General features: G+C 36.9%; 12 protein-coding genes and 1 pseudogene across 20 annotated transcripts; 5 read left to right on the forward strand and 8 right to left on the reverse strand.

The window, feature by feature from the left end:
* Positions 1 to 3,894: 3,894 nt before the first annotated feature.
* Positions 3,895 to 7,617, forward strand: LOC137949367 (phytochrome A1-like). The gene is made up of 4 exons (XM_068795439.1): positions 3,895 to 5,638; positions 5,733 to 6,549; positions 7,003 to 7,293; positions 7,377 to 7,617. Exons 1-4 carry the CDS (start codon positions 3,910 to 3,912, stop codon positions 7,615 to 7,617), a joined length of 3,078 nt encoding a protein of 1,025 aa, XP_068651540.1. The 5' UTR covers positions 3,895 to 3,909.
* Positions 7,618 to 14,577: 6,960 nt separating this feature from the next.
* LOC137949576 (ABC transporter C family member 3-like) lies at positions 14,578 to 21,427 on the forward strand. The gene is made up of 10 exons (XM_068795656.1): positions 14,578 to 17,234; positions 17,617 to 17,703; positions 18,145 to 18,783; positions 18,918 to 19,082; positions 19,257 to 19,551; positions 19,647 to 19,861; positions 19,977 to 20,282; positions 20,368 to 20,431; positions 20,704 to 20,943; positions 21,020 to 21,427. Exons 1-10 carry the CDS (start codon positions 14,799 to 14,801, stop codon positions 21,154 to 21,156), a joined length of 4,584 nt encoding a protein of 1,527 aa, XP_068651757.1. The 5' UTR covers positions 14,578 to 14,798; the 3' UTR covers positions 21,157 to 21,427.
* Positions 21,428 to 25,016: 3,589 nt separating this feature from the next.
* Positions 25,017 to 26,956, reverse strand: LOC137950430 (transcription factor HY5-like). The gene is made up of 4 exons (XM_068796886.1): positions 26,835 to 26,956; positions 26,158 to 26,341; positions 25,919 to 26,075; positions 25,017 to 25,253 (listed from the first exon to the last, which is right to left on the reverse strand). The coding sequence occupies exons 1-4, from the start codon at positions 26,914 to 26,916 to the stop codon at positions 25,188 to 25,190; spliced, it is 489 nt and encodes a 162-aa protein (XP_068652987.1). The 5' UTR covers positions 26,917 to 26,956; the 3' UTR covers positions 25,017 to 25,187.
* An 8,446-nt stretch (positions 26,957 to 35,402) lies between these two features.
* On the forward strand, positions 35,403 to 36,427 carry LOC137949501 (uncharacterized). Of its 2 annotated transcripts, none has more exons than XM_068795556.1 (2): positions 35,403 to 35,729; positions 36,191 to 36,427. In XM_068795556.1, the coding sequence occupies exons 1-2, from the start codon at positions 35,442 to 35,444 to the stop codon at positions 36,338 to 36,340; spliced, it is 438 nt and encodes a 145-aa protein (XP_068651657.1). In that variant the 5' UTR covers positions 35,403 to 35,441; the 3' UTR covers positions 36,341 to 36,427. The 2 variants fall into 2 exon arrangements, 1 of the variants encoding a protein (XP_068651657.1); XR_011111864.1 differs by lacking the exon at positions 35,403 to 35,729 and adding an exon at positions 36,037 to 36,111 and having other exon boundaries at positions 36,191 to 36,234.
* A 6,203-nt stretch (positions 36,428 to 42,630) lies between these two features.
* On the reverse strand, positions 42,631 to 43,377 carry LOC137950027 (uncharacterized protein At1g15400). The gene has a single exon (XM_068796369.1). The coding sequence runs from the start codon at positions 43,249 to 43,251 to the stop codon at positions 42,928 to 42,930; it is 324 nt and encodes a 107-aa protein (XP_068652470.1). The 5' UTR covers positions 43,252 to 43,377; the 3' UTR covers positions 42,631 to 42,927.
* Positions 43,378 to 43,618: 241 nt separating this feature from the next.
* Positions 43,619 to 52,998, reverse strand: LOC137950026 (uncharacterized). Of its 3 annotated transcripts, none has more exons than XM_068796365.1 (3): positions 51,003 to 52,998; positions 46,141 to 48,218; positions 43,619 to 43,731 (listed from the first exon to the last, which is right to left on the reverse strand). In XM_068796365.1, exons 1-3 carry the CDS (start codon positions 52,044 to 52,046, stop codon positions 43,653 to 43,655), a joined length of 3,201 nt encoding a protein of 1,066 aa, XP_068652466.1. In that variant the 5' UTR covers positions 52,047 to 52,998; the 3' UTR covers positions 43,619 to 43,652. The 3 variants fall into 3 exon arrangements, with proteins under 3 accessions (XP_068652466.1, XP_068652467.1, XP_068652469.1); XM_068796366.1 differs by lacking the exon at positions 43,619 to 43,731 and adding an exon at positions 45,684 to 46,049; XM_068796368.1 differs by lacking the exon at positions 43,619 to 43,731 and adding an exon at positions 45,684 to 46,054.
* Positions 52,999 to 58,588: 5,590 nt separating this feature from the next.
* On the forward strand, positions 58,589 to 59,550 carry LOC137950569 (uncharacterized; annotated as a pseudogene).
* Positions 59,354 to 72,691, reverse strand: LOC137950568 (NADH-cytochrome b5 reductase-like protein). Its single transcript, XM_068797114.1, has 13 exons — positions 72,382 to 72,691; positions 67,304 to 67,346; positions 66,665 to 66,740; positions 66,464 to 66,523; positions 66,321 to 66,371; positions 61,316 to 61,370; positions 61,156 to 61,226; positions 61,029 to 61,080; positions 60,807 to 60,884; positions 60,359 to 60,448; positions 60,093 to 60,206; positions 59,885 to 59,953; positions 59,354 to 59,801 (listed from the first exon to the last, which is right to left on the reverse strand). Exons 1-13 carry the CDS (start codon positions 72,544 to 72,546, stop codon positions 59,745 to 59,747), a joined length of 981 nt encoding a protein of 326 aa, XP_068653215.1. The 5' UTR covers positions 72,547 to 72,691; the 3' UTR covers positions 59,354 to 59,744.
* Positions 72,692 to 73,338: 647 nt separating this feature from the next.
* LOC137950265 (probable glycosyltransferase At5g03795) lies at positions 73,339 to 82,317 on the reverse strand. 2 transcript variants are annotated; one of them, XM_068796652.1, is made up of 6 exons: positions 82,035 to 82,317; positions 81,665 to 81,942; positions 80,382 to 80,668; positions 79,102 to 79,334; positions 74,322 to 74,479; positions 73,339 to 73,926 (listed from the first exon to the last, which is right to left on the reverse strand). In XM_068796652.1, the coding sequence occupies exons 1-6, from the start codon at positions 82,201 to 82,203 to the stop codon at positions 73,825 to 73,827; spliced, it is 1,227 nt and encodes a 408-aa protein (XP_068652753.1). In that variant the 5' UTR covers positions 82,204 to 82,317; the 3' UTR covers positions 73,339 to 73,824. The 2 variants fall into 2 exon arrangements, with proteins under 2 accessions (XP_068652753.1, XP_068652754.1); XM_068796653.1 differs by having other exon boundaries at positions 81,665 to 81,952; positions 82,035 to 82,147.
* A 208-nt stretch (positions 82,318 to 82,525) lies between these two features.
* Positions 82,526 to 91,658, forward strand: LOC137950529 (uncharacterized). 4 transcript variants are annotated; one of them, XM_068797056.1, is made up of 4 exons: positions 82,526 to 84,514; positions 90,801 to 90,929; positions 91,027 to 91,092; positions 91,226 to 91,658. In XM_068797056.1, the coding sequence occupies exons 1-3, from the start codon at positions 83,789 to 83,791 to the stop codon at positions 91,075 to 91,077; spliced, it is 906 nt and encodes a 301-aa protein (XP_068653157.1). In that variant the 5' UTR covers positions 82,526 to 83,788; the 3' UTR covers positions 91,078 to 91,092; positions 91,226 to 91,658. The 4 variants fall into 4 exon arrangements, with proteins under 4 accessions (XP_068653157.1, XP_068653156.1, XP_068653153.1 ...); XM_068797055.1 differs by having other exon boundaries at positions 82,526 to 83,044; positions 83,724 to 84,514; positions 90,801 to 91,092; XM_068797052.1 differs by having other exon boundaries at positions 82,526 to 82,827; positions 82,912 to 84,514; positions 90,801 to 91,092.
* Positions 91,659 to 92,056: 398 nt separating this feature from the next.
* LOC137950371 (nudix hydrolase 19, chloroplastic-like) lies at positions 92,057 to 96,469 on the reverse strand. The gene is made up of 6 exons (XM_068796807.1): positions 95,699 to 96,469; positions 95,060 to 95,200; positions 94,849 to 94,953; positions 93,961 to 94,060; positions 92,983 to 93,075; positions 92,057 to 92,906 (listed from the first exon to the last, which is right to left on the reverse strand). The coding sequence occupies exons 1-6, from the start codon at positions 96,293 to 96,295 to the stop codon at positions 92,626 to 92,628; spliced, it is 1,317 nt and encodes a 438-aa protein (XP_068652908.1). The 5' UTR covers positions 96,296 to 96,469; the 3' UTR covers positions 92,057 to 92,625.
* A 1,004-nt stretch (positions 96,470 to 97,473) lies between these two features.
* On the reverse strand, positions 97,474 to 99,887 carry LOC137950592 (zinc finger CCCH domain-containing protein 39-like). Its single transcript, XM_068797148.1, has 4 exons — positions 99,713 to 99,887; positions 99,491 to 99,610; positions 98,331 to 99,031; positions 97,474 to 97,986 (listed from the first exon to the last, which is right to left on the reverse strand). Exons 3-4 carry the CDS (start codon positions 98,953 to 98,955, stop codon positions 97,748 to 97,750), a joined length of 864 nt encoding a protein of 287 aa, XP_068653249.1. The 5' UTR covers positions 98,956 to 99,031; positions 99,491 to 99,610; positions 99,713 to 99,887; the 3' UTR covers positions 97,474 to 97,747.
* A 1,315-nt stretch (positions 99,888 to 101,202) lies between these two features.
* Positions 101,203 to 120,435, reverse strand: LOC137950320 (uncharacterized). 2 transcript variants are annotated; one of them, XM_068796716.1, is made up of 6 exons: positions 120,197 to 120,435; positions 111,269 to 111,505; positions 102,804 to 102,983; positions 102,138 to 102,264; positions 101,737 to 101,850; positions 101,203 to 101,539 (listed from the first exon to the last, which is right to left on the reverse strand). In XM_068796716.1, exons 2-6 carry the CDS (start codon positions 111,500 to 111,502, stop codon positions 101,424 to 101,426), a joined length of 771 nt encoding a protein of 256 aa, XP_068652817.1. In that variant the 5' UTR covers positions 111,503 to 111,505; positions 120,197 to 120,435; the 3' UTR covers positions 101,203 to 101,423. The 2 variants fall into 2 exon arrangements, with proteins under 2 accessions (XP_068652817.1, XP_068652816.1); XM_068796715.1 differs by having other exon boundaries at positions 111,269 to 111,508.
* Positions 120,436 to 137,447: the final 17,012 nt, after the last annotated feature.

The raw sequence follows: 137,447 nt of genomic DNA on the forward strand, positions 1-137,447 counted from the left end.
GGAAGTATCCTCATTGTTAGTTGATTACTACTACTCTTGATGGGAATAATGGTCTTTTTCCTCTAGTTTTTGCTATTGTTTAATCAGAAAATCAAGAGAGTTGGGAATGGTTTTTAGCTTATCTAGATCATTTTGTTATTAAAGGAAAAAAAACATTTACTCTGATTTCATATCGTCAAAAAGGTTTAATCAGGGCAGTCCAGAGAAAATTTCTACCTTCAGAATGTTTTCATCGTTTTTGTGTGCATCATTTAGTTGCCAATTTCAAGAAAACATAATTTCAGTCTTTTGAAGTCATGTCAAATATGTTGGGACGCCTTGGCTCCCATTAACGATCTCTTTGACGTCATTGTATAACATTTACTTTCTCTTGTACCTTACCACAATTTAACATTTTTTGCTTCAATGCTTCTATCATATTTTAAATATTCATATTTTTTAGTTAATAAATATTTTAATTAATAATAAAAGGTGTTGTGAGATTTTTAATTAACTAATGTATTTTTAATAATTTATTATTTAGTAAATAAGGTCATAAAAATTATACAAATAAATTGTATTTTTAAACTCTAAAATATATTTTTTGTATATTTTTATTTTTAAATATTTTAAATCCATAGTAAATGGGTAAGAGTTAGATTTTTTCTATTTATAAATATTTTAATTTCTAAATATTATTATTTTTTAAATAAGGTGATAAAAGTATACAAATAAATAGTATTTTTAAACTCTGAAATAACTTTTTTGTATATATTTTTAGTTTTTAAATATTTTAAATCCATAATAAATGGGTAAGAGCTAGATTTTTTCTATTTATAAATATTTAAAAAATTAAATATTATTATTTTTTAAATAAGGTGATAAAAGTATACAAATAAATTTTATTTTTAAACTCTAAAATAACTTTTTGTATATTTTTTAAATTTATAAATATTTTAAATCGATAATATGTGGGTAAGACTTAAGAGTAAGATTTTTTCTCTTTATATATATTTTAAATCTAATTATTTTACTTATTTTATTTTATTTTTTAAAATATAAAGTAATAAAAAGTGTAACGATAATTTTTTTTAATTAATAAATATTTTAATCGATATTAAATGGTGTTAGATAAGTAAGAGTTATTTTTTAATTGTTTATTAAAAATTTTAATAATTTTTATTTTAGATATAAGGTAATAAAAAGTGTATTTGATTTTTTATTTTTTAAAAATTTATTCAAAATTTTATCATGTAATAACGTGGCAAATGAAGTAGTTGATGACGTGTCAACGATAATGATGTGGCAGTCTCTGTGTTCATCTACAGTATTGCACTGATGATGGGGCAACGCATAAGCAGTCAAAGCTTACGTGTCGCCTTTGATTGTCCACATGTACAGTGGACCGGTCAAAGTTTGGTAGTTTTGCAAATAAGTTGAGGTCGTCGTTATTTTCATAAATAAGTTTTATTAAACTGGTATTTAGGTAAAAAAACCCTTATTATAAAAAGAAAAGTAATTATAGATTATATATTAAAACAAAAATTAAAATTGAATAATTTTAATTATTAAATTTTAATAAAAATAATTTATAATGTCGGTATAAATTATTATTACATATAATTTTTTTAAAATTATGTTATTAAATTATAATTACATATTATGTAAATTTATTAAAGGGAATTTTACCAAAATACCAGTTCGAAAAATCTTATTTATGAAAACAACGACGATCTCAACTTATATGTAAAACTACCGAACTTTGACCAGTCCACTGTATATGTGGACTGTCAAAGACGACACGTAAGGTTTGACTGCTTACGTGTTGCCATGTCATCAGTGTAACGTGAATAAATTAAAACATAAACCGCCACATCATTATCCTGTCACATCATTATATATTACCTTCTTTTTGCCACGTCATCTAGGGCCACGTAAGCACCCGCCACGTCAGCCCTCACATATGTTTTTCTTTATAATCTCTTCCACGATCTTTCTCCTTACCTCTCGTCTTGGCCCCTCTCTCGTCGCTCCCCTGCTGCCGCCGCTCGGCCTCGGCCGCTCCCTTGCTGCCGCTGCTCTGCCTTGGCCTTGGCCTCGACGCCCCCCCTCTCAACCGCTCTCTCTTCGCCTCAACCCAGACTCTCATTGTTCTTCTCCGTTCCCCTCTGTTCATCCTCTCGCCTCCCCTTTCTCAAAACTGAAAACTTATCATTTCATCTCTTCGTCGCCCCCTCTCTCAAAACCGAAAACTATCATTTCATCTCTTTGTCGCCCTCGTCACCCCCTCTCTCAAAACTTAACCCTATAATTATTTTAATAATTTATTATTTAGTTAATAAGGTCATAAAAAGTATACAAATAAATTATATTTGTAAACTCTAAAATATATTTTTTGTATATTTTTTATTTTTAAATATTTTAAATCCATAGTAAATGGGTAAGAGTTAGATTTTTTCTATTTATAAATATTTTAAATTTCTAAATATTATTAATTTTTAAACAAGGTGATAAAAGTATACAAATAAATTATATTTTTAAACTCTAAAACAATTTTTTTGTATATTTATTTAGTTTATAAATATTTTAAATCGATAATATATGGGTAAAACTTAAGAGTGAGATTTTTAAAATTTATAAATATTTTAAATCCATAATAAATGGGTAAGAGCAAGATTTTTTCTATTTATAAATATTTAAAATTTTAAATATTATTATTTTTTAAATAAGGTGATAAAAAGTATACAAATAAATTTTATTTTTAAACTCTAAAATAACTTTTGTATATATTTTTTAATTTATATATAATTTAAATCGATAATATGTGGGTAAGACTTAAGAGTAAGATTTTTTCTCTTTATAAATATTTTAAATCTAATTATTTTACTTATTTTATTTTATTTTTTAAAATATAAAGTAATAAAAAGTGTAATGATAAATTTTTTAAATAATAAATATTTTAATTGATATTAAATGGTGTTAAATAAGTAAGAGTTATTTTTTTAATTGTTTATTAAAAAAATTAATAATTTTTATTTTATATATAAGGTAATAAAAAGTGTATTTGATTTTTTAAAAATTTATTCTAAATTTTATCATGTATTTCATAAATAAGTTTTTTTAAACTGGTATTTTGGTAAAAAAACCCTTTATTAAATATAACAATATATCATAGATTTTTATATATTAATAATAAAAAATAAGTGTAATTACAAGATTTTGAGTAGCCCTAGTTCCACTTGTCGCAAACTAACAAACACACCTGGTAGCAGAGTTCTACGCGTTGTGTGAATTTTTTTTGTTTATTTTCCAAATTTGATGTAATAGCCAAAGAAGCTGTCTGTTCTTGTGCATGTGATCTGAGACGCTGCGAGATGTCAGAGGAAGCAACAAAGATCAGCAGACTCGATCTGTAGCTTTCGTTTTTATTGTTTAAAAAAACTTATAGCAGTAATCTGTGCTCATCGTCCTGGTTTATCAAGACGGTGGTTCTCTTCCTCCACAGGTTCTTCTTTCATTTGAGTTACTTTATATGTTGAGACTCGAGAGGATCTTATCATTCAATTTGGTTACGTAGATTTGTAATTGCTCTAGTCGCAGTTTCAAAGAAAAGAACAAAAAAAAAAACAGATGTATTCCCGGCAAAATTCTACAAGAATCAAATTCAGGGCGAGGGTTGCGGCACAGACCTCTGCAGATGCGAAGCTCCAAGAAGAGTTTGAGGAGCTCGGCACTTCCTTCGACTACTCGAGGTCAGTGGCCGATAGCAACTCAGTCTCTGCAGAGCAACCGTCTCAGAGAAACGTAGCGTCTTACCTTAACGAAATACAGAAAACCAAACTCATTCAACCGTTCGGATGCTTGTTAGCTCTCGACGTGAACAGTCTCAGAGTGATTGCTTACAGCGAGAACGCCTCAGAAATTCTAACCATGGCGAGTCAGGAGGTGCCGAGCGGCGGTGCCACCCAACCTCTATTGGGCATGGGCACCGACTTGAGAAGTATCTTCACTTCATCCAGCTACGCCGAGCTGGTCAAGGTCTTGCGTGCGGTGGATGTGTCGCTGATGAACCCCGTTTGGGTCCACTGTAGAACTTCCGGCAAGCCCGTGTACGCCATTATTCACCGGGTAACCAGGAGTCTGGTCATAGACTTCGAACCCGTGAGGCCCTACGATACGCCTACGAGCCGCGCTGCCACCCTCCTATCGTACAAGCTTGCTGCTAAGGCCATTTCTCGCTTGCAATCTGTGCCCAACGGCCACTTGGATAAGCTGATCAATACTGCAGTGCGGGAGGTTTTTGAACTCACCGGCTATGATCGGGTCATGGCCTACAAGTTCCACGAAGACGAGCACGGAGAGATAGTTTCCGAGGTGACGGTGCCAGATTTAGAGTCTTACCTGGGTCTACACTACCCAGCCACGGACATCCCTCAGGCTGCTCGGTTCCTGTTTATGAAGAACATGGTCCGAATGATCTGCGATTGCCGGGCGAAGCCCGTGAAGGTTTATCAGGATGAGCAGCTTGGCCAGGACCTTACTCTGTGTGGTTCTACTCTGAGAGCTTCACATAGGTGCCACTTGCAGTACATGGTAAACATGGGTTCAATTGCTTCTCTTGTTATTGCGGTTGTGGTCAATGAAGAAGAGGAAGAGGAGGAAAACCCAGACGAACAGCAATCCAAAAGGAAAAGGCTATGGGGGCTCCTAGTCTGTCACAACACCACCCCGAGATTCGTCCCTTTCCCTCTAAGGTACGCCTGCAAATTTCTTGCTCAAGTCTTGGCAGTTCGTGTCAGGCTAGAACTCGAATTAGAGAGACACAGAAGAGAGAAAGACATTCTGCGCACACAAACACTTCTGTCGGATATGCTTCTGAGGAATGCTCCCACGAGTATCCTCACCCATAGCCCAAACGTTATGGACTTCGTCAAGTGCGACGGGGCCGCTATGTTCTACCAAGACCAAATCTGGCGACTCGGCTTCACTCCAATTGGGTCTGAGATTCGCGAGCTCGCCAAATGGCTTTCCGAACATCATCCCGATTCCACTGGCCTCACTACAGACAGCCTTCATGAAGCTGGCTATCTTAGATCTCCTTTGCTCGGGGACACCGTTTGTGGAATGGCGGCAGTGAAAATAACTTCGCAGGACATGCTTTTCTGGTTCCGTTCCCACGTTGCTACGGAGATTGTATGGGGCGGGGCCAAGCACGACCCTAGTGACATTGATGATGGAAGGCTAATGAACCCAAGATCCTCGTTCAATGCGTTCCTGGAAGTGGTCAAGACGAGGAGTTCACCTTGGAAGGATTACGAGATTGAAGCCATTCATGCTCTGCAACTCGTACTCAGGGGCTCCATCCAAGGGAAAGAGAAAGATGAAATGACGTCAGTCATTAACACCACTCTCCACGACCTTAGAGTTGAAGGGATGGAGGAGTTGCAGGTAGTGACTAAGGAAATGGTTCGGTTAATCGAGATGGCCTCGGTACCCATTCTGTCCGTCGATGTCAATGGTCTGATGAATGGGTGGAACGCCAAAATAGCAGAACTGACAGGCTTATCAGTTGACCAGGCCTTGGGAAAGCATATGCTTACACTCATAGAAAAATCTTCCATAGGCACTGTCCAGAGAATGCTGTGCTGGGCTCTCAGGGGTGTTGATCTTCTCTGTCATTCTTCTTCTTCTTTTCACTTTTCACTTGTCTCTGTTTCTGCTTCTAACATTTTTCTTAATTTGTTCACGAGAAGGCGAGGAGGAGCAAAATGTTGAGTTCCTGACGAAAGCGTTCGGTTCTCGAAGTGATGAGAGTCCTCTCACCTTGATGGCTAATGCCTGCGCGATCAGAGATGTCGGTGGTAACGTGGTAAGTATCTGTTTTGTTGCCCAAGATTTGAGCAGACACAAGAAGGCCAAGGACAAATTCACTCGGATTGAAGGTGATTACAGATCAATTATACAAAACCCAAACCCTCTGATCCCCCCACTGTTCGTTGCTGATGAATATGGGTGGTGCACCGAGTGGAGTACTGCCATGTCTGAGTTGACAGGGTGGGAGAGACACGAGGTGATCGATAAAATGCTTCTTGGGGAAATTTTCGGAACCAACTCAGCCTTCTGTCGTCTGAAAAATCACAAGGCCTTCGTCGCTCTTGGTATTGTGCTTAACAATGCGATGATAGGTCAAGAAACTCAGGAAACTTCATTCGGCTTCTTCGATCGGAATAGCCATTACGTGGATTCTCTACTTTCAACAAGCAAGAAAGTGGACGGAGAAGGCAAGGTTACAGGTGCTATTTGCTTTCTTCATGTAACAAGTCAAAAGCTGCAAGAAGCACTTCACATTCAGAAGCTGTCAGAGCAAAATGCAGAGAAAAGATCGAAACAGTTGGCCTACTTACGACGCGAGATCAGAACTCCTCTGTCTGGTATTAAATCTTTGAGCAACTTAATGGAACGAATTGACTCGAGCAAGGAAGTTAAAGAAGTTTTACGTACTAGTGTCCAATGTCAGAAACAGCTCGAGAATGTCCTCAGTGATTTCGATTTAGACAACATTTTAAAGGGGTACCTCCTTCCTCTTCTCAGGGCTGTGTTTCATTATTATTCTGATCTTTGAAAAAGCTTTACTACATAGATTTCTCATAGATTTAGAAGCCTACCTCTGAATCCTCAAAATTGATTTGACAATGAGCTTCTCTGTTTTTCTTACTTGATTTAAACAACTTTTGTGATGCATCTGTTAGCTGTAGCTCTATTTGGAAACCAGCAGTGAGGTCTGATCTGGAACTTCTAAGCTTGATTAGACTTTCATGTCGTTCTTGATATGCTGCGAAACCAGTTAGAATGCTTGTGTTCTACAATTGAATATGTTCAGAGGTTTTTATTCATAGTCATTCTGCCTTTTATATTAGGGAATGTATGAACTGAAAAATACTAGCAACCCAGTTCACTGCAGTTTTAAATATCCAATTGGTTCGAACAGAATCTAACGCTAATTCTTCATTGAACGCCAAACAGCAATTTGAAAATGAAAACAGTTGGGTTTACTTTGCAAGATGTGTTGAGAACTGCTATGAGTCAAGTAGTGGATGCAAGCAAAGAAAAGGGAATTGAAATTGTCCACGACTCCGAGTCTGAGCACTTAAATGAGTATCTCTACGGGGACGATCTCAGGCTTCAACAAATTTTAGCAAACTTACTGTTAGTTTCTGTGAGTTACACACCAGAGGGTGGACAGATTGAAATGACTCATGACTTGGTCAGAGATAAGTTGGGAAAATGCGTTCTTCTCCTAGACTTGAATCTCAGGTACTACTAAACCTTAAAATTGTTTCGCTTTTGATAAGTGCAAGATGATAATATAGCTTTTGATTGAAACATGTTGGCTACAGGATTACGCATTCAGGTATGGGAATACCTGAAGAGCTGCTCTATCAGATGTTTGAAGATGGTGATAAGATATCCGAGGAGGGTATTGGCCTTCACGTTAGCAGGAAACTGGCGACGCTGATGAATGGAGATGTTCATTACCAGAAGGAAGCAGCAAAAAAGCCTTTCTTCGCAGTTTCTGTGGAACTTGCATCAAGTCCCCACTTTGGAAATGCGAAGCAAAATGAGGATCCGGTTGGGTGAATCAAGAGTCCCCAATTTGTGAAGAAAAGAAAGCGATGTCCAGTACTCGGTCAGTTTTCCTTCTGTTCAGGACTCCGGCCGGTTAGTCCTTTCCAACAGGGGAGAAAAAGGGAAACGAGAATGAGTTTTTTTTTTTTCAAAATCAAGCTATGATTTCTAATGTGACCTCCGCCCTTAACGGGGTTAGTCAACAAACTAAAAATTTGATCTTCATCTTTATCTTCATCTTATACATCTACATAATCTTCATCTTCATCTTATGGCTCAGAGGTAGAACGCGGTTCCATTTTTGCCTTTTTTAATTTTCTTTTACAATAAAAATAATAAAATAACTGCAAGTACATGAAAGCTGGGATCTGCTGATTATTCTCTTCACAGTTTTTTTGAAATCAAGGAATGAGAATTGGGCAAAATGCACATTGAAGCAGTTGCCAACCAAGGCATTAGAATCAGAAGATGAAATAAAGATGAAATAAAGGCAACACTAGAGGAAATAATTTGGCAACATTAGATGAAGGTAGCACTAAAGTAAATGGAAGAGAAACAAGCTCTAGAATGTAAGGGAACTCTTCACTTCTATTATTTATTGTATTTATATCATTGGGTTTAAATAGTCAATTTACAGATTGTAATAATTTATACATGCAATGATTGAGAGAGATTACAGTGATTACGCAATTATAGCGATTACAGGATTTTTAAGATAATGAAAGAATATCTTCCTTCATACGGCAAGAAATCTTAACACTCCCCCTTAAGTTGGTGCATAGATATAACTCATACCCAACTTGTCGAGACAATTGATAAAAGCTCGGTAAGACACTGTTTTGGTTAATACATTGGCAAGTTGATCTTAAGATCGAACACGAGGGGCTTCAATGATTCTTGCTTCTAGTTTTTCCTTGATAAAATGTCTATCAACTTCTACGTGTTTAGTTTTATCATGTTGGATTGGGTTGTGGGCAATATTACATGTTGCCTTACTATCACAGTATAATTTCATAGGACTTGTCTGCTCAATGTGTAGTTCTTGCATCAGATTCTTGATCCATAATAATTCACATATTGCTTTGGCCATTCCCCTATATTTCACTTCAGTTGATGATCTAGCCACCAACTCTTGTTTTTTACTTCTCCAAGTGACCAAATTTCCACCTACAAATGTAAAGTATCCAGATGTAGATCGTCGATCCTCTATTGAACCAACCTAATCGGCATTGGTATAACCTTCAATTTTCAAGTCGCCTCCATTTTTTAATAAAAGTCTTTTCCCTGGAGATGATTTCAAGTAGCGCAGGATACAGTTGATGGCATTCATATGTTCTTCACTTGGAGAGTGCATAAATTGACTAACTACACTTAGTACATAAGCTAAATCTAGTCTGGTATGTGCAAGATATATTAACCTCCCGACTAGTCTTTGATAAAGTTCTTTGTTAGCAAGGATTTGATCTGAATGTGTTCCCAGTTTTAGATTTTCTTCCATGGGAGTACTGGATGAACTACATGTTATCATACCAGTTTCTTTTAACAAGTCCAAAGCATATTTTCGTTGGGATTGAAAATTTCTTCCTTCGATCTTGACACTTCAATACCAAGAAAATATTTTTAAGTAGCCAAGATCTTTCATTTCAAACTCTTTGGCAAGATGACTTTGCAATGCCTTTTTTTCTTCTGGATCATTACCAGTTATTATCATATCATCAACATACACAATAAGAGTTGTGATTGCCTTCTTGTTAGATTTCAGGAAGAGAGTATGATCTGAGTTGCTTTGCTTATATTTGATAGATTTCATAAAATTGGTGAACCTTCCAAACCATGCCCTTGGGGACTACTTCAAACCATATAGGGATTTCTTCAGTTTACATACCTGTTTTGCATCATTTGGTTTGCATAATACATCCATAAGGTAATTCCATATATACTTCTTCTTGGAGATCTCTGTGCAAAAATGCATTTTTAACATCAAATTGATGTAAGGGTCAGTCAATATTCACAGCCAGTTATAGTGGAATTTGAATAGTATTGATTTTGGCCACTAGTGCGCATGTCTCTATGTAATCGATCCCGTAGGTTTGAGTATATCGCCTCGCTTTGAACCTTTCAATGGTGCGATCGACTTTACATTTAATGGTAAATACCCACCTGCATTTGACTGGTGTCTTTCCTACAGGTAGGTCAACCACTTCCCATGTTGAATTCTTTTGGAGGGACCTCATTTCTTCATTCATAATTTCTTTTCACTTAGGATCTTTTAAGGTTTCCTGCACACTATTAGGAATAGATATAACAGATAATCGATTCACAAATACTTTATTTGCCTTTGACAATCTATGATAAAACACAAAATTATGCATAAGATACTGAGATTTAGAAGTGAGAAGAGGTTCATAATTGACTTTAGATTTTCCTCTTGTGGTTTGATGAGGTAGCACTCTTAGTTGAGTTTCGGAACTTACCTGAAGCTCAGTCATGGACTCGGACTCAGAAAACAATTAATCCACTGGTACATTATGAAGGGGGAAAGATGTCAACTGAGACTTTGGTTGCATCACTACCATATGGTCTTGTTTGTTTCCATCATGTGAATCATGCTCATTTGTATCATTTTGATGTTCAATGTTGTAAATCTGAATACTTACCATTTGTAGTATCCAAAGTGTCCAAATGATGATTAAGCGGGAGGGGGGGGGGGGGGGGGGGGGGAGGCAGGGTGGGTTTAGTCAACTTGAAGTCCGAGATGAAGATCAACCGCATGACGCACTTCATCAATTGAAGTCGTTAGTAGAGCGCATATGACATTTCATCTGGATAATGGGGATGAAGCAATCCTTCATCTACGTTTTAAAATCCTTCATCTCATTGAAGACCATTTTTTATCTTCTTCGAGATGAAGGACGTGCGTGGCTTGGTTTTTTTTCCCTCTCTCTCTCGCGCGTCCTCATTTCCCTTTTTTTCCTCCCTCTCTCGTCTCCCTGCGCCCCCGACGTCGCTGCTCCCTCTCTTCTCTCGGACTCTCGTCTTCGGCCTCCATCTCTGCCCCTCTCGTCTCCAGCCTCCGTCTCTCGGACTCGCCCTCTCTCTCGCACCCCCTCTCTCGTCTCCGTGCCTCCCTCTCTTCTCTCAGACTCACTCTCCGTTTTTCTCTCTCGCTTCTCTCTCTCTCTAATCCCTCTCGACCTCCCTTTCTTCTCTCTCTTCTCCCTTTCAACCTCCCACTCCCTTCTCTCTGTCTCGCTATTCGCCTTTCCCCCAAAATGGCTTCCGATTTCGTTCGATTTCGCCATTTCGATTTTGATTTTCTTCGATTTTGACATTTGGGCATCGATTGCTTAATTTCTACTTCGATTAGGCATCGATTTCCCCATTCGGCATTGATTTAACCCTTCGGTTTCGCTTTTTCCCAAATTTTAGAAGGTATGACTAAACTCTAATTTTTTTCATTAAATTAGTGTTTTATTTGATTTAATTTTATTTTGCAGTGCCTAATTGGGGGTTATTTGTGCATATTTGTGGGATTTTTCAGTGCCCTCCATTTTAATGTAATCTTCCAGTCGCTGGGAGAAGACGAGACCTTCAATTCACTGGTGCACGTAGATAAGTTTGCATCTCGTTGTTAATGGAGGGCAATACAATTTAGTTTCACAAGAAAGGAATTAGAACCAACTTATTTCTATTGCCACTCGAGATAGGTAAATAGAATAGATAGTCATTTTTTCACACACAGTTTGCATTATCAGGGGTAGGTATATTTCCCAAATTCCCTTCTAAGCTGAACTATTTTGCTAATACTTTGTTCTATTCTGAGAGAAAAACATAACCCATTTGAACAAGATGGGTCACTTCATGGAAGATCTGCTTTACGAGATAAAACTGGGGACTGGCGAGCTGCCTCGATCATTCTAGGTAATCAATTACTATGGAACTGATCAGCTGAGATTGCAGGGATATGTTTAATAACTAAAAGAAGTTGATATCATTAAAATGTCAAAGCATCATGCTGCAGAATTTTTCATTGATGATGCTATTTATTGCAGGGGTGGAGTGCTTGGAGAGTTCGACTTACTATGGGATTGCAACAAATTTGGTTACTTATCTTGACAAGATCGTTCTTGCTTACCTCTATCTTGGGAGCTATTATGGCTGATTCATATTGGGGAAGATACCAAACTATCTTCATATCTGCTTTAATTTACTTGTTGGTAATCTACTTGTTGTGTGACCATTCACCATATCTTTTAGATTAGATAACCAAACCTTACCAAAGGTGTAATGTATCTCCCAGGGAACAGTAATTGTCACTCTTTCGGGTGGCGAACTCGGTGGAGGAGGTGATGCGGTCCAATTAGGTGCAATGGATGATACAGACAACGATGATTGCGATGGTCTTGAGGATGAGAGTAGCCAAGTAACAAACTTTCGGAGGCAGCGTGCATTAGAATCCACAAGAGCTGCACAATTTCGAGATGCCATATTGACTTCCATGTGAAACGATAAATGATGGTTGTATCTTATTACTTTTGAACATGTGTCGTTCATATGTACTAAACTTATAACTTGATGATTTTAATATTAAAAGCACGAACTCGTTATTTGAATAATCTTTGTTTTAGGTTATTAATAAAGTTGTATATGTATTTATTTATTATTTTTGTACAATTTTATTACTATATTAAACTTCATATTTAAGTATCTGGTAAATAAAATATAATTAAAGTATGCATTTGATTAATTAATTACTTTTAGTTTTGTGAAAATATATTATTAATTAATACCATGTAAAAATCTATCGTATGTTATTAATATAATATTTTTATTTATTAATCATATTTATTTTTTATTTACTCTATTGTATTAGTGATTTAATAGTGGTAATTAAAATATTGTTAACTCAAGCACTTGGTTTAATTAATTCATTTTTATAATTAATAAAATCAATGGTTTTAAATTTCGAAGATGAAGATGAACTTGTTCACACTAACACCCATTTTGAAAATGAAGATCATGTAGATGCATAAGATGAAGATAAAGATGAAGATGAAGATGAACTTCAAATTTCTAGTTTGTTGACTAACCAAAAGGGTCTACAATTCAATCTTATTCTCCCCTGAATTGAAGATTCAGGAGTAGAATAATACATGTTATCTTCGTGAACTACCTCATCAAGAGTGACATACAATTTGTGAGAGTGAGGATAATAACAATGATAACCTTTATGATGTTGAACATAACCAACAAAGTCACACTTGAGAGCTCGGGGTTTTAATTTATTTCTCAATGGCTACACACCTAAAAACTCTAGGTGGCAGCGCACTCGAGGGTATTTGGTTGATAAGATAAACTATAATTGTGATGGCTTCACCCCCGTGGTTAGTAGACATATGAGTTTCAAACAAGGAAACACGAACAACCTTAAGAAGGTGGCGGTTTTTTTTGCTCTGCAACCCTATTTTGCTGAGGGGTATAAGGACAAGTAGTTTGATGAGTAATACCATGATCATCTAGATATTATTTCAAACCTTGATTAACAAAAGCATCATCAATATAATTTTCATAGCTTAAAAAATTATCATTAAATAAACAACTACCTAATAAATTGAAATACTTAAGGCTGTGTTTGGAACACAGAAAGTGAAGAGAAAAGAAAAGAAAAAAAGTTTCTTTTATTTTATTTGGATGCTCATGGAAAATGAGAGAGAAAATGAAAGAGAAATGTAGTTTCACTTGTTTGGATATACGTGAAAAAGAAAAAAAAGAAAAAATAGTAAATATTTTAAAATTTTGATAATTAAAATTTCTTCTCAAGTTTCTATTTCTTTTATTTTTCCCCAAATTCTATTATTTTGTGAAAAAAATTATTAACTAATTTCTCTCTTATTTTCTTTTCTTTCAATGATTCTCTTCCAAACAATAAAAAATACCTTTTTTCTCATTATTCTTGTCAGGTTCCAAACTTGCCCTAAGTATCCTTAATATATATATATAAAGTAATAAATTATGTTTAAATATAATTTATGATTTTACCCTCTTTTCAAATTAAAGTCTTTTATAGTTAATTTTATACATGAATAACACAATAAATTTTATTAATAAAAATTAGAGAAAGTAATAATAAATTTTTTGATATTTTAAGTTAAGAGTGTGAGTGGATTTGGATTTGGATTTGGTGAAAAGGAAGTGAGAATTTTATTGAATTGATAGCAGTCAATGATTTTCTTTTATAGAAAGAAATTTTAAATATTTTCTATTTCAGATTTTGCCTTTTGGTTCACGATTCTATATCCAGATGTCAGTAAAATGGTAAACGGTTTCTGGTTTTCGCCGTTGTTACTCCTTGAATCAAGGAAGAAGAGCTCATATCGATCTAATAAAAGATCGATTCCTCGATCAGGAGAGACGGAGAGTCTCAGAACTCAGAAGACACCGAAATTCTAAATTTTCGTACTAGTTTGGTTTTATTCAAATTTTCTGACGCCCATTATAGACTCCTGCCCCAATCTCTTTTCCCCGAATACTGAATTTTCTTCTTCGGTACAGGTGATTCACTGAATCGATATAAGATTCGTCGATTGCAGCCGATACGTCTCAATCAAGAGTGAAAATTTCCCAAGTCCGGAGTCTCTTTCTGTTTCTGTTTCTGTTTCTAGTCAATCATTCCCATGTCCCTACTTTTGTCTATCCTTTTATCAATAATAATGTCATCGTAGACTTTTTCCACCGCGTTTTTTATGCAGCGAGCCGGCAATTAATGAAAGTTCAACGGGAGAGATAGGCCGTTTTCTTCAGTGTGAACTTCGGTGTCTCCGGTAAGCGTCAGTCATGAGATCCTAACAGTAAAAGATTGTGAACTGTCGAATCTGTTTTCTTCTTCAGAAAATAAATTTTACTAGTAAATGCTCCCACCCTGTGGCGCCTTCTTTCTTGGAAGGTGTCTCCCCACTTGTGATTTATATTTTTCTCTTGCGTTGGCTTCTCCGCCCGCTCGCTTCCCTCGGCTTGCCCACCAAGTAATCTCATATCAACCCGGCCTTTTGACTATCTGACCCCCCTGCTCTCTCTGTCTCTCTCAACTCCCACTCCGAGTATCTTCCCCGGCAAGTTTTCTTATGGTATATATTCGGTCTTCGCTCCGTTGAGTCAGAAAACGCAACGCAGTATCTCAACGTTAGCCGGAAAGAATGTTGACGGGAAGCATGGTTTCGTGTGAGAACCACTTAAACGGTACTTTCTTTTTCTTCTGTCAATCTGTTCTAAACTCGAAAACAGTCAGTTCTGTTCTCCGCGAACCCACTTTTCTTCTTCATGGCCTCTCTGTTCTATCTAGCCTTGTTCTCTTACTTGTTCTTTCTCTTACATGCGCTTGTAAGAGCTTTAACCTTACTGGCTCTCCGCAACTGAGGAACGAGAGGCCAAGGAACAGCAGTTTCTTACACTACACGGCCACCCTCCTCACGACTGTGGGCCTCTCTTTGTTTTATTTATCTCTCTGCATTTTTACCTACTTTTGGTATAAAGACGGTTGGTGTGATGAGAAACTTTTTGTCCAGTCAGACTTGATGCTTAGAACTCTTGTCTGGGCTGCAATCTCAGCATTTCTTTATTTTAAGTTCTCTAATTCTTTGCAAAAGCAATTTCCTACCTTTCTAAGGATCTGGTGGTGTTTGTATCTCACGCTGTCTTGTTCCAGCCTTGTCATTGACATTATTTATCTAAGTGAAAGCAGAATTTTAGCTATCCATGTGTGGGTTTTGGATTCAGTTTCGGTTGTCACGAGTCTGTTCCTTTGCTATGCTGGATTCTTCGGAAGGGAGAACGAAGAAGAGGCAACACTACTTCATGAACCTCTATTAAATGGTGATGCTAAGGGGGCTTGTGAGAGTGATGGCAAAGATAACATTACTCCTTATGCAAATGCAAATTTTCTTAGCGTTCTTACTTTCTCTTGGATGGGTTCTCTGCTTAAAGTAGGTAGTAGGAAAGCACTGGACCTTGACGATGTTCCTCAACTTGCTAGTGCTGATAGTGTCAAAGGGCTCTTCCCTATCTTTAAGGCTAAGCTTGAGCAAGAGACCGAGTGCAGTAATGACCATAGCTCCGGTACTGCAACCACTAATAATGAAGTGGGAACAATGAAATTGGCAAAAACATTGCTCTTTTCATTAAAAAGGGATATTGTATGGACAGCTTTAGTCTCAATCACTTATACTGTTGCTTCTTATGCGGGTCCCTACCTGATTGAAGATTTTGTTCGCTGTCTGAATGGTCAGCAAAAATTTGCAAACGAAGGATATGCTTTGGTTTCTGCATTTTTCATAGCAAAAATCGTTGAATGCCTTGCACAGAGACTTTGGTTTTTTAGACTACAAGTAGTGGGCATTCGGGTTCGTGCAGTCCTCATTGCTATGATTTACAGAAAGGGACTTACTCTGTCAATGCAGTCTAGACAAAGTCACACCAGTGGCGAGATTATCAATTTCATGACTGTGGATGCTGAAAGGGTTGGGGATTTTAGTTGGTACATGCATGATCTATGGATGATTCCTCTGCAAGTTGGCCTAGCTTTGCTGATCTTGTACAAGAATCTTGGGTTAGCTTCTGTTGCAGCTTTAGTGGCCACCATCCTGATTATGTTGGCAAATGCACCTTTGGGCAAGTTACAAGAGAATTATCAAGAGAAATTAATGAAATCGAAAGATGTGAGAATGAAGGCAACTTCTGAGATTCTGAGGAACATGAGAGTTCTCAAGCTTCAAGCTTGGGAGATGAAGTTCTTGTCCAAGATAACTGAGCTTAGAAATAATGAGGCAAATTGGTTAAAGAAATACTTGTATACCACCGCCATTGTCACGTTTGTCTTCTGGGGTGCTCCAACATTTGTCTCTGTAGTCACATTTGGGTCCTGTATGCTAATGGGGATACCCTTGGAATCTGGGAAGATTCTGTCTGCTCTTGCAACTTTTAGAATATTACAAGAACCTATCTATAATCTCCCGGATACAATCTCTATGGTTGTTCAGACAAAGGTTTCTCTAGATAGAATCTCATCATTCGTTCGCCTCAAGGATCTTCAGCCAGATGTGGTGGAGAAGCTTCCTAGAGATTCCTCTGATGTGGCAGTTGAAGTTAGTAATGGGGTATTTTCTTGGGACCCCTCTTCAGAAATTCCCACTCTCAAAGATTTGAATTTCAGAGTATCTCATGGCATGAGAGTGGCTGTATGTGGCATTGTTGGTTCAGGCAAGTCCTCCTTGCTATCATGCATCTTAGGTGAAGTTCCAAAGATATCCGGAACTGTTACATTGAGGGGAACCAAGGCTTATGTGTCCCAATCACCTTGGATTCAGAGTGGAAAAATTGTAGACAATGTTCTCTTTGGCAAGGAAATGAATAGGGAGAGATATGATAGTGTTCTAGAAGCATGTTCCTTGAAGAAAGACTTAGAGATTCTACCTTTTGGAGACCAGACTGTCATTGGAGAGAGGGGTATCAATTTGAGTGGGGGGCAAAAACAAAGAATACAGATTGCACGGGCTTTATACCAAGATTCAGATATTTATTTATTTGATGATCCTTTCAGTGCTGTTGATGCTCACACAGGGACACACCTCTTCAAGGTAAGTCTCCTGTCTTGGCTTCTTTTTCCATGTCAGATAGTTTTTGTTTTCTTGAAAGTTTACTATGTATCCACAACGAATATGAGTGAGCTTAGTTCCATTAGAGTTATTTTAAAGCGATGAGGTAAATCTTATTACACCGGATATCATGTACTTCTTCCTATTCAGAAATTGAACAACTCAAAATATTGTTGATCTACAAGGCTGATCAGAAAAGGATATGTATCATAGATCAGAATGTTAGCAAAGGATTCATGCAGCTGATTCCAACCTAGTTAGGACAAGACTGATGTTGTTGATGATGAATAAATCAATATCATGATTTTTTCCAACTTAGATTTTAGATTCTGTGGAATCGTCTAACCTCTAGTGTGTATGGCAGGAATGTCTTCTTGGAATTTTAGGTTCAAAAACAGTAATCTATGTTACTCATCAAGTGGAATTCTTACCAGCAGCTGACCTTATTTTGGTGAGTTCAGTTTTTTTTTTTTTTTTTTTCCGTTATTGGCCAAGTGGTTGAATGTGTATTTGGTACTGGGAAACACTGTTCATATCCTGGCCTTTAATTTCACTGATAATGACCTTGTCCAAGATTCATTTTGCATTTTGACACTGAACTGGATTTGGGATGTCATAGAAACCTTTATTTTTTATCGAATGTTACATAAATTTTAAGGTAACAATTATCTAATTTAAAATCTTCTTAGAGTGCAATATATGAAAAAATCATATGTTGGTTTACTAAGTGAATCACACAAAAAATGATTATTACCCTTCCATACATGATAAAGAATACCGCATTTCTGAGGTTGTAGGTCTAGAATAGGTGTGCGGACCCTGGGTGTTAGTCTCTTATGTTCTTAGTACAAGAATGTGCAAGTAAAGATTATGTAAGCTCATGTTTGGACAGGTCATGAAAGAGGGAAGGATTACGCAAGCAGGAAAGTATGAAGAAATACTTGCTTCTGGAACTGATTTTGTGGAACTGGTTAATGCTCATAATCAAGCTTTATTGTCTCTTGTTGACTCAAAAAGTTCAGAGATAAGCGAGGAAGATGGACCTCATTGTGCAGAGAGCAGCACACAGGCCCTCAGTGGTGAAGGGCAGAAAAGAGAAGAGAGTAGCAAAACTGATGAAATAGGAGGGCAAAATGGTCAGCTTGTTCAAGAAGAAGAGAGAGAGAAAGGTCGTGTTAGTCTGTCAGTCTATTGGAAATATCTTAATGCATCATATGGAGGAGCTCTTGTTCCCTGTATCCTGTTGGCTCAGATTCTGTTTCAGGTCCTTCAGATTGGTAGTAATTATTGGATGGCTTGGGCATCTCCAGTGTCAAAGAACACGGAGCCTCCTGTTGGCGGTGTCATGCTTATCCTCGTATATGTTGTGTTAGCACTTGGAAGCTCGTTATGTATCTTACTGAGAGCTGTACTTCTGGTGACAGCTGGATATAAGACCGCTACCATATTATTCAATAAAATGCATTTAGCCGTTTTTCGTGCTCCCATGTCATTCTTTGATTCAACCCCGAGTGGACGTATCCTGAACAGAGTGCGTAAAAACTTTTCTCTTGCATTTCATTCTGGTTATTTTGTATTGGCAACTTGTAACTTTGAATAGCTATTTCTGAATTGATGCAAGAATTCAAACTTTTTGTTGAAGTGAGCTGCCATTTTCTGTTCCAGGCTTCTACTGATCAAAGTGCTGTGGATATGCAAATTCCGTTCCACATAGGGTCATTTGCTTTTTCAATGATACAGCTTGTGGGTATTATTGCAGTAATGTCACAGGTTGCATGGGAGGTTTTTTTAATCTTTATTCCTGTTGGAGCAATTTGTTTATGGTATCAGGTACTTTCTATTGATATACTTTTTTCTTCAGAAAATAAGTTCATCTTACTTTTTTTCAACATTGGAGTACTTTTTATTGAATGTAATAGTTTTCAGTCTTTAGTTTGGAGTTTCATTCAATATAAACCATCATGAGTTTAACCTATATAAAATGTTGATTTTCTTATCCTACAGCAATATTACATACCAACATCACGAGAACTTGCCCGTCTGATTGGAGTTTGTAAAGCTCCCAACATACAACATTTTGCAGAGTCTTTATCTGGGTCGTCAACCATTAGGAGCTTTGACCAAGAAGCAAGATTCATTGAGACAAATTACGATTTAATTGATGGATATGCCAGACCCAAGTTTCATAATGCTGGTGCAATGGAATGGCTGTGCTTTCGTTTGGATATGTTTTCATCTCTTACATTTGCCTTCTCTTTGATCTTTTTGATTTCTATGCCAAAGGGGATAATTAACCCAGGTAAATGAACTGTATATTTAGAACATGTTTGGCCTTATGCAAAAATGGTAAGGAATTCATTCTTGCTCTTTTCCCCTCATTTTTCTTCCTTGCAGGTATTGCTGGTTTAGCAGTAACTTACGGGCTTAATTTGAACATGATACTAGCTTGGGTTATATGGAATCTATGCAACCTTGAAAACAAAATTATCTCTGTTGAGAGAATTTTCCAATACGCTTCTATTCCTAGTGAACCACCTCTTGTTATAGAAACCAGTAGGCCAGACTTGAGCTGGCCATCTTATGGAGAAGTTGATATTCGTGGTCTCCAGGTGCTTTTCTTGTCCCATGTATAGCTGAAATTCTTCATCCATTACCTGATCATGAGATTATGAACATCCTGTGTTCTCATTTATTGTCTTTGTCGTCATTAAAACATGGGTGCAGGTCCGTTACGCAGCACATATGCCTCTTGTTTTGAAAGGTCTAACTTGTGTTTTCCCTGGAGGACTAAAGACTGGTATTGTAGGCAGAACAGGTAGTGGAAAGTCTACTCTCATACAGGCACTTTTCCGTATTGTGGATCCAACAGCTGGTCAAATCCTAATAGATGGGATCAACATTTCAACCATTGGTCTGCATGACTTACGGTCTAGACTGAGTATCATCCCGCAAGACCCTACCATGTTTGAAGGGACAGTACGAAGCAACCTTGATCCTCTCGAAGAGCACACAGATGAACAAATTTGGGAGGTGGTTTTCTTGATATGTATATCGTAGAAGTATTCTTCATTTCAACATCTTTACTATTAGCTGATGCTGCTGCATTTGTCTGTAGGCTCTAGATGGGTGTCAGCTTGGCGAAGAAATAAGGAGGAAGGAAGGAAAACTTGATTCTTCAGGTTTGATCTCTTTTTAATTACTTTGTTCAAGTGGCCGCATTTGAATTGAAAAAGCATGTTTATGTGGAAGAACGCTTTGAAATTGTATGTCATATGCGGCCTAGCAACAGCAGCCAAAGTTTTAAGGGCCTCACAATCTCCTATTATACAAGAAAGATAAAATAAAATCCATTTTTAATTTTGGGATTGATCCTGGTTTTAGGCATATATATGGGTGTGAGAACAACCTTTTATTTGGTTTTTTGTACTCAGTAGTCTTGTATTTGTTGCAGTGGCTGAAAATGGAGAGAACTGGAGTGTGGGCCAGAGACAGCTAGTCTGTCTTGGTCGGGTCTTATTGAAGAAAAGCAAGATTCTGGTGCTTGATGAAGCAACTGCATCGGTGGATACAGCTACTGATAACCTAATTCAGCAAACATTAAGGCAACACTTTGCTGATTCTAGTGTCATCACAATAGCACATAGAATAACATCTGTCATTGATAGTGATGTTGTAGCCCTTCTTGATAATGGTTAGTATTTCATGAAATTATGTTCTATGCTTTCTCAACTATTTCCATTAGTCTTGATTTTATGGTTTCTGTGCAGGTATGATTGAAGAGTTTGATTCCCCAGCTAAGTTGCTTGAGAACAAGTCTTCTTTGTTCTCCAAACTCGTGGCAGAGTACACTTCAAGGTCTAGTTCCAGTTTTGAGGAGCTAGTAAATGTGAAAGACAAACAATAATGCGGATTACAGCCAGAATGGTATCTCACCTGATTGATGATGACGATTGAATGAGATGAACATCCAAGATTTTGATTTCATGGCTGCAGGAACGTTGCCGACGAAGACATGAGGTTTGGTATTAAAACTGAACCTGCCATGAAACTGGTAGGATGGTTGGTTGGTTTTGATATAACTGGTTAGATTATAAGTTGAACAAAGTGAGATGTTATCATTATATTTTTCTGGTATTTTTTTTATTTTATTTAGTTTTTGAAACGATCTAATAGTTTCTTTCTCTTGCCTGAGAGAGGTTTTTAATCTAGAATTTTATATTCTCTTAATCATTAATAAAGGTAGGTTGAGGATGGGTGGGGAGGGAAGGAAGAGGAGAAAAGAGAAAAGAGAAAAGAGAGGGAATGAAAGAGAGGGAGGGGGGGCGGGTGGGTAAGGAAGAAAACCGTCATGTCATCTATGATTTTCCAAATGAGGGAAAAAAAAATTAGGTCATTTTTTTGCTTGAAATTTCTAAGGAGATATGTCTTACCATGAAATTGGAGGGCACTAATGCTACCTAGAAACTATTTTTTGCTTGGAAATATTTTTCCAATCCTTTCCTAGAAAGGGCACTAATGGGTCTTATAAGTAGGGGTGACATCGAATCGAGCCAAACTTGATATAAATATTTTAAACTCGAGCTAGAGTCTAAAATTATAATAGAGTTCGATCCCAAATAATTTTAACCGAGTTAAGCCGAGTTCGAGCTCTAAATTACATTTAAAATTTTGCATAAAATACAAGTCAAATAAATTGTATATAAAATTATGCTTATATTTTACATAAAATTGGGTATATCTACTTAAAATTGGATATAACTTTTGTATATTAACCGTGCATAAAATTATCTACATATGCACAAAATTATTCATAAAAGTTACATAATTATGCATAAACTTTATTCAATAATCAAACACAAAAACATTTCTTTGAAAAACAATGCTAGTTTTGTCCATTTGTATTCAAACATATCGTTCTGATTCAAGGACTGGAATACCAGATCATCGAGACAAAGAAAAAGTTTAAGAAAAATGGTTTTGGATGACTTAATCGCATACCCATTTTTGTTTTTTCTTCGGAGCATGGATTTATACAGCAACAATTCTGAAATACTACCAATTTGTTCTTCTGAAAAACTTGAGTGAAGTAAGCATTAAGAAAGTACCTCAAACAATTTGAGTATCTTCAAGTACCATGAGGAAGAGACAGTCGGAGTTTAAGAAACATTTTTTTTTCCACGTGTTTGTGATCTTGCATGTGTGAAATCACACAATGTCTTCACACGCACGAGGGAAAATTATTTCTCCCCTAACTTAGGTCTCTGGTTTTCCACCAAGACGACACGGGGGGTTTAGCAGCGCCGGTGAGGAGCTATCGTCGGGGCTGACAATTGCGACGGTAGTGGCTATCGAGATGACGCGGGGTCTACGACGAAAGCAATCGGCAAACAACTGTCGACGACGACGAAGGTAGCCACAATAGTAGACGGGAGGGGAGGAAGAAATTGAAGTCGAACTCGAAGCGTTGAAGATGACTCCTGCCTCCCAAGCCCTCGATAAGTTAACGAGCTGACTCGTGAACTTTCGAACCAAACCATGGTTCGATCGAGTTCGATTCGTTAACTCAAACAAGCCTTATCTGGATCTCGAACTCGGTTTGATATCCAAATAAAATCAAATCAAACCGAATCATAATCGAGGTGAGTTCAAGCCGCTCACGAACCGGCTCGGTTCAATACCACCCCTACCTATAAGTAACTTGAAAAAAAGAATGCATAGATATTGTTCGTGTATAAAAAATTAAAATTTAGTGCCTAATATTGTGAGCTTATATGGTATAAAACTATGGGTTTACATATCATATCCAATGCAAACTACATTTACATACGAGGCTTGATTTTACTCATGCATAGACACTTTTGCTAAGTTTTTTACTTTTCTTTTACACTTCCTCACAAAACCCATTACTTATGCATAGACACTTTTGCTAAGTTTTTTACTTCTATTTTACACTTCCTCACAAAACCCATATTGGGTTCAACATGAATGAGTTAACATTTGAGAGTTGAGACATTAATGTTGTTCTCTTCCAAAGCTCTAGGTTGAGATACTTAAGCATGTATAGAAATAAATCTACTCTCCAATTCTTAATTCCTTTCTTTCTTTAAACAAAGTCATAATCAATTTTGACTTATACGGAGGGCTGATATATAATGAACTTAAAATGAAGTGAAGATCAATTCATCTTAAATGAAATGATTCAAATTCAACTCATCATTGGGTGTTAGTATAGACGAGTTCAAGTGCATTGGAAAACAAATTCTAGTGTTAGTGCCTCAAAATAAAAAAATATGATATAAACAAGAAAATGAGTAACTTTTTGTAATATACTTAAAAATAGAACGTATGCCTAAACAGATAATTAACCAAAATAAGCATGGTTACTACACTTATATATGATTTAATGTGTAGTATTAAAATATATTAATAAACTAATTAATAAAAGACTATATTATATTACTTAATGATTACAATTTATTATAAATTAATACAATAATTAAGTGCGATTAGAATAAATTATAAAAAATTAAATAAAAGCTAAAAATAGCACAAGCAAATATAATAAAAAATAATTTTTTTAATAACATAAGATATATTTTAACATTAAAAACCACTAATTTAATACAATAATAAAAAATTAATAAAATAAATAAATAAATATATTATTTTATCAATAACATAATATATATTTTTATGTATTATTAATTACTAATATATTGTCACAAAATTTAAAACTATTGGTTAATTATACCAATGGGATAATTAAACCAAATTTTTTTATCAAATATTTATTTTAATAATATTTTAATTATGATTATTCAATCACTAATTTAATACAATAATTATAAAATAAATATATTGAATAAATAAAAAAAATTATAAATAAAAATGGATTATTATTTCTATGACATTGGTTTAATTTTTCCCAACTTAGGTAATCATCTTCCTCACGCGTCGATAATGGCAAAAAATTACAACGAGCAACAATAACAGAGGCGGCTCTCCGACGGTACGCCAAAAGGGAGTTCGGCCTCCTGTGATCTGTGACAGAGGTCGAGAGGGAGAAGAAAGGGAGGTCGAGAGGTAGAAGATAGAGGGAAAGGGAGAGGATGGCCTTGATATGATTCGAATGAAGTAGAAATCATTCCACACTAACAGCCTAATCTAATGAACTGAATAATGCGAGAATAATTCAAGAGCAATTGATTTTGGACTAACTCCCCCATAATTTTCCGTTTGTAAAACATCATTTTTTGTTCCTGAATGTTGATTATACAACACGCACAAACACCCCTTTAACTTTGGTGAGACATGAACCCAATGCCTCGCATTAGAAACCTCCCATATGGCCATTAAGCCAAAGGTCCACTTTACAAAAATAAAAATCATACTCTCTTACCGACATCAAAACTCAGCCTGTGACTCACCCCTCGACTGAATCCTCAAATCGGCTACCAACTCAGCCAACTAGAATTAGATCATGCTATAGAGGATGGCTATGAGGAGTAAAAATAGGAGATAAATGAAGTTATGTTTTAGGAGACAAACACATAGAGTTGATTGATTGTCATTTAGTTTGACATCACAGTTATTTGCACTTTCTTTATTTACGGTATTAGGCTTTACTTCAATGCTGTATTACATATAACCAATTGTTTACTGAAATATTATGTCTTTCTATCTCAAATCAAACTCTTAATCTGTCTCACCCTCTCTAACTCAATTGGTAATTAATCAGTTCTGTGAATCAAATTTTAATCAGTTTAGTTTTGTCATCAACACCCTTTACGAGTGAACTGAATACCAACTCAAATAAACTAAGAAAATGGAAGAAGAAAAGGCTTAAACATTAGTGTAAGATCAGTATCAAATTTTCCCCTCGAGGTCAGAAATTCCATTTCATTCAGCTAAACTAACACATGGAGGTCCAACAACTTACATTGAACCCTCTTTAGCACTACTATTCCCACCCCTTCTGCTTGCAGTGGTGTTCTTCAATATCTGAAAATGAAAAAAGAGATAAGAAGATGAGTTCAAAAGAAACTAGCACGGCCAGCAAAAATAAGAATGGCAAGTCTGCTATCAATGGTGCTATCACATGCCAGTCAGAAATAACAACATTTAACCGGATAAGAATCAGATATGTTGGAAGCAGCAACCACCCAATGGCCATCAAGGTGGATAGTGTTTTTGAATTGCCATTCTCCATCTCCCACCAACTTCAAGCTGCCATAGTTTAGCTCAAAAACCCAATGAACCTTCGGAAGCTAGTACCAATATTTGGACAATGAGACACTTCCAGTACCAATCACCTCTTCCTGATTTGGCTAATCTAAAATCTTTCCAGAAAGGAGCCAGAATCCATTCAGCAGGGGTACAAAAATCGTTTGGAAACGAGTATTTAAGGTGATTATCTAAGTCCTTTAACAACCCTTGGAAACGGAATGTCCTAGCCAGCAGAAATTACAAATTTCAATCGTGAATCAGTACTCGAAAATGAAAGCAATGGAAAATCAGGAGGAGCAGTTAAACCCACACAGATATATGAAGCAATCTAATCTTGCAAGTCTGCAACTATCTATGTTATTAAGAAACATGAAGTATTCACGGTTCATAAGCAACCATGAAGCTTGAATGTGAAAACAACAAAAAAGAAGAAAGCGTACAAGTCTTAGCATCTGGTTCTCATTCTGCAACGTGGAAAGCCTCTCTTCAAGCTCCGAATTCTTAGTCTCCAAGTCCTTTACCCTCACCTCCAAGTCATTCAGATACGCCTTCTTTCTTTCTCTTGCTTGTTGAGCAGATACTCTGTTTCTGAGCAACCTAAAATGACAAATGAGGAGTGGTTCCGTAAGCAAATTCATGACGAAAGTACCTAACTGTCCTTGCACGTACCGAAACATACCTTTTCAAACGTTTATTTTCTTTGTCCGCGGGACTTCTTCCTCTTTTCCTCTGGACCACCTCAGATGAGGCTTGAACCCGATCCGCACCCGCGACGGAGCTGGTCTCCCGACCGGAAGTCGAAGGACCTGCAGCCTCGCTACCGATTTCTGGCACTCGTCTTATCTCATCATCACTCTCGACTCCTACAAGTCCAATAAAAGGCAAATGGCAAGCAGTTCAGGTTTTTGCAAGGGAGAATTATAGATACAGTTGCTTCTTAATAAAATGTGCCATATTTTCGCAAAACTCCATGGAAGAAACACAGAGCATTTTATCAAACGAAATACTAAAACATTTTAGATTAAAAAAAAAAAAGAAGACAAGGATATCGAAGAACAATAAAGTGAAATCCAGCAAGAAAATAAGAAACATTTGCGAGCAGAGCAGGAAATCAATTTTCACTAAATAAGTGAAGAAAATAAAGGACAAATTGCAGAGGAATATTTAAAACTGCATTCAACAAGACTAGATCGGAAAACCTCTCGCCAGATACAAAAACCAGTAGGAACGAATTCCTGTCATCAAAATTTTCCGACAAAAAATATTATTCGCATAAAATTCATAAAAAAAAAAAAAAAAACAAAAGAAAGAAAATTTCACACGAATCACCGACCGAGACGCAGCAGTCCCCCCCACCTTCTTTCACTTCCATCTGAAGGGCCGAGCTGGACGACCTCTCGCTACTGGAAGGAAACGAGCTGGTTGCTTGTTCTTGCATTATTTCTCACTGCGCGACGGTTCTCAGAGAGGAGAGAAGAAATTCCGTTGATTATTATTGTCAAAGTCTCAAGTAACGAGAACTTTAACATGATCTCACAGCCGTTTGATTGTTAAATCATCGGACGGTTCTGAAGATTTGAACGTGGCCATCCTGAAGCCATGAAGTACAACCGGATCCAAAGGCTCGAAAAGGAGAAGCGCGTGGTGTACTGGACCGTCCGATTCTTGAGATATCCAAAGGCAGGTGAGGCCGTGCAGAGTTGGTGCAATCAATGAGAAAGTGCGACATGTCACATAAATTCGCATCGTTCGTCAAAGGAAGAATCTTGATTAAATCCCCCCCTGGTTTTACGTAATTCACAAAAATGCCACTAGGCGGTTAGCCGGATAGATTTAAATAACAGGAGGCCCCCACCTTCACTTTTCCTTTTGTCCTATCACTTATTTTGGAGGTTTAGATATTATTAGATCTCCTTAAAATGGACCATGCTTTGGTCATCTCAATTAGGCCTCTATGGTTAATGAATTTATAAATAAAGCCTTTAAAACATAATATATTAGATTATGAAAAATATTATGAAAATAATATTAATGTAGAATATTATAAAACATATAAAAATGTTAGTTAATTATATAATTAAATATCCTTTAAATTAGGGCAAATATAGTATATTTGGATGGTATATACCTAATTTGTCCTGCAAGAATAGAGTCGTAGCTAACAACGATGGACTTCATATCCAATGATACTAAAATCTTAGTGTGTCATTTATTCTCTCTCTGTTTATTACGTGACTCACTCTCAGATTCAAGAAGATGCCCCTGAGGAATGTTACTATTGGTCTCAAATTTTCCATTTAGTAAATTTTGATGTTAACAAATACTGGAACAAGTAATTATGTAAGTTAAGTAAGCTCGAATAACAGCAAAATGTTTAGTAAAAAAATTGACACTGTATTCATTCAATTGCCACTTTTTCTCAATTGTGGTATGCTTTTGGCTGTTGCATTGCCTGACACCTAGGAAGTGTCCAAATAGCATATACAAAAAGTTTGAAAGGTGGTCCAAGATAAAACCATTTTGTGTGAACAACCAAGTAACAACTATTCAAATGATCAACTCTAGAAAATTTGAAGAACTCTTAAGAAGAAATCATCCCTCTAGTACAACATGTGATGTAGAAGCAATCACTCCCAATGGCATGAAGCCAATTGTCCGGATGACCATGAGACAAAAAAACTATTTCTTAGGATCCATTTGCTTAGATGTTCGGATGGTCAGACCAAACCAAAGAAGGTTAGAAGAGAAATAGAGGAAGCAATGGATTGCCAAAGAAATAGTTTCACCAAACCAACATCATTTGAACGAATAAGAGAGAGAAAAGACTATTTATGAACTCGTTTAGCCTATTATTAGAATGAACTTAAGAAAAGGAAAGACATATTTTGTGTAGATTGTTCAAACAACCAACATACGTTCATTCCACAAATTTTTTCTGGTATTTAGAACTTTGATTTGACCATTGTAGGTCTCCAAAATCTCTAAGCGAGCGACCAACATGATCAACAACTTAAAACAATATTATCAAATATTTTTTTATATTTTTGAGTTGATTTAGTTATTTTTTCTAAAGGACAAAGGGTCATTTTTTGAGAAAAAATGACTAGAAATGGGTAGTTTTTTAATTGTTTAATCGAGTTCTATTTAAACAATTTTGCAAAATATCGATGAAGCTTTGCAATAGTGAATTAAGACATTTTCAAACTCCCTCAAGCTTTCCCAATGATTTGTGACATTCCATTTTAAGAGACAAAGGCCAAAGCAAGAGCAATCGAAAAAGCTACAAACATTGTTCTTTAATTTTGAAATTTATCAATTGTACTTACGAAATTCTTAGCTGAACTATGTTCCTAATACTTTGAAATAATTTATTTTAGTTTAGCTTGTGTTTTGGCTATAGTCTTACAAATTAGACTATTAATGGGGCATTTCATAGCAATTTTCAAAAACCCTTTAGTGTTGACTTTTAATTCTCATTGTACACTTATTATGAAATCATAATTGAGATTTTCTTTGAGTTGCTATTGCTATGGTAAAATTACCTAGGATCGCGGTGTATCCTTTCATCTTATTATTGCAAAATCTACCTAATCAAAGACTTATGTGCTACAATTTAAAGAGTGATCATTGCAATTATAAATCCAATCGATTAAACTTGGATAAGCTGATTGGAAGATGAAGATCCCTTTGGAGCCTAGGTGTATGTTACTAGTTTTATTAACCATAACTCTCTAGCGTGGGCATGTGTTGTAATTTAGCCCTCTGATGTCTTTTGTTGTAGATATCATTTGTCTATTGAATATAGTGAATTAACTCTAAGCTGAAAATACCTTAGGCATAAACTACTATAAAATTGTTATTTGCTAGGGAGATTTTTAAGAGCTGAAATTGAAAATTAGTCATTAAGTTTGATAAGCCTATTCACACCCCCTCTAAGTTTATCCTTGTAGGACCTATCAATTATCATCACTAATATGCCTCCAAATATTGTTCTCATGTCTTTGTCGAATGAAGAAGACAGTTTATTTCATGGAGCAAGAACCTTGGAAGATCGATCTACTATATATGCATATTTGGATATATAATGGTACCCCTCTTATGATCCAAAACAAAAAAAAAATGATTGAACTAATTCCATTGTTGGTTAGGTTAGAGGGAGTACCTCTGATTGTACTAAGGTTGCTCTAAGGTATTTTAATAGCTTGGTGGGAAGACACATAAGAGGGATTCAAATAACAACATCAAGCTCATGTATGCACAAATTCTAGTAGTGATCAACATCCCAAACCATAATTGTTGGGTGTCTCTTTTCGAATCTAGAAATGAGCTACAGGGCTAGGATACCGAAGATTCAAGTATGAGGTGCGTAATGGTAATTTTTTTAATACGTTTTGGATTTTGGAAGTATTAATACTAGACATGGTTAGCTTATGTATATTGGACTTGGAGGCAACTTAAGGAGTTTTTTAAGAAAATAAAATTTGTACTCACTCATTTCAATGACTTAGTGGAATGGAATAAAAATAACATACTTCTACACAACCAAATATTATCCGGCTTAATTCTCACACAAGAGTTCTTGTTTGAAACTCTGTGGAGTTGAAGTTAAAGGATATTTACATGTTGCATTATAATATGCTTTCACTTGCACAAAATTCTCCCCGAGTTCCTTCACTTGGTACTTCACACAATGTAAGACAAAAAGACTCTTGTTGGCCAAATTAAAATATTTATAGTGTTAAAGAAAAGAAAACCAAAACTTCACATCCCCTTAGAAGTTACACTTGATTTGAACAAAGTTTATAATTTTCACATGAGAGAAGTTGAGGGATGGAAATATTTGAAGTTTAAAAGAACTGCAAGCTGAAGTGAAAATTAGTAATTGATCTAAACTCTCTAGTACAAAACATGCCACCCTAATAAGTCGATTAGAATTGGTCTCCTATATCGATCAATCTGAATTGATCCACAATTTAGCCAAAGAAATAGTCTATTCAAGTTGATTCAAATAGATCCTTTATAGCATGATTATGAAACTTTCACTTTTAGCTCAAATTTTGGATTTTTTGCTTTATATTAATTTCTTTGGGTGCTCCAAACTACTATTTTTCCAAGTGTGAATGGAAAAATCTTCAAAGTCTTGAGCTTCTTCTAATGTTGTTTTCCAAATGAATCATTTTCTTTGCTTAGCAGTTTGAGGTATTGACTTGGCTTTGCAAAAAAATTGAAGACGAATAAGGTGGAGAGAGAAGAGACTTTTACATGAGATGAAAACAAGAGAGGAAGAAGAAAACATAACAATAGAAGAGACAACGAAGGAGTGGTATACATAAGATGAAAACAAGAGAGAAAGAAGAAGCAAAAGAAGAGAAGAGAGGAAGAAAAGGGTTTAGGAAAGTCAAGTGGAAAAGGTAGAAAAAAGAAGTCACTCTCAAAACCCTCTTCTCTTTATAGATACAAAAGATAAAGTTATAGTACCTAAAATACCCCTATACCTTACACCCTTTAAAAAATACTTTCTAGAAAATAGTAAAATAAAATAGAGAAAGCATTTTCCTACTCAGTAGATATTACACTTATTTTAAGACTCTCCTTCAAGTCGATGAACTAATATCAAACATGGCGTTCTTGTTATAAAATAGTTCACGGGGAAAATGTCCCTTAGTTGATCTTTGGAATGCACATGGAGAGTGGCATTTTGTCCATTCATGACAATCTATTTGATAAAAAAATAATAGGCTTTAATATGCTTAGTATTTCCATGGAACTCAAGAAATGTAAATTATTTCTTAATTATTACTTACCATCTCATTCGTTTGTTTGTAGGAAAACCAAACTAAGTTATTGATATTAATTCATAAGAGGTATAAGACATGGCATGATATTCTTATTCAAGAGTTGACTTGGCCACCATTGTCATATAGATCAAAACTTTACCACCACTCTTGGAATTTTCTATTGTAAGCTCTTCCAAACACCTTCCTTCATATATCTCCATCTATTTCTCCCCCTCAAGTCTAGGATCCATTACACCAAGAGACCCAACTAAGATAAAACCAATATGAGAGATGAAATTATCACCCCTAGCCAAATGATAAGATTAAAAACATCAACACTCCTAGGTCAAAGGAGAGTTAAGAGACACCAGCCTACGCACCCTCAAGGATAGCACCACATTTAGCCACCTTTAAGAATGCAAAACAGCCTAACTAAACTCAACTCAAACTAGATTTGGGTACATTCCTGGTCTACTAGGTAGTGGGTCTATAGATATTGCTCTAGAGTGATGAAAAACATAATTAACTGAATAAATAGAACTAGAGGTTTTTATTTCATTTTTCCTTGGATAATTAACAATGATTGTTAGCCAATTAAAACTCCGGTTTAATCTCTAAAAGGAGAAGAAAAAATAAAAAAAGGGAAGCCATACTCATATGTCTATAGGTTGAGTTTATTCTCTTGCTTGATTGTTGAATTCAATGTGTTGTTAGTGTTGTTTTTGAATTCCATTGCATTCAAGTATTTGTTCATTTGATTCAATATTGTCATCTTCCTTCTAAAGCTCATTCAAGAGTGTTGTTCTTCTAGATTTTTTTTTGAGTCATCATGTCTGAAGTTTTGAACTTTTCTTCCTCCTCTACATATGCTGATTTCAGTAAATGAGATCCTTTGCGAATTACTACAATTCCACTAAAAGGGTTGAGTAATTATTTGTCTTGGTCCCAATGTGTGAAACAATTTTTTATTACTAGAGACTTTGTTGGACATATAACTCAGCCACCATTGCATATAGATGACCCCTTTTATTACAAGTAGTTGAGGGAAGACACTCTAGTTATCAATTGGGCGATAAATAGCATAGAAGAACATGTAACAAACAATGTGATGCACCTAGAGACAACCAAAACAATATGGGATACATGTTTTGAGTTATATTCGACTCCTGATAATCTTCAAAAGATTTATAATATTTTTCAGGAGATGTGAAACAGAAAGAGTAAAGACAACCTTTATGAGTACTTTGCTAGATTCAGTGGGTTACTACATGAATGGAAAGTTTGCACAAACATATGCTGTTGATATTGCTACACAGGAAAAGAAAAGAGAGGACCTTGTTTCAGCTCTTGAGAAAAATGTATCAGTTGAGCTCGCAGACTTGTATTGCTTATGACCTTCATAATGTTATTCTCTAGCAACTATATGAGTTATTTATTTGATAATTTAATAAACGGATCTAATTATTCCCATTGGATATAGAAAATAATTAAGAAAGAATGATAAATAAGTCAAGGTTATCACCTTGTCCATCCATTAAACTTACCTGATTACAATGTAATGAAGACTGAAAGTGTTCTTGGACTTGTTCAACAACCTTTAGTAACATTTTGAGCCAAAAAAGGTTTCATGGAGGGAAGATGGAGGAACAAAAACACCCTTAATCGGTGGAGGCCACAAGAGTACATGGGTGATCTATGTATGAGAGTGGCTAATGGTTTGAGGGAAACAAAGAACCTTACCATTGCCTTATCTGATCCTGCATAAGATGTAAGAAACCCTGGCTAGATGCAGTAAAGCATACATTATCTGTTCAAATACATCATGTTGTTGATCACTGTTATTGAAGCATACGAAAACAATATGATCATGGAACTCGGAGTTTTCTAACTCTCTGATGGACAAACTTCAGCAGGAGGTACCCATTTAAGATTTCTTGAACCAATCTAAATTCTTTTGTAGAGGTTTCAGGTTTCTACTTTTTGAGATCGGAGGAGAACGGGAAGAACTTACAGGTTGTTGATGAAGACAGGAAGCTCAAAAACCATTTGCACGACCGTGAAGAAGTAACAAGATAATAAGGAAAAGTGAAGAATTAGGAGCTCCCTTCAGTCCAAAACAGATGCTTGAGAGACGATCATGCGTTGCTTTGGGCTGGAAGGAACTCCCATTTCTGCAATTCTCTCACACCGGCGAGCCCATCCAAGGAGGAGAAGAAAGAACCATACTGCTAATGCAGAAGGCTAGCAGGAGAGTCTTTGGAGTCTCCTCCTTTTCACACTCTTCCGTACTTAAATTTCAAATGACAGACTGGGTTTGCTTTTACTTATGTAGAGTGTGAGCAGAGCTATAAACATTTCTAGAATGTGAGTTTGACATACGGGAGTACTTAGGGGACTCTCTAAGTCACTATTTGTCTTAAGCAATAAGCATTCTTTACTATGTAAAAAAATTAGAAAAAATAAAGTCCTACATTGGGAAGACAGAACACTAAAGCACTCTTTTTCTGGCAAAACAAACGATAAATAGCTCATTGAATTGAGCCAGCACAAGCCTCATCAGAAAAGAAATTAATTGCCTTTCCACACTAGTATCAAAGTTTCAGAACGTTGGATTTTGCTGTTAAAAGCCTTTGTTTCCACAACGGCTATTTCAAGGTTCATATTCTTGGGTGGTCCCTGAAGTCAAATAGCATTTTCCCCATGTCTTCTGCTGTTTCCTCTAACCATTCTGAGTATCTCTGTAACCAGTACTGGAAACCTCACACCTTCCATTGATTTCCATGAATAGGAAGGATGTAAATAGGGTCTGCTTTCTCTTCCATCCCTCCTTCGTGAATCCACATGATGTGATTCACTTCTCCCTATCTGTGTTTTAACTCTTGGCTCTTGTTTTATTGCTCCTATGAATCTGATTCCAACTTGAAGTAGTCCTCCCCTAGAGACCTCTTCCTCAATTATCCATCCAATAATTACTAGAACAAAGAGTAAGAAATCCTCTACACTTGTCTTGCATGCTTTATCTTTTCAAGAACCTCGAAATTATAAAGCATTCTCCCTTCCACATTGAAGAAAAGCCATGTTAAAATCATACCATTCTCTTATTTTAAATGACACATGAGAATTTGTTCCTCCAACCTCTTTCATGAACATAGTAGGCTCTAAATGGGTCTTTTGAACTAAAATAAAATCAATCGACACCTTGATAAGTTTAAAGCTAGTAAAATCAATCGGCTGTATCATTTTGGGTTAAACCAAATTATCCATATGTAAGAGCCAAGACGATCTTCTTGCTACTATCTCCATTTCGATCTGCCTTTTCCTGCCTTGTACTTTCCCAACGAAACCTCGCCAGGAGAGACAGAGAAGGAGAAGGAAAGAAAAACAGTTGCATCATGGTTCCCATGACAACCTCTCCACCTACCGATTTTTCCAACTTTCTTTGAGTACTACAAGGGAACAAAATCCCCACTATTAAATTCAAAAAAACGACTGGCATTGTCGTGACTGTGAGAGGCATCAAAGGGTCTTCAGAGTGGCCTAGTATTTACCCAAACGGCAATGGATTCGCCACATACTTTCTTTCTGTAATCGAGCAGAGTTGTTGCTGCGTCTTCTCCATCGGACACCCCTATTCCAGTGACTGGCTTTCCATCCAGGACAGTTTAATTTATGTGGTAGCAGCTCCGAGACCATTACATCAATTCTTTGATTTCATAAGAGAAGAAGATGATAAGGTCGATGTGTGAGTCTGATAATTTGACAGCAATAAGTAGGGGCCAATCTGTGCTGGCCTTGAAGGAACATACCCATCTAAGCCAAAAGTACTTGAGGTCAAGGAAAGACCACCTTGGCTTTACTCACAGGAGATCTGGACATATCTAATCTCTTTCAAACGCCACCACCAATTTTAATTTCTTCTTATTCGTTTCTTTTTCCATTTCCCATCCAGTCAAGGCAGTAACACATGGTTTGCCATTTAATTATTCAACCTCCTTTCTCCATCAGCATTATATTACTGTCTTCTAATAATGCTTCCATCAATGGAACAGTTGATGCGCTATTTATATCTGGTTATCGTCCAACCAATCAAGCCACAGACAGCAGCAAAAGGATGGAAGCAATTATTCATGAGAGGAGGAGGAGAGACTCCAGCAAACTCCATCACTCGAGTAACACCAGAAAGCTCATGCCGGCGGCGCCGGAGATTAGTACCCTGAAAGCCATGGTTCAAGTTGTGGGTCCGAGGAGGAGTCATGAAGAGGGGAGAAGAGAGCGAGGAGAAGTTGTGCAAGGGAGGAAGTCAGTGTCACTACTGGAGACGAATGTCCACTCCGTCGCTGCATTTCTTCAGGTGAAGGTGATGGCGGCCGATATGCCGGATTTCATGCAGGTGCATGCCTTCCGGTGCGCTAGATGCACCTACGATAGCCCGGAAAAGTCCAGCCACAAGCATATGGCTTACAACATCAAGAAGGTACGTTCGATATTCCCAGTTTCTGTTAGGGACCCAGATTTGTTTTCACTTGTTGAAATTGAAATTAGCTACAGAGTTAAGAAACATTTCAGCTGAGACAGCCATTAGGATCATTCATTCGCGTGGGATTCATATAAGTGGACAACTCGGCTTGTCATTTCAATCTGAAACATGTTTCAGATCAACATCCGCAGTGTTTTTACTAGCTTTCCTTCTATCTTTTATTCTGGGACCTACGAGACAGATTAAACTTTTACTGCCATTAATTTGTGGGCAATCCTTTATCATGCTCCAGAAGATTGAGAACCGAAGGAAAACCAGTAGATTACAACCACCTACTTTTAACTGAAATGATTCAGGAACGACAGTTAATAAGATCCAGGTAGTTGAGAACGGTCTTCTCTCTTCGTTCCTGGTGCTGAACGGCGAAGCATAACTGAACCTGTAAATTTCTGGTACAGGAGTTCGATCGAGTGTATGGGCGTGCATGGCACTGCATCGTGGGATCAAGTTTTGGGTCGTACGTGACGCATTCTACAGGTTGTTTCTTGTATTTTTCGATGGAGAAGATCTTCATTTTGGTGTTTAAGACCAGGGTGGTTGCTGAGTGATTAGAAATCATTCATTTGAGCTTACTTAGCTTAAGTTTGATCTGTAAGAGCTAATCAGGAACAAGTAAGCATGGACCTCTCTTCTTTCATGGCAAATTTATAGATTATAATCATTGTACAGCGTTCTTCACCTGAATATTGATTATATTTGACTCATTTACACCTACCGTCTCCCTCCATAATGAAACCTGAAGTCTCCCTTCATAATGATCGGTAGAGAGCCACACTATAAATAAGTGTTTTGCCATCAATATAGAAAAATGACAAATAACTCATTTATAGAGAGAATTAAACTTTAAAAATTGATGAATTTTTATATAGATCAACCATGGAGACTGATGATTGGTTGTCATTGTTAAGGAATAGTCCCACATGGACTAGTGAAAACAAATATATTGAGTTTATTAGTTAGAAAAAATGTTTCTTAAGATGGCTAGTCATTTTGGGATAGACTTTGGACTTGACTTCACAGTCGTGATATTGTGGTTGTCCATAGAGCCAATAGAATAGGTATTTATACGATGATACACTCTCTAAGCAGACAACTTCCATGTCCACTATGATTCTCCATCAAGTATTTGTAATCCGTATTAATACTTATATCTCCTACACATTTAATCAATTTGGCAATATAATGTCATCTTTTTCCAATTTTGAGTAATATTAGATAATATTGTAATGGTTAGATGAACATAAGATAAAATTACTTGCCATAATTATGAAGATTTATTGGAGGATCAAAGATTAATTTAAGAGTACCACTTTTTCATACTTGGTACAACCACTTGTACCGCTTTTGTCTAGGGTACAACTATTCAAACTATAATTAACATAATTAAAATTTTAAAATAAAGTAAATATGAAAAATACATAAATTTTAGTATTAAAAATCATAATGAAAGCTAAAATAAGGAAATTGGAATTTGTTCAATATGACAATAAATACATAAGAAAAACAACATAAGAGTGGTGTACTTCAGTACATAACTACAGTCACTACAAGAAATTTGGCGTTGGGTGGCGGATTTTTTTTTTTTTACGATAAGAAAGATATTTATCAACAAAATTGGGTTTCACCATGAAAAGAAGAACTTTTAAAGGTGAGAATGGAATTCCACTAACAATTCTTATCTCACCATCAATATTTTATAGTGAAAAAATAATTTTTTTTCTACCATTACCCAAAAAATAACACTTTTCCAGCAGAAATTGTTTTCTTCCAGTAATTCTTTTTTGCCCATCACATTCGAACACATTTAGTGGCAAATTTTTAATTTCATCAACAAGTGTTTTCCTACAAGGTGTTTTTGGTGAGCTTTTGTCTATGGAAATACCAACAAAAGTAAATAACTTATATTAGAAATAATAATATTTTTTAGATTCTAATATTTCATGCTTGAAAGAACTAAATGGGAGAGGAAGAATAAGAAAGAATAAGAGGACAAGAGAAGAAGAAGAGAGGAGGAACTAGGGCAACAGAGAGTAGGCAATTAGTTGAGAAAAAGAACTTGGGAAACAAAGAGGAGAGTTGGTTCCATGGATGGGTTGAGCCTTCTCCTTACATTCATTTATATTGATTGAAAGATTTACAAATGGATTAAAATACCCTTAAAAAGTCATGTATGGTTAGAGGTTAAAAATATAAAACAAATTAAAAGGCACACCATGCATGATTAGATCGAGTTATTTCTTCTTTTTCAACACGCTCCCTTAAACTAGTGCATAAACATCAAATGTGTCAAACTTGGGGCATGTAGGGGGGTAAATATATTTACAAGTTAAGTTTTGGATACAATGTAGTGCATGGATATGACACTGACTTGAATTTTCTCTCAAACAAAATGGTAATCGATCTCAATATGTGTTGGTTCACTCATGAAAGACCAGATTAGTTCCAATATATATGGCTACTTAATTATCAAAATAAAGTTGCATAAGCCCTTTAATTAGGAAACCTACTTTGAATGTCAATGACGTAAAGCTACAATAATTCACTTGCTATATGAGCTATGATACGATTTTTCACTTTCAACACTTTTTTTTTTTTTTTTTCTCCGAGTGACCAAATTTTCACCTACCATTTTGCAATAATCCAAGGTAGATTTTTTTCTCATCAGGTGAGCTAGCTCAATCTATATATGTAAAACATTCAATATAAGTATGACCATAACACTTATATAATAGTCTTTGTACCGATTTTTTCTTTAACTATTGAAGAGCGCTTTCCATTGCTAGTCAACAGAACTAGTTAGAGTTGATACACGAATGGGCTAATAACACTGATATCAAACAAAATATCAGGTCTTTTTACAGTAAGATAAATAAGTTTGCCAATTAAACGCTAAAACCTACTCACGTCTACCTCATGACCATATTTAGTACATAATAATTAAATATTTAGGCCCTTAGTGTTAAGAGAGAAATTACTTTTCGGAATTAAATATTTTTAAATTAAATTATGTAAATAAATTAATAAATTAATGATAAATCAATAAAGAGATTGATTTACCATGATTTTATAAAATAAGAAAAATCTTGATTATTTTCTATTTCTTTAATTAAGAAAATTTGAATTCTTTATTAAGGAATCAAATAATTCTTCTTTAGCCTATAAATAGGCTTATATTGATGTATATTTCATCTTGTTTGTAGATTAAACTCCTATGGTTAAACCACGTAAAATTAGTTTGTGCCTTTTGTTCCATTTATCATCAATTTCATTTTCGCTTTAAAAATCTTTCATGGTATTAGAACCGAATGTTTGATTTTTGCAATTTTTTGTTTCACAGTTAATTTTTGCATAATTTTTGTGTCATATCTCTTCCATTGTTTTTCATTCAAATTGATTTATGAAGTGAATAGATCGCTTTACTACGAGCATTTTGCCTCTTGTTTTATAAACATCCACTAAAAAAAAGTTTATAATTCTTTTTTTTACCGATGGGCATCGTGTTCTTGAATGACTTTTTTCATTGCAATATTGTGATTTTCTATTTAATTGAACAGTAGTGTAAAAAGGGTCTCAAATCCAACTATTTCCCCTTTTGTTTGGCTAAAATCCATCAACAAATGATGCTAAAAATGAAAGTTTTTCAATTATGGTTTGTTTTACATCGAGAGGAAGATGGCAAGGTAGCATGGCTCACCTTAATAAGCTTGTTGGCTAGCACATCGAGTTTTAGAAACCAGATCCAACGTTGCAACTGTGCATAGACCCGATATGATGGTCGAATCACTTTCAACTCAAGGATCCGTCGTGCATCCGATGCACAGTTTTGGATTTGCTTGGGACAACCGACAGAAAATCCTCCAAAATACACCACTTTTACCTCCATTATTTGTAACACCACTTCTCATATCCGGATCTAACATGACACAATATGAGATGGAGTGTATAAAAATGTTGACATTTTTATTTCTTCCTAATAAGTGTGGATGATTGAACTTTATTATATTTGCATTTGTAGGTGGAATGTGTAAATAAAGTGGATTTCTTCAAGAATACTCACTCTACAAAGGCTCTTGGATGGGCTTATAAAGACTTTAGAGTTGCATATGTGAGTAGAATTCATTCCTCATTTTATTTACTATTTAAAATAAATTTATACAAATTACTAATACGATGTCTAACTTTAACAAGAAGACATACATGATATGGTCATAGCAACTTGGGCAATAGGTGTTGAACTAAATTCCAATGAATTGGGTCTCCCACATCTTGGAGTTTGAATATATTGAGTAGTGCTTTTGTTAATGAGTTAGATGATCCACTATATGGTTGCTCACATCACTCTTGCCTACATTTGATATTGGTATGTTCCTCTTGCAAAGCACTTTTTTTTTTTTGGTATTGAATAATTTTTTAGAATATAAATTTATATAAATGAAATTTAATTTATACTATTTTTTTAATTATATAATATTATATATAACTGAATTTTTAAATATTTAAAATTAAAAAAATTGTAAAGATTAAAAACAGAAAAGATTTTTCTTGGTGGATATTTCATCGACATAAGTAAAAAAAATTTCTTTGAAAAAAAAAGAGTTTTCTTGGCGAAATATCTCACTAGCAAAACTTAAGAAGACATTTGTGCATATATATTTTTTCTGTTGTAAAATGGGTTTTGATAGAACCAAACATATAATTATTAGTAAAAATTCTAGTCAAATATTTTTTATAAATTCAAAAATATGATTATTGACATAATTTTTTATCGTAATCTATTTTGATAGAAATAAAATATTCTTTACAGTGGATTTTTTTTGTAATAAAATAATTTTAGAAAAAAATTTGTCAGTATAATATTTTTCCATTAAAAAACCTTTGTCGGTGAGATAAAGTCGGTAGAATTTGACAGCCCAAAATTCTTTCAAGAAAAAAATTTGTCGGCAAAATATAAATTTTTTGTTGACAAATTTTCCTCCAATAAAAACAAATGTTTGTATATAGTGAGTAAGCATCACCTTACAACATATTATAAATATCACAATTCACATGTCAAAATAAAGAGGAACTTGGATGGGATCAAATGTAGAGATGGACAATTGATTGTTGTGATAATATGGTGAGGCATAAGGTCAATGAAAGTGGCACTCATAAGTGGGCTAACCTCCTCATGCAGACTTATTTTATTCATGGTCTCTGAGTTGTCTCTGACCAATTCAGTGGCAAATTGATGGATCATAGCCACATTTTACATTACTATAATCATCTTAATGAACTTTGATTACTTCAAACTCTATTCAATATATTTTTTTTTTATCTTTTGCTTGATGCATTCCATCTTTTAAAAACTATTCTACTTTTTTAAATTTTAAGTCATTTTTTTAATAACTTAAGTAGACTTTTAAGTTCCTACGTAAAAATTAAGAGAGAGTGTATGCTATACACAAAGACTAAAGGTGATGTGATCGCGATTGAGTTTTCTTATGCTCTATGACAAATTGATCGTCTACTGTTTTTTGAGGTAAAAGAAATAATTTTTCCTAATCAAAGGAATAATGTTACAAAAACATGGTATACGCTAGGCCAAATTTGTCGGTTGTTCAGGTAATTTATTGTTGAGAGAATTGTCATTGCCACACACAAAAACTCCTTCCCCTCTCTTTCAACTAATGTTGCTTGAGAAAAGGGCGGTGAGCGGCCGACGACCACCCTTCCCCTGAAACAGATAGAAGAGGAAGAAGGGGTTCATTAAAAAAATTCGAGTTCGAATTTGTTAATATATGGATTAGTGAGGGTAGTGTCACAAATGGAGAGGCTTAGTGAGTTCATGTCAATGAACCTAATATTGGTCGATATGTAATTAAAGCTGACCTCTAAAAGAAACAATGTAGATGAGGGTGGTGACATTCATAGACATCCACCACCACTTTGCAAATGGCCAACTTCCTTTATGAAAACTATTAAAATCCATCAAATCCAAGACTCTATTTAATAAAGCTCGTAGTCACATTTCACAGCCCATTTCCAGATCAACCTGACGTCTCAGTAGGGCCTTCCCTGTCATCCCAACTCGTGGAAACATCTCATTCAACTCCCCTCTCTCTCATCACTTCCCAAATTTAAAAAACACTCAAGATGGAGTTCTTGGTTCTTAATTTATCTCGAGGGGGTTGTAATTGATTTAACTTAGCTTTGCTTACATCCACAAGAATGATTATAAAAAGAGCAGAATTTTCGTTTTTTTTATTGAAGCTCCTGGGTGTGATTTGTGGAGACGATCTAATGTAACGTCTGGTTTGTTTAGACTTTGAAGAAATGTAGAATAATACTGGGCGGCAGCTCATCAAAGATGGTTTCAGATTTGTAAATTTGCAGTGATAAGAGCGAGGAGGATGCTGCCAAAACGAAGTCGGCGACATTTATGTAACCTAGTGGTGCGGCCTGGAAAGAAATTGGGATAATGCGTTAGCGAAGTGGAATTGCAGACGATCGGTCTACATTTTCTCTCGGCTTTTTTTTGAATTTACCCTTTTGGAGGTGATGCTAGATGTTGAGGAGGATTGATTGTCCAAGTGGCGTTGTTCTTGTAGACGAAATTCTGGAGCTTTTGGTGAGAAATCAGGATTTATCGAATTTAATTAACTGTGAACAGAAAACAAAGACGAAACAAACCCAGGTACAATGAATTTAAATTCAGAAGTTAAAAGAAGAAATTGAGATGTAAACATCATGTAGGATTTATCATCTCAGAACTCGATCACATCCAGTAGAATAAGATCATCCCCCCGACCCAAAATAATTAAATTTTTTAACACAGGAAGGAAGAAGAAGAAGCTGATGATGATGAAAACAGTGGAGATGCAGTCCCTGCGTTTGAATTGAGGGAATAAACGATCTAAAACCGGCTGAGGCTTCACCTCCGGCAAGTACACAATCGACCACTACAGTGGATACTGAATGAAAACATAATAAATATTTCTGTATAATAGTGAACACAAGGAAGAAAAAAGGGAATAAAAAACAAACGATTGATGATTTGATTGATAACCCTCATCGGATTCGAAGACAACAATCCAGCTATGCACAAGACCGGCAATCTTCCGATAAAATTCAAGCCAACACCGCAGAGAAAATCAAACTAACGCCGGCGAGATTTGGGTCTCCGGTTGTTGGAGGATTTGCCAAACACTCCACAGAAGCCGCAGGCAGAGACTTTCGGCGACGGCGGGTCGACAGCCGGGGAGACTATTCCGGTGCGCCAGCCTTTGCCTCCTCCGTTCGACCGGCTGCGCTCCATCATCCCAACCGACCCCACGCTGCGACTCGGCCTCAGTTCCCTAAACTCCACCTCTTCCTCCTTCTTCATTTGACTCAAATCCCCAGAGAGAAACCTGTCCTCCCACACCAACCCAGAAGAGCCCTGCCTCCTGAAAGAAACCGAAGACCTCTGCAGACCCTCCATGGCAATCCAATCCTGGGTTTTTTCTTCGATCGGCTTCTGTTCTTCAAAAGTTGCGGCTTCCCGATCAGACGCTTTCTTCCACTATCTATAAATAAAAAGCAGGGAAGAGAAGGCGACAAGAGGAGAACAACGGTATAAGCAGAGAATAGGGTCACTTCAGGGTATCTTCTTGAGGAGGAGACGACCGAAACCAGTGGCTTAAGGCTTGTTGGTATTATAATAAAATACGAATCGCCTCTGGAATGGTTCGTTTATACTGTAACCGTTGTGCGAGCCTCTTCGAAGTGTCTGGTTGCAGTCTTTGACTGGCTCGTCGGCGTTGATCAATCCTACGGTCAACAAAATGATTTTTTTCCCATTTCCCATCATTCTGACACTCATAAGCACGCCTTAATTGAGCCTTAATTAAGAAATATCCACGCTATTTCCAGCCCGTAAATGTTCATCTTCGTGGAGTTCTTCTGATCGGTCTTTCCGTATCTGCTAAGCTTCCCAGATTTGGGTTTGTTTCAGTTCAAAATCTTAGCAAAAAATCGTAAATCATAGTGGTAGACTTATGTATTTTTTCTATCCAAGAAAGAAGAAAGAAAGAAGAGATGAATGAGTGAAAGGAGAAGGAGAAAGAGAGAGTAGGAGAGGTTGGGTAAGAGAGAGGAGGGATGGAGAATTAGGTTAAGTGACGTCCTAATCCTCTCCTCAAATGTATTTATATTCATTAATGAAACAATAATTATATCATTACCATTTTCCCTAAGAAGGTAGAGAAAGGGATAAAAATCAAAGAGAAATTACATCATGCTACTATACTTTGTGCTTCACTTCTAACAAATACTATTAAACTTCAACATAGAAGGGTTCTCGGATGTAGATTGGGCCAGATCCCCGGATGATAGAAAGTCCATTTCTGGGTACTATACAATGGTTGGAAGAAACTTGGTTACAAAGCGAACCAAGAAACATAACGTGGTAGTACGGTTCCATGCAGAAGTAGAAATATAGAGTCATGACGCATACATTCATTGAGCTTCTATAGATCAAATCCTTTCTCATAGAATTAGGAGTCTATAAAGGATATTTTATGGACCTACATTGCGATAATCAAAGTGCTATCCATATCACTTTGAATTTGGTCTTCCATGAAAGAACAAAACATATTGAGGTGGATTGTCACTTTATATAGGAAAAAATCCAAGCCGACATCTTAGCCCTCAGACATATCTAATCACAAAGGACAAGTTGCAAACATCCTTACAAAGCCAGTCACTCATAAGATCTTATCCACTATTTGCAGCAAGTTGGACATTTATGATGTTTTCTTACCCCCAGTTTGAAGGAGAGTGTTAGAAGATGGGCTAAAACCCATATGACCGAGGACAAGACCCATACGTCCAAGAGAGGTGGCATGGTGGTAAATAAGAAGTTATCTCATAAAAATGACACAAAGATATAATTTATCAAATAGAATATGTCTACTTATGTCTTTTTTTGTGTAAAACTTATAGCCCTAAGAGCATTATAGACATTGTAACATCCTCTCAATAATTATAAATAGAGGCCCTTGACTTTCTCTCAATTCGTCCAAGCTCTCTCTTAAGTGCAACATAGTATTTTTATCTTTTGAATAAAAGGATTAAAGAAAGAGGAGACACGTAGGTCTTATCAAATGACACTGATTTCTCATTTTTCTCTCACAATCTTCTTCTTCTTCTCTTCGCATCTTGTTCTTCTTGTTTAACTTTTTACACTTTCTGCTAGTCTTCTCCTGTCCTCACCTCTGCAAGAGCACTTAAGATGGGTTTGTTTTTTCTTTAAATGTAAGGTTTTAAGTGTAGAATTGTATTTTCTTTATAAGAACAAGGAAGCACGTAGATCTAATCAAATGAGCCCGATTTCTCATTCTTCTCTCATCAGGAGGAAGACAATAGACCTGCCCTATATCAATATGCCTGCCTTAACCAATTCTTATTATCTAAGGAGGTTTGAGTACTTTAGGGCAAGTCAAGTCCAACCCAGGGACCCGATCCACTTCTCTAAAATTCGGGTCAGCCTAGTCGAATCATGAACCAACCCAATGATTCGAGAAACTATAAATAATTTTGTACATTGCATCCACCACTATGAAGCAGATTGGTTAGGAGTTGGTCCTCGCCTAAAACTGCACAAACATTGTAAAGCAATAGTTTTATAGGTCTTGTTGCATGCAGAACACACCAATACTGAGTGAACAAAGGGTTTTGATGGCTGGTTGTTTCCTGCCATGAAACAAATATGGCAAGCCATATGGAATTTCATGAGCTCCCATCACCAGCCAGTGTTAATGAGAAGACTCAGGGCAGGGATCAAGCTATCAAAGAGGGAAAAAAGCAACAAAAGCAGGCACTCAACTAGATGATACTTCCATATGGTAAACAAATTTGACAAGAACCCATTATGTTATAAAATTCATACTTGTAAGTAGTTTCCATGCCACAAACTATTTAATGATCTACATGTCCATATTTTCGACTGGCAATCGTTTCAATCTCTCTTGTTTTGAGCCCCTCAAACTGTCAATAAACCATGGATTTTTTTTAGCTAAAATACTTTACAATGACAAAGTTTTGTGTAGCCAGACAAATTTCAGTCACAGATTGGGCAGCCTGACAATCATAAAAAGTGCTCATTTCCTCTCGTACAACTCTTAGCTCCGAAGGGCATCCTAATTCGCACATGCCAAGGATCTAAGTGTGGAAGCTGTCACATTTTTCTTATAACCCATGCAAAGCTGGGGTTCAGCAAATCATTTTCGAGACATTAGGCTGATCTAGTTGAGAAACAAAACTTGCAATTATTTCAATTTGGAGCAAGTCAATATTCACTGAACGAACAAGGATGAGGAAAAGTAATTACCTTCTTTGTCTACTAGTAGAGGCTCCTCTTGATCCTGACCCTTCAGCAACACAAGCTTCAACTTCAGCTACCAGATGTGTCTCAAGCTTATGTCCTTTAACTGCTGTCTTTACTTTCCTCAATACCTGTTGTTTCATCACTCTCCTTTCAGCTGTGGATAAGTTTTTACATTTATCCATCCCCTTAACAAAACTTACAACTATACCCTGGAAATTACCCCCCATCTTTTCAAGTGTGACAAACTTCTCAACTACGTGTAACAAGAAGATCCGTTCCATGAACTGCTTGTTTCCCAACTGAACAAGATCCAGAAGGCAATGGGCACAGAGCTCCTTTGTCTTAACTGCTTTGCTATCAAGTGAGTGGCCTAGTCTTTCTACTAAGCCAGTTTGAAAAATACGAGCCGAAATAAGTGGCCCACCCTGTGTGAAAAGCATCTGATGTATTGTTGAATATGCCGACTCCTGCAACTCAGGTTTATTGCATTGCATCATCATGACTAGCGCATGAACAATGTCATATTCCAAAATTTTTTGAATGCATGGTTCACCTCCTGAGCAAACAAGCTTCATTAACACAAATGCAGCTTGTAACCTTACTTGATTTTGTTCATGGGAAGCATATTGCAAAAGCACTGATAATCTTTCCACCAATGGGCTTTGCAGGATCTTATCTCGGATTGCAGGCTCGCCTGCTCTCTCCATTATAGGAATGAGCTCCTGCATGGCTTCTAAACAACTCTCGTTATCTCTTTCAACTATCTTGTGCACAAGATCTTCAAAAGATTGGAGTTTCAGTGAGAATGGGATGTTTCTCTCAGGTAAAACAAACCTCTCCAGGGTAAACCTTGCATGCCAGGGCAGAAGACTGATTGTCCCAGCTCGAAAATGTCCATCAGCAACTGAGCCACCCAATTCATAAAGTGTCTTCAGCATGATCATTGCATGGTGCTGGGACACGTCAGATCCCACCTCAAGGAGTCTGACAAGCTTCTTATCAACACCAGAACTATACATTTTCTCCACAGCTTTTGATTTTCCAGCCTTGGTCAAAGACATCAGCGTCATGAAGACACTCTCATGCCATTCCTCTGAATTAGGCACCAGTAAATCTGCCAATCGGTTTATGGGCACACTCATAAGAATTTTGTCCACGGTTTCAGGGCTTCCACATTCTGATAACCTAGCAAGAACAGCAGAGACATTGGTTTCAATTACTGGATCTTCAGATGCCTCCAGTACAGCCGTTAGCTTGTCTATCCCACCCATATTCTCAAGAGGTAGAACATATTCACAATAGTCATTTCTACTAAATATGTTACTAATGGCCTTAGCAGCTGAAGCAATAATATCTGGTGATCCCATTGAAATCAGACGTACAATTCTGGGACCTAGTATATTTCTGAAACTTGCACTGCTAGCCTCTAGTTCGGGAATGGATTTACTAGCCATGAGAGCATGGTCAATGGCTTCTAAGGTAATTGCCACCTGTTTCTGTTCTAATTCATCTAGGAAAAATTTCATCTTCTGTTCAGCAATTGCTGTAACTGTATTCTTGCCAAACACAAAGAGCCATGGAGCAACAGATGCAGAGCATTCAGCAGAAGCCTCAATGAGCAGGATATTGATGGCATCATTTACTTTGGTATTTAAATAGAGCGAGACCATGTCATGGACATGGTACATAGGATATGACTCAGTTTTGATCAATAGAGAGCCTTCAACAAGCTTACAGATTACAAGAGGAAACATATCGTCTTGACCTAGGACCACCCAAAGAGCTTCTAGACAAGCTTCAGGAACAGCTTCCACCCATGAGATTGCTGCAAGAACTATAAAGAGCCTTCTTGAGTCTTCAGGCATGGCCTCCAAACTGAATTCAAAGGACCCAAAGACAGTTTCAGTTCCTTTCTCATTCACATAGGAGACGGGGCCTCGCGCACATGTAGCATACGTAGTAAGGTTGGAGATGGCCTTTATCCACTTATCAGGACTGGTCTCTTTCCTGAGGGCCCTACCCATGACAGCGACTGTGAGAGGATGGTGGCCGCAGCTTTCTAATAATGTCTCTGCAACACTCTGTAGGATAAAAAGTACAAGGGTGTCAGTAATTCTTGGAGAGAGGTTGATAACCCATAATCTATCTGAAAGATTGTAAGTGAAGTTCAAGACACTGTAAAAATGTGGAAGATATACCAATGGATAGTTAGGTTAAAGAGAGAGAATCAGAGAGACAGGAATGTGAATAAAAAGTAACAGAATATTTTTCTTACATCTATTGAAAGGTTTCATAATTTGGCTATCCTACAAGGAAGATCTAAGGCAATTTGAGCAGTTTGCAGCACAAAAAAGAAAAACATCCACATTCTTTATTAGAATATCTGAATTGGCATTGTATTAAAGACTTCAATTTTCTTCTAACTTTCTTCAGCCAGTGACTATCTTTTGTCAACTTGTTAGACACTGATGGCAAAGATTAGCATGACATCACCCACATGGGTAACATCTAGTACTAAGTTTCCATAAAGAAGTAGAAAAATATAGATTAGTTAATGCTTGCATGTCATCAAGAAATTTATATATGCGATGAAATTCTAAAAATCATATGCCTATAAGTATATTTTGCTACTCCACCCTTTGGATATCACCATACTGTTAATGAAGCATGTCAGCCAGAAAGTTACAATGAAAAGAGAATTAGAAAAATCACTTGCCTACAAGTTCCACTTGTCATATTTTCAAGTAGGCCTGTATTATTGTACCACTTTCCAGAGAGTTCATAGAGAACCTCTCCTTCCAGTGTAGAGCAATGCACACAAATAACTAGTCATAAGTCATTTTTTTTTCTGACATATGCACACTGCACACAATACACCTAGAAAACCATCTTGTGGGTATAGAGTCAAAGGCCCAATCTATAATTTTATGTAATTCTATTTTTTAGGAAACAAAATCAAGCATTAAGAAAAAAAGAAGAAGAAGAAGGTCAATGCTATCTGTAGATTAAATTAACTCAAAATTGAAAGTGAAAACCACAAATTTTAGGAGCATCATGCCACCAGCAGTCATGCTTTATGTATGGGTGCATATATCACTAAAATTTCAGAGTAACTAGGAAGACAAGCAAATATCACAAACTTTGTTATGACCCTAGATTAAAATGTCTAGAGAGGCCATGTCAGCCTCGAGAGATAGGTAGAGCCCAATAGGATCAAGACTTAAAAAGAGATTCATACAATAATATTCAAGTCAAGTAAGAGAGTCCAAGATGGAGTAGATCGCCAACAAAAAGGAGAAGACAAGTGGCGTCAATCAAGAGGGGCAAAACTGTAAAAAATACCATAAAGAAGTGGCACCAACTATGCAGGGCTAGAAGAGTCAAGGAACTCATCAGGGACAGAAATATCCAGAGAAAACTTCAGAAAGGGGCACCAACTGGGGGTAAAAATGTTAGAAAAAGAAGATTTTGGAGACAAAAAACTCTTAATCTCATGTAGAAAAAAGAGTAGCTTCAGTCCTCAATCTATAAATTTAAAGCTCAATGAGCCTTGTGATCATTCAATTTCAATAAAAAACCTCTTTACCTAGCTTCGGCTAACCCCTATCAGCTTCAGCAAACCCTTAGACGTTTGACCAATGAAAAAAAGGTCTCTAGGTGGCTAACCCCAATTCGAGGGTCTCTATCGACATATCAAGTCTCGCCAACTCAAGCACTGTCCAAGGAAGATGGCCCTTGGCGAAGGCACGAGTCCTTAGCACTACTCTTTGCCCTAGTTGCCCTCTATGCTATCCACCCAAAGAGAAGATCCCTCTGGCAAAAATATTTATCTTTGGTTCTACTTTCCAACCATTCCATTACTTATAGTCCTTTTTATTCATTACCTTAGGCACCCTTCCCCTCCAATAGTCCGACTAACCCTCGGGCAGCACCTAGACCTCCCCATTCATTCATGAGTTTTCCCATAACTAGCGAGCCATCCTACCCAAACCATACTCTAATTAACCATTAGACTACATTTATCCATTCATCTCTTATCAACCCTTGCACATCCTACCTTCTCTAACCTCTCCCCACATCCTCTACCCCAAACCCAAGAAATCCACATTAATCCCCTCTTTGCCAATCTACCTTAACCCAACCATAAAATTCTAACCTAATCCTACCCACCCAACCTGAGTTATGTAGATCCATCTTTCCGCACTTCAAAATAAAGTTAAGAGTCTCCAACCTATTTCTCTAGCCTCTAAAGCTCTAGCAAGAAACCAAGATTGTAACAAACTTAAAATCCAATCTCACTACTTGAGTAATTAAGATAGACAAAAATATTCATGCATATTGTGGAGCTCTTCATCTAGATTTCAAGAATCTTATGACCTAGGGACACATTATAACAAGTATACTTCATTGTAGAATTGAACATGATCAATATGACCATATACCAAAATATTTTAAGAAAATGAATTGTCCTCATGATGTCAAATTCATGCAGAGCAGTTCCGCTATGGTACTTGACAAATTACAATCTGCAGTTTAAAGAATTCTCTCAGTTATTGCGTTAGATAATATAAATATAAAGCATGCTTAGGAGCCAACCCTACTCAAATTCATATTGAAAACACATTTTATTACTTTTAATCAGCCTATCATACTATGGGTTTCCATAACCAATACACCTAATTTTTATTCTTATCTTCTTTGAAATATCTTAAAGAACCATATCCAAGAAACTGGTTACAAATTCCAGCATCCATGAAAAAAAACAGTTTAGACTTCATACATATCCCAAAGGTGCAAGAAAAGGAAAACAGAAATAACATTGAATTAGCAGATAAAAGGGGAGAACGAGAATAATTATTCCATACCGGCAGCTCGATGTAACTAAGCAAACTGTGATATAGAAGAATTGCCCTGCTTATCTCCCTAATGTCCTCTTTGCATATTTCCACTTTCTCCGCCTCAGTAATTTCGTAAACTGCTTCATTTCTTGTAGTAACCAAATACCTGCAATCATTGTCATAAAGTTTTGCAAATCTTTCGACGATATCTTGCTCCCAAACATCATCGAGCACTATTAAAATGCTTTTCCCAATCAAAGCCTCTTGAAGTAAGCAACATACATCTTCAAGATCTATACCTGAATCATCCCCTGTTTTCTTTCTAAAACCAATTTGCACAAGGAACCTATATAACTTCTTCGCTAATCGTTTGTGATATTCAGTTTTGCCATTACATGCTGCCCTGCTACACCACTGTCCAAATCCTAATTCAACTGCTCCATGAATAAACTTTCTGGGTGGGTCTGATGCTACTTGACGAGCCAAACATGACTTTCCAATACCCGATAGACCAACAATTAGAACCACACGGTGTGATTCATCTTGTTCTAATAAACTTTTCACATAGTGGCACTTATTTGAAGTTGGATACCCTTTTTCTATATTGATTCTTAGCAAAACGGGCAGACTTTTTGCTGTAGATTCTATAACTTTTTCAACATCCACAAACATTTTTTGTACTTCAAGCCACCAGTTCAAGTCATTCTTCATAGACTGAACCAATTTTGAGAGGGGATCACCTACCATAGAGAGCCACACAACTTTAGCAAAATTTTTTGCCCGACTCTTAGAAACAATTTTTCTCACCTTAGTAATGTTGGGATGCAGCCTCTCAATCAGCTTATTCAGGCTTTGGATTTGTTGCTCTAGATGAGGGTTGTGAAGTTTGTTAACATGTTTTTGCTTTATCCTGTGTGATAACTTCTCAAGCTCAGATACAAATTCCTCTAAATTCCTAATTTTCATTGGAGCTTCGTCAAGGTTTCTTGAGGCTTGTTCTAATGCACCAACAGCTCCTACCATGCTAGAGACAATTTGGGTAGCCGCAGATACAACTTGCAGAGCATCCATTATTACTCATGGACAATAAATCGGCATATTGTGGGCCTGGCTATTTCACCATCGGATAACTGAACCCAAAGTAAATCGAGGCCTTATTCTTTAAGGGAGAAACGATAAATTAGCACATTCTACCGTCCATCTTAAGAATTAAAGCACAATCAGAAACCATTCTTTCTAAACCAAAACCCAAATTTTCACCAGGACTGCAATCTGAAGCCGTACGGCTCAGTGCCTCCTCAGCCAAAAATAAGAGCGACATATCAGCATCAGATGGCATCAGATCATCCACGTTAAAGTCAGGAACGTCACAGCAACGATCACCTTCTACAAGATGATTCATAACAACTGAAGCCCAAAACCCTCCATCCGGCTATCCTCTCATCATTAAATATCTGGGCACAACACTTTGAAAACCAGAAGGCGAAGTCCAACAGCCGCAAAGTATTGTGAGAATGGAAGTCCGTGACCCATTGTGTCGAAACGCGCCGAGGTATATCATGACCAAACAAACATCCACTTTCTCGGGCATCAGACTCCGGGTGTTGTGAATTCCACCCGTATCATCTAACAACTGTACGCGGTTGACAAAAGCATGTTCTTCCTGAAAGCGAATAGAAATTAAGAGACCAAAGTACAAATATTCGAATAAGTCGACTTCTAACCTCGGATGAAGACGTCCTAGGAAGCTGCAAGTGAAGATGATATAGCAAAGAGATCCTACAGAAAAAGCCTCATTTACTAAGCCAAAAGAATTATGCAAATGCAAACAGCAGAAAACGGAGGAGCCAAGAGAGAATTCACTCTGTAGCCTCAGTGCTCACAGGTCAAGTGCGCCGATCTTCTGCCTTCACTTGGCTGAACCAAGATGCAGAACGGCAAAAATGAAAATGATAAATTACGAGACGGGATCTCTGAATTATCTTGGGAAAATCTAGGAAGCGCCGATCACTCAGGGATAGGCTCCAACAGACTAAGAACGCAATGATTAAAAAAGTCAAAAGTTGACCGAATCTGTGTCATTAAGTCTGCTTGCAACCCCTAAAAAAATTTAAAATAAATAAAATAAAGAGAAAGACAAAGAAAATAAGAAAGAAAACCAAAGAAACCATGGTTGGATGCACAAGGAAAATAAAAAAAAATTAATTAATTTTTTTTAATTCAGCCAAGTTGAAAAATTATCAATGTGACTTCATTCTGTGCAGAAACTATATCTGATTTTTCAACCACAGGGCAAACTATGAAGTCCACAAAGAGGAAAATCGATCATCGATCTGGCGAGGAAATCATTATGTTTGGTGCTTCCTAGTATGTGGTAATGGTAAACAGAGATAAAGATTCCTACTATTTACTATGACTCTTAATAAATTTCCGTTTGTTCATAACAACAATAACAAAGATAAGAACAAATTTCAAAAAGTTCAAATTGCTCATACCAGAAACAATACGGAACAATGCAGAAAAATAATGTTGAGAGCATAGTTGTAGGGATCATACTGGGTTTATTAGTTAGGATAGAAGTTTCTTAACTTGGTTAGTCATTTTATCAAGAACTTACACCAAATTTTCACTCAACCTCAGAAAAAGTATGTGGGCCTCCACCCAAATCATTTTTGTGTAAGTGCCTGAAACAAGGCCGACATGTGAGGAAGAGTGTTAAACAATAGTTTTACTTGGATCAATGAGTAGAAACATTTGAGATTTATTAGTTAAGGAAGAGGCTCTCTAGTTTAGACAATCATTTTGTTATGAGCCTTGGGTAATCATTTTGTATTGGTATAAAAAAATTTCATTGAGATAATTTCGATTATAATAAACACTTAAGTTACTAATAATATGCATTAGTATGACTTAACAACACAAAAAGGCCCAAAGGAAATTTCTAACAGCGTATTTGTTTGATCAATAGAAAACTATCACAATGGCCCATACAAAAAGGAAGCAAAAAGCTTATACTGGAAAATACACCATTCAAATAGCTCAACAATAATTGTTTGATTAAATCGGAGAGAAAACTCACAGGAAGGCTCCATCTAGGGCAGTGTCTAAATGGCCCATAAGGACCCTTAATATAGCAAGCAAGCAAAACTTATCCATCCAAGTGGCATAGAGCTAGTTGTTTGACTTGTAGGAGGACCACTCAATTGGACATTCGGATAATCTTCCATGAAAAGGCAACAAGAGGAAAAGAAGAAAATAAGCACAATAAAGAAGATCTAAATAATGAAAAGCATCGAGAACTATCCATTCAACAACCCATTTGAATGGTTTGGACCAATAAAGCCAAACACCAAGAAGAGAAGAAGGAGCCATTAATTGAAGACCGTGTGTGCAGTACACAACCTTTCGAACTTAGTTACAAAATGAGATTGAAGGCTTCGATCCATATCAGATAGGTCTTTAAATTCTATGAGTAATTTATTTGTGTGATTAGCAAGTTATTATGAAAGCTTTAAGCATTTCATCAAGAATTTTAGTCAAGATTTCACAAAAAAGTTCTACAAATGGAAAAAAAATGTCTTTTTTCTAAGATCAACAATTCAACTTTTGAACATTATAACTTGTCTATTTTAAGTTGATTTTGCCCCAAATGATTTCTCTCTCAACTCTTAAGGTTTCCATAACAACTCCAAAGCACTACCTTCTAGGTTTGTCCCTCATGAGACATAACACAATGCAATTTTTACCAAGCTTTTGCACTTTTATTTGCTAGTTTATGTAGAAATTCACATGGATCTTCATGGCAGAGTGAAAAGAATAGATAAAATAGAAAATATTCTTAGGGATATCAACCAATTTTATCAAGTTGTAGATCCTTAGATATTGTTGTACAACTACAACTGAAATACTTGATAGTCTCCCAATTACTTATTTTATTTGCTTCAACAATGGAATAGTGTTCATATGAGGCTCATCCACTAAGGAACAATTGGTGAAATTATTGAAGGATGTATTCTCTATTTTTTGCTTGTTTTTTCTATAACCTATGAAATTATTGAGTGTCATGATCATGCCCTTACATCTTGTAATTTTTTAGGAGTTTATTATAGACCATTTTTTTAGAAAAATGAAGCACACATCTATTGATAAAACATAGTTTAAACACTTTCATCACAATATAATTTCATGAGTATGAGTTCAACTAATGTTTATATTACAATCTAGAATTTAATAATCAATTGTTATTAGTTTATTAATCATCAAAGGTGGAAGAAACGATCACTTTTCCTGGAATACTTCTTAGTAGGATGATCAACATAAAGTGATTTTTGGAGGCGACCACCCTTCTCCACTTCAACCACTCTTCATGGCCTCTTCATGATAATTGTTGTTCATTTGTGGGGGGCTTATGGTGCTTCTTTGTCTTCCTCCTCTCGAGCACTGGCAGAAGAAAAGTCACCATGCCCAACTTGGTGATCTTGTAGTGGCTGCTCCTATGGGCATCATTCCCTCTTCATGGTGAGGTTGCAATATTACACAAGTGAACAACATCACCGACCTCACCACATCAACCTCTAAGTTCCTAAGTCTACTTTGTGGCATTTATTTAAGAGCATATGTTCAGTGAAAACCCCCGATTGACTCGAGATTAGGTCTTGATGAAGCAACCAACAACTCATTTTTTGCATGAGTTCCATGTCTAGTAGTTGCACCTGTTATAGTAAAAAAAATAGCTTTAATTAAACACCAATTCAATATAAATACCCATATGGAGTACCTTGCAAGCTTATGCAGATTGTACATTAGATACTATTGTGTTTGTGCAAGATGGTGTGCGTTCCCACTCCCTGAACAATTCTTATATCAATGTGTTTATAAAATGCATTTTCAATAGGATATGGAAATAGAATGAATGAGAGAATGATTAAAACTCCTCTCCCCTCTCTACAAGGGCCTTAAACTTGTCAATGAGTGTAGTCATTGTTACTTTGGACTCACTCCCAACAAGCCTCTAAAGTATCGCAGGGGCTCCAATATCCCCATGAACGTTAATAGACATACCGTGTCATTTTAACCCCAACACAATGGCCCCTAGGTTATGTCCCAATGATGGATTACGATGTCCAACATAGGTCTATTGCCCCAGTTAGGGGTATTCTATAAGAATGAATAAATGAAGTTTGGACTATTGCTTCTAGGTAAGGCAAAGTTGAAGACTCACAAATCGAGGTCATAATCACCCTCTTCCCCTGCATAAATAAAAAATGAAAAAAATCAATGCAACACAAGTAAACATATTCTTGGTAAGCTCATTGCTCTTGAGGGGGAGGCAGAGGGCACTTCCCTTACTATAGTTGTATCAATTTCTAGTTCATTCAAATGTTGCGAGGTGGCCGCTAGCTCTGCCTACATTGGCGGAATAGTATGTGGTATGGTTGAGTCATCATCACTTGACAACAACAACGCAGTGTGTGTTGGCCCAGGTGGTTTCTCAAGAGGGGATAAATTAAGATTTAGAATTAAAATTTTGGAGCTTATATGCAAAATTTAGAGTAGATGAAACAATTTAAAAGCATGCACCACAATACAAGACAATTTTTTTTTGTTATCGATGTTCCCCTAATGGTAGTCATTGCCTAGGAACACTTATTCGAAGAAATTTCACTAATAAACTCTATTGGTTGAAATTTTACATAAAAGAGATTCTAGCTCTCTTTTAAGCCAAGTGTGATGCTCAAAAACACAATTATAAATCTTTCCTAAAGATTGTACAACTAAACTTTAGCTCTAGCAAGCATTCCTTTCTAGATTCTAGGTTCTAGATCAACCTTGATGAGAAAAGTGAAAAATACAACAAGAAAAGGAAAATTACAACTTTAAATTTTGGAGAGAACTAAAACTTTTTAAGTTCCTAATATTTGACGCACAAGAGAAAAGTTGTTGGAGCTTTGAAATACTAGGATGCACAATGACTTTGATAGAGAATGTTGATTTTGTAAGAATATAGCACTATTCCTCCCAAAAATGAATTTATGAAATAATTTCAAGTTAAACAGTGGTTCAATGCAATAAATTACCCATAAATGTTGAAATTACTCTCCTACACAAGTTAGGAGAGGTGTTTATAAGTTTTAGTGCCAAACTAGTTATTTTTACCCATTTTTGGGTTCCCTAAGCTTGTTGATTGATCAGGCCATTGATCAACCGAATTCTCAATTTCTCGAAAATAGTTGGTTAATCGATGAATCCAGTTAGTAGATCGATCCTGCTAAATGGGGTTGGCTATGTAGTTCTTAGGATGATTGATCACAATGTAAGGTATGATTGATCATGCCTTATAACTCATAATAGCAGCTCTCAGGATAATCAATCACATTGTAGGAACATGCTTTATGTGCTCTACTAAACTGCATTCTATATGATCAATCATGCTATACGCCAAATTGATAGATTAGGTTTTAAGCATGATGATGATGTAGCTAAGGGGTTTTGCTAGTCTAAAACATTATAATGCATTGGTTAAACATGATTTCGAGAAATGACATACCCTAAAACTCCAAAGTTCTTGTGTACTTTACAATTGAAGTTTGGTAGTTATCCTCATACATGGCTAAAATTCTTGAGATATTTATAAACAACTTATTAGACTCTAGTATTCAAATCTTCAATTTTTTGCTTGCAGGTGCCCCTCCCTCTTGCCGCTGCTTGGCCTCAATCTTGCCCTCTCTCTCACCGTTGCTCAGCCTCATCGTCGCCCTCGACCTCGCCATTGCTTCCCCCCCCTCTCGCTCGACCTCTCACCGTTGCTCGCCCTCGCCCTCCACCTCGTCGCTACTCTCCTCCCTCTCGCCACTGCTCTACCTTACTGCCTCTGCTTTGCCTCGCTCTCCCTTGCCGTCGTGCTACTTCCCTCTCCTCTCACTACCCACTCTCTCAAAATTAAACCATGAATAATTTTATTTTTTGTGATTATTTTATTAATTTATATTACACTAAAATCTATCTTATTTCACTAATAAAACACCCTATTTATTTATTTATTATATTCATTACTTTTAGTACTATATTAAATTACTAATTTAAGAGTGATAATTAAGATATTATAAAAGTAAGAATTTGATAAGTATCTAACCATTATAAAAATAAACATTTTTGTTTAAGTATTCTATATTTTATAATCAATTAAATTAATTTTATTTTAACATGTAGCTATTATATTAGTTTAGGCTAAACTAAAAATCTATCTTATTTTATTAATAAAATACACTTTTTAATTATTTATAATTTTTATAACTTTTAATATTATATTATATGATTAATTTAAGAGTAATAATTTAGATATTGTAAAAATTAGAATTTTTAGACACTATAAAAGTAACCAGTTTGGGTATATTATTTGTTATATTTAATTAAATTAATATTTATTTTTAATTTTGAAAAGGTGCACTAACCCCCCATTACTAATTTTAATACCGCAGTCAGTTTGTAATTTTCAGTCATTGGAACGTAGAAATCCCAGAAAGGAATTCTGAATAGCGAACCAGGGTTCTACTTCCACTGTTCTCAAATGCAAGACAGAGCGGATACCCGTCAAAACTATAATCTTAATCTTACCTCCACAGCCAGCATCGACAGGGAGTACGTTTTGAGGACGACAGGCAGAAAGTCTCTCTCTCTCTCTCCCCCTCATGGCTTCAAAGGGATGGAAAAACAACATCCCCACCATCGCCTCTCGAATCTACTTCATCATCATCATACTTCAAGTTCCTCTTTTCAGGTTCGTTTCTGCAGTCCATTCCTCCCTCAATCAAGACACTGTATCATTTCTTATATTCTCGTAGATCTGATTTCTACTTGAACGGAACCCTATTTGTACGGGGTACTGCTTCATTTTCCGCTTCCAACTTTTTTTGGCAAAACTATGTCTCACTTCGCTTGTCGTTCTCACTAAGCTTAACTGTCTACTGAACAATTGGAGGTTGCAAGCGACGTCTTCCCAGTTGCTGCAGTAAAGGCCTTACTTTACCCTGGGGCAATAACAAGGGGCCTTATCTCCGACAGGACCATCCCAAAATGGGATAGCTTGCTAAACACATATAACCTCACAGACGTCAAAAATGCTTCCCCTGTAGCAGATCTCCAGCGCCTTGAGGTTTTCTTCAACCATATGATGATACCCTTCACTCATATTTTCTTCACTTTGAGTTCTTCATTGCTCCAAGGTTCTTTTGAGGGTAATCGGATGCAATGATGCTCTCTTAACAGGTACTTGCAGGGAGCTATTTTTGCGTCGCAGGATCCTTGCTGGGTCTGTTAAATCCAGGGAGGATGACCATGTTTGGCTCACTTTTGGTGGTCTGAGGCCTCATGAAAGAAGGTATTCTTGGGAAACCTGTAAACACAGACCCTGCAACGGCAGTTTATATGTACCCAACCATGCTAATTGCACTCATCTGTGCCTTGTCTTCAACTATAATGTAAAGAGGGCAGCAACCAGAAGTAGTGCAGCCCGGCCTATTCCAAAACCAATAGAGCGATCTTCAAAGTCGAAATTGAAATGAATTTATTAGGATTTGATGTTGAGTTTTTAATTTTACTCCACTGCTTTTTAATTTTTTTCGTGTTCCATTTGCACAGAAAGTTGGCCATTGGCAATCTCAGTTCTGATTTACAAAAAAACTATCAGGTTCAAATAGCAAAACTAACTTATCTTGCTTCATCGACATCGGCTTGCATAGAATTGATTTGCATAGAATTGATGGCTACTGATCAGAACTTGTAGACCATTTCTTCTGTGTATCCGAGCTCTTTGAGAATTCCCAAAAGCTGCAAACCATAAGAAAGGATTATAAGGATCCAAAGCAAACAAGCAAACACCAGAAATTTAATGAAATACCAGTTGGGTATACCTCGCCCTGGGATCGGTCTTTTGCCTTGTCTCCTGAGATGTGCTTCATCATTCCGGGAGGCCCGCAGACCTAGAGAAATAATAAAGCATAAGACTGATGCATCGCCCTCAAAAGTCCAACCAGCAGTAGAGTGCAATTTTTAAGCGACAGACATGATCAGTAAGTACTCTGTATCATTATGAGAATGCAGTAGGAAATTTCAACTTACTAGTATAAGTGTGTCTTCACTGGGACCTGGTAAGCCCTTCAATGCCATATCCTTTGAAATATAACCAGCTCCCCCTTTCCAATTCTTGGACGGGTTATCCACTGTATAATGTACCTGAAATTTTCATAACCAATATTGCTGACTAAGGGACAACAAGAAACAGTATTTCCTTCCCATAAAACAAATTTTTTTGATATCCACAAAAGACAGGATTACTCAGAAATGTGGCCAACCATACCAAAGGACAAAGAAAATAAAAGACCAACCTTGAAATTAGGATGCTTAGCAGCAAGCACGTCAAGCTTTTCTTTAAGCAGTATATCACCAGGAGATACATTGGCATACAGCAATGATACCTGATGAACAAATGGTGAAAATTCATGGAGGCATAAGGTATAATTTGCCTAGTTTGGTTAAAGATGATGGGATTGAAAAAAGTAAAACACATAATAATACTCTTACTTTTCTCTGCAACTTCTCAAGATTACATCGCTAATTACAATTTTCAAAAAGTTTTATTGAATCAAGGTAGTAGAGTTGGTCACCCAATGATCCTTGTAACCCTCAGGTCATTAGGCTGTCAGGTATATGAAATTCTGGATAACTTTGCAGAGGAACTTCTATATATAAATAGCTAGGGTAAGTCTTATTGTAGTTACCTTGGAAAATGTTACCCTATTCTTGCATTCAACTAGGATATGTAAAGGAAAATACCTGAGTGTTGTCATCTGGATTCTTGAGGATAGCTTCAATAACTTGCAGCATTGGTGTAATCCCTGTCCCACCAGCAATCTGAGAGTGAAAATTTTCCTCAGATCAGCTCAAGCTCCTCAAAGCTAATTATATTTCTCAACAAGGAATGCTAGAGTTGTCCACTCTTAATTTTTATTATAAAGTAGGAAACAGAGCATTGGTGTCTAGGCATGCAAGTTTTACCATGCCAATGTGCTTTTTCATATTGGGGCTATATCTCAGCTTTTCAATTGGCCTGTGAAACACACAAATGGTCCACAAATCAAATCCCTAATACTTTGGAGAGGAAAACTACAGATGTGTTACTTACCCTTTGACTTCAACCATGTCTCCTGGTTTTAAACTTGCAAAGTGTTGACTCATTTTTCCTTCAGGATAAACCTGCAATAATTTGCATGATATGACAAAAAAAACTCGTGCATATGTTAGTGGAAAAAAGAACAAAAGAAAATTCAACAGTTATTGTTTACCTTGATTAATAAATCAAAATATCCCTTGGAATCTGGATCTGAAATAGGAGTGTAGCAGAAATGCAAAAGAAGAGAAAATTCAGCTAATCATAAAGATCTTTGGAAAGATCTTAAGAGTGTATTTATCATTTGAGCAACTTTTGTCAGATAAGACAGTCAATACAGCAAAATTGTTTCCTGATCCTTCACCTTGGATGAGGAAATATTATTAAACATCAATTTTACTTCCTCTCAAACTTCCTTAATAAAATCTCTTCTCAATGTGTTAAAAAATAAAAAATTCCTCAACGAACACTGTTCTTATCAATTTGTACTTGTAAGGGATGTCTTCCCCAAGACAAACTGATGCAGCCATAGAGCACAAGAAGGTGGACGTAGGCAACCTAATCTTTTAAGAAGCTTAAGGACATCTCATGCTCAATCAGACTAGGCAGAGCATAAGACCTGATTTGGGCTTGGGTATCGGCTTTTTGGCATACAAGGATGAGCTCAGGATCTTAAGATACTTCCTTTCCAGTACTCAAACCTAGTTCTAAACCAATCTTTGATTTTTGCCACCGCTTTTGACAAGTAAAGAGTCCAATTGATAGCACTCTTGTTCCATGTATCACAATAGTAAACTCAATACACTATCATCTTCAGCCATCAAAATGGGAACTTCTACCGATCAGCACAGGCCCACGGATGTCATGTTGCACTCACCTATCAGAAAACTTCCATGATTTGTAACTTGCAGTAAGTTGGAACACACACATGGAGGCTAATTCTTCTTCTTTTCAAGTCTTTACTCAAATTAAGATGTGTTCAATGACCTAAATAATTATCTACTGCTCTCGTTAGAAATTTCTTATAAACACAAGTATGAAAAAAGATCTTGATCCATCCTTTTGGTTTTTGGCATACTTTGGTTCGTGAAAATTCTAATGGAGGCTTCAATGGGAAGCCACTATAAGTACCATTCTGAATCAAATTCAAAGTGAAATACAATTATGTTCATCTTGTTGTTGCTAGTGGCAACCCTAATAGAACATATCTTCTTGAAGATCTTGCTTAATAAAAAAACTGTGCTCCGTAAAATGAAAGTATCAAAGACAGAGAAGATTGTGGAAGTGCTGCAACGTGCAGGACTGTTTTCTCAGGAGGATTTTGACCTCCTCCTTTCATTAAATAGGTCACTTAAGTGATTGATGTATACAATGATAGAAATGCCCCTCTAGGTTAACCTACTTATATCTCCTAGAGTACAAGACATAGAAACCTGAAATTTACCCTAACATCCACCAAGAAAAACTATCCTACTCCTACAGGGAGGACATGAATGTAAAATAACTAAATTACACTTGATCCTAACAGCTTTAACACACCCTCTAAAAAGGAGCATATATAACTAGTCACAAAAATTCCCATGATATTGTTTTCCCAAAGCTTTGGTAAAAAATTACCAAGTGATCTGTAGTCTTGTTATACGAAATGACCACGACTCCACTCATCACAACATCTCTAATAAAGTCTACCTCAATATGCATAGTTCTTTCATGAAATACATGATTGCTTGCAATGAAGATGACAATTTGATTATCACAATATATCGCCATAGCGTCTTTAGCATGAAAGTCCAATTCTTTCAACACAGATTTTACCCACAAAAGTTCATTAACCATATAAGCCATCGCTACATAATCAAACTTTGCACTTGAATGAGCAACTACATCCTATTTCTTGCTCTTCTAACTTATTAAATTACCTCCAATATACACACAATACCCAAAAGATGATTTTCTAACCAACTTGGACCGGGAGTAATCAACATCTAAATATATGTAATTTGCAAATGACTACGGGGCTCATACAATAGTACCTTTCCTGCCGCACCTTTCAAGTATCTCACTATTTGCAAGGCAGCTTCTAAATGAGTTTTTCTTGGGTGTTCCATAAACTTGTTGATCATGTTCACTACAAAAACTATATCAGGCCTAGTAACTATAGCATAATAAGTTTGCCTACTAACCTCCTATACATGGTCTTCTCTCTAAGCTCATCATTGTCCTCATGAAGATTATGATTAACCTCTATAGAAGTTTGCGCAGGTTTAGCTCCTAACAACCCATACTCATGTGGCATATCAGACACATACTTTCTTCGGGTCAGAATAACCCCTACTTTCCTTCTCGCTACATCTCTCCAAGAACATATTTAAGTGTTTCTAGATCTTTGGTTTGAAAAGGATGCATCAGATACTTTTTCACCTCGTCAATGCCATTTTTGTCACTATTAGATGGAACTATGTCATGAACATATACAATCAGAATCACAAGTCTATAGGACCACTTCAGCACACATAAAATGATCACAATGACTCCTCTGAAAGCCCAAGGACATCACAACCCAGCTGAAGTTAGCAAACAAAGCTCAAGGACTGATTAAGAAACTAAAACAGTGAAGACGTACCTGATATGTGCATAGATCCATTAGAATCAATGATCCAAAAAGAAACTGGACTTGCATAGAATGCAGACATACTTGAACTAGCCATAGTAGCTGTAACAATAGGAACATTATGGCTTAAGAATGATGAGGTAGTTGTCAAATGGGCCATGCGTTGAGCAAGCTGTTGAAGCTCATTAGGCACACCAATACCAGTAGTTGAGGCTTTCCCATCTTGTGTAACACATGAAATAGCCCAGGCATGCTTTCCATACTTATCCCAACATAGGTCTGAGTAGAGACTGGTATGCCCACAATGATCACTCTTCCTCTCACTACTGCCTTTACCACAACCTCTGCCATCGCTACAGACATCACTGCCTTGACCACGACCACCCTGCCTAAGCCTGTTGGTGATTTATGGGTGATATTGTGTTTGCTGAAAAAGAAGCACAGTTGCCTCTGTATCTTTTTAGATCTAAACACTTCCACTTCAACTTGACTGACTCAAACATCAGTTGTTGCAAGAATCTAAGCTCGAACTACGTCACAGTCTGAAACCCAACCATCTAGAAATTTAGTAACATATAATTCACCTTTTTTCTCCAAAGATCTATTTCATTAGTAGTAACTAGGTGATAAATTTCAATCTCCTGTATAATCCCTTACAGTTCACTGAAATAGTCCACTACATGTCTATCTCCCCTTTTCAAGGAAAATAAATAAGTGTATAACTGATATACTCTTGATAAATTGCTCTCTTGAGCATATAAGGGCTAAGGACAGTCCAAATTTGTTTGGAAGTCTCACAATTCATGACATGCCTTTTAAATTTCATATCCATAATATTGAGCAACTAGGTCATAATTGACTGTCCTCTGCTTCCCAATCATCTGTAAGTAGTTTTGGAGGATCATCCCTTAGGTATTTGGCTTTCTTCTTTGCTTTCAAGTAATTTTTTACAGATCTGGCCCAACTCAAATAATTTGCACCACTTATCTTCTCTATAATAACAACAATTGTACTTTTCCTTTCTGAATGTATATTCATTGAGGAGACAACTTCGGCCAAATCAGACATGATTACCACTCAAGGCGCATCAAATAACTCACCGAATGCAGTTTAACAATGAAATTCAACCAAGAATCAATTAAAAATAAATAACCTGTGCATATGGTATTGGTTCACATAGGATGAAACCTTGGGGCATCTAAAAACACAACTGATATGATGACACTGTTATTATACTTTAATCCAAGTGATTCAGCAGTAAATGAAGTCAATTAGGGTTGACGCCACCCTGATGATGATGACACAAACAAACTCCAAGTCTGGAAGGCTTGCACAAGCATATGATTAGGATAGAGAACCCAAACAACCTTCTAGGGGCACAAAAAACTCATAAAGCTGTTCAATTGATAGCACAAGCCATCAATCTAAAGATTATGGCACAAAACAGGTCAAAAGGATCTAACCTTTAGCTTCAATCAACAGAGAATTTGAGAAATATTCTTCCTAGAGACGGCACAAATTTAGAAAAAGAAGGGAGGGCAGTTGCAACGTTACCCCAGATGGATCTTTTGCTTTGATACCATGCACAAGTGGTAAAGAAAAGTGAAATAAAGGAGAAGAGTGAAAGAAATCAAAGAGAGAAGGGCTTAGAATTGCTGCAATGTCTGACACTGTTTTCTGAGGAGGATTTCGACCTCCTTTCATTGAATTGGCCAGATGTATACGATGACAGAAATTCTCCTCTAAGTTAACCTACTTATATCTCCTAAAACACAAGAGATATAAATCTGAAAATTTACCCTAACACCCACCATAACAAGGTAAAAACTATCCTAGAGAGAGAATACATGTATGTAAAATGACCAAATTACCGTTGATACTAACACGTTTAATAAACCTGAACTCAATGTCCATCTACATTATCAATCTTGAAAGTTTTTTAACAATTTGGAGGATTTTGAGATCTTATCTCCACCATTTACCTATTTCGAATCAGCCATTGCTATTTGAGTGACCAATATTGCACAATGTGCAGAATACTAGTATGGATTAATGCAACTATTATATGAAGCTGCAAAGTTCTTTTTTTTCATGTTTAATTTTGGTCTTTTTACTTGTCCTTTTGTCAACACTTCATCTAATTGGTTATACCGCACATTCATTGTTAGACATGTGCTCCTGGAAAGAAACAAGTAAAGTAGAAGGACCACAGCATGCAGATAAATATGAAACTAACCAAAGGAAACAGGAAAGTGTATTAATAAGTGTTTTAGCTTTATAGTACTAAAAGAAGTGAGTTTAGGCTCATAGAATCTCCATTATTTTGCACCATAATAATCCAATTGAGCCAACTGTTATATTACATAAATTACATTAATAAGAAATTAGTTGAATTTCTAATTTCTGTCTATGATACGTCCTTAATTTGAGAACTGTGTAACAACCACTTGCTGCATATACAGAGATTAGTGGCGGGATAAGCAACTAACTCTATTTGAGAAGAGAATAGTAAGAAAGCACAGAATTTATTATTAGATAAGCTCTGATCTAATCTAATAAAAACACTTACGGGCGAATGACATATTTAGGTTTTCCTTCAGCATCTTCACCCAGCGGAGCTCTGCAAAGGGCATCAACACAGGTGCAGAGAGTATAACAAAGTAAACAAGATTCTCTCGCGGTAGAATAAAGGTAAAGCTCAGTAAACAATACCTTGTTAGAATACAGGATGCAACATCAAGACCCAATTTTGCAGAAGGGTCAAATGAAAACCTGTAAATGACAATCAAAGTTAACTATTAATAACAATTTTGTAAAACAAAAAAAAAATTTCAACTACATGTAGATTATGAAACAAATTACATAATATTTGAATAGAGCTACTTAAAGAATTTAGTTACTGATTTCATTTACCTGAAAAGGTGAGTATTGTGGCTGACTTTAGCAGTATCCTGAAGTTTAAACTCAATCCACTTCTCCGGGTTAAGTGCTGTGAATGAAATAAAGACAACTTTTATGAGCCAGAACCATACATATAGGCAGACAACATAAAGGAGTCACAAAGAGTGATTTACTCCTTTTTTTTTCTTTTTTCTTTTCTTTTTGTGTTAATGTGTCATCATGTAGTGGCTCTATTGTTGTTGATAGTAAAGCAATATCACTTTTAATTCAAAATGACAAACAGTATAGTCAGATCTAGAATGATTAATTTTGCCTTCATGAACACAACAAGTTGCAGGGTGCTATCTATTGCCCAAAAAATCAATACACATGGAATTTTTCACACTAGTCTACCAAGGTAAGACTTGATATAATTGACCCAAAAAGTTAACTCAGTTAAATTAAAACTAAGCATTCCATCTTCTGAGGGAACAAGAATTTTAAAATACAAAATTTCAAGGCAGCACCAGCTCATAAAACTCTCTGAGTCGAGCAGAAAAAGCTTATAGAATAAGAACAACAAGATTGACAACAAAAAAATCCACAATTTAAAACCATAGTAACTCAAGTTTGAGTCAGGAGCTCTATTGAGCTTTGTCATGGAAAACATACCTACTCTTCCAGTCACTTCATCATCTTTTTGATCCAGCTGAGCCTGTGAAATGTAGTCAGTGGTAGTTTAGCAGCAGAAAAACCACCTACCCCTAGAAAAAAGTTGAACCGAAATAAGAAAGGCTGTAGTGCACATCCTGATTAATTGGCTTAAATTGCAACTATTGAAGAGCATATATGGAAGTCTTACAAGACTGTCATAGTAAGAAGTCTCATAGAGCCAGAATTAACATGGTAGAGTCTTACAAGAATCTCATAAGAGGAGGTCTCACAGAAGAGTCTTAGTTAAAAATGTTTTAGTTATGCTAGTCTACTATTTATGTTTAATTGTTCAATTGTTTTAGGACTTATTTTTTAGTATTTAACTTTGGGCGTAACTAGGATAAGAGTAGTTTAATTGTAACTGGATTCTATTTGTTTCCTCTATTATAAATAGAGGCTTATTGTACTCAAATTACAACAAGTTAGTGAAGTATTTCTCTTTTCCTGAAATTCAACATGGTACCAGAGCGAATTCTGTGAGTTGACTTGGTCTATCCACAGAGATAATGTGATCCTTTTGTGAACTATCATCTTTAGTAGTTTAAGTTCATATTCTATTTTTTTTTCTTTCCTGTCCTAGCACCCGTTGTTTTCTTGGCGTTCACACTTTCATACTGAACTTTTCATATTGTAAATTATATATTGAGGAAAGATCATCGAGTCTACTTTCCAACCCAAAAAGAAGTTTGGCAATCGAAGTTTTGTATAAAGAGAAATTGATAATTGAACCAGCAAAGGTCGGACTGCAAGAGAGGTTTGAGCAACAGTAGAAAGCTTCAATTTTCGAGGCGTTTCATGCCATCAAGAACAAGACTTTATATAGAAAATTATATGTCAAAAGCTAGATTTTTATGCCTATTTTCTTATCTATCAAACCAATTCTCAATCTGAGTTTTCTAGAGGGAGATATCAATATAAAAAAACTCAATGGTCATGCTGGCCAAAGAAGAAAGAGTATTTAGTTCGACCAGATTATAGAGTCCGAAATCTATCAGATTCTTTCTCTCAAAAGAAGTAAATTTTATGAAAAAATATTACACTTGAATGAAAGGTATCAAATTCTAGTTTTAGAAGGAGAAAATTTCAAGTCAATTTGATCTATGTGTAAGGAGATATTTGCATTGGAGTCAACAACCTTCAAGCTACAAAATGAAGAAAATAAATAGGTCAAAACAGATCCAAGAACAAAGTTTTTTTTATGTCAAATTAGGTATCAAATTAAAGCTCTTTGAGTCTAGTTTCTTAAGCAACAAACAATTTGTGATTCTGATCTATATTGTTAGAGATATTGATATCAAAAGTACTAAAGGTCAGTTTTGCCAAAAATCTCTCATTTTTCCTATTTTCTCTCATATTATTTCCCCATGCATTGGCGTGAATTTAGTTTCTTTTTCTCCTAGAATCTTAATTGTTTAACCAAATTTCCCTTCTAATCAAAGCGTTTTGTTCAGAATTAATCACTCCATGATGTGCTCGTTCAAGGTATGCAAAACTTTCTTGCTTCGATGTTGTTTTCAAGTTTTGCGTTTTTGTTACTTGGTTGTGAATCTTACGCATCGTCAACTCCGAAAATTGTGGTCACCCCACAAAAAAGTTATACTTGGTAAAAAATATTAAGTTCTACCGTTATAGTATCCCCTAGTTTTTTTTGAAAAAAAATGTCATATTCTAAATTCATTTGGAAGTATGAGTATTAAATAGTCGCCTCCTTCTAGTTAAAGTTGTTTTCCTCTAGTATTTCTTTTGTTTATTTTCTTGTGTTTTCATCATTTCAAAGCAATGCCTAGACCCACTACCAAAAAAGTATAGGAGAGTGCCCAACATCTAGTTGAGTCAAGTCTTTTATTATTTACCCAAGACGTGATTTGTGTTTGAGCTACACTTAAAAAGTGAATAGTCTCTTTGTTAAGCCCTAAAGTTGGGCCATTTTTCCGCCTTTAAAATTAAGTGGAGTGTGTTTTAAAACTATGACCGTTTTGATTGGTATATGGAGACGGCTAGGAGTGAATTTCTTCTTCCATATCGTGTTTTGTCCAAGCTAGGTCTCTATGTCCTTTTTATCCCCACGTAAGGCGACGAAGTAGAAAAGGAAAAAGAAGAAGAAGTATAAGAAAGAGGTATTTTGTTTTACATATTGTGGTTATTTTTATGTGACCAAAATATTCTAGAAAGGGGGAGATCAAATGATGAAGATTTAATATCTATGAAAATTTTTAGCCAATGAAGATTGAAGATCAAGAATCCTTTTCATTGCAAGCTGAAATTATAAACTCCAACTTGACAGGGAGTGTTGAAGAGCAGATATGGAAGTCTTACATGACTCTCACAGTAAGAAGTCTCACAGAGCCAGAATTAACACGATGGAGTCTTATAAGAGTCTCATAAGAGGAAGTCTCACAGAAGAGTATCGGTTAAAGGTATTTTAGTTATGTTCGTCTTCTCTTTATGTTTAGTTGTTAAATTGTTCTAGGACTTATCTTTTAGTGTTTAACTTTGGGTGTAACTGGGATAAAAGTAGTTTAATTGTAATTAGATTATACTTGTTTCCTCTATTTAGAGGCCCATTTTACTCAAATTACAACTAGTTAGTGAAGTATTTCTCTGTTCCAAAAATTCAACAGGAACAGTTTTTAGAATGTTGATTAGACATGCACACAACACCCCTTTACCCCTACGACAGTTCAACCCAAGATATCACATTAGAAACCACCTCATGTTGTCTTCATGTTTAAATAGCATCAGCTTCTAATATGGATGGTTTATAGACAAGACAAGCTTCCAATTAATGTTACTGGTAGGTTAAGAAAAGCAAAGAGTATAGTATGATCAAGTTTATCACAGCCCAAACACAAAGTGCTCAAGTCAAGGTACATAAGCAGTGGAGGAACTCACGGTTTCTCCAAAGCCTGAAGCAAGAGCAAGAGACCAATCAGCATAGAATATCCAGTACTAGGACCTAAACTAAGTGAATCGTCAACTATTACAAAGTCATTAATCCATATATAGTAAATGAAAATACAATTCTGTAGTCATTCAAGAAATCCTCTTTCCCCCAATTTACTAGGTTTGCTCGATCCAAGGCTCTAGATTAACTGGATGAAGAATTAGTCAAGTGGCAAGGATCATGCATAAATTAAACCGGTCTGCTCTTTATTAGCAGACCAAGCATCTAGTGAAAACTGTGGGAATCAATACAAAGAAACTTGGAACTACTTATCTTTGCACCAGGAACTGTTTTGTACATTGAAACAAATATCAACCAAGTTAACACAGACAAAAATAATAATAATAATAATAACATAAAATAACAAAAAAAATAAAAACAAAAGTAAACCCAATAAACCAATCCACGTGTCCAAATTTGATGTTTATACTTTATGTATTGTAGCCGTGGGAGGTCCAGAGACTTAGAAATTTTACTCAAACTAAATAGATCCCTCATTATAGATCTTTACTGATTTTCAGATCATTCCATGTGGCAGCACCTTCACATAGCTCATGCTTACAGGTCCAAATCCCATTCTAGAAGGGAAAATTATTAGAATAAAAAAGACACCCTTTGAGGACTAGATAATCTCCTTGCTGACTTTATTTTGGAGAAGAAGGATGGCAACATATAGCTGAATTAATTCTTAGTCCCCATATTTACATATGATCCTGTTAAACTGAAGTGATACTAAACCAAATTGAATACTCCTTTCTTACTACAAACACAGTGGCAAATTTAGGAGACAAGGACAGACACTTCAAGTGCCTCATTACTGTCAAAAATAGGAACTTCGTTTTGTGCAACTAACTCAGCTAGAAATTTGGAGATAAGGTCAAACACTTAAAGTAACTCATATCCCCATACAATCTTTTTCCATGACTCAGTTCTCTTGCTCTAGTAGAACCATCTAGTTTCATAAGCACTGATATGATTAACTCCATGAACCAACAGAATTAACAGAGACAGGCCTCGTGGTTAGAAAAATCACCAAGTTAAACAGATATAATCCTACTTTGTAATTTTCTATTGTTCTTCATAAGAAAAGTTATTTTATGTCTTTTAATTTCAATTTCAAAAGTTTCACTGCAACATCCCTCCCTTTCAAAGACAATTAATACAGAGAAAGATAAAGGGTGTTTGTGCCATTGGACATACCGTCTCCAACTCCAACTATGGCTGATTGCATCCACTAAGAAGCTGGTAAAAGAGAAGCTTTATTTTCATTTTGTGTCATGGGTATTTACCAAAAAAAACTTGAATGATGGATACATATATTATCAAAAAGGTCCTCCTTCAGAAGGCAAATTTAAAGCATGGGCATTCTAGATATGTGGGAATTAAAGAATAAGTGGATTGTGAAGAAAAGAACATTTTTTTTTAAACGAAAAAAGAAAAGAACTTCAATTTTTTTCAATCATTCTGTCAGCTCACAAATGTGTGTTTCTCAAAGATCAAATAAGTTTAGCGTTCTTAGCTAGTAAGTAGTAAACGATGTCAACCATCATTCAGCTAGAAGATATCAGCCATCATCCAGGCAACAGTGCGCTAGATTGACACCTTTAAAAGATACCAGATTGTATCAAATGGCCTAATCATTACTTCTTGATGAAAACCAATCTTGTCTTGGTGAAAAGTGAAATCCAAATCTGACAACTTGCTTTAACAACAAAATCTCATTTTACAACACGTTCGTGAAAATACAAAGAAGAACTGACAAAATTTAATCAGGACACACGAAAAGATGGCATCACGTTTATAGCCCAAACCATATCAGAAAGCACGAACATCCAAGTCGAACACTCTGGTGCCGCAATTACATCAAGGTTACGATCATATCAACCTCAAAAAACCAACATTCATACTTTCATATAATTAAGAGCTCCGAATTTCTTATAATGAAAGTAAGCCCAAACCAAACTTCTTCATAATTCAAAATTTTAACAACAGTCTCACTAAAAGCAGCACATATCTACTAAACCCCGATCGACACATCTTACACGTCACCGGCATAACACAAAATCCATACCAAATAGCTGTAAAAACTTACCGTGTAAGGTGAAGAACAATAGAGGTAATACGTCATTCCACCGGAAAGAGCAGCCATTGCACGAAAAGGAAACCGATAGTTGATCTTTGACTTGGGTTGTTCTTTGAATGCATTTCCAAATGCAAGTGGAACAGACCTCCCGATCCTTCTGAAAATCAAAGCCATTTTAGTAACTGAACAGTAAAGCTGTCAGCGGGGGGAAGAGTGCAGAGGTTTAACAGAGCAAGCCCAGAACTGCTTCAGCAAAATTTTCGCTGCAAACAGTTTAATTAATAGCGTCTAAAAGTGAGAAGCAGATGAGAACACGCGATTTGACAACACCTCGCAATGCTTATCAATTATTATTTCTAAGATTTAGACCAGTCAATATTGTTTAGAAGTCTAATCATCTCGGATGAATGGGAATTCTAAGATGAACGATTTGGCTCAAAATTAGAGCCAGATTCTTGTCTCCTCGTCTGCCACTCTTCTGAGGTGTCTGGCTCAAAATTAGAGTCGGCCTAGAATATGCGTTGCTTGTTGGCTTAACAAACGGAAAGAATCTGCCATGTTACGAGTAATCAAAACTGTGTATGCTGTTAGAGGTGCATCAATGTGCTGCTGGGTAAATTCAATTTCCTCCAGCATTTTGGACAGGGATGGATGGGGAAGAGAGACATTAGAGACGAAAATAGAGGTCCTGAATTTTATTTTTTTTGGATTAATTTTCTCAATAGAATTTATGTCGCTATAGGAAACACAGGAAAAATTAGTTATAGTGTTCGTATTTATGTTAGAAATAAATTATTATTTATAAATAATAAAAAATAACTTGGTTTATTCTTCAATAGTTCCTTATTGGAGTAATAGAAAACAAAATTATTATCTTTTTTAATATTTTTTAAAAATAAGAAGAATCGTGGAGAAGAATCAGGAGGATAATGTTTCCAACACCACAAAACACCCTTAATTGTCATCGAATTGTAAGCGGTGAGCCTACAAGTAATTCGTGTCAAGTGATCTATAAAATGGGTCATCTCGTATGAGCGATCAATTGCGCTTTGAGGTTCCTGCTCGAACTTCTATTTCTAGAATAACAATCCAGTCTAGGTAATGAAATAATAGGGAAAGAAAACAAAAAATTTGGTACATTTGAAAACAAAAGTTTTCCAGCATCTGATGACTCAAAATCTTTACGAACAGGTAAAGATTTTCAGGTAGATGTGCATTTCCAGGAAAAATAGGGCAGTAATGAATCCAAAAAATGCATTTCTACCTGGAAATATTTTTCTAACTTTTCCAGAAAAAAAGGCACTAATAGGGATTAAGAGTACCTCAAAACTTGGAATTGCAAAACATCTCCTGTATGATCTCCTACGAGCTCTTTGCAGCCAATCTATCAATTTCCGTTGGAACTGAATACTGCTTAACATATGCCAATGTACAAAAAATGCCCTTCAGTTCTCAATACTTGATGACATGGTGGCGTAGCCAAAGTTCATACATGACCATGTGGAATGCATCAAATTTGACTGGAGGTGAATGCCATTCAAAGTGTTTCTGTATCTACAGAAGCATGCCACAAAAACACAAAATGAAAAAAGAGGACCTGGAGAATGAGAATATTAAAAAACCAACGTCTAGATTCAAGAAGCAAATCGCTTCCATGCAATTCCCCATCATTAGATGGCAAAACTTAAGGGAACCCATGGAAGAGAAAAGAAAATGAGAATTTGACCATTATTATTTCCCAAAAAAAGTTAGTGAAAAGGAAATTTTGATCATTATCTCATTTTCACTAGCTATTTTTGGGAATAATAATGGTCAAATGTTTATTTTTCTTTTCTAGAAGTTCCAAACAGACCCTAAAGCTAGAAAAAGTATAAGCTATATTTATCCAATGAATAAAATTTAATTCAAGTATTGAGTTTTTTATCAGGAAAAAACTTGAAAATATTTACCTCCACTAAATTTTTGTGCAGTTCAATGAACTTTTCATCGGATATGGACTTCAGAATTGACTTCAGCTGATATACATCACTCTCCTTAACTATCACTGCAAACTGTCTCCAGTTGAGGATGTCATTGAATGGCAAGTCGTAGTAATTGGACAATATTACTGCAAGAACATAAAACAAATTATACCAGCAGATGTAGTTGGAAAGACAAAGGCACCCAAAAAACTGGCCTTCTCTAAACTGAAAAATTGCAGAATGTTGTCACTAGCATGGTCATCAGAGCACATTATATACATACTAGGAAATGGATGTTCAGTATGAAACTATGGATATATCAGAAATAGATAAGCACTTGTACAATAAAGAAATTCAATTGGACAAAAAGAAGAAGCAAGTATTTTTTGGAGGTAAGATCAAGATCAAAGAACAAACAATAAACACCACCTGAATAGTCCTGTTGGACAAAAAGAAGAAGAAGCAAGAATTTTTTGGAGGTAAGATCAAGATCAAATAACACACAATTTTTAACATTCAAGAACTGGATGATTTAAGCATTATTTCAATGTTTTGTGGCTTTTAATGGAAAATAATAGAAGTATAAGCTGACCCCAGATCCATAAATAGAAGGACAACCAAGTTCTTTTTTATTATTTACTTATTTATCTGTGTTAGAAAATGTGTCCAGGGGTATTTTGGTTATTTTACTACTTTGGTGGAGTTATTTCTATATATAGTCTTGTTCTATGTATTGAATTATTGCTATGGTTTAATTTTCATGTACACAAGATACATAGATTGGGAGATATTAGGAGCAAAAGCATTATTGAGTAAGGGTATTTTTTGTAATTTCTTCAGCGGGGGTCGAAGGTTTTCTCAAATCTCCTCTCTCTCTCTTCTTCCAACACCTTAAACTCTAGTTTTTACTTGGTATCAGAGCGGTAGATCACATCTCGGAGCATCTTTTACAGTTTTCCATCAGTTTTGAGAGGACGATATCTTAAAAGGATTCATCAAGCTCTTCGGTTACCAGTTGGTAAAAATTTAAGTTTTTTCTCTTTTTCTTTGCCATAACCCTAAGGTTACTGGTTTCTATTGATCACTAAGTGATCTCTATGATTAAATTTCCCTAAGTGGGTTTCTCTTAAAGATTTTTGGGATGTGCATCACCTATCCTTAGTAGTGTGCCTACGTCATCCATTATTAGGCTGATGTCAGCTCTAATTAAGGAGTAATCCATATTATTCTCTTGGAATTTGAAGTACTGAAGTGTGCACATCCTAGCTTTTGCCCTAACCCTAATTCTGTGAGGCGGGCCCCACACCAGTGATATATTTGGAAATTTTCTAGAAACATTATTTGGTCATTCTGTGATCCTTTATATACAATATGGCTGATTCAGGAGAAGTATGCACTCTATCCAGAGAAAATACAAGATATGATGGAAAAGACACAATTGTGATTATATCTAAGAAACTGATAGGGTCTAATTATATTAATTGGGCTAAATCTGTAAAGATGAATCAAAAGGCCAGAAAAAAGACAAAATTTATTAGAGATGATCCTCCAGTCCCTATAAATGATGACCGGGAGGCAGAAGACCTAGATTGTCAATAGCATTGATTCCACATTGAGAAATCAAATGATGAATTATGAGACCGGTAAGGGCTATGTGGTGTCCTTAGAGTCTTTGTATGCTCAGGAGAGTAACCTTTCTCTAATTTATGAGCTATACAATGATTTCTTTGAGCTGAAAAGAGGAAATAAAACCCCACAAAATACTACAGTGCATTCCTGGGTATATGGTAGGAGATTAATGTATATCATCCATTTACTATGGATGAAAGAGAATTGAGGAATCAACAAAATCAATTGTTAGTGGCAAAATTTATTGATGGATTAGGCACCAAATTTGATGGGATAAAAACTCAGGTATTAACATTTGATGAGATTCCTACTCTCTCTACCACCTTCAATCAAATTATGAGGACTAGGAAGATAGTTTTACTCAAAGCGGGTAAAGATGGCAAGATAATGGAAGGTACAACCCTTAATACTTCTGACACTATTTCCACCTCCACAGACTCATCTAGAGGTCACACAGGTACTAGCAAAGGTAGAGGTAGAGAGGGCTCTGGTCGAGGTAGAGGCTATGGTGATGGTAAGTCAGAAAGAACATGTGTTCATTGTGGACAAAGTACTCTGACAGATGCTAGATTAAGTTAGGAAAACCAGAACGAACTAACTCCACTATCCATGATAGTGGAAGTGGTACTTCTGACACTGTTACCTCTGTTACACCAAGAACTCCAGATGAGATGCAATAGTTGATACAACAGCAACAATAGATTATATAATGCATGACACAAATCTTTGTCACCTCATCTTCTGCGTTTGTGGCTCATACTTCCATTCATGTCCCTACTCCTACCAGTGCCAAATCAAGTATGTCAGCTTTTCAAGTATGCTCATTATTGTCTTGGGTTCTTGATTCAGGGGCCACTAGGCAGGTATGTCAGCATTGTTTCATGATTTGAAGGAGTCCTTGTATATAAAGCATGTCAATTTGGTTGATGGGTATACTTCTTCTATTTAAGAAGTAGGTACTGTTACTCCAGCTCCCTTTTTGTCTCCTCAGTCAACACTACTTGTCCCTAAGTTTCCTTTGAATTTGTTATATGTCAGTCAGCTAGCCAAATCTATGAATTGTTTTCTTACTTTTTATCCTACTCATTGTGTATTTCAAGATCTCGTAACGAGGAAAACGATTGGTTCCGCTCGTGAAAGAGACGAACCATATTATCTGGAGAGCCACCAACCCAATAATATCTAGGCATTACACTCTGTAGATTCTCTTCTAAAGTGGCACTTACAATTAGGTCATCCATTGACAGCAAAACTGATTCAAGTCTTCCAAAAAATTTCTTCCAATCTTTCCTTTCAATGTGAATCATGTCAATTGAGCAAGCATCACAAAAGTTCATTTCAAGTCTCACCTCACAAGCCTAGTCACCTTTTTGAGATTATACACTTCGACATCTGGGACCTTTGCCCTGTGACTAGTCAATTTGGTCATAGGTACCTAAGGCCTTTGGTCTAGTGGTATTCTATTTACCTTAGGTGCGTAAGGTCGCAAGTTCGAATCGCACCACGCCCCTCTCAAAAAAAAAAAAAAATTGGTCATAAGTACTTTATTTCATTTATTGAAGATTTTAGTAGATGTACTTGGATTTTACCTTCTCAAGGAGAAATTTGAAGCCTTTGATGTATTCAAACTTTTTTATAATGAAATAAAGAATCAGTTTCCTGCTTCACTCCATGTTTTGTATACTAACAATGGCCTTGAAATAAAAATCCTATGGTTATTAATTAGGAAAAGGCATCCAAACTTTGATAGTATTATGGATAGATTTAGACCCAACTTTAACAAGAAGATAAGAAAATTTTAGCAGCAACAATATAATTAGGAGAATCCCCTTATGTGGATCTGTAAATTCACCTCCCAATTAAAAGGATGAAGGCAACTCATCTGTTACTGTAAGAAGTTTCAATAACAAACATTTCAGAGTTTACAAATAAAACGTCCTAGGAAAGAATGGCAATAAATCATTACATAAAAGGCTTTCCTGTAGTTGCAAGAGTCAGAATTGTAAGAGCAGGAGATCTGTGGTCTTTAGAACCTTGGCCTGGACAAGCATGTAATTTTGGTATAGAATGCTTCCTTAAGCTTATTATTCCCAAAAACTAGGAAACTAGCATTACCAAAAATCTCTAGACAAGATAAATGTCTTTAAGAGGATTGAAAGTTAACTTAGATCTTTAGACAAGCAAACTCCTGTAAGTACTTCAGAATCTTCCCTTTTTCTTTAGTTTCTTAAAAATGGTGAAATTCAAAATCTTCCCTTCAACATGGGAGATCCTAATTCTTGAACAAGGTGCATTTCAAACTATCAAAATTGATTGCCAACTTGCTATAAACCATGCAAAACATTCATAAATAACTCAATCTTCTAGAGGTCAATTCATCCAAGAGCAGAAATTTGCAACTGTTCCAGATAGATTGGAAGAATATAGTGAAGTCACCAAGGAATTTCTCTGATACAAAGTTGACAACTAGCATAGACCCCATAACTGCAAGACCAAGGGAAAGTATGCTTTCATCGACAGTTCTAGAGAGATATAGAGCTGTCAAGAAGGATATGGGATTCTCTAACTTCAAAAAATTGAAAGAGATTATGGAATCATTTTGCTGAAGTTCAGGAGATATGCTTGGGCATTCAAGTTTCTTGGTTTCATATCCCTAGATCAGCTAATAGCTTGCTAGTGAAGTTCATAAATAATCTCTTCTTGTTTGGTAGCTGATTGCTCATCTAGTAAGTTTTTTCAGTCCTCTCTTCTTTTAATAAAATTTTCATCTTTTAAAGAAAATGATCAAAGAGAAAAAATGCATGCAATAGCATGATTCCTTTTTTATACGTATTCAGCATAGTTCTTAAAAACAGTAACTATTCCAGAAAGATCATGAATTTCATCACATATTGACTCTCAATTGCCAGAACTTGCAATTTGTTTCTTGCATTTTCTGCATATTATATGGGGAACTGCTAACAAGATGTCAATAGTAAGAGTAGCTTTCCATTCTTTAATTTTTGTATGGTCATGCATATAGATACATGAATTAAAGATATGCTTACCCATGCTTTTGCAAACCATCATTACCAGATCTATGACCACTTCAACCACCATCCATAACATAGAACAAACGTGTAGAGACAAAATCACTCACCAGGAATGCATCCATAGTGGATTGAGTCTGCAGGCCGGGCACTATTGACTTGCGAACCACCAGGACATATGCAAAATTTAGACCGATAAAACTGCTTTTGATAAACGAGCTCTCCTGTCGCCCTACTTATTCTATTATTGCTTATAGCAAGTTCAGTGTCATTCTCCCACACACGTGCTAAGATGACTCTTATCTTCGAATTGCGATGACCAGCCCAAAAGCCAAGTATTGTCCTGTAATATATTTATTCTCATATTTAGCAACAATTTACTCATTGAGAAAGAAATATCAGCACCTGAACATTGAACTAAGCCAACACAGACCAACATCTCTGAATTGATAGCAGGGCCAAAATACTACAGATGTGATAAATCATTGCACACAAATTAGAAATAGAGTAAATGAGTTAACAGCTCATTATCTTGATACTGGTACATGCCATCTTATATTGGTAAAAGTGAGCCCAATTGAAAGACAATCACCAAAATGCACAGCTGCTAAAAATATCACACAAACCAACAGTCAAAACAGCCTATTGGTGTAAGCTAGTGTCTATGTTGCCACTTTAATTATTATTTTTCCTTTTTTGAGAATAGTGAAATTCCGTTAAGCCAAAAGGCAAAAGAAACAACAGATGGGGGGTCCCTAACAATGAGGGATTGAAGGGGGACCCCCTCTTTAGCAAGAGAGTCAGCCAAACAGTTGGCTGCTCTAGGATGCCACTCTAATTATGTCAAGCAACCCATGTTATAAAGAGATGAATGGACCACTTATTTCATACCCACACATCAAGATGCCACTGGAGCAGCCAGCCTATTTTATCGAAACAACCCCACCAAAAATGCTCTTACTAGACAGAAGAAAATTTTATGCATGTGAACCAAGCAAACATGGTGGCAACGGTAAAACATAGACCTCACCATTAATTCTGTTATCCTAGCTATGGCTATTTAATAAAACTTATGTTTTTTGCAGATCAATGGGACTGGTGGAAACCCATAGATGTTGGGCAGTATGGACCGGCATTGTTTAAGTGAAAGATAACATCCAATTATTAATACAATGATTTTTACCTCAAGTACTACACCTGAAACTAGTTCATCATACTCTTGGGTAACTTGTTCACAAGGGTTACCTAAGTGGTTTAGGGTGTTTACAAGGTATACTTTAGATGCTGTGCAATTTCAACTCGTGCAGACACCGATTTACTTGTTTACTCTTTTTCCAGCTTCAGAAAAAATATTTCAATTATGTCAACAAAAAAATTAACATTGATTGACCTGTTTTCTATGTCATTTCCTCCAGCTGGCAAAGCAAAGGGCTGCAATACTTGAGGGAGGGCAACATCCTTGTGTGGAATATACCCAACATCATAGCTTGGTGAACATACAACACGAATCGAATTCTTCACAAGAAACTCTAGTCCTTCCGTGGCCCTCACACCGACATCATGACAAGTAACAAAAAAGTGGTCTGTACCCAAAGTCCTGTTCCAATATGGGTATTTGGCTATTAAGCCCTCAACATAATCCTTCACAATTATGGTCATGTTCTCATAAGATGTGCCCTGAAGACAATTTGAAGCACCAACATATAAATGAGAAAGAAAGTATGGATCACTTAGAACTAAACAAACTAAGCATGAAACTAGCTTTTTTATAGAAAATATGACTCACTTAGAAATAACCAAACTAAGTATGCAACTAGCTTTTTTAAATACGGTTGTAAGCAATATTGTTTTTTTCTCTTTCATAGATTTAAATATTTTTAATCTTATTAGTAAGAATATAACCAACTTGTTCTAATTAGGACTATATGTTAAAAATTCTTTTCTTTTTTGGAACAAGAAAAGTAATAATATGTTCATAATACAAAAGTACACTTTTCACAGTTAAACTAGCAGCGTTGGCCACTTATGCTTCTGTTTGTAAAGAAGAATATGCTCCAACATCTGAATGTAATTGTCTCAACCCATAATATGTTGAATCATACTATATTGAGTAAAGCTGCCTCTATTTGAGCACCAAATTGCTTTAAGAGTGAGAATTAACTTTCTGAGAGCTAATAAGATCTACCATCATAGGGAAGAGTGATAAAAATTTTGATTTTCCCAGCCGCAGATTTCAGAATGGCAGTCATGTATACTACTGGCTTGATGATGGAAGGGTTCATATACGAATTCAAAGAACGCAGCTTCACCTTTTCTCCAGAACTTGGCATAAAGACACAAACTACAGCTAAACTGATGGACTCTATGCTCAAATGCATTAATGTGAGCACCACAAACAAGATCATCTATCAACTCTTGCAGCGGCTGGTAACAACAAAGTTGGTAGCAGAATTCAGAACTAGTACCTTCTCTCGCATAAAGGCATAAATTAATGTGCATAGGTTTTATGAAATTTAAATACTCGATAGTCGAAATTAAAAGCACAAGCCTAGTTACAGTCAAGCTGAACACGACGGATTTAAAATCTCATAGAAGCAATAAACAATTCTTACTAGTTAAAAAACAAAAATAGATTACCATTCAACGATTCTGTTAGAAGATGAGAAGACCTACCTTGCCGCGCATTTTGTGACAAGAAATTGGGATGAAGAAAAGATCCGCCCGATCTGGGTCCTCCGTCCGAAATACACTCTCCCTAATGTTCTGAAAGAAGTAGCCTTCGCTAGCATATTTCCCCGTAAGCTTTCTCGGCGTCTGAAAGAAAGTATTCGGATCTCCATCCGGATATATATAAACCTTAAAATTTTTCTCCATTTCTGCATAGTTCCTCTTGAAGACCTCTGGGTAGTGGTAAACAGAGGTGAATGTATCCCCATCTTCGGCAGCTTGATCTACATCGACCTTTAGATTAGAACCTTGGGTAAGAAACCACACATACGGAGAAGACGATGCCGAACCAAAGGCAAAAGCAAAAGGAACTAACCTGAGCCCAAAACCCGTGTGACATCTGACTGATAAGGACGAGAAAAATGGAGAGATTTAAGGGAAAAAAAGGTGAAGGTGATGAGAGTCAGTGCAGCAACAGTGAGGAGCGAGCGTTGGAGAGAGCAGGAAGGAAAGAAAGCAACAGACGGTGAAGGTTTTGATGCCATTATAGCAAGAGAACCGCCCTGTAAATGGATTCGGGGTCGAGAACTAGAAATCAGCAGAACACCGGTAAAGACTAGAGTGGAAAGAGTGAAACAAAGCAGGCGTATCGCAGAAGAGACAGTGACTTCCAATCTTGCTGGTTCGTATCGTAGGCTCGGCTATATCAGTGGAACAAAACAACCTGGGCTACGGACATGGCATAGTTAGTGTTAGCCCACGAATGCAGCAGTCAGCAAAATGAGTCACCATGCCCAGCCCACGAAAACGAAAATAAAACGAGCCGAAGAAAACGGTGGCTCATCTTTGCAATGTTGATGAAACTTTTCTTACCAAAAATAATATTTCGTTGGAAGGATATTGCTTTCCAAAGAAAATTGCTCGCCAAAATAGTTGCTTGTCTGGTCTTCATTCTTCAGCCAATCTCCTGTAATGGAAAAAGGTAAAATGGCCAGAGACGGGATCTGCAAACAGAGAGAGGTTGAAGCGCCAAACACGTGTTTCACTATCAACAAAGGATTGGCAGGTTTTGTTCCCAAGTTGGATTTCCAGCGGCCCAATGAGCACGAGAATGCGCCGGAATTAGATTACTGTAATTCATCAAATTTCATTCTTTTGGAAGACCAGAGGTAATTCATAATTGTGTGGTAGCTGCTGCGACCAAAAATTTTAATCACACGGTTTCACTGTTAGACTGTTAATGCTTACTGCAGCCAATGGAGATAAAAAATTCCTGTTTTTCGCACCAGATTGGGCCCACCATTTTTGTTTTCAAGATGCAGATCATTGCATCTCAGATTCCAAGAAGAAGCGGATGTCAGAGGTGGATGATAAAACTAAACCGAGGTAGGAAATCCATGTCGTAGGGTAATTTTTTTTTTCTTCTTGTTTTTTTTTTATTTTGTGGTGGACGGTTGAGTCAGTAGTGATGTCGGAGTTGAGTGGCAGGAGTTGATGGGAAGACAAGCATGAAGATTCCATGATTGAATGACCCGGATGTTGATGCCGGAATTTCATTAGAGAGAAAAAATAATTGGGTTGAGAGAAGGTGTCATTACCTGATTCTCCTCCCCTGTCACTTGTCTCGGTCTAGAAGGAAAATAACTAGATCGTTGAAAGTGGTTTCTCCGTTTTGAGTGTGATTGTAACTGCCGTGGACTTCAGGGGTTTTGGGGGGTGTCTGTGTTTGGTCCTGGAAGGGGCGAAATTTGAAGCCCATCTAATTATGATACTTGAGCTGCCGACTTCTTGGTTTTCTGAAACTCAAATTTGTTGATTTCGTCGGAGTTTCAGTTCTTTCTCAAGGGATTTTCGTTCTCAGGGGCTGGAATCTGAAGTTCTTAGTTTTGTCTCTGGTAAAACAAAAAACTTCCTCGCTTCTACTGTTAAGTTGATCTCGGGGCTCAGGCGCTGATGTTATTGTCTTTAAAAATGCAAGTCTCTGGGTTAAGCAGCATAGTTTTAAGTTAGCAGCTTTTGAAACCCACGAAGCTTATGCAGTTTATATGTGTGCATTGGATCGAAGGGAGCTGAAACAAAGAGATCCCATGCCAGATAACTAGCTGCAAGAGGTGCATTTTCTTGTCGAGAATGTTTGACGGAAGTATGACAGTGACCTACCAAGCATTGAACTGCCCACCACATGTCTTAGGAGGTCTCAAACATAGAACCCATCTCAAGCTCAGGTGTCCTAGTCTATGCTTTCTTGCAAAGTCTTCACCCTCAATCCGTCTACAGACGGATGAACGTGGTAACCTGCCTGAACCCAAAAATTTAGATTTAATCTCCTACCCATTGGGCAGCCAAACAACTTCTGCCCTGCTGAGCCAAGCAAAAACAGTTGGTATCATTGGAGGGATGTCAGCAGTTTCCACACTAAGATTTCTAAAGAAGCTTATACTGTGGAGCTCAAATGATGGAGAAGAGTCTCTGCCTTTCGTTGTCTGCAGTGATCCAGTGTTGAACAAAGAACTTTCCTCCCTTGAAAGGGCTTCTTTTCCTTATTTAAATTCCAGAAACACTCTGTCTCCGTTAGTTCCAACTGCTATTGTGGAGAACCTGAGGCAGAAAATGGACTTTCTTGAGGGAGCAGGAGCTCGTTGCATAGTCATGCCTTGCCATTTCTCACATTCATGGTATGGTGAGATCTCTGATGGATGTAGCATACCTTTTCTTCATGTGGGTGAGTGTGTAGCAAAGGAACTGAAGGCAGCAAACTTGAAGCCTGTGGGAACTGGGAGCAGTGTGAGAATTGGAGTCCTTGGCACAGAAGCAACCTTAAATGCTGGTTTTTATCAGGAGAAACTCCAGGATCAGGTATTGTAAATTTCCATGTTGTCTTATTTCCTTTTGTTGTTCTGACTGACTTTTATTGCTTATCATTGAAAAGAGATGCTTGAATACAGAGTTTGGTATGCCATTTAGAAATGTTGACTTCAAGCTGATCTGGAATAACCGTGTCAAGTTTTTGTTTCAATTGGTAATTGTGTAATGGAGCATAATAGTAACTGCTATAATTACGCAATGGCCCTAATGCTACAGCCGGATATGCTTATTGCAAATTCTGTCTATATCTGGTCTAGATAGCTGTATTGGGCCCTATCAACTAGTGAGCCAGGCAGTTTCAAGGGATTTTTTTTTTCTATTTGATATATTTAGTATCAATCTATTTACAGTTTTTGTCAATCGTTTATTAATTTAATCCCCACAAAAAAAAAACTCTTTTATTTTTTTAGCCTACAGGATGTAAGAGGTTGTGAGCTTTATCATGCTAGTGCCTTATACTGGTACTAAAATTTGGACTTTGCGATGATCTCTATGGAAGAAATGTACCTCAGTAAAGGGGTTATCAAAGTCAATGCACTTAATAATGAAATTAGCATTCGTCTCTGACTATATTTTATTTCTTAAATGGATCTTCAATTTCTCAGTGAACTGGAAGTGATTATTGGATCTAGGCAAGCCACATATTTGCTTTCTTGGACTTCAGTTGTGTCTGAGTTCATGGCTTTTGATGGACTTTTGTTGTGTGATCTGCTGAGTACAGTGAATGAGGTGAAAGTGCACCTCCTAAAGATCATGGTGGGAGATGTTAGGTCTCCTACTTGAAACTCTTGAAGTAGGCCATGACCTCAACAAGGGGTTCAATCACTAAATGTGCAAATGGGAAGCTCTAGTAGATGTGTTCAATTGTTAAATTTCATGGAGTTACCAATTTGCTTGGCCAAGCAACTATCCCATGGATAAAGGATAAAGAAGAGAATTAAAGGGGAGAAAGAATCCTGTAGAAGCGGAAGAAGTAAGACAGAGAAAGATTGTTGGCAGACACGTAGTTATAGAATGGAACAGGAATTGGAATGAATTAGGATATATTAATGTAGGGAACTCATTCACCTCCCAAAAAGACATAGGTAGATGGGACTTAGGTCTCTACTTAATTTTCCTTTTCAAAGGCATTATTGACGTATGTTTTGGTGCATTGGAACTGGAATTTCCTTATGTTTTAGTCTAGTGATGTTCACTTTGTATGTTAGCCATTTATTGAGGGAAGAAAAGTTGCTTGTTGCATCCTAAGACTCACATCTTCTCATGCAGTTACTCTATTGGTTTCATTTTAGTAGCTGTTGACTGCTACAAAGGAAGATTGCATTGTATGGGTTAACCATATTTGTAACTTAACATGGTTTAATTTTTTGGACGTTGTTTTCTTTTTAATATAGTATACATGATAAGTTTTGATCATTTTGATGTTGGTGCTTCGTCAGCATCAGAGCTGGTTGATGAAAATGCAAAAATTTGGCGCTTTTCTTTTATTTCAGAAATCAAGGGCATTTTAATAACTTCTTATGTGGGTAAGTTTGTAATTTGGTAGATAGAGGATCTAGATTAGTATCTTAGAAATGGTGTGGTTATTATGTAAAATTTAGGAGTTTAAATGGTGTTTTTTCTCATATATAAAACCTCTTTATAGGGCAATTTAGTCTTTTTGTAACACTATTTAAGTGAGTAATAAAAGAGGAGGGGGTCAATCTTTCCCCCATCATGCAGGTTGTATGCAGCCCTCAATTTCTCCTCTCTTCTTCTTCTTTTCAATCTTTTCTGTCCAATTTCTCTTCTATTTTCTTTCTTCACATGGTATCAGAGCAAATCGATCAATAAATTCAAGCTCAAAAGTCAATTTCTCCTCTTCCTAAAGTCTGCAATTTCATCCAAGACTGGGTTCCTCTATTTCCTCTGCTGATTGAACTCAAAGGTTGGTTTTTTATTCTTCTTTGTGTCTTAAGGGTTAACGACTTGTTTTATTCTTCTTTGTGCCTTAACCTAAGGGTTGATGACTTGTTCTGCTATCTAAAGCAATTATTATATGCTTTTGTGATCCTATGAGGATAGTATGAAATTCAGAAGTGTAGTTTGGAGACATACTGCCTGCTTCACCTAGCCTGGGACATAGGTTTGCTCGCGCAAGCTTTAGTGGGATTAGATCTTCATGTCATTTGTTCCTCTATCCCCTTGATTGTTTCATGAGAAGATTGTTGAGCATCAAAAGCTATTCTTTGTTAATCCCAATTGAGTTTTTTCGAAGAGTGGGGCCCTCAGTATCTGCACATACATCTATTTAACCTTAAGGTGTTTATGAAGTGTCTTTGGCTCAAAGTTGTTGTTGTTTTCTTTTATGGTTGTAAGTGATAATCATTATTGTAGATTCTGGACAGGTTATTAATCTAGCTAGCACTAAGTTTGCACAAAATAAGGAGTATTTCTAGATTACTTCTGTTAAGCTTAATGGGGCCAATTACCTGACTCGTGCAATCAAGAAATTTTTTATTGCAAAAGGGCAAACCAAGTACATTAGAGAAGATCCTCCTGATAACATAATCGAAGATTGGGAAGTAGAGGTTCACCAAGTTCAAATTTGGATGTTAAATTCGATGCTATCACATGTTATTAATCAAGTTATTAGATGTGGGACAGCAAAGGATATGTGGAAGATCCTTCCATTTTTTTTTATCAAGAAAGTAACTTTATCGTGTTATGAACTATATGTGAAATTTTTCAATATGAACAAGGGTGACAAAACAGTAAGAAAAAAAAATAACTAAAATGTGTGGGGTGTTAAAGGAGATAGAAGTACTTGAACCTATTATTATAGATCCTGTGAAGCTACAAGAGAAGGAAGGACAGATACAGGTTGCTGGATTCTTGGATGGGTTGCGACCCGACTACAAGGCCCTAAGAGCACATATGTTAGCAAATGATGATGTTCCTACTCTATAGAAGCCTCAAAGAGAGTGATTAGAGCTGAAAGTGCAGTTGTGTGTAAAACTAAGAGGAACATTAAAAACTCTGATGCTATAGCCCTTTACCTGTCCTCTACTCCCACTCAATTTGAGATAGCTAGAGGGAGAGGGGGAGGCTGATGACAGGGTCGTGATGGTGGAGGATGAGGTCATGGACATGGTGATAGAAATGTATACATTGTGGACAGTCCAACTATAATTTTGATAATTGTTGGGATAAGTTTGGAAAACCAACATGGGCTAATTCTTTTGAATTTGAAGGCAATGGTAATAGACATCAATCTACGTATAGATTACACGATGAAATCCAACAACTCCTCCATAGATTGAGCCAACTCATAGCTACTCCAATGTCTACTCCAATGGCTAGCAGATCATCCTCAGGTAATGCTACTCTGCGTTTACCAAGTACATCTACACTACATGTGTCTTCTCAGTCCTCTTGGGTCATGGATTTTGGGGCATCAACCCATATGTTAGGTATGTCATCTCAGTTTAGAAATTTATATCCTTCTTCTTCATATAAACTTGTGAAATTAGTAGATGGGTCTTCTCCATTTGTCACATGTGAAGGTGTTGTTCACCCAACACATAATTTGTTGTTATCTTTTGTGTTATATGTTCCTACATTCCCAGTCAACTTATTGTTTGTGAATCAACTCACTAAATCACTAAATTATTTTGTTACACATTTTCCTTCTCATTGTATTTCAAGATTTGCAGACGAGGAGGATTATTGGTTTAGGACATGAAAGAGGAAGCCTCTACCATCTAGATGCCGATCAAGTTAGTCCATGGACTGCACTTGGAGTTGTTTCTATGACACCTTATTTATTGACATCTATGTTGGGACATCCATCTCCGTTGAAGTTACGTCAATTTCTTCCTACTTTGCCTTATAATTCATCTTTTCAATGTCAATCGTGTCAACTTAGAAAGCACCATAGGAGTTCATTTCCTTTGAGTAGCAATTATAGTAAGGTTCCATTTGCGTTAGTTCATTCCAATGTCTTGTGTCCTTGTAGGACTTCCACTTTGTTTAGGTTTCAGTATTTTTTGACATTTATTGATGATTGTAGCAAGGTTACCTGGGTTTATCTCCTTTGGGAGAAGTCAGAAGTCTTTGATGTATTTGTTCAGATTTTTAATTAAATAAAAACTCAATTTGGTACTTCAATTCAAACTTTTAATTTGGATAATGGTCTTGGATTTATGAATCATGAGTTTTATTCATTTTGTGCATCTCATGGGATTATTCATCAGTCATCATGCATGTATACTCCACAACAATATGAAGTTACAAATGTAAGAATCACAATTTGTGGAAGTAGCATGTACCCTTTTGTTTCAAATGAATGTCCCAAAATTGTATTAGGGAGATGCCATTTTGACTTTCCTTTACTTGGTTAATAGGATGCCATCTCCAGTTTTGGGAGGCAAAATTCCTTCACATGTTTGAAGTTAGAATGTTCTTTATTTGATGTCACACAAAGGTATTTGGTTCATTGTGCTTGTTTCATTTTATTGGTCCTCAAAATGACAAGTTCTCTCTTTGGGTTGTATAATGCATTTTTTTGGGTTATCCTCGTACTCAAATCTTCTAAACAAGAGGACATATATTTCAATAGATGTAATATTTTTTTGAAATAGCCAAAAGTTACACCCAAACATATGGTGTCGATGTGTTTGAGACTTTTTTCCCCAGTGGATCCATGAATACTATTAGAATTTTAATATTTGTTGCTACTATTAAGAGATGGCCTTTATTTAAGCTTGACATTAAGAGTGCATTCCTATATGGTAATCTACGTTAGGAGGATATATAAAACAACTTGTTGGGTCTATTGCTCAGGGGGTGAAGGAAAAGGTTTGTAAACTACATACATGCATCTATGGTTTGGCGTAGAGTCCAAAGGCTTGGTTTGATAAATTTGTTAAATTTGTCACAACATTTGGGTTTGCGCAGAGCGATTGTGATCATTCCTTATTTGTTTTACTAGTGCATCTGGGAATGTGATTTTTTTTTTTATATATGTAAATGGCATTGTATTTTTTGGAAGGGATACCAAGGGCATTGGGAAGTGAAAACTTATCTGATCAAGCACTTCCAACCAAAGACCTTGGATCCTTGAAATATTTCCTGGGGATTGAAGTTGCAAGAGTAAATAAAAAGTAGTACTTTCACAGAAGAAGTATATTATTGACATGTTATGTAAGTATGGGCTATTAGGAGCCAACCCATTGGATACTCCTATAGAGGTTGGTCAGAATTTTTTGGATGAGAATTGCCCCTTTATTAAACGTCAGGACTATATATAGAAGATTAGTTCAATAGTTGATATATGCAACTGTTACAAGACCTGATATTGCTTTCTTTGTTAGTGTGACCAGACAGTTTGTGGAATCTCTGTGCAAAGTTCATCTTAAAGCAACACAAAGAGTCTTGAGGTATTTGAAGGGAGCTCTCGCAATCACCTTAGAGTTGAATGATGCTCAGATGTAGATTATGTTGGTTTAGAATTGGACAAGAAATCCGCCACAGGTTTTTTGTGTATTTATTGGAGGAAATCTTATTGATTTGAAGAGTAAAAACCAAAATGTTGTGGCATGTTCTAGTACAAAGGCAAGGTATCGATCAATGGCTCATACAGTAAATGAACTAATGTGGATAAAGTTAGTTTTGAAAGAGTTAAAACTGGCTTATGAAGATCCTATGGTGCTTAACTGGGCTAACCAAGTAGCCATCTTTAATGCAAGTAATCCTATCTTCCACGAGAGAACAATCAAAGTTGATTTTCAGTTTGTGAGGGATGCAATGACAAGTGGTAAAGTATTTACCCTGGATGTCAGGACCATTGAGCAAATTGGTGACATATTTGCAAAAACTTCTAGAAAGTGAGACTTCAATTAGTGTTGTGCCAAGATGGGGTTGCTTGACATATATGATCCAGTTTGAGGGAGAGTATTAGAAAACAGTTTAGATGCTGGTGGTCCAGTTCTTCTTCTTTCTCTCTTTTCTCTCCAATTTGTCTTCTATTTTCTTTCTACACAGTTTAGATGCTGGTGGTTACCTGATCTTTATAAACTTCAAGGTTCTGTGCAACTTTCTGTCTTCATACATCAACCACTGATGAATTGGCATGTTGAAGAAACAAAAAAAGCATTATGGTGATTTTTTTGTCAAAAAGCAAAAATGATTCTGGTGAATCATATAATCAGAAAGTGTGGTGCTTGGTTGCTTATATTAATTTCTGGAACTATAGAAAATTAGTGCAAAGCTTACTGACCAAGTGATGAATTTTCAGGGGTTTGAGGTTGTGCTGCCTGACAAAGCAACCATGGAGCACACTGTAATTCCTGCCATTGAAGCACTGAACAGAAAGGATGTGGAAGGGGCTGGAAACCTTCTGCGAATAGCATTGCAAGTCCTTCAGGTAAGGGCAGTCAACACAATCATCCTTGCTTCTGATGATATGCAGAATCTCTTGCCTCGGGATGATCCGCTGCTTAAAAAGTGTATTGATCCATTAGATGCTTTGGCGAGGTCAACTATACAGTGGGCTCGGTTTACAGAAACCATAGAGCAGAAATCTTGAGGTTTGATCTGTTACTGTCATTAATTAATGATAGAATGGCTGCTTATTATTGTGAAAATCTGTTAGCTTTTATATAGTCTGAATATATATATATATGGAAAATTAATGTACAGTTGTTGCATTTCCAATGACAGCTACTTGCAGTCCAAAACATAAGCCAAGTATAACTGGGATGTTGTACTGAAATCCAAGGTGCAGAAGGGTCAGAAAAGGTGCAGATGGGTCCTCCTAAAAAAAGAAAAAAAGAAAAAAAAACAAACATAAACAAACATAATTTCCTCAGGCTGTTTGATCATATCCCATTTTTCTAAGAAATGTTGATGTGTGTATTCGTCAATTCTAGAATCATTGTTAAATTATGAAATCTAATTAATGCCTTACGTTGAGTCGGTTCATAGATCGACTTCACGGTAAGGTCAGTGTGGGTTGGAAGGGGGGTGGGGAGTTCCTGAAAGGTTCACGATATATTGATTGTTGTTTCATTAAAAGTAATTTGGGGATTTCACATTTGTATTATAACTATCCTAGTTTTTTCTTTATATTTGGGTGGCATCGTTGTTACAGTTATCATTGGAGAATTATTATCAGTTGTTATCGAGTGAGATTAGAGAAAAACACGTGTGTATAATTTTTCTTGTAAACTAATTCATCATTATATTGAATTATTGCAACGACGAAAAACAAACCATAGTCTCCTTGATACGAAACTATATAAATCTTGTATTTTCATGTTTTGATTATTTCTTCTTATGCGATTATTATTGTTCTCGATAATATTAAATTAGGACGTCTAACTCCTAACAATCAAGTTCTTAAAGGTTCAACAAAGTGATGACTATTCTCTACCGCTGAAAGTGCAATCTTTAAGGCCTGAAAAGGAGCTCCGTAAAAGTCATTCCAAGAAGTAGAAAAAGAAATGAAATTAATTCAGTAAAAGAAAATGCTACATATACAATCAAGGAACAAACGAAAGATGGCAAACTGGCTTCAATGTTTATTCAGGGAACTAGTTAAAACTGACCAAATATGTACATAGAACTTTCACTGTTTATCCTGAATCACTGATCACGCATTGCCATTCCCAAATCAATGCCCTCATCACACAAACAGAGACGGTACAAATTATTTATAACAAAGATTCATGCAGCTGTCCACTACTACAAAGATGCATCGAATTAATTGACATACAGGAATACAAATGCCATCAATTCTAATGCCAGGCACAACCTGCCTCCAGTTGCCGCTCATGCACGAGCCTTGACCTTACTACTCTGAACCTCCCTTCCACTGGGTTTCCGCTTCACCTTAATTAGAAAACAAAAGATTTTTTCAATGATCTGGAAGCTGGTGGATCCAATCCTTATCCAGGCACTACCACCCTTTTCTAAGGAAGAATCTGTAAAATCCGGCAGCACTATGACAAGAGGTTATATTAGTCATGTTACTGTAGTCAGAGGAAGGCCCTCGTCCAGGGTTCTGAGAGAGTAGGATCAGAACTTGTTAACTACAATGACTGAACAATCTGGTAGAAGAACTACACAGTGGATGTGGGAGTTGCCTGTTTTGGAGATTTGAGACCTTTTGTAGACTCATTAACCCATGAAGTGATGAGATGGTGGGCTATGGCAAAAGGTCCAGGGAAGAACATTTGAGCCAGCTCTCCGCTTTCCACGTTGAAATCCGAAGAGAAATTCTGACTTGTCTCAACGCCCTTACACATCTGGTCCACCTTAACGGCAGCTGTTCTTTGTGCTTTCTCATACTCAGCAAAAGTCACTGCTTTCTTCACTTCTTCTCTACCGTGCCATTGAGCATCTAAAGAAATCAAGTATAATATCATTAAACTGCATTCAGAGCTTCGCCCATTAGGTATCTTAAGGAAACTCCATACCTTCTAGTTCCTCCTTGTCCACACGTATTTCTAAAGATTTAGCATAAGCAAAGAATCCCACCATCAACTGACATGGCATGTTGTTTGGTCCAACTGTAAATGTTCCAAACGGAATTTTCAGTCCGCTTGAATAATATTAGAATACACTTTCAGGCTCAATTCAACAGCAACCCTAATTTCAACTAAGTATACATTCTGACAAAAGTAAACTTAAATAGACTGAAGCCAAACTAGTGGCCTACCACCAAAAGTCCAGAGTTTTGTTTACTTGTTCAAAAGACTATCTACATTCTGAATGTATAATCAGTTCTTACATCTTAAAAAGATCCACATGGCTAGTACTGACAATATCTAAACAGACATCCTCTGAAAGACAAGCAGTGCCATGAACACGTGCAGAAACAATGATGGATGGCTGTCTGCAATTTTCTTAGCATTCAAGAATAAAAAGATATCTGGTAAACCGATTGTCAAAATAAAATTATAAAATTTCAAATGGAATTTTTTTAAAAAAAAAAAAAAGTGGTAAAATGGGGTACAACACATTGAGCCTGCATGTAATGCTTTTCCTTCTTTTTAAGAATGTCTTTAGTGCCTCTGAACCCTGGATTTATTTCTGCCAATTAAGTGTGGATCTTTTTCACCCTATATGACCCAACCCAGTAGTGGTGAAATACTACAAGCTATATAGGATATCAAGAGGTATTCAAATAGTTCTACAATGTCATAGCCATCAATTAACTGATCGACTGAAAAAAAATATATAGAAACTAATTTCTACTTAGTTTTATCATGATTACGCAGGACAGTCTTCAGCCTCACAAGAGCTTGGTGTGAATCCATAGCCATCAAATGCATCAATGACAGTTTTTTTTTCAAATAAATGCATTTTATGATAAATCATAAACCAATTACTGGAGCCTGGATTCATGAAATGCATGTGAAACATGAAAAGGATCAAGAAACATTAGGATATACCAGGCCATGGTTGAGAACTGTGATAGACAACTTCACCCACTTCAATACCAGTCTCTTCCAATGTTTCTCTTCTCACTGCCTCTTCTAAGCTCTCTCCTGGCTGAAACACAAACACACCCAATCAAAGCCAAGTGAATAACAACTTTCAGGAAAACAGACAATAAAAAATTGACTTCATGAAAATATCTTGGCTAAAGTATATTCCAAGGTACTTCGTGGCATTCTGGATTACCACTAATTTTTTTTAGGAAAAAATCAGTATGCTTATTACAGTTACCAATGCATTTAAAAGAAAGATGAAAAAGAAAAAAAAAAAAAAAAAGAGAACAAAACAGAATTGTCAAATGATGATTTTCTCTCTCAACGGGGCATCTGCAAATGACAAAGCTTTGGGAAAAGACAAGATGGTAAAAGGTGCCCTGAGGTAGATATGGAGAGGGGAAAATCTGTGCAGATTAAGTATGCACTTCCAACCTAAAGATAGAAGTACGTTTGGACTTCAATTGCCTCTGACATAGCAAGAACACCTATAATTTTGGACATGGAATTGATAAATCTAACCGTACTCAAAGGAATTAGTGTTCGCTGTAAAAGTGAATAATTTCATTGGAATTATAAGAATGTTACAGAGGTCAACCAGCAGGAAAATTAAACATTTGACCTTACTCTCTTTCAGAATATCAAAAGACCCAGACTCTATACTTAACAAATAAACCTTTTGCAACTTACTAAAATCAACCTCGAAAAAAAATTTGACAACTAGCCCAATAGAGATTTGTGAATTTTGAAATTTTAATGCTAAATGGGAGATTGTCCACAACAGTGCACACAATTACCGTACGCATGCAAGCATAAATGTGCATTCAAGCTAAAGGATAAACTCTTTACCTCTATAAAGCCAGCAAGACAAGTCCACATACGAGGTACAAATCTTGATTGATGGCTCAAAAGCACACGGTCATTTTCCTTGTCAATGACTAACATGATGACAACCTGAAACATATACCAAAAGGCTTTGATCCAGAGTATGATGCATGCGTCCACTTAATTTTCAAGGTAGATGTAAAAATTAGAAGAAAAAACATGGAATTATTCATACTGGATCAACACGAGGATAAACCCTCTTCTTGCATGCTTCATTTGAACATTGCTTCCGCCTCCCTGCATCAATAGGCACAGTTGCCATTCCACAGTGCCCGCAAAAAAGTGAGGTGTTGTGCCATTCTAGCAACGCCCTGGCCTGATCTAATGAAAAATAAAAGAAAAAGGTGTTAAAGGATTTCAGAAAATATCAAATTACAACAAAGAAAACCTAGAAGGTAATAGTAATTGACCCGAGTAGCAAAGATACCAATGAAGAGTTTTATATGAATCGGCTGCTAAGTATTAAATTCAAACTTGGGACCCAAACTGAAAGGGAAAATGGTCCAATTCAGATGTTACTCTCAGAACCTAAGTTTTAAAATAATATTTACCATGCCAAGCTCTAATTCACTATGAACTGCATCCACGAGACAAAAATGAGGCGCGGTTGCACGCAAACAAGAGAGAAGGAACGTATGAACGTTATCCTCTTGGCGAGGATGAGGTAGAAGAACACTTCCAAAATTCCAGATTCCAAATCAAAATTAAGAATGCTGTCCGAACTCCCTTATCATAATATCGAGTTAAAATTTGACATATGAAAGACTCTAATGCTTATAGAGACGAGTCCCAATGCAAGAACAAGTCTACTTACATGACCGGCGATAGCCAATTCTTCCATAGCAGACTCGTTAGCCCAATCGGTAGCAACCATGAGCGTGCTCAGCTGGATAAAGCACGACTGCTTGCCACCAGTCACTTCAGGTTGGCCTAAATCGCTCACGGCCGTTATGTCCACCGCCCAGTAAGACATACTATGAGCATCAGAGCCAAGATGTACCAAGGAGTCCTCCCTCAACGGAATCTCGGATTTTGACAGGAAATTTTTAAATTCGTGGCAATTAAGCCATCCGAGATGCCAAACAGGGGTAGTATCAGTGACGGAAGGCGACGAGAAGGCTAGCGGCCGGCCTTTTCTGAAAGGCAAGACTTTCAAATTGGAGGAAAGCTGCTCAAGGGTGTCATCGAGTAGGAGTGTTTTAAGCGTAACAAATGGCGAATTGGAGGAAGGATCCAATCTGAGGGCTTTGCTTCTGAGAGGGTTGCCAGAGAAGGCATGGGGGCGGAGATTAAGTGGCATGGCTCGCCGAGCTGTTGAGGAATATCTTATCCTTGAGACAACCGAGCTTGCGCATATACTTGGGAAAATGGGTACTACGGCGAAAAAGCGAAGAGGAAGACGAGCAAGCATTTTCAAAGTAGAGCGATCATGACGTTTAATGGTCGAAGAGAGAGAAGGAGAGGTGGAAAGTTGGTGCTGGGAAGTCGTCTCCACTGTTGACACGTCCAACAATTGACCGATTTGGAGCGATTTCCCGTTGCCTGCGTTTCCCGTCGGTAGCAAATGGAGGAGATTGTCAAAATGTGTCTGCTTAATTTTATTCAAAATAAATTTGAGAAGGAGAACAGCTTCCAGCTCTCTTAAGACATGGGAACGGTACCGCATCTTGCCCGGGAAAATGGAAAATTTTCCAAGATTTACTTTTTCGTGTGTTAGTGTACATATAGTAGAAACAAAAAGAATGAGTTATATTTGTTAATATACCTAACCCAATAATAAACCTAAACAAATATAGTTATTTTATAATAATTAATTTAATATAGTATTAAAATATATTAACATAATAAATAATTAATTAGGGTATTTTATTAACAAATTAAAATAAATTGTAGTTTACTCTAATAATTACAAATTAAAATTAAATTATTAATTTAATTAATTATAAAATATAGAATACTCAAACAAAAATATTTACCTTTAAAATGTCTAGATACTTTATCAAGTTCTTAATTTAACAAGATCTTAATTATCACTCTTAAATTAATGATTTAATAATATTAACAATAATGAATCTAATAAATAAATATGATATTTTATTAATAACATAAGATAGATTTTAGTATGGTATAAATTAAAAATATAAATACAAAGTAAAGTAAAATTATTAGTTTAATTAACTATAACAAATAAAAAAAAGACTTTGATAGAGGACATTTAGGTTAATACTTTTAAAGCCATGATAAAATAATTCATTTAAAAAAAATTTAATAATCAACTTAAAGAGGAAAAAGGGTTCAAAGGACGAGATGATGGAAAACAAAGATGGTTGAGAGAGACAAGGATGAAAGGACGAGCGTCAAGAGAGGGGAACACAATGAACGTCGAGCGAGTGAAAGTAAATGAATTGGGTTTAGGGTCAGAATTCACTTTAACACATTTTACACTAGAACGAGCACTAATGCTTTAGGGTATGTGAGTGAGCGCAATAACGTTTTTTGGCAAGTCAGAGTAAAATCACTATCACTTTCACTATCACTTTCCCTCAGGGCGGCGCACTAACAGACCCTAACTAAACTGTTCAATTACCAAGTGCTTAAGGCCAACTCTGTTCAAATTGTTCAACTTCTACAGTCGAGACAAATGTTCAAATTGATATCAGCATATCATCGATTAACATCATCTCCCGCAGAATGGGAGGAGAAATTGAATGGTGTAACTAAACAATAATTTTGTTTGCATGTCTTCGAGAGATGACAACTATAGAGACTCCTGTGCCAAAAATCAGAGAGAGCCAACGAAGAAACATTCTCATCATAGTCAAACGGTGTCAAAACTTCAACACTTTGTATCATACCGTCAAATTCAGCTTTCAACTTTGTAAGGAGGAAGATCTTCAATCCAATCACCATATATGCGGCTAATCTTGTTTGGCCCTTTCCAGTTGAGGATGCACCTTTTCACCTGAGGTTCCTCTTGTTTGCAAGAAGTGATCATGGGTCCCTGAGTCGGAGGACCATCATTGATATCGTTGTAGGGATGAGGGAAAATCTTGGAAGGACCCATTCTTCCATTGTCATTCTCTGACTCAACGTGTCTCAACTCTGAGGAGAATTAAAAACACCATAATTTGGTTAATAATACAATAACATAAAAACATCAACAGAGCAAGGAAAATCGTTTTCCAGACTGCAGTAAAAGCACAAACAACAATCACGTAGTAAGTACAAAGATCTTGGGTTTATTAGTTGGAAAAGATGAGAAACACAAAATACTGAAAATTCATGGTTTTAAATATTGTGTGTTTCTTTGTACTCACTAATCCATGTGGGACTATTCCTTAACAGAACTAATCTATAATTCTATAAATCTCAACTATGAAGATAAAAAGGTAAGCCAATCAAAGAAAACCACTACGATCTCCCAACATGATTTGATGATTAAGTACCTGCTTGACCATGTGCATAGTGACAATCCTCGCCATATTGACAGTGGCCTGTCAGCTCCCATTTGTGACACAACCTCGTTTTCCAGAAAAAGGGCTTCTGGTTCAAACCATTACCATCTCCACTTCTTTCTCTGTTAATCCCTGCAGCAGTAGTTGAGGTGGCTATGTTTATGACTGAACATTCCCTAACCCTATCAGGGTCTTCATGCAGAAAAGTGCACCTATCACCATAGGGACACTCCTCCCCATTATAGAAACTCCTACAAATTTTCAACCTAGACACTCTTTGCTGTTCTGTGTCCAGCCAATTTGGCCTAAGCTCTTCCTGCCCGTGAGCAAAAGTGCAGCTACTCCCAAAATCACATATGCCCAGTTTGAATTTGGTGCACAGCTTTGTTTTGAAGAACTTCTCTTTGTTAACAAGAAGAAATTGAGGGGGCACAGGAGCCCGATGGGCGTTATTTGGGCTAAAGGAAGGATTTGACTGGACAACTTCTATGCTTCTGGGTCTCTTAGATACCGGTTTACCAGGTAAGTCAGCAGGTATGAATTCGTCTCGGTAGCCAAGGTATTGAGGTGGTGAGTTCACGAATGAAGATTGATGTGGAGGACCATTAGGATCCATTGTATCCAAGCGTTGAGATCTGGCTCTTCGTCAGGTTTTAGCCCTTCCTGGTTCTTGACAGTGAGGGATTAGCCTGCTGCAAAACAAAAGAAAGGAGAGCCAGATCAGAAGTCAAGTATCCAGCCCTAGATACATGACTAAAGAAATCTCAAAAAGTCAACGAAAAAAAATCAAGCACAATTTCTCCTACAAAATGCCAAACCCCTCATTATCATGAAGCAAACACAGCGATGGAGATTTCGGGGACAAAAACGAATCCAGAAACCTAGACGAGATTGCACGAAAAAAAAAAAAAAAACCCACAAATACAAAAATCCAAGACCTTCCGCGATGAGAACTAGAAGCATCAGGTAAAATTTTATTTTCGCCGCAATGTCAATCGTGAAAAAACAAAGGAACGAGAACTTGATGAAAACCGCAAAAATGTGAAAATCGTAATACTGTATGGATCGGAACTCATAAAGTAGACATCTACCGACTCAAAAAAAAAAAAAAAAAAGAGTAGAAGAACAGGGGGGGAAAGAGCAAAGTTTACCTGCTCCCACTTCCGATTGAAAAGAAGAGGACACAAAAATGCACACCTGATTCTCGGAAAACAATGCTGAAGAAATAGATGCGGAATCGCAAACCTTTGCCGCGGAAGAACCCTAAAACCCTGGTAGAGTCAGAATCACTAAACTCGTAAAATCTTTCTAATGGAATAAAACAGGAAACATTTATAGTAAGTCTCTTGAATTCCGAAAAATGACAAAACTACCCCCTGGGTTTGTTATTTTTGGCGGGGAGTGCCGTTATAACTTGCGCCACAACTCTCCCAATCTGTCCAGCGAGACTCGCACCCGTGGCCATGAGAAACTGGATTTTCCTTTATATCTTTTTTTTTTTTGTTGTCCATTCCCCATTGTTTTGAACCTTGCTCCAGTTTTATTTGGAAAATGAAGGTGGAAGGGACTCCTTCCCCTACTCTGTGTTGAATAAGAGGGGGAGGGTCCCCTTCCCATTTTGCTTTTAATTAAAATTTTTTACAAATTTGGCACAATATGAAGGGAAAAGGGGTTCCTACTTTATTTTTTTCAAAGGAGAGGGGAGGACTTTTCCCTTGCTTTTTGTTGAAATTTTTTACTAAAGTAGCTGAATGGTAGGACAAGATTCTTTTCCTCTCTGCTTTTTTGTCAACTCATTTGACAAAATCTAATTAAAGGCAAAGGGGGAAGAGAGATATCCTTCCCTCTAGGTATGCACAAATAGGGTTGGGCATTAGGTCGAGTTTTACAGGAAACCTGATGCAACCCAAAAACCTCGAAGTCGGGTTTCGAGTTCACCCTATGGGTCGGGGATGGGTTTTTCCAAACACACAACCCATGGGAACCCAAAAACCTCCTCGAAGTCGGTTTTCGAGTTCACCCTATGGGTCGGGGATGGGTTTTTCCAAACACAACCCAGGGGAACGAGACGGATATAAAACAAGGTAGAGAGGAAGTTGCTGAAAATGATGATCGGATTGGGTTTGGATTTCAAGAAACTTGACCCTGACCCAACCCCAATGAACAGATCCTGTTGTAGGAGAAATAAAAGACTTAACAATTTTTAAATTTGATCGAGTAGAAGAATCCCATTCTGATAAGGTTTCTCAAAGCATGATAGAATACTGAGTTTGTCTCCAATTCAGACAGCAACATCAGTAGACCAAGGAGAGGAGTCTTGTTGAACCATAGTGAACCATAATTCTAAGTTGCATGAGTTTCACGAGTTATGAATTTAGAAACTAAGACAAACTAGATCAGGCAGCTGTAGTAGTTTTAGAAAACCTGTCGCCAGGTTTGGACAACCAATGAAGGCAGAAACGAAGACAAACTTGTGGTTATAGAAGGCAGAAAAAGAAACAACGGAAAGTAACTCTCTTTTTGACAATCGAAAAGTATCGAGCAACCAGAAAGCTTCAGCAAGCTCTGAAAAAAATAAATTGAAGGGAGGAGACACTAACGGAGGAGTTTTCGAAATTAGAGACTGGCTTCAGAAAAGAAGCAGAACGCTGCATGCATGAGGACAAAATCTGGAAACGAAGTCTCTAGTGAGCATGTCTGGGTATAAGTCTTAAGAATTACAAACATCTTGCATGAGCCCCATTGAATAAGCGAAAAAACTTTCGGAGAAGACCGAGAAAAAAATCCAAACACCACCTTGCATGGACTCGGATTGGCAAGTCACCTCTAACATCAGTATCTCATTTTCACTTCCAAGTTCTGGTAAAAGATTAAACAAAGGCGAAAACTTTCATATATGCAGAGTAGGACAAGTGTGTTCATGGTCTCTAGCCTACTCGAAGTCCCACTCACATGTTCTGACAAGTTTTTTTCCCCATTTTAGGTGCCAACATAAAAAAGCTTAGGTTATATTAGTTCAACAGCAAAACAGTGCTTCCAATTTATGGCCTTCCTTCAAGACTAATAAGGATTTACATACTTTACTTAACGCTGGAACGAGATAGAGTAGGAACCAGTGTTGGGATCTTTAACAGCTTTGAAGTTGTCCATGCTCATCCCAAATCGCCCTAGTATGGAACTGCCCATATCTTTCAGCTTTCCTGTAAATGCAAACAAGATGTTTAATAGTCGAAATGGTCATTGTGAGGTGAAGGCACAACAGCTTGCATTATATGTAAGCATCTTGCCTTTTGCAATTACTAATGAGATTTATAGAGAATACATGACAGAGCTCTCGATGAATTTAACAAATATATTTAACAAATATAAATGGAAGAGTAGCTGAGAAATGACATACCAATCATCTCTTCTTTCAACTTTTCCCGCTTCTCTGCAGCCAATGGCTCCAAGCGCCAGATGGTTCTCCTGGCTTGATCATGTGATGGGTCCAACTCCAAGATACTTTTCATGTCTATAGGTTTTGAAATAGATACACAATAGATATATCAAGAGACAAGGAAGAGAACAAAGTGTCGTTTGCAGTGGCACAACCATAACCAAATAAATAGAACCAAATGACTAGAATATGATTGCCTCTACCTAAATGGTAGGACCCATGTGACCTTGAGAAATATCAAGTAAAAATATACAAGTAACGGTGCCACGTTGAAAGAGCACTCATGGGAATGTAAATGTAGAAACAACAAAATTGAAGTAAATGTGAAAACAAAAAAAATCAACATATACCTACACATTTACCTGCAATGGCTTCTTCAAAGTGTTCAAGCCTTTCATGAGCCTCTGCCCTTCTAAGTAGTGCTTTCAGATAAGAAGGATTCAGTTTCAAGGCTTTTGTGGCTTCCTTAATTGTGTCATCATACCTTCCCTGAGTAATTCAAAACTGTAAGGCAATAGGACTAAAAGATATCCAAACTGGTAAAAACTAAACTTCTTACACTATTAATCGATGCAGCGAATGAAACCATATAGAATGAAGATAAACTTTATCACCTGACAATTAGAGGAGAAATTTTCCATAAAGAATGATTTTTTTTTTCTTAAACAAGAGGAAATGACGACAACAAGGGATGAAGGTAATGGCAAGGAAGCACAAGATCTGATCATGGATGATGATATAGTACCGAGTAACAAATCAGATTCCAAACTAGAAAAAAACTTTAAAAAAATACTAGAAAAAAGGACTTTAAAATAATCGAGGATTAACAATTTCCAGTTAATATTTTTGCTCAGCGACAAATCTCTCACCAATACTGGAAACAAGGTTTATGAAGGAATTATATGTGGAAGGATTATTTTCAAAAGAAAGCTTACCAAAAATGCAATGCAAATGACACATATCTCGTACAATTACATAAAAAAGTTTCCTTTTTATCCTTTGAAAGGCATATAAAGATAAAAGTTTACCAGTTTTAAGTAGCAGATAGCACTATTAGCATTACATATTGAACGAATCTCAGTAGTTGAAGGCATTTCAGGAGCAAGTTGTAATGCACGTGTATACTGGTATAATGCATCTTCATACTGTCCTGCTCCAAAGAGTCTGTTACCCTCCACTTTTGCGTCATTAGCTTGATCTAATGCACTCTGTTTCAAAGAAAATACTAGAGTATCAAATAGGAGATCTCTGCAGATGAAAGCTATAGTAACATAATAACACATGGAACACTAAAAAAAGGAAAAGGAAATGGACAACCCCCACAACCTGATAGTAGCACGACGCGTACAAGGTTACAAACAAACAAGAAGACTCGGATGGATTGCTAGACGTACGCTTGCAGAATGTGTTGACAAATAACCACTAAATCATTGCAACTGACAAAATTTTGAGAAGTTGACCTCCTTTTTGTAACTAATGGATAACATTAACTCTATTAAAAGAAATTGGCTATACAAGAGAAGAGAGGAACAGCATATAAAAAATAAATGACCTGTCACTTTTTTTTAGAAAAAGTAAAACAGAAGATGGCCTGCCACTTCCATTTATAAGAGGATAAAAGATCCCAGACAACATATGCTTTAAAGTGGTAAAACTAAGGCTCAAATGATTGGATTCAGCTTAGAGGTCATTGACTGCATATTTTACTAATTCTATTAAGAAAATTAATATTCCTACACCACTATATATAGTCTACAAGAAGTCTGAACCTTCCCAAGGACATGCCACCTCATATTCTTTCCAATTGTCTACCCAAAAAATAATTTCCAAATGATCTCCACACTTTTCTCATCAGTTACTTCACGAAAGAAAAAGATGGGATCAGATTTTGAGAGGAATCACAACTCATGGTTTCTATAGAGAATATGAAGGGGGAGATGTGAAACAAGAAATAATAACTTTTATTAGGTACAAAAGTAATTAGCCAAAAGCTCTAAAGTTTATGGAACACAAAGCTAAGCTCTTAAATCATATCATACTAGGCTAACCTAAAGTGCCACTAATACTGCTGGTTAGGGCCCACAGAATCACAACAATACACCATGCTTCCATGTCATAGACAACAGTTCTCCCTTTCCAAGTTGCCCCCTCTGTGACACGACAACCCACTCTATAAGTACTTTCACTTCAAACCAAATAACCCTTTCCACCCTTGTGATGGCTCTAACTCTGGCAGCATATACCCCTTCTCATAGGTCAAACCTGGGTGATTTAAACACAAGATATGGTGCCCACTCTGACACCTTATGTTAGGTACCTAACCAATACGTAGAAGCTCTAAAGGTTTTTTTTTTTTTTTTTTTATAGAGTGGATGGAACCTTGAACCTATCCATGCTAGGTTGGCCCAACAGAATGCCCCAGGTTGGGCCCCAAAAGTTCATAAAAAATTCTACATTTCAATAAGTACAACACACAACATATTGCAATGACAAATAACATATCTGTTGAAAAACAAGAACATGGGCATTTTTGGTCATTTTACCTTGTCATTATTTATATTTCTTGATGTAATCTTATTCTACATGTCAAATTATGTCTACGGACCTAATTTCATGTAAATGGGACATGTAGAATAGGAGATATAGAGATTTAGGGTTTTCACTTAAAGTAGGGGCAATGTTGTAAATTAACCCTACCTACTCAACCCTAAATCTAAATAGAAGCTGGAAGGAAGTCCAGCCATGAATTTTCAGTTTTATATCTCAATTTCTCTTCTCCAAGCTCTATCCTTCTCAGTCTCTCTCTTCAATCTTTTTTCTTCTAACTTTTTACATGGTATCAGAGCAGTAGATCGCATCTGGGAAAGATCTTTGTGAGTTTTTTCTCTTCTGTGAAGCAGAAATCTACATAAAGGAAGATTTTTTTCCAGGATTTTGGTTACAGGTTAGTAAAAATCCAAATTTTTCTCCTTTTTTCTCTGCCATAACCCTAAGGTTACTGGTCCTACTGTTCTACGAACACATTTTGATGTTCTAAACTGCCAAAAGAAGCTCTTTTATGCTGATCTGGAGGTATGTGCCAAAATTCCAGAACAGTAACTGCTGACGTCATATGCACACTTGCTGATGTAAGCCCTAGTGCAGGTTCCAATGCACTTTTTCTTCTGAATTTAATCTCCTTGTTGTATTTTCTGGACTGTTTGATCTGCGCACATCTTATAACTGCCCTAATTGTGGTTTTTTATGTGGTGTGGCCCACTTGAACTGGTTGTTGATTTGGAATTTTTGAGGGGTTTATTTGATCTTCTATATCTGATATGGCCGACTCTGGTGAGGTTTACACTCCAGCAAAGGAGTCATATAATCCTGATGGTAAAGATATTATCACTATCACCTCTGATAGGTTGAATGGTGATAACTACCTTACTTGGTCCAGATTTATTAGAATGTACTTGAAAGGTAGGAAAAAGTTGAAATTTATTAGAGATGACCCTCTTGCTCCTCAGGATGATGATTGGGAGGCTGCAGACACCCAAATGATGACTTGGTTTGTCAACAATCTAATATCAGGAGCCAAGTTATGAACTTTGAAACTGCCAAGGCTATGTGGCTGTCCTTGGAAGCTCTTTATGGACCAGAGAGCAATATTTCTAAGGTTTATGAATTATATACAAAAAAAATTGGCTTAAAAAGAGGTAAAAGAACTGTTACAGACTATTATAGTTCTTTTTTGAGTATCTGGCAGGAAATTAATATCTTTCATCCTTGTGGCGAAAGGGAACTTCGAAAACAGTAGAGTCAACTTCTTGTGGTGAAGTTTCTAGATGGATTGGGTACTGAATTTTGCTGCATAAAGGCACAAATTTTGGCCTCAGATGAAATACCTAACCTCTCTACTACCGTTAATAGGGTACAGAGAGCTAGAAAAGATACTAAAGCAGGTGAAGCTATTGTCAGTAAATACATCGGCTACAACATTTAATTCTATTGACCGTCCAAGGGACATACAGGGGCTGGTAGAGGTAGAGGTACAAATAATTCTAGCAAAGGACAAGGCCGAGGAGATGGTAAATCTGAGCACAAGTGTGTTCACTGTGGACGCACCAATTATTACTCAAATAGATGTTGGAAAATTTTTGGGAAGTATGCGTGGGCAAATAATAGTACACATGAAGGTACAACTCCAGGGTCTAAAACTACAATCCCACCTGATGCTCCATATGAATTACAAAAATTGATTCAACAATAACAATGGATCTCACAACAGCAGCAACAGATTTCCCAGAGTATGGCACAACTATTTATTCCCTCTACATCCTTGGCACATATGACTCTTACTGCAATGAGTATGTCTGCACTCTTAGTGTCTTATTCCCCATCTTGAATTCTTGACTATGGCACTAAAAAACACATGTTAGGTATGTCCTCACTATTTCTGATTTAAAAGAGTCTATTCTTGTTAAGCATGTTAATCTTGCTAATGAGTCATTTTCACCAATATAGGCAGTGGGAAATGTTACCCCTGCACCTTTTCTTTCACCTCAATCTGCACTGTTAGTTCCAAAATTTCCTTTAAATTTGTTGTCTGTCAATTAGGTGGCTAAGTCTATGAATTGTTCTCTCACGTTTTACCCTAATTGTATGTTTCAAGATCTTGTAACGAGGAAGATGATTGGTTCCACTCGTGAGAGAGGAGGACTATACTATCTGGATAGCCACAATCCAGACAGTACTTTACATGCTCTACACACAGCTGATTCACCTTTTTTTGATGAAATGTGAATTTATTAAGAGAATAGAAAGGAGCTAACTCCTGACAACAAGAGATTGCAAGGAGGCTCCTTTCTTGGCTAGGGCATCAGCCACATAATTTGCTGATCTCGGAATGAGAGACCATAAACAATTAAAGAGATTTACAATATCCAAAATTTCAAAAAAGGCATCCCAATGGCGCCATGGAGGAGTAGAGGCATTCTGACACCAACCAATCACCACCTTAGAGTCTCCCTCGATCAGGACAGGTCCGGAACAATGATCGCGAAAAACACGAAGCCCATTGAGAAGGCTTTGAAGCTCAGCCATCATGGAGTCTGCAACACCAAGCGGCTCAGAGAAAGAGACGATCTGGTTCCCAAGAGAATCACGGATCACGCCACCAAAGCCAGCTAAGCCAAGGTTACCAAGAGAAGAGCCGTCAAAATTCAGCTTAAGGACTTTGGTAGGAGGCGGGGTCCATTCGCAAATGACAGGAGGCTTCGAGGAGAGGTGAAACTGGGCTAGGCTTCTCCAATTATTCCTGATGGATGATCCAGAGAAAGGGGAGAAAGCCTTTCTAGAATGAAGCCAAGTTGCAATATTGCCTGAGATTCACCTCTTTAGTGGTATCTCAAACTTGGCCATCCATCTCCAGCAAAACTGATTCAAGTAGTTCTAGATCTTCCTTCTAGTATTAATTTCCAATGCGAGTCATGTCAACTAGGCTAGCATCACCGGAGCTCCTTTCATGTTTCATCTCATAAAACTAGTAAACCTTTTGAGCTTGTCCACTCAGATGTCTGGGTTCCTTGTCTTGTGACTAGTCAGTTTGGTCATACGTAATTTATTTTCTTTATTGATGCTTTCAGTAAATGTACTAAGATTTTTCTCATGCGAGAAAAACCTGAAGCCTTTGATGTTTTTCAGCTATTTTTTAATGAATTAAAGAATTAGCTTGCAACTTTTATCCATATACTTCGTACAAACAATGGTCTTGAGTTTATGAATCGTAAATTTGGCTCTTTCTGTCCATCACAAGGAGTCGTTCATTAGACTTCTTGTGTGCTTACTCAACAATAAAATGGAGTTTTCGAATGCAAGAATCGTCATTTACTTGAGGTAGTTCGTACTATGCTGATTCACATGAACTTACCTAAGACTTATTGAGGTGATGTTATTCTTACTGCATGCTTTCTGATAAAAAGAATGTCGTCTTCTGTTCTTGATGGCAAGATCCCCCTATTCAAATTGTTTTACCTACAGCACCTTTGTTGCCAGTGACACCTCGAATCTTTGGGTGCATATGCTTTGCACATATTTTTTATCAATCAAAGGATAAGTTGTCTCCACGGTCTATCAAGTGTGTCCTTCTGGAGTATTCTCGAACACATAAATGCTACAAATGCTATTGTCCATCTATGAGAAAAACATTTGTTTCTGCCGATGCTACCTTTTTTGAGGATGTTTCCTTCTTTTATTCTTCTACATTTGAATCGGCTCCACCTGAACCCTCTATACCTACTCCGGTTATTCCTCTTCCAGTTGATGAATGTGCTCCAGCTTCATGAGATGCTCCTACTAAAAAACTATTGCAGGTATACCAGCGCCGACAATAACCTTCTCATTCTAATCCAGACCCCCTCCTCACATCCAACCATAACTCTTCATTGTCACGTAATTCTGAGGTAAGTGATTTGCACCTTCCTATTGCCTTTTAGAAAGGTGTTTGTAAAGGTACCCACCATCTTTTATCTCATTTTGTCTCCTTCGATTCTGTATCTAATAACTATCGTAAGTTTGCTTTGTCCATCTCCACTTGCACTATTCCTTCAGTGCAGGAGGGCCTGTTGCAACCTCATTGGAAGAATGTTGAGTTGGAAGCATTAATTGATAGGACTTGCCAGTTATGTGACTTACGTCCAAGTGCTACTGTAGTTGGATGTCAATGGGTCTGTACAATTAAATACAACTTTGATGGATCAGTTGAACGGTAAAAGCCTCATCTTGTTGCAAAAGGGATTACACAAATATTTGGGGTGGATGTTTTTTAGACTTTTTCTCCAGTTGCTCACATGTCCTCTGTCCATATACTTATTTCTATTATAGTTCATCATAGCTGGTCTCTAATCTAGCTGGATATTAAAAATACCTTCTTATATGGAGACCTTGAGGAAGAAATCTGTATGGAGCAACCTCCAGAGTATGTTGCTCAGGGGGAGACACATAAGGCCTGTTGACTAAAGAAGGCTCTTCTGCAAGCTTGGTTTGAAAATTTTAGCTAAGTGGTTATATCTATGGGATTTCATAGAAACCATTGTGATCACTCATTATTTATTCTGAAACAATCGTCCAGAAATATTAACTTACTGGTATATGTAGATGATATCATTCCATCTAGGAGTGACAGATTAGGTATTGAAACAGTTAAAATCCCAGTTGGCGAAATCACTTTCAGACTAAGGATCTGGGTCAGTTGAAATATTTTCTAGGTATTGAGGTAACGAGAAGCAAAGAAGGAAACAACACTGACTCAAAGGAAATATGTTACTGATATGCTTCAAGAATATGGTCTTCTGGGGGCTAAACCTGTAGATACACCTATGGAAGTAGGACTTGATCTTCGTGATGATCAGAGTCCAGAAGTAAAAGATAAAACAATATATCGAAAGTTAGTGGGCAAACTCATCTATGCTATAGTTACTAGACCAGATATTTCATTTGCAGTGAGTGTACTGAACCAGTTCATAGAGCATCCACGTAAAATTCATCTAGAGGACGCACAAAGAATCTTAAGATATCTAAAGGGAGCACCAGGAAAAGGTCTCCTTTTCAAACCTAAAAATCACTTGAAGATTGAAGCTTTCTCTGATGCTGATTATGCAGGCTCCAAGCTTGACAAGAAATCAACTACTAGATATTGTGTATTTTTGGGAGGAAATTTAATCAACTGGAAAAGAAAAACAAAATGTTGTTGCTCAGTCCATTGCAGATGCGGAATATAAAGCAATGGCCCACACTATCAGTGAGCTAATGTAGATAAAATTTGTTGTCCAAGAGTTTGGCCTCAATCAGCAAGATCCTATGACTATGTATTGTGAGAACCAGGTAACAATCTTCATTGCAAATAATTCAGTCTTTCATGAAAGAACAAAACATATAGAGGTAGATTGTGACTTCATTCGAGATGCAGTATTGAGGAAAGAAGTAACTACTTCGTATGTTCGGTCCGATGATCAACTTAGCGATATCTTAACTAAAGCACTGGGAAAGCATGAATTCCTGAATTTCTGTGGCATGCTGGGATTGTTCGAATATACTCTCCAGCTTGAGGGGGAGTGTTGAAAACAAGAATAGAGGCATTTTGGTCATTTTACCTTGTCGTTATTTATATTTCTTTATGTAATCTTATTTTGCATGTCTGTAAAGGGGACAAGTAGAATAAGAGATAGAGATAAATAGGGTTTTCACTAAAGTAGGGGCAATGTTGAAAATTGAACCTACCTACTCAACCCTAAATCTATAAATAGAAGTTGGAGGAAGTTCAACCACGAATTTTCAGTTTCCTTTTCTCAATTTCTCTTCTCCAAGCTCTCTCCTTCTCATTCTCTCTCTTCAACCTTTCTTCTTACTTTTTACAATATCAATATGCAGGATTCCTACTAAAGCACCTAGGCTCTTCAAGTATAAACTGTTAAGTTTATATAACAGATTAGGAGGTAAAGAATATGGTTGGAGAACCCCACTTTATTATGTCATTCTTCAACTCAAAGGACAAGACCAGCTAGTTCAACCAAACTTTTGTCCCTCTCTTTGGTTAAAAAAAAAAGTTGGAAGAGTGTCAAAAACCAATGGACCAGCCAGGTTAGCCAAAACATATGTCTAGATTTTCAGAAATTTAGATAGAAGGCCCCCTCCTTTTCTTCTGATCAACAGGGAAGGGATCCCCCACCTTCTCCAACCCCATAATCACACAATGACAGGGAAGGCAGAAGATCCTACTTTGTTGCAAAAACACAATGGGAGAAGTTCCATGGGGCGGAGGGGAGGGCAGTGGTCCTTCCCCCACTGATAGAAAGAAGAGAAGCAAGGGTAGGGCTCCACCCTCCTCCTTTGACCTTCCTGTAGATTGGAGGAGGAGACTCGCCCAATCTTATTTTTCTTTATTTTTATTTCAAAACAATGATGTCAATATGACTTCTCCCAAGTCAACGAACAATAAAAACCAGGTTACTGAACCAGATCTCTCTGCTTCGGTGACCTGGTTGATTCTAATAGCTTTGGTTCAACTTCCTTCCTGTCTTTCTCCACATTCTTGTATCAGTCTTAGACTCTTTTTAGCCTTTGTACCTTTTTCTTCTTAAAAAAATTTAAACAAGTCAATGAAAATTTTAAATTGACACAATTTAAGCTCATTTATAAGCGGCTGACTTCCACCTATCTCTTTGAACCATATAAGTGCTAATAGATATTCATCACCACAAAATTTTAAAGGAGAATACTTCATTAGCCTTAAATGAAATACACAAGAATTCATGATCCCTACAGAAGAAAAAATTAGTTCATGTAAATATTCCTAATCTAAATCCATAGAGATAACTTGTTCTGGACCACATCTACAGCATATAACAGTCTCAAGCAAAAGACGTTTTCAAATAAATTTAAACTACAGAAGAAAGGGGTTGATTTCTACAGATAAAAAAAAAAAATCATATATGACTCTGCCAATGAACACTCTAACCTGTTTCAGCTCATCCATCGTCGATGCATCTTCCAAAGAATCATCTTTACGAGGTCCAGATTGTTCCAACCCATCACTCTCACTTTCACCATCACTGGCAGTTTCAAAGTCTTCTTCCCCTTCCCTTCCTGATTCTTCAGTAAAAACTGTTGATGTCTCTAAAGATTCATTCTTTTTAAGATTTTGTTCACTGTCAGCCTCACCTGAAGTAGAGGTTGATTCTATAACCACCATTTCCTTCTAACAGAATAACAAGGATAAGATATCAGATAACAGAAACTTTTAGGTTGAAAGAAAGCTCCATTTTTTGGGAAAGAAAAAAAATTGCTAGTTTAATTATCACACAGCACGACTCGCTCTCACTCTCTATAAAAGTAAACTATGAATGAAGGAATTCCTGAAATGTACACTTGAAGAGGAAAACAAGGAACCAGAAAAAATTAGACTAGAAGATAATGTAAACTGCAGTAAATAAAAACCAACAAGCAAAAAACGGAAATCAACAATCATCTAATACAAAAACCTGACCTACACACAAAGTAATAGTTTGTGCTGATTATAAAAGTATGAATACAGATAGGGATAAAGAAATGCATCAATTAATACTCCTTTTCAGATTGACAACGGTCAGTAATGATGAAAGAAAGAATAAGAGACCGAATGAAATGATGAAGTCCAGGCTAGCATCAAAAGTCACACTCAGAGCAAATTTAGTTTGTGAGTTCTATGTGAAATTTCAACGTCAAAATATGCTTTTTATTTATTCCTATTTCAAAATTTTATAGTTTAAAATATATTCCTTAGCAATTAGCATCTTATTAACAAAAATTACAATAAGGGTTTTGGCAATTAATACTAAACTCAAATAAAATTAACTGTGATTGCAACAAAACACATAAAAGGAGAAAGAGAGACATTGGTTCACCAATAGGGAGATTGAAACTACGATTGAAGTTCAAGGTAGAAACATGGATCACCAACACTAATATTGAAACCATGATTAAAGTTTGAGGAAGAATGAAAAAAAAAAAAAAAAAACTCTAAGTGAAAGATGGATGTCTAAGAGTAGGATCCAAAAACAAAAGAGATCGAAATATGTCAATGGGACAAAATCTAAGAACTGAAGGTGGTAGAGATGAAAGACAAAAGGAAATAAAGTAAAAAAAGGTCACTCGTTCTAAGGGAGAAAAGTCATTGGCAACCAAGATGAGACAGAGATGATTAAGATGATCGAGAATCTTCTCAATTTTCTTCACTCTAAAACCTTACTTAAGACGAGCTAAATTTACCTGTGGGAAAGCATCAATAGCAACGTTGCCCTGACCCTTCTTATATATAATTTCCTAATCATAGCCCAATAATTTCACCAACAACCTTTTGTTGAAGAGTTGTAGTAAGCAAGTAGCTGAGGAGTGCGGTCCACTCAAATCTGAAATTTTTCTCCCCAGCAAATAAGGTCTCTAATGTAGTTCAGCTTGAACAAGAGCAAATAAGGTCTCTAATGGAGCGAACAAGTATATTGCCTTCCAAAGGCAAAAGGATGGCCTTGCTACAATAAAACAGCTCCAATTCCCATCTCTAATGCATCACATTCTACCACATAATTTTGAGAAAAATTCAAAAACCCATCGTCTATTGTATTTCTCCAGAGATGAAATGAAAGATGGGTAATTTGACTTTTAAGAGCTATGCTAAAAGGATAGGCCATAATTATTATGGCCAACCTGCAACAAGAAGTGAGTTATTTATACCAAGCATTTGCAAGAGCTGAGATGGTCATCATCACCTGTTTGAGGTGGTGGAAGGCTTGAGAGGCCTCCCTTACCCATGAAAAGTTCTTTTTGAAGAGACCTATGTACAAGCTACTAATGGACGCATGATGTTGCACAAACCACCTATAATGACCTATTAAGCTAAGGATACCCATAATTGCATGATTGTGGTCGACATAGGTTAGTCAATCACGGCTGGGTCAACTACAATTGGCAATGTTATCTATTACCCGATCACTCTTTTGTTTCAACCACTTACAATTGGATATGGAATAAAAATCTGTTGAATTTCTTGAAAAGGGAAATAATTCATTGACTTGATTATAACTGAATACAATTGGCCTCTATTTATAATAGAGGAAATAAGTAGAATAAAATTACAATTAAACTACTTAAGTCTCAATTACACCCAAAATCAAACACTTAAAGATAAGCCCTGGAGTAACTACACAACTGAACAAGAATAGAAGAATAGAAGACTAATATACCTAAAATACCTTGTAAGAGAGATTCTTCTGTTAGACTACCTTTCGTGAGACACTTGTAAGAATCATTCATATGAATCGTTGCTCTGTAAGACTTCTTGCTATGAGAGTCATGTAAGACTCTTCCATACCAGTTTTTCAACACTCCTCTTCCAGCTGAAGTTTCTAACTTTTAGCTAGCAATGAAAAAAATTCTTGGTCTTCAAGAAAAAAATCTTCATATCATACTCCCCCAACTTAGATATTCGGGTCACATAAAATTTTATTACAACAACACTTGGGATTCTTCATGGTAGATTCTATCGCCTACCTCATCCTTCATACTTCTCCTTCTATTCTCTCCCTCAAGCTGGGAGGTAATGGCAGTGATCCCAGCTTGAAACAAAAAAATAATTGTAGCAATTATCTCCTCCATCAAGGTGTCCTAAGGGTAAGGACTCAACTGAATACAGACCCTCAAAAAATAAAAAATATGGGTGGAAAAAACCAACTCCAAAGGATTTCGAGCACAGGGTAATGCCTACGATAAAAAAACCCATGTAAGGGCACTAGTAAAAAAATCCAAAAAGAACCAATTGAATCAACTTAACAAGTGGCTGACCTAAAAGGGTTAACAAGAGTCCAAAAAGAGATGGTAGGTGTAAGGTAGACCGCATAGAAAAGGGTTATGGGGGATAAAAAGTTGATATAAACACCATGGTAATAGAGTTAGAAAGAGATTGTAAGTAATACCTCAAAGGAAAGTTTTTGAGGGGTGAGTATAACTTTTGGAAATGACAATGCAGAATATACGCAATTGCAGCAAGCCAACAAAAGAAGGGTGACCTCGGGCCTAGCTGCCTCGTACAATCTCCTTGGAACCAAAATTAATAATTTTATAAGGAATGACTTTTTCATGACAATACAGGAACAAAACCAATTCTGTTGGTCTGAAACAAATAAGTTTAACCCTGACCTGGAGCCAACTTTTTCTGTTTTCTGAAAATCTAGTGCCTGAAGTCCTCCAAAACTGGCACCATCTCTGCAACCATAGCAAGGAAAAGGAATAGCCTTCTTATCAAAACCAGCAAAAGAAACAGCTTTTTTCTCCATATCGTTCTGGAAGGTTAGGGAGGCAAGAAAATTAGGCCAAGGCAGCAGCAGCTTCCAAGCAGTTGTTGGACCTTGGTTATGCAGTCATTGATTGCATCCTCCGCTGATTGGGCTTCAACTGTCTTCCAGGCATCCCACTGTGCTCTCTCCTTTTTGTTCTCATTGTTGGTAAACTTGGGAAGGAACTTATCTTTCTGAGCCGACTCCTCAAAGTCTTGCTTCAAACCCATTTTCTCCTGCTCTTAATCTCGACTTCCACTTCATGACCAACGTTGAGAATTTGTGTATGGCCACTTGCACTGTTGCCCCATGATAGTGGCAGGGAAGAGATTCGGTGAGCTTGCCAACCCGGCGCAATGGCGACAACTATGAAAAAACGATGTCTTGCTGCATTGAAAAGGGCGCCAGGGGAGGGATGACATCCCTCCGGCACAAAGCTTCCACTGCAGGATTCTGATCCTATCTTCTTCTCCCAGTCTAACACGTCTATAAAAAAAAACATTTCTTGAAAATAGTACTATTTTGTCATTGAGTTTTGAATCTCGAAGAGTTTTGATGGGTCAAGAAGCTTCTCTGAAATTCTCTGAAAGCTCTGATTGTTAATGAACATAACCAGTGCTGAAAGACCCATGTGTTGCTGGTGTTTGTGGAGCTTAGTTTCAAGCTTCGTGATGTAAGCTATGAGCACCCTTTCAAGTTACTTATCACATAAGGTAGTAAAAACAACAAGGGAATCCATCCAACCGGTGGCAAAGTCATAACATTCAAAAAGGAGATTGCGAGATGAACTTATGAAATGGGAAAGCCTCATGTTCACATCCTCCCCTTCCTTGCACAAGGCCATTTCTTAGCCATCATGAGCTTCTCCCATCATGTCGTTGATCATTGCTTCAAAATTACATTTGTTATAATTCTTTCAAGTATGCGTAATGGTTTAGCTATTGAAACCCAGCCACTACTATAGTGGTGACATTCAGCTGATGTTGAACCCAAACGAGATGCTCTCAATAAGGGCAAACATCATCTCACTTGGAGAAGTTGACTAAAGATATCAAAGAGTATGATCCAGACAAAATTTCTAGTGTCATTGCAAACATTGGTCCTGCATTTGTTGTCACTCAAAGACTACGAATTTCTAAACTTGCATTTTGGCTGCTACCTTGGAAATTTTGGCTACATTTGTTTCACATCCTGAAGCTGATTGAAGTCAGGATTGTTCATGCACTCAATGAAGTTCTAGTTGGATTTTTGTTTTCCCCTATGATTGGTCAAAGCTAAATCTCTTCAACTCAATCTTTGTATAATTCCTGACATGTTTCTAACTCAATTTTTTTTTTTGAAATGAGTTTCTAACTCAATTTGAAATTGTCCCACCTTATCCTGATGTCTTTTTATAAAGGAAAAACATATTCTGATAAAGCAATCTGGTTAGCAGGAACTCCAACAAGAAATGAGACGACCAAGCTATCAACCATCATGCCTGAACTAAATCTTGCCCATTTGTCGTGGAACTGTTTCAATGACCCAACGCCAAGGCCAGCCATTTTCCATTTCATTCTCACAAGAATTCAAACAATAGAGCAGGCTGACTGGCTCTAATGCAACTCCTTCATTGATATCAAATCCAGGCCTTTCAGTTTGATACCACAAGCTCTACAAATATGTCCATTGACCTCAGAAGCTGAAGCCGATAAGTAGATAAGGCTGTTTTGGGTAGAGTGTCCAGCTTGCTTGGATTGGCTTGATCAACAGCTAGTCAGATTGGTTATTTATGCTCCACTTGGAAGCACCTTGGTTCTCAACCAAATGCAATTTCAAGAGTGATGCTTGAGGTTGAACAAACCATGCCGTTCCTGTGGGTTGTCTGGCCTGATCTTGTCCACAGATCTGCTGTCATCTACCTGGATGGTTTCCAAGCCGGACTGGCTCACTGGTAGAAAATAGTGAGAGGGCATCACAGAAGAAGCTGCTGAGCCATCCTTCTATTTCCTGCTTCATGTCCCACTATGGAAGGAATTCAACCATAGAAGGTTAATCAACAGAGCTCCCTGCATCTGCTGGCCTTATATTGCTGGTAAGTTCATCAATCAAAACTATATTTGTGATAGGTGGATGGGTTTTAGAATGAGAGCAGATGAATATGGGATTATTACGAAAGAGGTTGAGGAAAGTATGAAGCTTTTTTTTTTTTTACCAGATGATCAGAATCAAGCCCTCGGAGATTAAGAACTGGCAAAAAGAAGTGTTTGTGAAGATGGAAGTTCTTTAAATAAGTTCAATGATTTTTTTGAGGGATTGTTGGGACAAAACTTTCTCACCAATAAGTTGAAAAACATGCTTCTTCTCCTACTTATTTCAGCTTGCTGAACTCGTTCCCCAAAATTAATTATTTATTTGTAAACTTCGGGTGAAGGTTCAAGTTGTAAAGCAAATAAACAAGACTTAAACGGGCTAGTTTACATGGATTGGCTTATTGTTTTACATTTGTAGTTATCAATTTACGACTATTTTAACACTGAATTAGGCTATTTTGACCATTTCCTCAGTGTACATATAATAGGCAAATTCAGGAGCAACCTTTCAATCTCTTATTGTTAGGGTTTTGCTTCTGGTTTCTTTGTAATTCTTTTTGTTAATATATACATCATTTATCAAAAAAAAAAAAAAAAAACATATAATGGGCAAATTCTATCATCGTCAAAAAAAATTTAAGTAACTTACAAGGATGTTGACTACCTATTTATACCAATGTTATAAAAATTGACCTGATCATCAACTTGGAGAGGTGACCAGGTCCGGTTGAACTTGGGTCAAGCGCGTTTGCCCGCCATTCTCCCTGTCTGCATTTGGTGGGATGAGGGAAGTATCCCTGCCCTCTCCACCATCACACAACAAAAGCAAGGATGGTGACAGCCCCTTCCCCCTACTTGTGGAGTTGGATAGGGGTGTGTGTGCTCACCATCCTCTGTGTTTCAATTGTCATACAGGGGACTTCTCAGAACAAGTGGTGATGTTTCAATTGTCACACAGAGGGGACTTCTCTGAACAAGAGGTGACCCAGCATAGACAAGCCTAATCATATGGTTCACAGGTTAAATCAGCAAACATGGCTTGGTCAACTGCCTTTCGACCCAATGCCAGGTCTTATAACAATTTGATCTGAACTAGGCAAGGCTCTAATTAAACCCTGTCAATTGGTCGGCCCAGTCCGGGTTTGATAATACTCACATACTTAGTTAAACACATAGCAAACATTATCTTATTTTAAATTAAGTCAAGAAATGAGCCTTAACATAACCATACTCAAGTTTATAATACCTAACTTGATCATTGACCAATCAAATTGATCAGGTTTGGCTCAATCCTGATTAAGTAGGATTTGGTCACCGGTAGACCAGTGAAAATATCATAAATTTAAAAAATATCTTTTTAAAAATTTTAAGGTAAGGTGAGAGCCTTCCCCATATCCGTAGGAAGGAAAAAACACAGCACTACCACTCCCACCATTCATTTCATTAGCAAAGGATAGGCCCCCTCCCCTCTCCTCTATCATGGTAAGTGTAATAATAGGAAGGATGGAGATTCAACCCTTATCATTTTAAATAAAAGGGGAAGAGGCAGCCCCCTCTCCCCCTCCCCTTTTTTCTAGTGCTATCGGGAGGAGCCCTCACCCTCCCCACAAAAAATGGCATGTAGGTCGAAAGCTCCTCCCTAGCTGGTGCTCACTTTGTATCATATAAGAAAATTTTCCCCTTACACAACAAGTTACTTGCCAAACTAGACCGAGTCAACTGATTCACCAGTTAACTCAATGAACCGGAGCAAGTCATGAGACTCATGACCCATTTTGAGTTTTAGAGAACTCTAAAATGAAAGGGGGATTGAGTTAGATTGAACCCAGTACAATCAACCAATCCCATTACAAGGTTTTGTAACATAGGTTGTTTTTAAAAAAACAGTATAAATTTTTCAGTGTTAAAACACAAAACTTTGATTTCTTACAACATCTTTTATATAGAAAGATGGATAGAGAGGTGTGGATGAAAAAAAGGACTAATTTTAATTCTATTCCTCTCTCTTGAGAAGGGGAATAAAAAACGCCACATACAAATAAATGAGAGTCTAATTCAAGCTCCAATTAAATTTATGGGACTATCATTTTGCTTGAAATAGAATTATAACATTGTAAATTTGCAATCAGTACACATTCAGACAACCAATTGATGATTACACAAATTCCTTAGAAAAAATAATCTAATATAAAAATAACTTGTAAAATTAACAAATAAAACGTAAAGTATCCTTCTAACAATGATTTTTGCATCTATTACCAAAGTGAACATATGAGTTGTTCAAGGTTCATGCAAATTAACAAAGTACCAATAAGGTGATGTGAGATACTGGACTATTATTTATGAGGCTTCTTAGTGTGTGGGCATGGAGATGCACAAAACTAAGAACCCTCTTGTTAATTTTCCAAGCATCATCAATGTAGCATCAGTAACATGTACCCCTTAGTTTGTCCAAAAGTTTCACAAAACACAAGTAACACTCAATATCAATAAAGGGCATCTAAAGCTTTGCACATTTTCTTCTCCCCACTACCATAAATTTTCATGCATTAGTTTTTATAGTGTTCCTTGAAATCATCCTACAATGAGAGGTGAAGCGACTAGAATACTCCCTAATCCCAACATGCTCAACTACAGAGAATGGATACTCAAGAAGAATAATCGTTTTAGCAAGTCAATGGTGAGTAGTTCCTTGATCATATTTGAAATTAGTCAAATATGTAGTCTCATCCCTGTCTTTATCATTCATATTAAGGAGCATATCCTTTTCAAAAAAAAAAAAAAAAAGATTAAGGAGCATCTGACCAATTTAAGGCCACCCTTGTGTTTTTTCAACATGGGACACTTTTTTATGTGGTACTCAAGTAAGAGGTGCCCCGAGAAGATGCGACTGAAAACTTTGAATTGCAAAAGTTAAAAATTGCAGTCAAATTTTTATCTGCATGTACAACCCTTTCAATGTCCTCCAACATTCTTGATGTAAACTTTCTTCTCCTATAGGCATTGGTTTGACTAGTTTCAGTGCTACCATTGGAGTATCACTACCTTATTCGGTGTTAGGGCAACTTGCTCAACCCCAACTCCATCCCCATCGATGTAAATAGGTTCAGACATTTTGCTCAATGAAACTAGATAAGCCATGAAGTATGAAAATACTCGGCAGAATTATTAAAACCTCATACTCGCTTTCTATCAAATTATAGACAAATAATAAATAACTCAAACAAAGTTAACTTCAATACACGACTTAATTTTTATTCAAAAACCATGTGATGGATTACAATACCAATCTCCTCACCACATAGCAAAGAGATACCCATAGCACTCCAATAGCCAAATATACCAAAAAAATATGAGAACAGTAACAAACAAAAAATCATAGATAAAAAATTAAAGTTCAACTTAAGAATAATAGAAAAGACACACGCTTGAGTTCCTCGAGGGACTTTGCTGAAAGCAAATTTAAACAAAGAATGAAACTAAAGGGAGGTTTTGTTGATGACAAACCTTCGAACTTTTAAGTCATGCGACTAAAGTTAGGAATCATAATCCTTCGAACTGAGGGATCATATACCTTCGAACTGAGGGACCGACCGCAAGGATGATTTTAAATTTGGAAGTTACGAGAGAAAGAATTTCGGAAGTAACAGAGCTATTTGTTATCAAAATCGACGAACCAGAGGAGATTTGATCGGAGGGACGTCGGGTTTTCATAGAGACAGGTGCTGCTAGAGATCTGGAGAACCTTCGAGGTTAGATGAACTTACACCTTTTATGCAAATATTACTTTTGTACCCCTAGAATATACCATTCACCCGTTCAGCCTGATTATTCATTTAGGTAGAGTTTTTTATTCAAATTTTTTTCATTTAATAAAATTAACACTTATATAAACTCTATAAAATCATTTATTCACATACAAATAGAGTTATAACTATTGGTTAAATTGGGTTAAACTAGACCTGGTCTAAGTTACAGGTTTTATCTAGCAAAAGATATGAGAAAACTCAGTTGACTCGATCGGATTTGTTGGTTTGACCTATGAACTTGAATAACCTAGCCGGCCAGCCAAATCATATTTGAGAGACACCCATGAGGGGGAGGAAGTTTTCCCTAGGCAAAGGAAGGGAGTCCCACTAGCACTAGAAAGTGGGGGGAGGGGCCTTTTTTGTACAACTGCCATTAGAGACCACAATTAATCCCCTCCCCCCCTTAGAAAATTAGAGTGGAGGCACCTCCTAGAAAAGAAGAGCTTAAGGGTAAAAAGGTAAATTTGCTCTTCATGGGGTTGTTCAAAGCTAGAATCAAACTTGCCTTTCTTGAAGAAGATGAAATCTTGTTAGAATAAATAGAATTTTTCTTTGATTGATGTAATCTTTTAAATTCCTAGAATCTTTCTTAGATTGATGTAATCTCTCAATCTCCTGTAACCTCACTTTAAATTATGTAATTAGGGAATCATAATTGATTGAGGAATTTCCCAAATAATACATTGGAAAAAGTATATGTAGCGGTGGTGGCTGAAGGAAAAAGCAGTCAAGTCTTTTACAAAATCTCTATTTTGTCTCTTGTTGTTCTCAAATTTATGCTCTACCACCTCCCTCTCCTTTCTCCTTTCCTCTTCTCTCTCTTTTCCTTCTAGTTCTAGTTCTCTTTACCTCACTTCCTCTACTCTACTTCTCTTTTCTTCATTTTTCTCTTATTCCCACCCTATTAACCTCTCCTTTTCAAATCTTCCTTGAACTTTTAAGAAAGATAAAGACCCTTACTTATCAATTGGTATATTCTTCATCTCAACCATAAATTGGATAAAAGATTAGTTTGGCCAGACTATAGAGCATATTTTATGTGGAAATATTATAGTTGATAGAAATTTATTCAAATTTAGTTTTTGAAGTGACATGTTTCAAGTCAGTTTTATCTCCATATAGAAAGATATCACTATCAAAGCCGACTAGGGTCCTATAGTAGAACAAAACCAATCAAATAACTGCAAAAGATTCAAAGTGAGAGCTTTACATATCAAGTTATGTACCAAATTAAAGATATTCGAGTCTACTTTTTGGAGTAGCAAGTCATTTGGTATTTTGAGCTATATTTTGTGAGATATTATCATCAAAAGTCATAAAGGTAAGTCCAATCGAGATTTATTTTTTCTTCCTTGAGCCCATTAGACGTTGCCCTCCCCTTCCCTTCCCCCTTATCTAAAGACCCAAAAATTTATTTTTTTCACCATTCTCCCTATGTTTCACCTCATTATATAGTCTCATGTGTTCTACACCCATTCATAAAAAGAAAATCCACATCCCTATATCTTAGGAGAAACAAACTCCCCCTATTTTTTTCTCCCAACCTCCCTAACCTCTCTCCTGATTTATTTTCAGTCAAACCCATGACCCTAGACCTTACTAAATCAAACCCAAACCCCCTAAACACTCTCTCCCTTCTCCATAATCACTTGTACCCAAAACATAATCATGGAACAACAACAACAACAACTTGAGGTTGTTGCTACTCACAAGTTCATATACAAATGTTTGGGCATAAAGATCACTAGTTTGGAAGGATATATGCAATGCCTAACAACTATGTTTCAATCCTACATGGAAGCAATGGTGTCAAGACCCCCTTCCCCTCCTCAACAAGCAATGGATCATGGAACCTTAACAAAATCTGATGTTGGTAAGTTTTCTTGTTCACTACCACAAGATGTTTCCAACCAACCACCCCCATCTTTTTGCACCACCAAAATGTTTTTCCACATATTACCCCACTCAATCTCCTCAAACCACCTCTTCACCAAGCCAAAATTACCACCAAACACCCTAACCTTCTTTTTATTCATCCACTCCAGTTATCACATCCCTTACCCAACACATCCCTACTTTTACACCCAACTATGAAATCCCACCATATCCATCTATAATTTCACCAAACCAACTTAATCAATTCCAAACACTACCCATATAATCCACGACTACCCACCTTGATGCAACAAGAGTTCAAACCTATTTCAGACACCAAAACACTTATTCCCACTTTTACTCTCAATTCTACCCACCTCTAAATCAACTCACTAATCTAATCATCCACACACTATCTCAAAAAAATAACACTCACTATTTCCTTCTTCATCCCCAACTTATACGGATCACCAATGTCCTATCCACATACAACTCACCAATTCCCTTATATTCTCCATCCATGTCAATCACTCCCTCCCCTCCCCAAATAAATCCTCTCATTTCCTACCAGTACAACCATGAAGCAAACCACCAAACCATGTACCACTAAGCTACTTTTCCAACCACCCACCCCCATGATGATCCCCACTTTATTCCTTCCAAGAACTATACTACACATTATCTTCCTATTTCCCAATTCAAACCCAACTCAACTCACTTTCTAAATGCAAACGCTTTGCCAACCAAATCTCATTCATACCAACAACCAAACCCTCACCTTCATGCACAACCTATGTATCACCCACCCTCCCATTCGATAGAACCACCCACTATTGTCCAAGGATAAAATGTTGTTGCTTTAAAAGAAGCTTGGTTATACTGAGATTTGACTTCAAACTCAATAAACACTAACTCAATAGACCAAAAGAGCATAAGCAAAATGAGCTTAACAAGAAATATACAACTCTGGAGATTGAAGACGAGTTCTTATAATGCTTTCATAGTACTTCAACCTTGAGAGCTTTCATAGTACTACAATATTGAGGAAAAGTAGATCTTCCAAGAGGGGTAGAATGATAAAACCCAAATTTATATAAAGCCACACATGTACTAAGCTAGGGAAAGGGTAGAAATTGTAATTTGGGGGTATTTATTTTTCAAAAGTCTAAAAGGCGCATTAAGGGTAAAAGTGGTAAGGGTAAAAGTGGTAATTCAATTTTGTTTTCTAGAAAATCGTGGGGGTGCTACTTTGGACACATGAAGATGAATTCGTTTTATGATTCATTGACTTTCAACCTCCAGGACAAGGTTGATACTTAAGAAGGAAGGAATTATAGAAACCCTAAATTACCTCCAACAAACAAGAAGAAAAAAAGAAAGTGATACTACCTCCAAGAAAAGAGGAGCTCAAGGGTAAAAAGGTAAATTTTCCCCTCAAGGAGTTGGTCAAAGCTGGAGTCAAACTTACCTCTCTTGAAGAAGATGAAATCTTGTTAGAATAGAAAGAATTTTTCTTTAATTGATATCACCTTTTAAATTCCAAGAGTCTCTCATAAAATGGTATAATTTCTCAATCTCCTAAGATCTCTCCTTAAATTATGTAATTAAAACCTAATTGATTGATGAATCTTCCAAATAATACATCGAAAAAAGTATAAATAGGGGTGTTGGCTAAAGGAAAAAGTAGTCAAATCTTTTTCCAAAAATCTCTACTGCTTCTCTTTTCCCTCTCAAATTCATGTTCTAGTACCTGTCCTCTCCTTTCTCCTCTCCTTTTCAAATTTTTCCTTCTAGTTGTCACTCTATCTCCCTCATTTCCTCTACTTCTCTTTTTTTCCCACCCTTTTAACCTCTCCTTTCACTCTTCATTGTAATTTTAAGAAAGAGAAGACCCCTTACCAAGTGGGATTCTTTTCTTTTTTATTGGTCACTTATCCTAGTGTGTAGAAAGGGAGAGGGGAAGTTACAAAAAGACTATCATGCTTCTAGTGTAATGGCAAAAAAAATTAGAGAAGGGAAGATCAGTTAAGCAAATATAGGGGAAGAGCAATGTAAAGAATTGACTCATTGTATAAAATATTGGAGATTGCTTCTAGATTTTGGTAGTAGTTTTGTAGGAGTAGCTAAACCTAAAAGGGTGTCCAGGTGCAGAAGTTGCGATATAGTTTTGTTGGAGTAGCTAAACATGGTTGTGATTAGAAATTTATGTATTGAGAAGGGCAACAACACCTTATAGTTGAGCTGAGCTCAAACTCAAACTCAAGCCTTGTAAATTCTGTTCAAGTTGAGCCTAAGCTTGAGCCGAGTGGTTACAATTTGAGCTAAGTCCTAACTCAATCCTTCTGGTTATAGTTTTGGTTGAGCCTAAGCTTCCCATAGTTCAAATTTGATTCGGCTTGGCTCGATGCCACCACTACATGATAGCTATCCCTCTCATTGTGCTTCTCGTCATGTTTTTTATTGTACAATTTTTCTCTTCTTTGCTTCAAAAAATTTAATAAAAAAGCAAAGAAGGAATATATAAATGCAAAGACCAATAGTCATATTAACATCGAAACAATTGTCGTACAATTTATCAAGTAGGAATAAAATAAAATAAATTGTCTTTACCCCATTCTTTTTTACCTTATTTCTAGTGATTCTAAAATAACAAAATTTCACCTATCTACACAAGTGGCACTCAATTTCCTCTTCCCATGTATCTCCTCTTGGTTCCTTCTCTTGATTTCTCACCCTTGTACCTAGAAAGAGATGATTATGTGAGTTGAGATCACAGACGAGTCACCAAATTTTCTCCTCTACTTCAACCAATGTACTCAACAAAATCGGTTGCACAACAAGTTCAAATTGCTGGATAACATATCCTCCTTGTCTGCATAGCATGGCTTTCTAACCCAATGAATTGATCTCAACTAGGTCACATCAAACCAGATTTTAAGAAGGGTAGATTAGTCAAGTACAGGAGGTTGGACTCACACCTTTCTTTTTGGGCGTAATTTTCTACAATGTTGGATTTGAAATATACCTAATAAACATAATTTTTTAAAGCAATGCTAAATTCTTAATGTCATATTTTTTCATGATGATCGACATGATCCACTAACATGTATTTTTTCACATGACAATTGCTTCTTCGTTGTTGTTCCTAGGAGGTCACCCATCCTATAATTACTCTTGCCCAAGCTCGCTTAACGTCGAAGTTCTAAGTCAGATACCTAGCCAATACAACCCAAAAAGACTAACCATTTAAGGTGTGAAAAGTCAAGTACCTAACTCAGACCACAAACTCTAACAAGAGTGGACGGAACCACTTTGACACCCACCCCGCCCATTCTGGAGCCGCTTCTCATGGGATACGAACGCGGGCCGTGGCGTGCCTAGCTCTGATACCATGTTAAATCAAAATCAAGGGACTGACGGAACAGTCCAAACATCCACAAGAGAGAGCGTAGCTCTCTGGTTTCACGACGAAACGAAGCAAACGAAAGATTAATCCAAATGTTTCCATTGGGGATTTTCCCCCTTTCATTAGGTATTTAACCTTTAGGTTTTCCTGTTACAAAATGGCCCATGGGCCCAAGACAATAACCCCCCCCCCCATTAAGCCTAATCAAATAACCCTATGTACATATCCCAAATTATACAACGATTATGAACATAAATTACATTTAATATATATTTTAACATATCGTAACATCCCTCTCAAATTGATGATGGTGAGTCAACTAGCAACAATTTGCCAACCAAAAAATTATTTCGGGATTGAGACAATGCTTTGGTGAAGACATCAGCCACTTGAAGATCCGAAGAAATGTACGGAAGAGATATTACCCGACGCTTCAAAGTGTCACTGATGGAGTGATAGTCAACCTCAATATGCTTGGTACGCTCATGAAAAATCGGATTGGCTGCAATTTGTATAGCACTTGTATTATCTGCATGAAGCGGTGTAGATGAGGGCTGAGGAAACTGGAGCTCAGCAAGAAGACCACAGAGCCAAATAACTTCTGAACTTGTAGTAGACATAGCACGATACTCGGCCTCGGTAGATGACTTGGACACTCGATCTTGTTTCTTACATTTCCAAGAAATCAGTGCATCGCCTAAAAACATACACTAGCCTGTAGTAGATCGACGGGTATTGGGGCACCTTGCCCAATTAGCATCATTATAGGCAACCAAATGTAGCGTGGAGCCATTAGGAAAGAATAAACCACGAGAAGGGGAGCCGCGCAGATAGCGGATGATGCGCTGAACTGTCGCAAGATGAAGGTGTCGAGGAGATGCCATAAACTGACTGACCTTATGAACAACATAGGAAATGTCCGGGCGAGTAGTAGTCAAGTAGATGAGACTCCCGACTAGTCGTCGATAGATAGTAGGATCATCAAGGAGAGTCCCTTCATCTTTTCGATATTTGACATTGACCTCCATAGGGGTAGCCGCCAAAGATGTGTCCTCCAACCCAGTGAGTGTGATAAGATCTTGAATATACTTATGTTGGTTTAAGAAAATACATTTGAGTGTGTGATGGACCTCCAGCCCTAAGAAGTAGGTGAGGTGTCCAAGATCCTTCATCTGAAAAGTGGCATGCAACACCTTCTAAAGCTTGGTAATCAGTCCAGAGTCAGTGCGAGTCATGATGATGTCATCCACATAAACCAAGAGAATGACCATCACCGCAACAAACTTATGATAAAAGAGAGAGGAATCATACTGACTTTGGGTAAACCGGTGGAGGATAAGTGTGCTATGAAATTTCTCAAAACAAGCCCGGGGAGCTTGTTTAAGCCCATACAAATGACGTTCTAGCTTGCAGACATGATCAGGAGAGGATGTAGACATACCCGAGGGAAGCTTCATATAGATGTCTTCCTACAAATCATCGTGGAGAAAGGCATTCTTCACATCCATCTGATGCAATGGCCAAGATTGAGAGGCTGCAATGACTAAGATAGTATGAACTGTGGTCATCTTGGCAACTGGGGCAAAAATTTTCTCATAATCAATCCCATATTCCTGCTTGTTCCCCAGGGCCACAAGGCGGGCTTTGTACCGATCCAACGATCCATCGGAACGCAGCTTGACAGAGAAGACTCACTTTCTTCCAAGAGGCCGAATAGTCGGAGGGCAAGCCACAATGTCCCAGGTGTGATTCTCCTCTAGCGCTTGTAGTTCAGTTTGCATGGCCTTTTGCTAACACTCATGTGCTATAGCCTGTTTATATCCAGAAGGAATGGAAATAGAGGACAAAGTAGCTACCAAAGATACAGGGGAGGGAAAACCATACCGATTAAGAGGGTGAGAACTACGTGTGGATCTGCAAAGATGGAGGGGAACAGGAGCAGAGGGAGGATTAGGAGCAAGCGCTAGGTCAGAAGGAGGAGAGGGCAGTGAAGCAGTGGGTTGAGGTTCATCAAAGCTCGACAAACTAGACAAAGAGGTAGACGGAAGTGTAACTTGAGAGGGAAAGAAATATTGGTTTTCAAAGAAGACCACATTCCGAGAGAAACGGACTCGATGCGCCTGAGGATCGTAGCAAACATAGCCCTTTTGAGAACTGGCATACCCAAGAAATGCACACATAACGGATTGAGCTGTAAGTTTATGTCGTTCATGACCAGGTAAATGCACAAAACAAACACAACCGAACGTCCGAAAATCTGTGTAGGACGGAGAATAACTAAATAATTTAACAAAAGGAGAGACATGATGTAAGACAGGCGAGGGCATGCAGTTAATTAAATGGACGGAGGTAGAGAGAGCTTCACACCAAAACCTAGGAGGAACGGATGATTCAATTAGAAGGGTGCGGACCATATCAAGAAGGTGACGATTTTTGCACTCAGCAACACCATTTTGTTGAGGTGTCGAGGGACAAGAACGTTGAGAGATAATGCCTTTGCTTTGAAGAAATTCTTGGAATTCTGCCGACATGTACTCGCCTCCAGAGTCAGAGCGGAGTACTTTAAGGTGAGCGGAGAACTGGGTTTCAATGAGTGCAATAAACCTCTTAAAAATGACAAAAACTTCAGACTTAGCCCGTAGGAAGTAGACCCAAGTAAATTGACTAAAGTCATCGATAAAGGTGACAAAGTACTTAATTTGTGCATACGAGATAACGGGAGCAATTCCCCAAACATCACTATGAATAAGGTCAAAGCAGTGGGAGGCATGCGAGGCGTGATGCAGAAATGATAGAATTTTACTTTTGCCAAGTTTACATGATGAACAGTCAAAAGACGTATCACGAAAAGTACAATCTTGATTGCCTAATAAACCGGATTTAAATAATGTACAAAGTACATCCGAGTTTAGGTGGCCTAGACATCTATGCCACAACTTAGGGCCAGATCCAACAACATCACAAACAAAAGAAATTACAGGAGAACATGGAATAACAGTGGATAGAAAGACTTTAAGTGAAAATAGCCTGCCCACTTTAGGCCCCTTCGCGATCACCTTTCCCTAACGCTTGATCCTGCACAACACAGCCAAAGCGAGAAAACTGAACATTACAGTTTTTATCAACCAATTGACCAACAGACAAAAGGTTTGTCGACAGGTCAGGAGACACAGAGACATCAGCCAAAGATGGAGAGAGATCACCAACAGCACTGATAGGCAGTGCTGCCATCAGCAGTGTTGATGTGCAATTTGCCATCATACTTTCTGACATTCGAAAGAGATACCACATTGTTGGTCATGTGGTTAGAGGCACCAGAATCAAAATACCATGGTTGAGTAGAAAGGTTCTGTTTACCTGAGATACCAAAAGTAGAAAAGGCAGAAATGATCATCTGTTGTACCATTTCAGGAGTGAGAGTGGTGGAACTGGCAGGTGCTGGTGGAACAGGAATGACAGGGACCGAAACGGCAGGCGGCAATGTGGCAGAACTAGATGTACTGGTGAATGCATGGTAAGTTGTAGGCTTCCTCCTTGTAGGTCGTGTTGGGCAAATGGTGATGTGATGACCTGACTTCTTACAGTAGCTACAAAACATAACCGACCTCTTGGGGTAGTCCCGAACAAAGTGACCATAAGCCTTGCAGTGGAAGCACTAAACAGAACTGGTGTCCCGACCCTGAGGCCTTCCTTGTGCTACATAAGCTACAGGAGCCAAGAGATCAGCCTGAATGCGAGGTTCCATGCAAGCCTAAGTAGTAAGGCACTGCTCCTCCCGGAGAAGTTCACTCAAACAGGCATCCAGGGACGGCACTGGATGACGATTCATCAGATGTGATCGAGAAATCTCAAACTCGGGACGAAGCTTCATCAAGAATCGATCCCGTTTACTGGTGTCATGTACAACTTGCACAACAGAGAGAGCAGTAGCAGGGACATCCTCGTAAACAATGTCAGTGTAGTCAGCCCATAGATTTTGGAAGCCCGAGAAATATTCTTCAATCGAACGACTGCCTTGGGTGAAATTTGCAAGTTCATATCCAACTTGAAATCTACGGGCCGTGTTGGTTTGACGATAAACCTTGTGGAGGTAATTCCACATATCTGTGGCAGTTTTGTAGGGCCTCAGATTTGGGACTAGGTGAGGCTCAAGAGATCCAAGTATCCAAGTTATGACTCTAGCATCCATGATGATCCATTTTGACAATGCGTCAGCATCGCCAGGTGCCGGATCACTCCCATCAATATGACCCCATAAACCTCTTCCCTGAATAAATAATCGGAACTGAAATTCCCAAGTACCGTAGTTCTTGCCCATGAACCGAATAGGAGCGAAATCGGACTTGTCTGCTGACATGATAAAATCGAATGTAGCAAAATTCATGATGCACCCCCTCAAGATAAGAAATTCCAAATATACCCCTACTTTTCAGAAATTTCAAATAGACCCTTACACTTTCAAAAATCCAAGATTTGCCCCCAGGTTAACAGAATATCGAATTAGACCCCCAAACTATTAGAAATTCAAAAAACACCCTCACAGTTTGAGACATTCTATAATGGCCCCCAAAACTTTCAGAAATTGCAAATCAGCCCCCAAAGGTTCTCAAATTGCATAACAACCTTATGCCAAATAATCAATCGAACGAGCGGGAGAAAAAATAATTCGTACCTTCATTCCCCCTTCCCGTTGTAGCTTCTCCGACAACGAAACCACCGATGGAGCTTTTCTGACGACGGAACCACAACTTTTCCGAGCTCGGACAATACTTTCCGACAACCCCCAAAAACCACCCCTTTCGTTTCCCCTTCTGGCGAGAACCCTCTTTCGTTCGTTTCCCCTTCCAGCGAGAACCCCCGTAACTTGTCCGACAACGGAACCACCCGACAAGTGTTTCCAACGACGCCCGAAATCTAGGCCGAAAGCGAAAAAAAAAACTCGACGAACAACAAAGGTCGTCAGACGGATAATCATCAGAACTTTGATACCATGACAAAATCCTAGGCAAGAGTACTTCCCAAGAGGTCACCCATCCTAGAATTACTCTTGCCCAAGCTCGCTTAACTTCGGAGTTCTGAGTCAAATACTTCGCCAATACAACCCGAAAAGACTAGCCGTTTAAGGTGCGGAAAGCCAAGTACCTAACTTAGACCACAAACTCTAACAAGAGTAGATAGAACCACTCTAACAATAATAAGGTCCATACAAAAATAGGAGCATCTGGAAATTACAAAGAGATGTATTTTGTTTAATTCCTTTAAATTTCCACTTCATTCTTTTCCTTCTATGCTCTAGTTAGTGGCTCTTTTGTCATTGTTTGATAAACACTTATGTAAATCATTTAAAAAGAAAAACTATACTAACCTTTTTTTTTTAAAAAATTATCATGTAAATGATGAAAATACATTGATCATCCTTTAGATTTGCTATGAATGTTTGTGGAAGGTGTTGGTGGATCATCTGTATGACTTAATCTGAGGGCCTCCTAAATCCACTAGTTGGTAAAAAATAATGGTTATGACTAGAATCGACAAAGTTGCAACAATCCCAAATAAATGAATCAAATCACATATATTTTCACTTAGCAATGTAATGTAAACAGAATGAAATGTTCTGAATTCAAAGTTATATTAAAGCTTCTGTATTCCGGGAATTGAAGGGAGAACTATAAGAAGAGCATCTCCATATCCAATTAGTTTTGCATGTAAAAAATAAAAGCAACATTAGAAACAGTTCTGGATGATCCATTATGTACAAAAGAAAATTTGAACTGGTCTAACATTGAAGTGGCCATATGATAATCTCCCCAGAGACATCAGACTGTGTAAGGATGGAAGTATGAAGGACATGATCTACTCTCCTGATGTTTAACTTTAGTGGCACATTCAAAGATCTAGACTACTAATGCCACATTCGAAGATTTAGGTTTGGCTTTGTGGGATTTGATAGGGATGATATACACAGTAACTCCACTTTCTTGTCCAACTAAAAACAAATAAAATCCTTACATCACCAAGAACAACTTCCCTCACAATAACCTTTTTGAGTTCAGATGAAGGAAACTATAGATCAGGGGTGGAATTAATTTTTTTTTTTTAACAAAGTTGATGAATAGATGAATTTGAATCAGTTGCAACTATAAGTCGTCACATGAACAACTTTAACCAACCTAAGATATTTCCCAAAATTGAACAAGAAACAGTGGAAGTTAAAATTGAAGAATCAAGATGTAGATACTAAATAAGCCTAAAACCACCATTATTCACATTGAGCTCACAAAAAAGGGCATCACTTTTGTAGTTGTAAAAAAGAGAGTCATTTTTGTGCAACTCCTTTGGTATCATGGTTGTACAACAAGGTGAGTCGACTCACTACTTAGGCAAGTTAACTTGTTGTTGGAGGATGGAGAGTCAGATAGAGCCCGTGCAAGGGGGTAAGGGGGTCCGGTAGCCAAGTCAGTTCCCGAGTCCAAGTTGTACAACCATGATTGGTACAACAACGGAAGAGAGAGCAAGTGAATCATTCACCTGGAAGGAGGGGAAAGGAGAATGAATCCAATCAAAGATACTTCTTTGTGAACATACCACAAGAAATATTTCATATTAGACCAATGCCTGTTCAACAACTTAGTCGATTGGTAGAGGAAAATCAAAACATAGATCAAGCACATATAACATCATTCATTTCAATTCTTCAATGCTTGCTAGCCCTAGAGTTAAGTGGCATGGAAATCTAGAAAACAAGTAATAGAACTGACTAGAGAATCTACTCTCCAGTTGCAATGCTCAAACCGAGAAAAAAACCTATTACTTCAATCAAAGAAGCTAGAAATTTTAACTCAAAAGTGTTATGAACCAAGAAACCGATAAACAGATGACAAAGACAGTCATTGTAGGTACCTATTAGAAAAACTCTAACCAACAATCAAGTTGTTTACTCTTTATACAAATAATCATTTTTCAAAAAAAGGGACATTAAGAATAAGAAAAAACGTTGACAAACCCCTTCATATGTAGGAAAAATATATGATAGTAAACAATTGCAAGTGATGCTCTTTTGCAGCAGATAACTGCAAATTCTAGAAAATAGATGCCCAAGAGGGATAATTTGTACTCTTCCTATCTTTTTGACTGTAGACACTTCAACATTTTTTTATTTATAAAAAAGCACGGACACTTCAATTACCATGTCAATGTTTGTCTGAAGACTTGATCAATTTTGATTGCATTGTCTAACAATTGGATGGAAATATGCAATAATAAATGGGCACAAAGGATCCATCCTCTAGGTGAGGTCAAAGTTGTTGATTCTTAGAGAAGCTCCTTCACTAGTTATTTCAGACATCTATTGCCTATTATTTGCTTTTGGAAGTTTCTTGGGGCACCTGATGACTTGATAGTTTTGGTTACATTGCCTATCAATTGGATGAAAATTTGGAGCAATAAATGGGCTCTTAGGATCCATCCTCCCGGTGAGGTTAGAGTTGTTGATTCTTAAAGAAGCTCCTTCACCAGTAATTTCATACTTCTATTGCCTATGTTTATTTTGGAATCTTCCTGGGGTCCCTGATGACTTTGATGTTTTTGATTACATTGCCTATCAAATGGATGAAAATTTGAAGGAATAACTGAGCTCTTAGGATCCATCCTCTAGGTGAGGTCATAGGTGTCAATTCTTGATATAATTAAGAGATTGGTACATGATGGAGTCCTTGAGGCTCTTGACTTTACTGATTATGGTACTTGTGTGGATTGAGTTAAAGGAAATCAAACTAACAAATACAAGAAAGGTGCTTGGAGGACTTCTTATATTTTAGAGATAATACACACTGATATTTCAGGTCCTTATGATGCAAATTTTAATGGTAAAAAAAATATTCCATTACTTTTATTGATGACTATACACAATAGAGAAACAATTAGGCTAACAAATTAAGAGTCAAATAGAGGTGGTGAATATTATGACAAGTACACTGAAAAATGACAACTGTCAGGTCCTTTTGCAAGGTTTCTTGAGGAACAAGGTATCATGACACAATATACAATGTTAGGCTCACCATCTCAAAATTGTCTGGCTGAAAGGAGAAATCGAACATTAATTGATATGGTGAGGAGTATGATTAGTAACTTCGATCTCCCATTGTCTTTGTGTAGTAAAACTCTAAAAAATTACAACATATGTAGTTAACAGGGTTCCAACTAAGGTGATTCACAAAACGTTGTTTGAGTTAGGAAAGATTGAAAACCTACTTTAAAGCATGTACATCTTTGGGGTTGCCAACTGAAGTTAGAATTTACACTCCACATGAGACAAAGTTAGAATCAAGAACAATCAACAGATATTTCATTGGCTATGCAAAAAAAAAACTAAGGGATATAGATTTTACTGTCCATTTTGTGCGATGAAAATTGTCGAATCTAAGAATGCAAGGTTCCTTGAGAAAGATAAAATTAGTGGGAGTATTCAACCTTGAAACTTAGTTTTTGAGGAGCATAGTAGTTATCAACCTGCTCCTACATCTTCACATAAATTGGTTGTATTTAATGATAATCATCAGGATTCGATTACTCAAGAACTACCAATAGTTGAAGAACTACATCATCATGACGATATTCTTATAGATCCAGTTACTCAACATTCTTAAACTGAAAATGTTAAAGTAACATTAAGAAGTTCTTCAAAAGTTAGGAAACCTACAATTTTTTTAGATTATGTTGTGTACCTTTAAGAATCTGACATGGACATTGGTGATGAAAATGATCCTATTATGTTTTCATAGGCTATGAGTGGAAATAAATTTATATAATGGTATGATGTCATAAAAAAAGAGTTGGATCCAATGGCTAATAACCAAATTTGGTTTCTTGTTGAATTGCCTAAAGGGAAGAAGGTCATTGGCTATAAGTGGGTTTTTAAAACCAAAAGAGACTCTTTAGGTAATATTAAAAGATATAAGACAAAACTTTTAGGTAAATGATTCACTCAACAAGAAGTAATTGATAATCACAATACTTTCTCTCCTGTTTCAAAGAAGGATTTATTTCGGATAATCATGACCCTAGTAGCTCATTTTGATGTGGAGTTATATCAAATGGATGTGAAAACGACTTTCCTCAATGGAGATCTAGAGGAAGAGGTTTACATGAAACAACACGAAGGTTTCATTTCAGAGGAGAATGACTACTTGGTTTGTACTATATATGGGTTAAAACAAGAATCTCATCAATGATATTTAAAATTCTATAATGTTATTTCTTCATTTGGTTTTACAGAGAATATCATGGATCAATATATATACCATAAGATTAGTGGGAGTAAAATAATTTTCTTAGTCCTATATGTAGATGATATTCTACTTGCTTCAAGTAATTTAGGTTTATTTCATGAGGTTAAATGATTTCTCTCGATGCAATTTGATATGAAAGACATGGGTAAAACTTTTTATGTCATAGGCATAAAGATTGAAAGAGATAGATCCCGAGGGACATTAGGATTGTCACAAGAAACCTATAATTACATACTTTTAGAGAGATTTCATATGAAGAATTGTTTATCTGGTGTTACACTTATTGTCAAATGTAACAAGTTTAGTTTGGAACAAGGTCCTAGAAATGATTTGCAAAGGGAACAAATGAAAAACATTCTTTATGCTTCTACTATTAGGAGTTTAATGTATGCTCAAGTTTGTACAAGACTTGACATTGCATATACAGCTAGAATATTGGACAGATATCAAAGTAACCTGAGTTTGGACTATTAGAGAGTTGTAAAGAAAGTAATGTGATACCTTCAAGGGACTAAAGGCAATAAGCTTAGATATAGGCGATTTGATCATCTAGAGGTTATTGGATATTCAGACTCTAATTTTATGGGTTACCTTGACATGACAAAGTCGACATCAGGATATGTCTTCTTATTAGTTGAAGGGGTCATTTCTAGGAGAAGTGCAAAACAATCTTTGATTGCTACTTTTACCATAGAAGCAGAGTTTATAACATATTTTGAAAAGACATCACATGGTATATGGTTGAGGAGTTTTATTTCTGGGCTTGAAATTATTGCCACAATTCCCAAGCTATTGAGGATTTACTACAATAATTCTGATGTAGTGGTTTTGGCCAAGAACAATAAGAACGGAAGTCGTAATAAACAACTTGACATTAAATATTTAGCTATTCTAGAATATGTCAAAACAAACAAAGTAGTTGTGGAACACATCAGTACTAGAATGATGATTGCTGAGCAGTTGACAAAAGGTCTACCACCTATTGCTTATAAGGGATATGTTGAACATATAGGACTCAGTTCTACTATAGAGTTTTTTATGTGGTTGAGATACCGTTTATGTTTGTCTTGTATTTTGTCAATTGAAAAACTCTGTTAATTTTATATTTATCTTCTCTTATTTAGTTGTAGACATGAATTTTAGAGAATGACAATGTATGTTTAAATTTTTGTCTTGAGTGAATATTTGGAAGTTTATTCATAAAGATATGCGCCACATATGATTCTCATTCAAAGGAGAAAGTTGCATTGTAATACGTGGAAGGTAATACTTGTTCTAAAGGACTTATCGTCATGATTTGTGCAATTCAAATTCTTTATTTGGATATAATGATATTATATCGATGGGAAAAATTTTGAGGATGTGTCAATATTGAATAATACATATTAAGTATTGAAAGTGTCAAGTGGGATAATATTAGGCACCTCCATGAGTTAACCTATTCTAAGGTGGTTTCCCCTTAGATGTAGGGATAATGGACAGTTGTAATTGTCCATCAGTTACAAGTTCTCCTCTTTTGATGAGAAAGAGTTTTTGAGAAATTGGTACGTGAAGTTTTTCATGATAAAGGAAAAAAGGATCTGGTCTAACAAAAAAACATTGCGACTCCATCGATTGCACTTTGGATAGACTAGATATCTATTCTGGAAATTCTTATAATCTGACTACCATGACTGGTGATATGTATCATGGGTTTCCTTTTTTTTTTTGGGGGGGGGGGGGGGGGGGGGGGTTAGTCAACTTGACTTAGGACATGAACTTCAGCCGCATTACTTAGTTCATGTCCTGAGGTCGTTAGTTGAGAGTCGGACTTCAAGTCATGTGCATGACTAACATGACTCAAGAGATCATGTCCAAAGTGTAAACGACGGTAAGTGTTTTTCGCCCAATTTTGGCATTCATGATGAAATGAGCGCCCCCCTCTCATTTCGTTCCCGCACCCCTTCTCTCGGCTTCTGCATCCATCTCTTTGCTCCCTCTCTTGGCTTCGGCATCTCACTCCGGTCTCCCTCTCTCCGGTCTCCCTCTCTCCGGTCCTCCCTCTCTCTGGTCTCCCTCTCTCCGGTCTCCATCTCTACGACCTCTCCCTCTCGACCTCCGTCGCAGCGGCCTCTCCCTCTCGACCTTCGTCGCAGAGTATGGGAGGTCAAGAGGAGATGGAGGCCTTCCTCCCTCGGTGACGGCTTCTGTCAGCCTTCCTCCCTCTCCTCTCCCTCTTGACCTCCGTCGCAGAGCACGGGAGGCCGAGCATCTGTTGCAGAGCCTCTCGATCTCCCGACTTCTCTTCTCTCTCGGCCTCCCTCTCTTCTCCTTCTAGGCATACCGTCGGAGAGCCGCCTCTGTCAGGCGTTGCCCGTTGGCTCGCCGCTAAGGAAGACGAC

This window comes from Aristolochia californica, unplaced genomic scaffold, assembly GCF_029961685.1.
Source record: "Aristolochia californica isolate CCGP_79_NKW_82.1479 unplaced genomic scaffold, dmAriCali1.0.hap1 SCAF_14, whole genome shotgun sequence".
NCBI classification, from domain to species: domain Eukaryota; kingdom Viridiplantae; phylum Streptophyta; class Magnoliopsida; order Piperales; family Aristolochiaceae; genus Aristolochia; species Aristolochia californica.

Coding starts and splice junctions, on each gene's coding strand:
- LOC137949367 (XM_068795439.1), top strand. CDS start 3,910: ATGGCGAGTCAGGAGGTGCCGAGCGGCGGTGCCACCCAACCTCTATTG. Junction 5,639..5,732: donor GCTGTGCTGGGCTCTCAGGG/GTGTTGATCTTC, acceptor GTTCACGAGAAG/GCGAGGAGGAGCAAAATGTT. Junction 6,550..7,002: donor TTAGACAACATTTTAAAGGG/GTACCTCCTTCC, acceptor AACGCCAAACAG/CAATTTGAAAATGAAAACAG.
- LOC137949576 (XM_068795656.1), top strand. CDS start 14,799: ATGTTGACGGGAAGCATGGTTTCGTGTGAGAACCACTTAAACGGTACT. Junction 18,784..18,917: donor GTGGACGTATCCTGAACAGA/GTGCGTAAAAAC, acceptor TTTCTGTTCCAG/GCTTCTACTGATCAAAGTGC. Junction 20,944..21,019: donor TGTAGCCCTTCTTGATAATG/GTTAGTATTTCA, acceptor GTTTCTGTGCAG/GTATGATTGAAGAGTTTGAT.
- LOC137950430 (XM_068796886.1), bottom strand. CDS start 26,916: ATGCAAGAACAAGCAACCAGCTCGTTTCCTTCCAGTAGCGAGAGGTCG. Junction 26,076..26,157: donor GAAAATAAACGTTTGAAAAG/GTATGTTTCGGT, acceptor TTGTCATTTTAG/GTTGCTCAGAAACAGAGTAT. Junction 25,254..25,918: donor AGAACCAGATGCTAAGACTT/GTACGCTTTCTT, acceptor TTTCATTTTCAG/ATATTGAAGAACACCACTGC.
- LOC137949501 (XM_068795556.1), top strand. CDS start 35,442: ATGCCGGCGGCGCCGGAGATTAGTACCCTGAAAGCCATGGTTCAAGTT. Junction 35,730..36,190: donor TGGCTTACAACATCAAGAAG/GTACGTTCGATA, acceptor TTTCTGGTACAG/GAGTTCGATCGAGTGTATGG.
- LOC137950027 (XM_068796369.1), bottom strand. CDS start 43,251: ATGGAGGGTCTGCAGAGGTCTTCGGTTTCTTTCAGGAGGCAGGGCTCT.
- LOC137950026 (XM_068796365.1), bottom strand. CDS start 52,046: ATGGATGCTCTGCAAGTTGTATCTGCGGCTACCCAAATTGTCTCTAGC. Junction 48,219..51,002: donor TTAGTTACATCGAGCTGCCG/GTATGGAATAAT, acceptor TTTATCCTACAG/AGTGTTGCAGAGACATTATT. Junction 43,732..46,140: donor TCTACTAGTAGACAAAGAAG/GTAATTACTTTT, acceptor GAAGCTTAGCAG/ATACGGAAAGACCGATCAGA.
- LOC137950568 (XM_068797114.1), bottom strand. CDS start 72,546: ATGGCTTTGATTTTCAGAAGGATCGGGAGGTCTGTTCCACTTGCATTT. Junction 67,347..72,381: donor ATTGTTCTTCACCTTACACG/GTAAGTTTTTAC, acceptor TACATTTCACAG/GCTCAGCTGGATCAAAAAGA. Junction 61,227..61,315: donor ATTTTGATTTATTAATCAAG/GTAAACAATAAC, acceptor AAATTATTGCAG/GTTTATCCTGAAGGAAAAAT.
- LOC137950265 (XM_068796652.1), bottom strand. CDS start 82,203: ATGGCATCAAAACCTTCACCGTCTGTTGCTTTCTTTCCTTCCTGCTCT. Junction 80,669..81,664: donor GTCACAAAATGCGCGGCAAG/GTAGGTCTTCTC, acceptor AATTGTCTTCAG/GGCACATCTTATGAGAACAT. Junction 73,927..74,321: donor TGCACAAAAATTTAGTGGAG/GTAAATATTTTC, acceptor ATGCTTCTGTAG/ATACAGAAACACTTTGAATG.
- LOC137950529 (XM_068797055.1), top strand. CDS start 83,789: ATGTTTGACGGAAGTATGACAGTGACCTACCAAGCATTGAACTGCCCA. Junction 84,515..90,800: donor AGGAGAAACTCCAGGATCAG/GTATTGTAAATT, acceptor ATGAATTTTCAG/GGGTTTGAGGTTGTGCTGCC.
- LOC137950371 (XM_068796807.1), bottom strand. CDS start 96,295: ATGCTTGCTCGTCTTCCTCTTCGCTTTTTCGCCGTAGTACCCATTTTC. Junction 94,954..95,059: donor TTTATCCTCGTGTTGATCCA/GTATGAATAATT, acceptor TATATGTTTCAG/GTTGTCATCATGTTAGTCAT. Junction 94,061..94,848: donor GTCTTGCTGGCTTTATAGAG/GTAAAGAGTTTA, acceptor TTTGTGTTTCAG/CCAGGAGAGAGCTTAGAAGA.
- LOC137950592 (XM_068797148.1), bottom strand. CDS start 98,955: ATGGATCCTAATGGTCCTCCACATCAATCTTCATTCGTGAACTCACCA. Junction 97,987..98,330: donor CTATGCACATGGTCAAGCAG/GTACTTAATCAT, acceptor AATTCTCCTCAG/AGTTGAGACACGTTGAGTCA.
- LOC137950320 (XM_068796716.1), bottom strand. CDS start 111,502: ATGGTGGTTATAGAATCAACCTCTACTTCAGGTGAGGCTGACAGTGAA. Junction 102,984..111,268: donor CGATGGATGAGCTGAAACAG/GTTAGAGTGTTC, acceptor TCTTTGAAACAG/AGTGCATTAGATCAAGCTAA. Junction 101,540..101,736: donor GTTGAAAGAAGAGATGATTG/GTATGTCATTTC, acceptor TTGCATTTACAG/GAAAGCTGAAAGATATGGGC.